Source organism: Gracilinanus agilis, chromosome 4 (assembly GCF_016433145.1).
Source record: "Gracilinanus agilis isolate LMUSP501 chromosome 4, AgileGrace, whole genome shotgun sequence".
In the NCBI taxonomy this organism is placed as follows: Eukaryota; Metazoa; Chordata; class Mammalia; order Didelphimorphia; family Didelphidae; genus Gracilinanus; species Gracilinanus agilis.
The window spans coordinates 67,274,505-67,396,767 of NC_058133.1; the positions used below are offsets into that span (position 1 = coordinate 67,274,505).

Sequence of the window (122,263 nt, forward strand, 5' to 3'; positions counted from 1 at the left end):
TTTTCAATCTGGTCATTTCTGGTGTTCAATTGCAAGATTCTACCTTTTAAACAGTTATTTTCTTGCCAGATCTCTTCCATTTTCCTCAAAATCTCAGTTTTGAACTCTTCCATAGCTTGTGAGGAGTTTTCCTTATTTGAGGAGGGTCCGGATGCTTGTTTGTTCTCCTCCTCTGTTTGCTCGGTTGTCTGGATTTTCTCTGTGTAAAAGTTGTCGAGTGTTAAAGGCTTCTTTTTCTTGTTGTTATTCTTTCTCTTCTGAGCTTCCTGAGACTGGGTAGCCATCATTAGCCCAGCAGCTTCGCAGGTTTATCCTCGCGCTCAGTGTCTGTCCGCGGTCTATTGGCTCCTGAGGTCTGAGTTCTGGTTTTTTCCAAGGTCAAGCCCCCTGGTGGACCCCCTTGCTTGATCCTCTGCAGGAGGTTCCTTTACAAATCTCAGGGCGCTGCTTCCACAGTCGTATACCCGTCTGCACTGGTTCCCCACTCAGGTTTTCAGAGCTTTAGTTCCTGGCTGTGTCTGCCTCCACCCACGCCTCCACCTGTGCCTGTGCTCTCAGCCCGTGCTCTGTGCCCTGCGTCCACTCTCTGCTCCCGCACTCAGATTTCGCGTGCGTTCTTTGGCTTATTGGGGTCCTAAATCTTGCTGCTCTCAGGAACAGGCCCTGGAGCTGCCAATGACTCGATGGGTGCCCCAAACTTGCTCTATTTCTTTTTAGCTGGCCTCAGTGCTACAGGTGTTGTGTGTGGAGGGGGTGGGGGTGGGGTGGTTGCTCTGCCCGCGATTTAGTGAGAGCTGTTTCACCCCTTTATAGCATGGAAATGCCTCGATTCCACGTACCTTCCACGCTGTGCCCTGTTGTGGGGTTCCTCTGTTCGTCTGGACTTGTTTTTATGTCCCCTTGAGGAGTTTTGTGTGTTTTGGTCAGGAGAGGTTAAGAGCTGCTTCTTACTCTGCCGCCATCTTAACCCGGAACCCGATGTAATTTTTTAAAAAAGAATCATCAGACTACTTAACAGCCATGACCAAAAGAAAAAGAGCCCAAACATCATATTTCAAGAAATTACATAGAAAAACTCCTCTGGCATCTTAGATCCAGAGGATAAACTAAGAATTTAAATAATATACCAATTAACTTCTGAAAGAGATCCCCAAATGAAAACTCCCAGGAATATCATATACAAATTCTAGGCAGATACAAGGGAAAGAGGATAAGAGAATTGGGGGTACATAATAAGGGGTAAGACAGATTGAGGAGGCAGTGGTCAGAGACAAAACAAACAAGGAGAGACAAGATAAAAAGAGAAAGAGAAGGATAAATAGAAGAAAATGGGATGGAGGACAATGCACAGTTAATGTTTATAACTATGAATATGAATGAGATGTGCTAAACCATAGACTGGAAACAGAAAACAAAAGGGATTGTAAACCAGAATCCAACAATCTGTTGTATTTAAGAGTCACAATTGGGACACACGCAAAGTTAAATAATTTTATTATGCTTCAGCTGAAGTGGCAAGGGCAAGGATAACAATCATGATCTCGGCCAAAGCAAAAGCAAAATTAGACCTAACTGAAAAAGAGATGAGGAAAACTATATTTTGATAAAAGATACCATAGAAAATCAAGTAATATCAAAAAAGTTTACATGTTTCTCTGATAAAAGTCTCATTTCTCAAATAGCAAACTGAGTCAAATTTATGAAAATAAGAGCCATTACTCATAAATGGCAACTATTTATTTTTCAGAAGAAATCAAAGTTTTCTATAGTCAAAGGAAAAAATGCTTTAAATCATTATTGATTAAAGAAAAGCAAATTATAACTTTGCACCTCGCATCTATTAGAAACGACAAATGCAAAAGGGGAAGAGGGAAAATAGACACAATAACTAGTTCAACCATTCTGGAGAATAATCTGGAACTATGCCCAAAGGATTATAAAACTATTCCATACCCTTTGATCCAGCAATACCACTAACAGGTTTCTATCCTAAAGAGATCAAAGAAAAAGGACCCATATATACAAAAATATTTATAGCAGCTCATTTTCTGGTGGCAAAGAATTGGAAATTAAGTGGATGCTCATCAATTGGGAAATGACTAAACAAGTTGTTAATATAGCATATAATTGTGATGGAGTACTATAAAAAATGTAGTTTCAGAAAAACTATGGCAAGCCCTATAGGAACTCATACAAAGCAAAATGAGAAGAACCAAGTGATCATTGTGTATAACAACAACATTACAATAATGATCATATAAAAAGACTTGACTACTGTGATCAATACAGGGATCCAAGGCAATTCCAAAGGACTCATGCAGAAAAAATTCCAACTTTGAGTACAAAAAGAAGTATAACTTTTCTTGCTTTCTTTAATTTTGTTTCCATTTTTGTAGTGTGGCTAATATGGAAAGTTGTTGTGCATGATTTCGCAGGTGTAACTGATATATTGTTTGCCTTCTCAATGGGTTGGAAGGGGGTGGAAGGAGAGAGAGAATCTGGAACTCAAAATTTCAAAAGAAATGAATGTTAAAAATAAATTTTAAAAGATAAAAAATCTAGCCAACCAAGGTGAAAAGTTTAATTTGAAGCTTTAAAAACAGTGAAATTTTCACGTGATAGTTTTTTTAAGTGGATTAAAATAATTAAATTAATGAAATAATCTCATTTTTTTTAAGAAGAAAGAAAAACAAGGATAACAAGGAGTAGTAGATAACACCTGCCTCAGAGTCTGGCTAAAGAGTCAATTTGAGGCTTGTCTCTGACATTTACAAATGACATTTACATTTAGTTCCACAAAGGGCAAAATTCCTCACCACTGGACTTCTTACCTCAAATCTTTCCTTATGCTAATTTATCCTCCACACAGCTGCCAAAATGACTTTCCTAAGATACAAGTGTGAACATGTTATTTCCCTGCCCAGTAAACTCTATCCTAGAGATATTTAATCTGTGGTTGGTGAACTTTTTAAGAAATATATTCTGATAACTTTATTTCAAGATAAGTGGTTTCCTTTGTAATCCTATGTGTTTTTATTTTATGTATTTTAAAATGTCATCCTGAGAAAAAGTTCATGATTTTCCCCAGATTGCTCAAGGGGTCCATTTTACAGAAAAAGATTAAGAGGCTCTGACCTAAACTTATAAACCTCAAAAAATAAACCTCAGAGAGGCCTAGAAATTGTGAATATCATACTTTGTTGTCAAAAATAAATTCTTTAGAAAAATAATAATACATGCCAAGACTTCTTTCCTTTACTCCTTCCAACCCTGTCATTAATCCAGGACTTCTTCACTTGAAGGTCTATGAACTTTTTTCCTCTTTTTTGTTTTTAATATTTTGAAAACAGTAGCTTGATATAATTAATTTGTGATCATATTTTTATTTTATTTTATTCATTTAAATACTTTTTCTTAAGAGTCTAAAAGTTTCACCAGACTATGAAAGGGATCCATGCAGGAATATGCTAGTAAATATTTAACAACTGGCTCTCAAAAAAATTGTACTCAAGACATACTTTTAATTTGTCTTTATTATTAATACTTTCTTAAACCTAGACTCTAGAGACCATCCAAAAAAACAACAAAGTCCTTTTTTATAATGTTTACCTATTTCTGAAATATAAATGCTTATACTGACAACTGAACAGTTGACTTCTGAGAGGCACTAGCACATTCCTGGGGCCATGATCAAAACAACAACAGAAAAAAAACCATTAAAAATCTTGAATCTAATGAGTTCCTATTACCTCTAGGATCAAATATAAATCCTTATGTTGACATGTAAAGCCCTTCATAAATGTGCTCCATCCTACCTTTCTAATATTATTATATATCTCTCTCCCTTACTCACTCTTTCCATCTAACCAGGTCTTACTCTTCTGCATACACAACATTCCACTTCTGTGCCTCTGTACAAGCCATTCCATATGACTATAATTCATTCCCTCCTCACTTCTGCTTCTTAGAATGCCCAGAACCCTCGATTTAAATATTTCCCCTTCCATGACATCTTGCCTAGTGCTTCTCTCCCTCTACCCAAAAAAAGTTATTATATATTAATTTTGTATATTGCTATTTGTGTATATGTTGTCCCCACCCCCCATAGAAAGTCAGCTCCTTGAGGTCAGGTACTTTCTTGACAATGTCACTGGCCTCTCCCACTCCTTTCTCAAAATATAATAATGCAAAAAGAAGAATTTGGACAATATTTGGAAGCAGTTTGGCATAATGTGAATTCTCATATTGATGGAGTTTTTGTTTTTTTTACCTCTCTTCTTCAAATTATGGTGGATCTCTGACTTTATTAATGTGGTTACTCCCTTCAGTGGTACAAAACTTAACCCATCTAGCCCTAACCAATCAGCAAATATTTATTAAGCTCCTACTATGTATTAGATACTATGCTAAGTACTGAAGTTACAAATATGATAAAGAAATATAAGCTCCTTACTTCAAGGAGCTTACAATCTCATAAGATTTCACAAGAAAATAATATATGAAAAAAAGAGGGAAGGATAAAGAAAAAGGTCCCTGCCAAAAAATCCCAAAAAGGATGCGGTTGAGTGGGAAACGAGGAATTAATTTAAAAAAATATCTGAAATTGAAAATGGCAACCCATTCAAGGTTGCTTATCTGTGGGATTCACTCTCTGTCCTACCCAAAAAAAGAAAAAGGAGAGCAGGCTTTTACTCACCAATTTTGCCAGGAACACAGAGCACATCATCTGAGAGACATCTACAATGGCCAAGTAGTAATCTAGGAATCAAGGGTTAGGTGTACTAGGTTCTAAGGGGGGAAAGAGGGAACGTTTGCCTGTGTGGCATTTAGATTACAATTGCCCTGAGGGACTTCAACCCATATCTGGAGAGGGTGAGAGAAAGTAGGATGATGTTAAGGAGGGCACATTACTGGACCTCTCTGTACCCTTCAGGAATTTTAATTTGATAAATCGCAGAGAAAGAGTCCATCAGCATTCGTAGAGAAAGTTCTTGTTTGGGTACTCCTTACCCTTAAATAAATCACAGGTTTAGCAAAAAATAGTATATCATTCCAAGAAGCTTGCATCATTTTGATACATGCATGAGATATATACCTTATTAGAAGAGAGGCTTTAAAGTGTTACTGAATCAAAAGCTTTTTAAAATAATTTTTAAATTTTATTTATTTATTTAGAACATTTTTCCATGGTCACATGATACATGATTTTTTTCCCACCTCTGTTCCCTTCCCCCGCCCTGAGGTGATGAGCAATTCCACTGGGTTATACATGTGTCATTCTTCAAAACCTATTTCCATATTATTCATATTTTCAGTAGACTGATCTTTTAATGCCAAAACCCCAATCATATCGCCACTGAACCACATGATCAATTATATGTTTTTCTTCTGCATTTAGACTCCCTTGGTTCTTTCTCTGGATGTGAATGGCGTTCTTTCTCATAAGTTCCTCTGGATTGTCCTGGTTCATTGCATTGCTGCTAGTAAAAAAGTCTATTACATTTGATTGTGCCATAATGTATCAATCTCCTTGTACAATATTCTCCTGGTTCTGCTCCTTTTACTCTGTATCAATTCCTGGAGGTCTTTCCAGTTCACACGGAATTCCTCCAGTTCATCATTCCTTTCAGCACAATAATATTCCATCACCATCAGACACTACAGTTTGTTCAGTCATTCCCCAATCAATGGACACCTTTTCACTTTCCAATTTTTTGCCACCACAAAGGGCATGGCTATAAATATTTTTGTACAAGTATTTTTCCTTATTATCTCTTTGGGGTACAAACCAAGCAGTGGTATGGCTGGATCAAAGGGCAGGCATTCTTTTAAATTCCTTTGGGCATAATTCCAAATTGCCCTCTAGAATCATCAGATTAATTCACAATTCCACCAGTAGTATATTAGTGTTCCAATTTTGCCACATCCTCTCCAACATTTATCATTTTCCTTTGCTACCATATTGGCCAACCTGTGCAAGGGGCAAAAAGGGGTTCTGGTTGGGTGAATGTTAAAAGGTTCGGTTGCCAGGGAAATGAATAATTATCAAGCCCCAATTAAAGAAAAATATCAAGTCAAAATGACTTTTATGGAAGTTTATTTACAAATGAAAAGAGGAAGGGAAAATAAGAAAATAAGCGAGAGGATCAGATAGGACAAGTAATCTAACACACTAAGTAATTTGCTCCAGCCCCCTAGTTTAACCCAGGCAGATCTAATTAGTCTTCAACTGGAGGAGACTCAGCCTTGAGCTCAGGGCCAGAGGGCCTGAGGACTGGAGGGCCCCCGGAGGTGAATGAAGTGGAAACTTCAGTCACAGAGTCTCTTTTGAAAGAACAGTTCCTTTAGAGAAGTCCAGGAAGATTTAGTTTTTACATTCACCACATGTAGTTCTAAGGGAAAGATTTAAGAATAATCTCACAAAGGTTTCAGGGTTCCAGGTCCAGCTCTCCTCCAGGTCCAAGTCATGAACAAGAAGAGAACTACAAGAAGTTGTCACTCTCTTTTAAAGGGGCTTCTTTTGCTTCACTTCCTGTGCCTTCCTCTTAGTTTACATGTCCAATAACAACAGACACTTTTCTTAGGACTGGCCAGGATGCAGTCAGTAAATTCTTATTTGTCACTCACTCTAGCACATGTGGGTCACAGACCTCCCAATTTATGAATTAAGTGGGGATGTTCTCACCTTTGGTGATTAAATCTAAAGCTGGGCAGGGCAGATTTAATTTCATTATCACACTTCTAGGTGTGATGTGGTGCCTCAGCATTGTTTTGATTTGCATTTCTCTAATCAGGAGGGATTTAGAACACTATTTCATGGGATTTTGATCATTTAATCAAAAGCTTTTTGTAGTTATTCAAATCTAGTCTCAGAAACTTCCTAGCTGTGTGATTCTGGGCAAATCACTTGATCCCAGTTGCCTAGCCCTTACCCTTCTTCTGTCTTGAAGACAATACTTGATATTGGTTTCAAGACAGAAGGGGTAGGGGTTAAAAAAAAAAGCTTTTTGTAGTTAACAAATAATAGGCAGAGTGAGATAGTTGATTTATCATTTAGTCAATTTTGTGATGCTACAAATGTAGTCTACATTGGTATATCATTTGCAAAGACCTGCCCAACTGATACCCTTAACAAGGATGCCCTCTATATGTCTGTATATTATTCTTATAAACTTTTTATGCAGGAGGAAGATAAGTGGCTCAATCTGGGCCTTGAATCAAGAAGAGCCTCAGACTCTTATTGAGTATGTGACCCTGGGAAAAAAGTCATTTAATCTTTATTTGCTTTAATCCTCTGGAGAAGGAAATGGCAAACCACTCCAATATCTTTGCCAAGAGAACCCTATAGACAGTATGGCACATGGGATCATGAAGAATTGGACACAACTAAAAAACAGCAAACATTTTTTTATAGATGATAAAGTAAGTTTATATGTCAGTGATTATGCTATCTCATTCTCCTTTGTAATTATTTAGATCAAATATTTTCTCCTACATGTTGCCATTTCCCCCTCCATTGGATACTTTCTAAATTAATTTTCAAGGCTCTTCAAATAATATCACATCCAATACAGACATTTCCTGTGTACACTTCATTTAATTCAACTATTTGTCCTGTCTTTTTTTCCTTTAGTGCCATTTCTTCCTCCTCATCTATGAGCATATATGGATAATGTTAGAGTCAAAGTCTATTGGTTCCATTTTCTTTGATGGTGATAAGAATTTATGATAAAAAAAATCTTTGCAGATATTTTCCACTTTTCTTCTGCTTATCATCCTCCTTTCAGTTTCATCCTGAAATGCTTTTAGTGTACTTTTACATTTAAATCTCTCATCAGGTTTCTATTACACTGGTTTTACCCTCTATCACTTCTCTCTATTTTATGAGATAATATTACTCATAATTTCAAATCCTTTTGTGTAAGATTTTACAAATAAGTTTATATTTTAAAGCAGTATTTTTCTTTACTGGCTTCTCTAAAGGATGATAGGAGAGATAATGATGATAATTGTGGTAAAGGTAATGATGATAATAACTGCCATTTAGAGAGCTTATAAAGGATTGAAAACACTATACATATATATAGATATAGATATATAATCTCATTCGATGCTGGAAGATAAGTGCTACAAAAATTATCCCCTTTTTAGTGCTAAGAAACTTGCCTAGGTTAGCACTAGCAAGTTATCTGAAGCAAGATTTTAGCTTGTTTTCCTCATTCCAAAATTAGCACTATATGAAAGAAAGCACGACTCAATTAGTCTTACTATATTCGGAATTGCCCTGAGATCGTTTAGGTAAGTTATGTGGGTCCAAATGACAGAATGTAAGAACAGTGAGTGGAAGTCACAAAGAAGCAGAAAAGCTGCCCAATAGTAAAGTGCCCCACATCATTTAAAGTATTCAAAGGAAAACTGAAAAACAATTTATCACGAATGACATATAGGATATCCTGCCACTAAATTGCCATTGATGGTTCCTTCCAATCCTAAGATTCTCTGTTTCAATGATGGTGAAACTACTGGGTAAAGGTTGATGGTGGTCATTTGGAGAAGTGAGGGCAGGAAATTGGGGGGGGGGTGAGAATCTTGGTTGATTAAAACAAATGAAATATTTTTTTACTGCAGAAAAAGCATTTGAGAAACTATGAAGAAATTTTGGAGGAGGGATTTCTTTTTAAGAGGGCATTTTTTGTTTTGGGGGGTTGTTTTTTGTTTAAAGTTTGTTGAGTCTATTGAAATAGTTTTAGATTAAGAAATAGCTAGATAATTCTTAATGAGGGATGCTGACAGGGTTTCCCAGCATAATTATAGTCATTGGTATTCTTATTAAACCTTGCCCTTTCCTCATCTTTGACCTTGCATTGATATGGGCAACCAGTACTGAGATATTTTTAGGGAGACTAATGTTCATTTCTTTTTTTTCAATATATTTTTATTTCATCAAACATTTCTCAATTAGTTGTAAAAATTTTTTTTTAATATTTATATTTTTAAATCCTTATTTCTATCTTAGAATAGCTACTAAGAACCACTTCCAAGGAAGAAGAGCAGTAAAGGTCAGGCAGTTGAGGTTAAGTGACACATAGCATGGAAGAGAATGAGTACAGATCTAAACCCAGGATCTTCCATCTCCAGGTCTGGCTCTCTATCCACTGAGTCACCTAACTCATCCATCCCATTCATTTTTTTTAATTTAGAATTCCAATTTCTTTCCCTCCCTCCTGCTGTTTTCCCCTCTTTGAGAAGAAAAGCAATTTGATATTGATTACACATGTGAAGTCATGCAAAATATATTTCTATATTAACCATCTTGCAAAAGAAAACACTGAACAAAAAGAAAGTTTTTTAAATGTACTTTAATCTGCAATGAGATTCCTCAGTTCACTCTCTGGAAGTGGATAGCATTTTTCATTATGGGAACTTTGGAATTATCTTTGAGACTGTAGAATGCCTATAGCTATAATAATAATAATAATAATAATAATAATAATAATAATAGCTAGCATTAATATTGTACCTACTATGTGCTAGGCACTGTTCTAAATGTTTTACAAGTATTATCACATTTGATCCTCACAACAACCCTATGAAGTAGATGCTGTTATAACCTCCATTTTACAGATGAGGAAACTAAGGCAGACAGTTTGAACTAAGGTCTTCTTGACATCATGCCTGGTTCTCTGTCCATTGTACTAACTATTAAAAATCCAAAGAAAAGGTATGAGAATGTACTTCCTTCTTTCCTCTTCTTTTCAGTGGCATATTGCATGAATAATGCTTAAAATGTCAGCCTTTTTTTTTAATGTGTTAATTGTTTTTTTCAGAACTCTTTTCTTTTCTTCTTTTTTATTCTTTGCCATAAGGAATTGGTCTTTGGCAAGGAGAGAGAAGGATGAAATATTGAGAAAGACAGACAATATAAATACAAATGATATACAAATATAAATTTAAAAAGAGAGAGGAAGATTCCAAATATCCTAAGACTTGTCTTTCTATCTGATTGGTCTCTTTTCCATTACCCCCAAAAATTGGCCAATGGCCATCAGGGATGGCTAGTTTCAGCATATTTACCTGATCATGTAGATTTCTTTTCTAAAACAGGCAGATGACAATAAGGCCAGTTCCTGATCCTAAATGATTCCAAGGTTCTGGATATATCTAATATTGTTTGGTTCCACCATGGGTAATTAAATCATTTGCTCTTCACGCAGCCCTGTGAGGTAGATGCTATTATAATCCTCATTTTACAGATGAGGAAACAGTTCTTGGAATGAAAGGGTAATAGAACAATAAATGTGAATGAATAGTAGGTGTATATCTCTTAACAAGTGGATCTATTCAAATTTGAACTGAGTAGTTGATATGGACACGGTATTTCCTGGAGTATGCTGGAAAATATTTAACAATTAGTCCTCCAAAAAAAATTTGCAAATTACTTTCAGGTTTAACCCACATTATTCACATTTTCCCTATCACTTTCTTAGTCTAGATAACCAATAAATAATACCCTGATTTAAAGTATTTACCTCAGAAATTGGTGACAACTAGATGGCTACTTGTCAAGTATCATGTAGAAAAGATTCTTAGTCATGTAAAAAAAAACAAAGAATCACCTAATTTTAGAGTGGGAAGGGACTTCAACAGTCATCCAGTCTGACCTAATCTCTGATCCAGAGACAACGTATGACACTCAGTTTCCCAACTCCATTCCTTTTCCCTGGTTGTCTCCCATCCCTCACATACTCTCCCTCCTCACCTCCATACTACTCAAGCTTCATGACTCAAGTCAAATTCTACTCACCACAGGAGGCCTTTCCTAGATCCTTCTTCCCCTAAGATTATCTTCAGTCTACTCTGTATATGTTGTAGTTCTTTGTATGTTGTCTCCCTAATGAGAACTTGAGTTTCTGAAAAGCAGAGATTGTGGTTTTGCACCTGGTACATAGTAAGTGCTTAATAAATGTATGTTGACTTTTGACAGACTGAACTCTGAGGACAACTAAGGAGAACTTGTCTCATTCCTCTTCCATATGACAGTCTTTCAAATACTAGAACATTCCATTTAAATGTGCTTACTAGTTGTACTCTTGGAGTTTTGCAATTTAGGGATCTGATGCCTCAGACCTAGGACACTGGGATTTTAAGGAATTTGCCCAGGTCCACACAGTTAAGTGTATAACATGAAATTTACTTGGCTCTAAGCCAAGTTCTCTATCCACTCTATCATACTAAAATAAAATAATGCCTGTCCAGTGGGTAATAACTAAACATATTGTCATTTATGAATGTAGCACAACCTTACTTTGGTATAAAAAATTATGAATTTGATTCAAATCACCAGGAGAAATGAGTGAGACTGAGACCCTCCTAGCTCCTTGACTGACAGCCTTCCTGGAGTTGGAATAGACACTATCAGACCCTCCAGTTCAGATCAAAGCATTGACATAAAGCCGTAGCTCTTCCTCTCCTCTTGGGTCTGCAGTCCAGAACATTCAAGCAGTATAAGCAGTGGCTTTCTACTCTACTCACAGCCAGTGGCATCTCTCTTGTTGGCCCTTCCCTTTTTCATAACTAGATTCATAAAGGAGGAAAAATAGAAAATAAGTTTAGAATTACACAGTCAGTAAGTAAGGAGACTCAAAACCAGGTCTTCTGATTACAAGTCCAGAACTCTTTCCTCTCTAACCAAATTATTTCTCAAGGATCCACACCTGATCTGAAGAATGGAATCATGGAAGTATTACCACTAACTTTATCCACACCTACTTAAAGCAAAGAAGATTTACAAATCAAGTTGTATATAGAGTTTAGCAACCACAAAGTACTCAAATTAATCTTGAGACTGAGGTCTGATTCTGGAGGGCAAAGGGAGAAAAGAATAGTATTGTGTATTAGAAAAAGTACTGCATTCAAAACAAAAGATTCTGCATTCAGATTTCTCTGCTCTGCTTGCTATCTGTGTGACTTTAGACAAGTCACTTCACCTTTAAGTTAAAGGGATGGCTTATAGTCCCAAAGTGTCCTCCCAAGTCTAAATCCCATGATTCTGTCACTCAGGTTGACAGAGGGGGAAAAGGAAGGGCAGGGGTAGAGAAGAAGGGAGCCAGGAATCAGGTTTTCAGTCTTCAGACCATAGTGGTAAAGAAAATCCCTTTTCTTTCCTTCTTTTTTTCCTCCTTCTCCTCTGCCTCTCAGAACACCTTCACTGACTTCATGGCAGGACTAGACATTGGGTTGGCCTCTCAAGCATTCAGTTGAACTTCCATCTCTCTCCTCTTTCCATTTACAGCTTTGTTTAGTTCGAACTCCACAAAATAAGATGCCTCTGTGAGTCCCCCATCCCTTCTAGTTTCCTTTTGTGTGTTATTTTTCCCCATTATATTGTAAGCTCCCTCTTTCTTTTTCTTATTTGTATCCTCAGAGCTTAGCACAGTGCCTGGCACATAGTAGATGCTTACTAAAGTTAATTGAATTGAATTATTCAACAAAGAGGTCTTTTATCAGAATAAAGTACCTATATAAGCCAAAATATTTATGACATCATTTTGTGGTAGCAAAGAATTGGAAGCAAAGTAAATGCCCTTCATTTGGAGATGAACTAAACAAACTGCAGTTCATAAATATAATGGAATATTATTGTGCTATAAGAAACTATAAAGATGCTGAATACAAAGAAGCATGGAAAGATTTGTATAATCTGATACAAAGTCATATAAGCAGAACTAATTATAAATACCCATATACATAATGTAAATGGAAAAAAGAACCACAATACAATTAAAAGGAATGTTGCAAAATTACAAAGAAAAAAAAACACGAGCTCAGAGAAGAAACGAGAACCCTATCCTACTCCTTTTCAGAGTTGAGAGATTTATGAGTAGGACACTCTTCATATATATTTTAACTGTTTTTATACATTGATCAATTTTTAAAATGTTTGTCCATATCAATTTTGTTAATTTTTATCTATTCTTAATTTCTTATCTCATTTTATTTAAAAACATTTTTCATTCTATCAGATTAGGAGTGAGATGGGGGGAAAGCTAGGATAAATTATGATATAAAAAAAGAAAAGTTATCTAAATTTTTTTTAAAAAGGAGATGGTCCTGAAAAAGTGATAATCACTGAAAGGACAGAGATTGACTAAAAATCCACAAAGTGGGGTGGAGGTGTAGTACCAACTCTAGGGTAGTATTATCTGTTGAGGACCGTATAAATCCCTAAAATGGGTGGATACCTACTAGTGAGGAAAGTAGAGTTATCTTGACTGTTTATAGGTTCTAGTGGGAATCCCTTGCATTTCCCTTTTGGTGAATAAAGACTGGCCTATAATTCTATAACTTATGAGACTGAGAGCTTTCTGGGAAGTTGTATACATATTTTTTATCATACAAATTGATATCTGAGCCAAATGCTGGTTGCTGGTGTAATGCAAGGTTGCTAGCAGAAGCCTTTTGCTTTTGCAATTTCAAACTGTAACAGAAAGGCAGTTGGAAGTTTTAGAAACTTCAGAAAGTCAGTTGGAGCCTGAGGCTATAAATAGTGGTGAAGTTCCAATTGATGGGGCTTTTGCCTTCTGGCTCTCGCTTTGCCTGGGGGCTTTTGCTTTGGGGCTTTGGCTTAGCCTGTTGGTTTTGGCTTTTCGGCTTGGCTTTGGCCTTTTTGACTTTGGCACTGGCCTGTGATTATTTGTCTTGGGGAAATTTGGCCCTATCTGATTTCTCTGGACCTCACCCTGATCTCTCCATTACATCCCTGCTATTTCCCCTGAATTTCCCTTTGAGCCCTGGGAGGAAGGGTGGGCTTGGTGTGGGTTTAGTTTCTATAGGCAAGTAGGGCATCCTAAAACAAATTATCCCTAATTTTAGTGATTCGATAAATACTTTACTTCAAAGGCAATCAAACCTTCCTGACTGGGAGAGCCAGACTCTCTCAGTCTAACCCATCCCCCAACACCAGCCTTCTCCCTAGCAGCGGTTAGAAAACCTAAAACCTCTTTCCTTCTGATTAACTTGACATTAATAAATCCCCTTTGTTACCTATAAAAATCTCTGGTGAATCGTTGTATTGAAGAATAAGGCAAAGACTGAAGAGGAAGAATATTTTCTTTATTTCTTGAGGGAAACCTAGGCATCGATCTTGGGCAGGAAGTACCCAGCCAAGACTTCCTCCAGATATTCAGTTTCACTGACAGGGAGGAGCCTTATTGACTCCTCCCTCAAAGGGTCTTTAGAAATTAACAAGAGAAACTCCCAGCCTTGATCTAAACATTTCTGACTGGCCTTAATTCCTCTTGTACCTTAGAGATACCTTCCCTGTCTGAAGAACCTCATCCTATTTCCCCTCAGTACCCTCTGTCTCTAGCCTCAGTGAATAAGCCTGTTTAAGCTGCCCTCCTGTATACTCCATTCATTCCCTTACCTTTCCTACTATCATCCTACATACCCCCTCATTCATTCCCTTAACTCAGCTATCTCCTTCATTCCTCCTCCAATCACCTATATCCCTTTTATCCCTCCTCACTATGCAAATTGCCTGAGACCTACCTAGATTACCTACTTATTTATAACACTGGGGATACAAAGACAAAAAATGAAACAAAATCTGCAGTTAATTTGATTGGGCATCTAAAATATATATGCAAATAAGTAAATATAACATATAGACAAACATTCAAAATAATTTCAAGAAAGAAAGAACATGAAACGGAGAGACTAGGGCTTTTTTTTTCTTTCTTTAAATTCCTAGCATTTAGCACAGTGGTACATAGTAAATTCTTGATGAATTCTAGTTTATTGACTGACTAACTCCTGAGGGAACCAAGAAACATGTTATGTAAGAAGTTGCACTTGAGTTAGGTGTTTTTGTTTTTTTTAAAACCCTTGTACTTCCGTGTATTGTCTCATAGGTGGAAGATTGGTAAGGGTGGGCAATGGGGGTCAAGTGACTTGCCCAGGGTCACACAGCTGGGAAGTGGCTGAGGCTGGGTTTGAACCTAGGACCTCCTGTCTCTAGGCCTGACTCTCACTCCACTGAGCTACCCAGCTGCCCCCTTTGAGTTAGGTTTTTAAGTAAATCAGGGATTCTAAAATACAAATATAAGAAAGGAGGCCTTTCTGGAAGAAGAAACCACTTACAAAAAGTTGGGAGAAGGGAGATCTTGTCAGCAAAAAGGCATTTGACTAGAATGGGAAGTTCATGGAGGTAAGTTTTATGAAATAATCCTAGAAAGGCAGGTGGGTGATCTATTAGGAAGGGCAAAAAATTCCAAGCTGGGGGATTTTGCATTTTATGCTAGTGACAATAGGAAACCACTGAAAATTTTTGAGTAGAGGAATGACATAATCAAATTTGTGTTCTAGGTATATTCAGCAGATGGGATGGATGAACTGAAGGGAAGAAAGACTGGAAAGAGGAAGAAACTAGGAGGAAATTATAATAATCATTTTGAGAGAGTATGAGAGCCTAAAGTAAGGCAGAGGCTGTATAAGTAGAGAAAAAAGGATGGACATGAGAAAGGTTTTTGAAGATAGAAGTATGAAAACTTTACAACTGAAAGGATATAGGTGGTGAATGATGAATCACAGATGACTACAAGGTAACAGACCTGGATGAATCAAAATCTATATCTTTCTCTACATGAATAGAGAAGTTTAGAGAAGAGCTGAAATCAGGGGAAAATTTGAGTTTCACCTTGGAAATGTTGAGTTTGACATTATTATAGGACATCCAGAAGGTAGTTGGTAATGTAGGACTGGTATTCAGAAGAAAGGTTACAGATAAATATATAGATGAGGAAACCATATGCATGGAGATGATCAATGAATCTATGGGAACTGATGGGTTCACTAAGAAAGTATATAAAATGGGAAGAAAAGAGGAGCCAGGACAGAGAGTCATAGAATATTCATATTTAATAGATGGAAACAGTCAAAGGAAACCTAGAAGGAATGGGTTACCAGGTAGGGGAATCAAGAGTGATATTATGGTAGTAAAGGGAGGCAGTAGTAGCCAGGAATAGTCAGATGCTAACAATAAGTAAAGCTACAGAGACCAAATAAAAGAAGACTGAGAAGGTCCATTGAATTTATCAGTGAAGAGATCATTGATCCACTGAAGAGATCAAATCCAATTAAGTGGTAGAGGAAAAAGCCAGATCACAAGAGAAAAAGGTAGGAGACAGAAAAATGAACTCAGGAAAAATAGATGAGCCTTTTTAGGAGTTTGGATCTAAAAGAAAAAAGATATATCAGACTTTAGCTTGTAGAGTTTTGTTTTGTTTTGTTTTCAAGCATAGCAGAGAACTAGCCATATTGGTAGATAGCAGGGAAGAAAACAATGGATAAAGAGACTGGAGATGACATAAAGAAAGGGAATGATATAAAGGAAAAGTTCCCATGGAATGAATTCCAGTAAAGAAAGGGAGATTTAAAAAAAAGAGGGGGGATCTGTTCACAGAAAATGGAGGAAAGGTTATGATCTTTTGCAAGAAATCATTTCTAGTCTAGCCCCAATCACAGATGCTAATGCCTACTTCTCTAAAATAATCTTGTATTTTTCATGTATCTCATAGTTAACTTTACATAGTATGTATTGTGTTGACCATTAGAATGTAAACTTCTTGAGGGCAATGACAGCTTTTGCTTTAATGCCTGTTAAATGATGCCTCTTCTCTCCTATTCTGTAATCTCAAAACCCCACTATTTCATCTCCCATTCTCTCCTTCACTACAATGTCTGATGAAGAAGTGGTTCTTCTGATTAATGTCAGTAAAACTAAATGTACCCTTTAAATCACCCTTTCCTGATCTTTCAAAGAGTTTTTTTTCCCTTTCAATCAACTCCTATGTCTCATCTCAACTCTCCCTATCAATTGATTCCTCTGCTGCCTGTAAATATCCCCAGATTTCAGAGAGCTTAATATTGGGAAGGGACCTCAGTGGACAGTGTGTCTTACTCACATCTTAAAAAGAATCTTTACCAAACTGTGCCTAATAATTGATCATACAGTATCTGTGTGAAGACTTTTAATGAATGGGAACCCATTACAATAAGAAGCAGGTCACTCCATTTTATATAGCTCTTTTTGGAAGTTTTTCCTGACATCAAAACTAAATTTGCATCTTGGCAATTTTCACCATTTTTCTCCTAGTTGTGTCTTCTGGGACAGAAAAAAAGAAGGGAATTCTTCTTGCATTTTACAGCCTTTTAAACTCCTAAAGATAACTTTCAAACACTTTCCCTGTCTCCTTACCCAAGATCTTTCCCCCACCTCAATCTGCAGTCCTCCAACCAATCTTCATATGACCTGGGCTCAAGGTCCTTGGGTATCCTCTAGGTAAGGGGTCGGCAAAGTATGGCTCTTGAGCCATATCTGGCTCTTTTGAGGGCCAGATATGGTTCTTTCTGCAGGAGCCATAAAGTCAATTTTCTTTTCAGGCGCTGTTACAGGAGCACACACTGTGAGCACTGTACAGCTCTCACGAAATTACATTTTAAAAAATGTGGCGTTTATGGCTCTCACGGCCAAAAAGGTTGCTGACCCCTGCTCTAGGTACTTTTCAGTTTAGAAATGCATTTCCTAAGCTGGTGTAGCCTCATTTCCTAGATGTGGTCTGACCAGGTCAAAGAAAGAAGAAACTATTGCCTTTCTATTCTTGGAAATAAAGCTTCTTCCAATGCAGCCCAAGATTGTTGTAGCTACTTTGGCTACTTTATGAGATTATTGAGCTTGCAATAAGCAAAAATCCTCAGATCTTTTTCATAAAAACTACTATCCAGCCATGCCTCCTCCTCCTTGTGCTTATGAAGTCAATCCTAGTATAAAAATTTGTATTTACCTCTATTAAATTTATCCTATTAGATCCTGCCCAATATTTTAAATAAAGATGTTTTTAGAACTTGACTCATCTTAGTGTCATTGTTATCATAATGATCACTGTCCCTCCTAGAGACTTTATACTTTTCCCTTTTAAAATATTGAGACATTTGTTCTGTTCTTGCCTTGAGATATTGATTCACTATTAGATGATCTGTCAATGACTCTTTTGATAGCAAAGTAAGTAGCTTATCTGGGCCAAGTGACTTGAATTTATTAAGGAGAGCTAAGAATTCTTTACTTTTTTTTTAGGGACTACTACATAGTACAGTGGATAGAGCACTTACTGTTGCCTGGAGTCAGAGCAATCTGAGTTTATATACAGCCTGAGACACTAACTGTGTGACCCTAGGCTAATCATTTCACTCCTTTCTGCCTCATTTCCTCAACTTTAAAATGGGTACAACACCTACATCCCAATGTTGTTATAAGTATTAAGTAAGTAATATTTATAAGAGACTTAACACATTGCCTGCCACATAGTTGCTGTTTTTCATCATTTATTTTCAAAGAGTTCCAATGACAACACGGAGTGATGTCTTGGCTTGAATGTGAATTGGATTCAAGTGGAGCTGAGTTGCACAAAGTCATAAGCCTCACTCTGCCAGAATCATCAAAGTCCATTGGCAAGACAAAAGACAGAATGACTATTGATGGCTCAGGATGCAGGCACTTAAAAGGGTATGTTCTCCCCCCTGCCAAAGAAGGTATATGTGCCCTTCCTTTTGCCTTATTTGTTTTTAATAACATTTCCCCATTAATCATTTTTGCTCTGTCCTTTCAAGACCAAAAGTCATTCACTTGAGCAGAAAAAGTGAGTGAATAAAAAGTTGAGCATTTCTGTCTTCTCTTTGATGTCATCTATGATTATTCAATCTGAGCAGCAGATCATCCCCTTCTTTGCACAGCCTCTTTTCCCAAACATAATCAAGTAAAACCTTTTGGGTGTCTTCAGCATTCTACTCCAGCTTCAACTCATTTTGAGTATTAATACTCCTAATACCATTTTTACAGTATCATGCTAAACTTCTACAATCATCCTCTGTTGCCTGACCTTAGTTTCATACAATTTCTCTTTTTAGAGCAAAGGGAGTCTCTAGACCTATAATTATATTTGTGTGGGGAAATCCCAAGAGGAAACTCCCTCTACTAATGTTCTGCAATATACACTCTTAGAAAGTTGTTTGGGGCAATTCCAGTTAATAATCTCCTAATAAAGGAAGTAATTATCTTTTTGCTTCCCTTCTTCCATATTGTCCTTCACTTGCGTGCATTTGTTATTTTTAATTTATTGGCCTCTTTCATTTCTTTGTAGAGCTTGCCACCATGGATTCAATTTTGCCTATTATTTCTTCTTGTACAGGTCTCATGGCCAGTAGATTCCAGAGGTAGGACTTTAACTCACATCTCACTGATTTTGAAGACAAATCTCTATCCTCTACTGCTCTCCTTCTTGTACACATCTTTTAAAAACCTTAAGTAGGTTGGTAAGTGGTCTGTATATCTTTGTGGTCCCTTCAGCTAATTTGCATTATTACTTCTTATCAGCATTATTTCACTTATTTGATTTGACTTCTGTATCCAAGAGAAAGGGATAGAGGGAAAGAGAGATCCTAAAGCATAGGATAAAGGATAAAGGAGCCACAGGGGCAAAGGGATATTCTACAGTGAGTGAGCCTTAGCAACATATGGGATAAGAAGGCTTCTGAGACAAGGTGGCAAAGCCAAGAGAAGGAAATAGAAGGGAAAGGAATGAAGGATGTCTAGCCCAAGGTCTTCTCAAAATGGAGGAATGTTATAGTGCCATCTTCCTGGCACACGTTTCCATCATGGGATGGAGCTCTTGAACATGTGTCTTGATATTTCATGTCTTAAATCTATGAAGCTGAGCCATGTCTGGAACAAGATGAACAGAAATAGGACCACAACTCAAAGACATTGTTATGTTAACAGCAAAGAGAAGACTTAACTACTCAATTCCTCTTTTATTCCCATCTCTATCAAAGAAAATGATATTCAGACTGGAAAAGGGAGAACAAATATCAATGAAAACCTGAAGCTCAAAATAGGAGAGAAAATATTGAAAGTTCTCTGTCACTTAAAATTAGTTCAAATCTTTAAGTCTAAACTGACTATGTCTCAGGCAACTGGAAATTTTTACTGATATGAATATAGGTAGCCTGTGAGGAAGGTACTTTAAGAGTTTTTAATTCCCTTTTACATGAGAAAACTGAGGCTTAGAGAGGTTAAATGGTTTACCTATTAGGGTTAGACAGCTAGCAAGTATCAGAGTCCATCTGGATTCAAGACAGCACACTATCATTTAAAACATGCTGCATCTCTACAAAGCATAAAATTGTACCTGTCAAATGCAACTAATTGTCCTAAAAAAAAAGCCAAGGAAAAAGCCTCACAAATATAAATTAGGTCCATGGCTTGCCCTCAAGGAGCTTAAAATCATAAGTGACATTAGCAAAACAGTGTATGATAAACCCAAAGAGCCCAACTTTTGGGACAAAAATCCACTATTTGACAAAAACTGCCTGGAAAATTGGAAAACAATATGGGAGAGATTAGGTTTAGATCAACATCTCACACCCTAAACCAAGATAAATTCAGAATGGGTGAAAGACTTGAATATAAAGAAGGAAACTAAGTAAATTAAGTGAACACAGAATAGTATACTTGTCAGATCTCTGGGAAAGGAAAGATTTTAAAACCAAGCAAGAGTTAGAAAAAATTACAAAGTGTAAAATAAATAATTTTGATTACATTAAATTAAAAAGGGTTTGTACAAACAAAAACAATGCAACCAAAATCAGAAGGGAAACAACAAACTGCAAAAAAAATCTTTATAACAAAAAATTCTGACAGAGGTCTAATTACTCAAATATACAAGGAACTAAATCAATTGCATAAAAAATCAAGCCATTTTCCAATAGATAAATGGGCAAGGGATATGAATAGGCAATTTTCAGATAAAGAAATCAAAACTATCAATAAGCACATGAGAAAGTGTTCTAAATCTCTAATAATTAGAGAAATACAAATCAAAACAACTCTGAGGTATCACCTCACACCTAGCAGATTGACTAAAATGATTGCAGGGGAGAGTAATGAATGTTGGAGGGGATGTGGCAAAATTGGGACACAAAATTGGTGGAGTTGTGAACTGATCCAACCATTCTGGATGGCAATTTGGAATTATGCCCAAAGAGTGATAAAAGAATGCCTGCCGGGGGGCAGCTGGGTAGCTCAGTGGATTGAGAGTCAGGCCTAGAGACGGGAGGTCCTAGGTTCAAATCTGACCTCAGACACTTCCCAGCTGTGTGACCTTGGGCAAGTCACTTGACCCCCATTGCCTACCCTTACCACTCTTCTGCCTTGGAGCCAATACATAGTATTGACTTCAAGACGGAAGGTAAGGGTTTAAAAAAAAAAAAAAAAGAATGCCTGCCCTTTGATCCAGCAATACCATTGCTGGGTTTGTAGCCCAAAGAGATCATAGATAAATAGACTTGTACAAAAATATTTATAGCCGCGCTCTTTGTGGTGGCAAAAAACTGGAAAATGAGGGGATGCCCTTCAATTGGGGAATGGCTGAACAAATTGTGGTATATGCTGGTGATGGAATTCTATTGTGTTCAAAGGAATAATAAACTGCAGGAATTCCATGTGAACTGGAAAGACCTCCAGGAATTGATACAGAGTGAAAGGAGCAGAGCCAGAAGAACATTGTACACAGAGATTGGTACACTGTGGTAAAATCGAATGTAATGGACTTCTGTACTAGCAGCAGTGCAATGACCCAGGACAATTCTGAGGGATTTATGGGAAAGAATGCTACCCACATTCAGAGGAAGAACTACAGAAGAGGAAACACAGAAGAAAAACAACTGCTTCAACACTTGGGTTGATGAGGACATGATTGGGGATGTAGACCCGAAAGGACCACACCAATGCAACTATCAATAATATGTAAATAAGTCTTGATTGATGACACATGTGAAAACCAGTGGAAATGTGAGTTAGCTATGGGGGGGGAGGGAGTTAGAGGGGTTGGAGGGGAAAGTAAAAACATGAATCATGTAACCATGGAAAATTTCCCTAAAAATAAATAACTAAATAAATAGACAAATAATATATAGTAAAATTATATAGTAATTTTTACTATATAGTATATAGTATATATAGTAAATATATATATATAAAATAAAATATAGTAAATATATATATATATAAATATAGTAAAAAAATATAGTAAAATATATAGTAAAAATAAATAACTAAATAAATAGACAAATAATATATAGCAAAATTATTATATATGTGATAAATATAATATACAAATATAATTATTATATATAATAAATATAATATATAAATATATATTATAATGAATAAATAAAAATATAAATAAGTAAAAATAGATAAATAAATAAAGGAAAAAACAAAAAAGAAAGGAAAAGAAAGAAAATGTTACACGAGATGTGATACAATTAAAAACTTTATCAACATGTAAAAAGAAATAAAAGTTAAAAAATTTTAAAAAGGAGCTTAAAATCTAGTTGAGGCATGTAAGTCAAATACACATGTCAATGAGTTACAAGTTGAATTATGATAACTATATGAATATACTCTAAAATATGAGGTCTAGTGAAAGAAAAATCACTTCCATATGAAACAATGAGAAAGTACTGAAGAAGTGGCTTTTAAACCGGTCCTGAATAACAGGAGAAGTTATTCTGCATATAGAGGAGAGTGTAAAAAAAGGCATAGGACCAATCTGAGGGAAAGGCTCAAAATAGGCTTTCTCCTCTTTCCTCTAAGTGACCTCTTTTGTGACCTCACTAAAATACTATCCAACAGTCAATTCTATGATTTTTGGATGCTTGAGGAGCTCTTTATGAAACTGTTTGAAATGAATAATCCTTTACCTTTGAGGTTTGACATTTTCAGGAGCTGCAGCCTTCCTCCTAAAAGAGTCCAAACCAGAAATCAGTCAGGCATTTATTTAGTTCTATTTTCCCCTCTCTTTTTAATTTCTCCATTACATGAGAATGTGTATTGGAGAAAGGCAAGAGTTAGGGGACTTTAAAGGAAAGAAAAGGGCAAAGGAGAGCAAAGTACAATTTCATGCTTAGCTTCTCTCACCTTTGTTAAAGAAGCCGTTATTAGTCCTTTTATTCCTTCCACTTAGAAGAGTCAACAGGGAAACAGAAATTATGAAAGAAACCAAATAAAAAGCATCCAGGTCAATGAACAGAATCCAAAAGTGTGGAAAATTCCCTTTCCCATATGAGAGAATATTAAAATATATGTATTTATAGGATCATCTAAATTAGAACAGAAAGGGGCCTTAGAAATAATCTTAAAATTTTTGAAGTCTGCCATTTTTTGGATAAGGAAACTGAGACAGCAACAATCTAAATTATCTTGCCCAAATTCAGATAACTCATAATGAATAAAACCTATACAGTAATGATATGACTTTAATCCTGGAGAGGTCAAAATATTTTTAAAATGAGGTTATAGTGTGATATCATGAGTTATAATTTTAAAAAGTAAATGAGGGGGCAACTTGGTGGCTCAGTGGATTGAGAACCAGACCTTGGGACAGGAGGTCCTGGCTTTGGATGTGGCCTCAATCATTTCCTAGTTGTGTGATCCTGGGCAAGTCACTTAACCCTCACTGCCTAGCCTTACTTATCCTCTACCTTAGAAACAATACACAGTATTGATTATAAGAGAGAACATAAGAGATTTTAAAAAAATAGTAAAGGATATCCCATATTCGCTTGTTCTAAATATACTAATATATCAGAGAGCAGCAAGTTCTATTTCTGGGAGAAATAATCCAGATTGTCAAATTATTCCATTAGAAAAATAAGTTCCTTTTGAGAAGACATTGTTATATTCTTTGTACTTGTATCCTTGGCACCAAGAGCAATGCCTAGCACTTAATAAACCAGGATTACTAGTAGTAAGATTCTTAGAAGAATAAATATTTAGAAATATTTTATCATTTATCAATTAATAAGATGATTTAGGCCGTAACTTTTCTCATAACAATTTGTATCTTACCAAATGTAGCCAAGTGATGTGCAGTGGGCAGACGTCCATGCCCAGAGTTGGGAAAGCCTTAGTTTGAATCCAGCCTCAGACACTTACTAGCTGTGTGACCCTGGACAAGTCAATTAATGTTATTTGCCTCAGTTTTCTCATCTGTAAAATGAGCTGAAAAAGGAAACAGCAAGTCAGTCTAGTATCTTTGTCAAAAAAAAATTCAAATGGTGTCTCAAAGAATCATTCATGACTGAAACAACTGAAGAACGAACAAAGCAGGTATGGTTTTAGTCAAAGTTATCTAGGTGTGTATCTAAGTTATTTAGCAGTACTGGGAGAGGGATCAAGGTTGACTGACATGGGTCCTTCCATAAAATGGAGGCTCTAGAAGGAATTCACTAATGGGAGAAGGGGTTAACCCAGTGCTGGGATATTCTGGAGTGAAAAAGCAACAGAGATAGTGGGATATTCCATCCTAGGGTGAGAAAACCCCACTTGCTCAGGAAGTTCCAAGATTAGACAGTAAGGTTTTTGAAATCCATAGAGCCTGGAGGGGAAAATATTACTATTAATGATATCTCAAAGGGAATGGAAAATCAGACAGGTACCACAAGATGAGAGAAGAGGGAAAATATCCCAATTATCATTAAAAAAATAAAAGAGCAGAGAAAAAAAAGCAGAGTTTGCAAATTATAGATTAACATATTTGGCTTTGTGAAAATTCTAAGAATAATTAAAAGAGACAATCAATAGAGATCAAGAATCAAAAGCCATGATTACAAAAAACCAGCAAAAGTTCCTCAAGAACAAGTTATGCCCTTGTATTTTTTTTTTTTGCGTGACAGGATATTAAACTAGGAGATAAGGAAGGGCAATATCATAGATATGGTTTATCTAGATTTTAGCAAATCTCTTGATTTTTCAAGGGAGAAAATAGTGAGATACGGATCAGATGATTATATAAGGGGATGAATTCAAATCTAGTTAGATGGTGAGACAGAAAGAGTAGTTATGGAAATTTCAATTTCAAAGGTCAATTGACTCTCTCTAGTAGAATAGCCCAGAAACCTATGCTTGGCATTTTGCTATTTAAAATTTTTATGAGTCACTGGGATAAAGACATAGATAGTTTGCTCATTAAATTTTCAGATGACCCCAAAATGGAAGAGATAGCTAACATTGTGGATGAGTCAAATTTCAAAAGAATCTAATAAAATGGGCTGAATCTAATAAGATGAATGGAGTAGGCATAAATGTAAAGTCACCTGGGTGAAAAAAAATCAAGTTCGTCTTCATTTCTGCTGCTGCTAATGCCATGGTTTGGGACTGGGGGAGAGGGAGGTGCTTGGTTCCAAGCTTTTAGAACTTTCCCCCAAAACCACTTTGACACACCTTCTTCTCACAATCAACCTCCAATAACAAAACTTCTTGGATATCAAATGTGATGGAATAATTGATTTTAGCATCTAATTGAGGAATAATTAGACAAACTAATGTAGTGCAATCTGGCTGCCCTCTGTTGCTGAGAAGGAGTGAGTAAAACCTCATCAGATATGAGGACTTTATCCAACCAGTCTGGTCCAGTCATGGAACATGAAAGAGCATGGAGCAGAGAAGCATGAGGGTGAGATTAAAAGCAATTGGCTTGGCAGATTCACATCATTCCTTTTCTAGAGAGAAGCTAGAACTGTAGGATTATGGGTTTCAGTCTAAAAAAAGAGCTGAGAATGGAAATGGATTTCTGATTACTCTAAAGAGAGTAGCATAAAGGATTGTGAAAGAACACAAGTATTCAGAGGGTCATGAGTATGGTAGTTTTATTCATATGTTTACAAGGATGCAGCTCCCCAAAACTGAACACAATCAGTAGTTTGGGTCTATAGAATGATACATACATCAATTGAGAGTCCAGATCTCTGGGTTTCTGACCTCATATATGATTGGCATTTCTGGGCAGATTCACAGTTATTAAGTGGGAAGGGGACCTTTAGGCAGTCTAGTCAGTCAGCGGATGGCCTGAACTGCAACCAATACCACCACCACTACCCTTCACAAGGTAATTGTGATTGGGAAATTTGCTCAATGGAGCTGATCAGTCATACTTCACATACATAGGAATGGATGAATGAAATGAATGAATGAAACATTTATCAAGGGATAATTGTCCACTAAGACTCCCAAGTCCTTTTCAGAACAATTGCTCCCCATTTATGAGCCCTCCATCTTACATATATGGAATTCATTTTTTTCCACCCAAACTTTATGTTTATCCTTATTGATTTTAATATAATTAGACTGAGCCCAGTGTTCTAGTCTATCAAGATCTTTTTGGAGACTGACCTGGTCATCCAAATACATTAGCTATCCTTCCTAACTTTGTGTCATACAGCAAATTTAAAGAGCAGAGCACCTCTTACTTTAATCAAGATTTTATTTTTTAAGTTGAAAAGTACAATACCAAGTACAGATTCCTGAAGTATTATTCCATTGAAGACCTCTCACCCTGTTGACATTGAAGAATATATTGATTTGTATTCTTATATTCCCCATGTTTATCTTCTCCATAAAAATTATGATACAATTTATCTTTTTTAAAACCATATGCACAGCATTTTCCTCATCTAATAGTTTGGCAATCCTGTCAAAGAAAAGAAATTAAGGTAGTCAGGCATAAACTGTTCTGGAGGAAGCCAAGTATAAGATTCAAATTAATAGCCAACACTCCAAGAATTAAATTTTATAGAGTTCATTAATAATCACTCGAAGTAGAAGGAATAAAAAGGAAATAGAAGTAAAAAAAAAACAACTAACTAACAAAATTTAAACCACGTGAGCAAGTTCTCCTGCCTCTCACCTCACCTCACCCCCACAACATGCTACCATCAAAAGAGAGAGAGAGAGGCGGAGCTACACCATACTTATAACCTCCCTACGTCATCATGTAGCATGAGAAGGAACATGGGATGCTGAGAATCTTAGCTTTCAGGGTAACAGATTCTAATTACACACATGGTAGTTCTTTATCATCACTTTTTTTCCTTCCCAGATATTTGCCAACAAATTCTTTAATGATCTGTTCTTATCCCTGTTCTAAAATTTCCTCAGGAATCAAAATCAAGGTCACTGATCTATAGTTTGCAGTCTTTGTTCTCTTCCTTTTTATTGAATTGGAGCATTTCCATAACTGGGAGTGCTCATCAAATCAATAGTATCATTGTCACTGAGAAGGACCAGGAATGGCAATCCTGCAACTTCACTCAGAATCCCTATGACTCAATTACTTGTCTCCTTCCCTGCTACTATTCTTCAGATATATATATATGTATGTATATTTATATACCTGTCATTTCCATCCTTCCAGTGTCCCTCTTCCATTATACCCTTGCTTTCCAACATGCCCTAATGACATACTTCTTACCAATAAGGAACTGGTCTTCATATTAGATATGTTCCTCTCAAGTATTTCCAACACCTTAGAGTCATAGAAATTTGACTCCCTGAGGAGACTGTGCATCCCTGCTCAACCCTGCTAATACTGGTTGCCCCTTCATTCACATCCCAGTGCCTAGTTCACCAAGAAGTTTAATAACTAGCCCAGAGTCACCTAGCCAATAGAGGCATAACTTGAAACTGTGTCTTGTAGCCTTGTTGCCAACTCTTCATCCACTAGACAATGCTGCCTCTGTTATTGTATACAAATAGTTTAACTATGGAGATTTAACTGAATAGTTATTTTCTTGTGGATACTGGAAATTTGTAATGGAGCTTTATAGCCTTCTTCCACTAGTATAGTTCAATATCTCCTGTTTATATGCTACCATTGAAGAAACTGTAAGAAAACCAACCTCAAACAAGGTATGAACTTTTCCTTCTAAATGCTTATAGTGTAAAAGTAAAATGAAGGAAATTAACTATGAAGTATGGTCAAGTTAAATGCTTGAAAATATTCTTGATCCAAAACTATGATTCTAGCCTGATTGAGATGGATAGTTGGCAAGGTGAATAGAGATCTGAGCCTAGTGTCAGGAAAATCTGAGTTCAAGTTTTCCCTCAGACAGTGACTAACTGTCACCTTGCAAAAGTCATTTATATTCTGTCTCAGTTTTCTCAACTTCAGAAAAGGGATCATAATAGTCAAAGAAAAATGGGAAGGACCTATCTGTATAAGAAATATTTATAGCAGTTCTTTTTGTGGTAGCAAAGAATAGGAAACTGAGAGGATGACCAACAATTGGAAAATGGCTGAACAAATTATAGTATGTGACAGTGATGGAATATTATTGTACTATAAGAAACAAAGAGCAAGATATTTTCAGAAAATCCCAGGGAAGAAAATGACTGTTCATTCAGTTCAATCTAGATAATTAAGCTATTTGTATACAATAATAGAGGCAGCGTTGTCTACTGGATATTGAGTTGGCTAAGAAGGCTGTAAGACCCGGTTTCAATGCAAAGTGAAGTAATAGCACCTACCTCCCAAGCTCTGGTTAGAATCAAATGAGATATCTGTCAATTGTTTAAGCACAATGCCCTGAATATAGTAGGTGATTAATAAATGTTTGTTTCCGTGCTTTCTGACTTGATCAACTATATGAACACTTAAAGTTTCCACTACAAAACTTCTTAGAACCACTTTATTTGTCTTAATATTTGAATCCCCAAACCAAAATCCCCGACTAAATTAGAGCCAAATAGAAAGGGGCAAAGGTGAGGTTGAAGTTTACACAATTTAGCCTCAAGTATTCATGGCTAGGCCACATTAGCTTCATACAATGAATTCTGTCTAGATTCTTTCTCAGTTTCCACAATAGAACTAATAGCAATGTTTGGTGCAATTTTGTATGAAGAATAGGAATAATATATATTTATTGACAGTAATTAGAATCCTGTAATAACTGAGAATACAGAATGGTGAATTTATTAATAAATTTTGCCATAAACTCTCATTTCAAATGAAAGTTTGTTAAGTAGACTTCAAGATATGATTGAACAAAGGATAGGAAGTGAAATCCCAAAAACTATTTATTGTCGAGTTTTTCTGATAGACAAGTCTTAAATAAGCTAAAATCTATCCATTCAGATTAGTGACCTGGTATTATCATACTTAACCTGACATTTGTTTTGTCTTCTAAAAATGCATATAATTTTAGCATTTGCATGGAAAAAACAAATCACTTTCAATGCATTTTTAACTCATGTTACAGGTCTTTCAAATTATTTTGAAATAAATGTGATACAATCTGAAGTGACTTGAGAATTTTTAAAAACTCTTTGTGTTTGGTTATATATATGATTACTTAGCAATGCCAAGGAAGCTGAAATTTGGTATCTAAGCCATGTTTGATAAGTACTAATTTTGAGAAATATTGTTCTATTAGTAAAGAGAAAAATGATTATGAAAATATAAGGTCTCTTCCCACATCCCCACCTTACTCCTCCTCTTGAGTATCAATATTTAGAAGCATATATTATATTTAGATTAATCAAGATAATATTATATTTCAGACCTTAAACATTTTCTTACTAGTTATAAAGAGACTAGAAAATGAATCCTAAATGATGATGGAAGGAAAGAAATTATACATCTTGTTTATCACTAACTTAAGATGGTATTTAATAATGACTTTCATATGCATTCATCTGTAGCCATAGAAACTGAAATCTGAGATTTACTTGTATACTAAGTGCTATAAAATCACATATTAATCTGTTCATCCATCAGTTCTGAGAATATGATCAAATGCAATTATTTAACTAGGAAGATGAGCTATTACTTAGCAGCTATTCAGATGAACATTTACCAATTATCTATAGGTTTGGAATAGAAGAATGTGTTGTACTAGTTTTATTCACTGGTTGTAAGGTTGAAATCATATATACATTGAAAGCATTAGGTGGTACAGTGTAGCACACTGGTCCTAGAGTCAGGAAGTCCTGAATTCAAATCCAACCTCAGATACTTCCTAGCCATATGACCTTGGGCAAGTCATTTAATTTCTGCCTGTGTGAATTTCCTTATCTGTAAAATTAGGGCCAAATGAAATAATAGTCTAAGTGCTTTGCAAAGTTTATAGCTTTATATAAATGCTAGCTACTATCATACATGTGACTTATATATAATGATATATTACATATGATATAAAATAGGGATCATAACAGGACCTACCTCCCAGGGTTGTTGTGAGAATCAAATAAAATTGGACAAATAGGTAGGAAGGTCTCTGACTTCCCTGACCTCAATCCTACCAGATACATAAATATTCCTGAGCAAACAATAGAGTGGACACCACAGAGTCTATGGCCACCAGACCCTGAAGGCAGGACCTTCACCCTCCCTGATAACCAGGGAAGAATTTTGGGAACCAAGCATACTGACCAGACACTTGCTCTATCTCAGGCTGCAGCATCAGGAGAGCAAGATTGAGGAATGATGGCATGCCAGGTGAATGTAGTTGCCAAGGGACTGGGGACCCATCAGCTGTGGACAGGAGAGTGGAATCCCAGGTGCTGCCACAGAAGGAGGTGAGCTTTCCCCTTGCAGTGATAGAACTGGGGGGCAGGGGTCCCTAATTAGAGCACCTGAGGTCAATCACAAACTGAGGCTTAAGTAGGGAATGGGGAATTATACCTGACCCTGAATTGTAGAAACTGGAAGAACTAAATAGAGCCCAAGAAATAACAAATACAAAAAATTCTAAAACCTGAGGCACCATTCCCCAATGCCCTAGGAACCCTGGGACTCTAGCATAAAGCTAGTAATTAAGTCTATTGGCCTGACTGCTAAAAAAAATTTTTTAATGAATGAGCAAAGGAGAAGGAACCCAAATATTGATAGCTACTATGGGACAGAGAAGACCTGGATTCAGACTCAGAGGTGAAGTAAGTGGGGAAAAAACAGGGGTTTTGCTGATTAAACTTAATTAAAACAACTAATTAACTGAGTTCTGTAAAAGGATGTGTAAGTGGTAGGAAGGACATATATCTACTGGGATTAGCCTAACAGGTTTGGGAAACAGTTAGAAGGGGTTTGACAGTTAGAAGGTCAAACTGCCAACACAGGTCCACCTAGCCAGGGTGTCAGAGAAACTAGAAAGTAAATGATCTTGAAAAGAGAGCTTATAAACACAGGTTTAATTAAAGAAAACTATAATCTAAAGGATGGGAATAGGGGTTTCTATACTTCCAGAATGAGGGCAAACCACAGGGTCAGGGGAGGGCCTTATCTACACTGAACTGAGACCTAAACAAGACAGAGCCCAGAGAATAGCAGGACTGAGGTGGGAATCCTCACAGCAGAGTCCTGACACACTCCAGCAATGTTGCAGCTCTTCCAAGACCACTAGCTGTACTCCTTAAGGTGGGTAGATCTGAGAGCTAACCCAGCCCAAGTTGACCTGCAACTCAGGTTGGGTTTAATAGACTCTACCAAAAATCTCCCACAATCAGATGACAGTCTTCCTTCTGGATCACAGGAAATCAGGGTACAAACTCCACTTCCTCTGAGGTCTCCCAAGGGGTCAGTTACAACTTTTTCCCAGCCACCATGGAGTCCATCCCAGAGAGAACAATCACACTTCCTGCTTCCCCATTCCATTTAGAATCCTTCAGCCCTACCTGCTAAGTCTCCTAAAATACTCATTTATTAATCTTCCTCACAACAGAGGACAGTAAAGTAAAAACATCTACTTCTAAACCTACAAAGAAAAATGATACATTGTCATAAGCTCAAAAGGAACTTTTAAAAAACCCAAAGACCAAATGAGAGAGTTTGAGAATAAAAATTAGAAAAGAAAATTAGAGCAATGCAAGAAATTCAAGAAAATTATGAAAGATCACCCAAATGAAAAAAAGATCCAGAAACTCACAGAAGAAAATAATTCAAACTTAAACAACAAAATGCATGTTTTGATTTGTATTCCATCTCCAGTGATTCTTTCTCTGGAGCATTCTTTGTCATAAATTCCTCAGAATTATACTGAATCATTGTATTTCTGGGAATGGCTACCATTTAATCTATCTTGACTTTACTATCTCTATCTGATGCATTTCTTTATAACTATAAATTTTATTATTTTTTTGACTATTTTTCATTTTGTATTTGTATCCTCAGGGGATAGCTTAGTCTCTTGATTGTTTTTGTTGTTGTTCAGTCACTTCAATTATGTCTGACTTTTTTGGGACTCCATTTGGGGGTTTTCTTGGCAAAGATATTAGCATGGTTTGCCATTTCCTTCTCTAGCTCTAGATGAGGAACTGAGGCAAACAGAGTTAAGTGACTTGCCCAGGATCACACAACTAGTGTCTACAACTGGACTTGAACTCATGAAGATGAGTCTTCTGATTCCAAGCCCATCTCTCTCTCCACTGTAGCAGCTAGCTATCATCCACCTTAAATTTAACAATAATTTAATGTGAGTTTGTTAAATGAATTGAATTGAAGCTTCATTCCCCATTGCACATTACCCAATGATCCCAACACACCATTAGCTATTCTTTCACAAGCATACGCCAGGGTAAAACTAATCAAAATCACATGTTCCCTGTGACATTTACTAGCATGTTTTCATATGAGAAAATTGCAATTTGGACACTCATTTTTTTTGAAACTCTAGAGAAACAATACTTGGAGAGGAAACTCAGTATCATGTAAGTTTTAATAACTAAACTATAAAATTAAATGTTTTTCTACAAAAATTCCAGGAAACTTTACAGTCATGAGGACTAAATAATATCTAAACAACTTCCCTAAATATAAAATTATTTTGCCACCACATAATTGGTTTACAAAACTTTTTAGAAGTATAGAATTTTGGTGTGAGAGAGGACCTTAGAAATGATCTAGCTCAACTTTCTCATTTTAGAGGCCAGAAAAGTGACACTCAAGATCAAAAGAACCAGGACTAAGACCCAGGCCTCCTGATCCCAGTTCAGTGATCTTTCCCCTACCTCCCTCGTAACCACTTCCCAAAGCTGTTCTTCTATGCCTTCTCAGTCCAAATTGATCACTGGAAATCCATGCTCCAATACAACTAAGAGAATAATGCGTTATCTCCTTAAACAGACCTCACTATCAATATGCCATGGTCTATAATTTTTCTCACTAGGTTCTTGCCCTCTTCTTGCAGCCAGCATCAGAAATGGTCTGGCAAACTATCCCCTGCTGTCTCCGTGTTGAGCCTGTTCATCACGTTCGAAAAGACTCTCCTTCTGCTGCCTCCAAAATCCTCCTTTCATAAGCTTAAGACCATGTTATCTCTATTTTAGACAGCAGAGAAGCAAAGCCAAGTAATAGATATGTTCAAAGAAATATCCTTCTTCTAGTCTAAGGCATTGCAACAATGGTGATCTTATTGTCAAGTCTAGAAAATGATTTTTTCATGGCCCTAGGTATGGTGCTAAATGTGAAAAAACTACTGGATGATTTTTTTAAATTGCTCCATTGAAAACCCTTGAATGCTAATGAGAAAGGTCTTAGTTCAAATCCTGCCTCAGATAATTATTAGTTATGTGACCCTGGGCAAGTCATTTAACCTCTATCAGCTTCAGTGACCTCATCTGTAAAATGGGGATAAAAATAGCACCTACTTCATAGGATTGTCATGAGAATAAAATGAGATTTTTTAAAGTTCCTTAAAAATCTTAAAATGCTATTTAGGATCTTAGTACAGTTTTAAGCTTTTAGTGCTTTAAGTTTTTTAGTTAATTTTAAATTCTTAAAACTTAAAACTATGTTATGATTTGGGGGGGCACTCTTTGTAAAAACTATTACAATTGCTATTTTCATATTTTAGAAAAAGAGGGACTCAGGTCCCTCCAAGAATTAAAGGCAGATCTGCTAGGTTCAGTAGGTGAGAAAAAAATTAGAATCATTATATTCACATGTAAATCATCAACAAATTATAATTAGGAGAAAAAATGAGATGCCAGAAGAAAAGACCAATGTAAGGGACTGATGTAATATGTTCTTCTGTTTGTGACTTTTCCAGGCTCTCATGAGAAAAACAGGATACAAGAACCCTGAAGAAAAGGAAAAGATCATCACAAGGGACTTGTGTAATATGTTCTATTATTCCCATGTGGTCATAAAAAAACAACACAAGGACCCTAATTATACAGAGGCAAAATTTCCCATTGTGGAAGTGGTACACAAGATTGTGAATCACTAGAAAATGCTCTAAATGCTGGAGATACAAAAATAGATAAGACATTGATCTCAAGGAGCTCACATCCTAAGAAGGAAGTGGGGTAAAATGGCAAGAGAACAACCTCTAAAGGTAGAGAGTTTCAAGTCCTGCCTCTGACACTAACTACCTGTGTAATGTTAGACAAGTCATTTAACTTCTCTGGACCTAACTTTCATCAGTAAAATCAGAAAATTGGAGACTAGATCGTCTCTGAGGCTCCTTTCAGCTCTTGATGGGCAATCCTATAATTTAATGTGCAGTGATCCAGAAAAACTGTATGAATGCAAAGGGTCCAAATAAATTAAAAGGCTGATATAATAACATTTTCACCTACAGGGAGGGAGGAAGAAAAGGAAATACTACAGGATTTCTGGAGGATATGACCTCTTCGGCAGTCCATGAAATAAGTGATGGAAGTTGAAAAATGGAGATGGGATGGGGAGGAAAGAGGCGTTCATTTCAGAAGCATGAACAAAGGCTCAAAGATAGAAGATGGCAGGATGGTATGGGAAGTAGTCCCATTTGACAGTTTGATAAGAATGAATATTTAAGGACAACCAAGTTGGGACCAGATAATGGAAAACCTAGAATGCCTAAGTCAAGAATCAACACTTTAATCAATAGAAGCCACTGAAAGTTTTAATACTAGCTAGTATTTATATAGCACTGTGAGTTTTGTAAAATGTATCACATGTAATCTTATTTAATGGTTATGGGCCAAGTAGATGGTATGATCATAATGGTGCATTAGGAAGAATATTTGGGCAGTTATTTGGGTACAGATTGGTATGAAGATGTGGTTTGGTTATAGATTGCTAAGAAGACAGAAGAGGCAGCTAGGTGGCACAGTGGAAAGAGTACCAGTCCTGGAGTGAGGAAGACCCCTTCCTTTCTCTTCATGAGTTCAAATCTGAACTCATGAAGACATATGCTAGATATGGATCCCTGGGCAAGCCAGTTAATGCTGTTTGCCTCTGTTTCCTCAACTGTAAAGGGACCTGAAGAAAGAAATGGTGAACCACTATAGTATCTTTGCCAAGAAAACCCTAAATAGGGACAGCTATGTGGCTCAGTGGACAGAGAGCCAGGCCAGGAGATGGGAAGTCTTAAGTTCAAATTCAGCCAGAGACACATTCTAGATGTGTGACTTTGAGCAAGTCATTTAACCTTAATTAATTGAATAAGTCCTTACCACTCTTCTGCCTTGAAACTGATACTTAGTACTGATTCTAAGACAAATGGTAAGGGTTTAGAAAAAGAAAAGAAAACTCTAAATGGAGTCACAAAGAGTCAGGCACAACTAAAATGACTGAAAAAAAAAAAACAAGAACATATACTATTGGAGGGGAGTTGGTTAGGAGGCTATTATATTAGTCTAGACAAGAAAAGATGAGTAAAAATGGAATAAAGAGTATGAGTAAAATAGAGATAGAAAGGAGAGGGTAAATACAAGTGACATAGCATAATAGAGTGAAGAGCCCTGCGGATTCTGGAATCAGAAAAATTAGATTCAAATAAAAACTTTTATAATACTCGTGTGGCCTTAAGCTAGTCATGATTTAATCTCCCAGGACCCTAGCTTCCTCATCTGTAAAAATGAGCAGAGTTGGTTAGATGGCCCTCTTCCATCTCTATACTCTCTTATTCTGTGATATTCCCAAAGTAGAAACAACAGGACTTGGCAACTGATTAGATGTGTGAAGTGAAGCAGAGGAAGGATGGGAAGATGGCTCCAAGCTTCTAATACCGGGGTAATGAGAAGATGGTGGTACATTAACAGAAATCAAGATCTAGGCTAGGGGGAGAGGAATGAGACATGGTTATAAAATCCTCCCCATATTGAACATCCTTGGTTATTGGATCAGATGTGAGGAAGTGGGGCAAGGAAGAGAATCAGAGTGGAGCCCCCTGGTTCCTGGGGAATTAAGGCCCTGGGGGATTCTTGCCTTCACACCTCAATGTTTGATAAGTCATCAAAGATTGGAAGAAGTTAGGTCAGTCTTCCTGGCCAGACACACAGAATCCAAAGTTCAAAGAGTCATCAAGGTTAGAGAGAAGCAAGTAGATCAACCAAAACAAAAGCAAAAGAGGGGGTCCATGGAATAGGGAAAAGAATTCCGGACCTGGATTCAGGGGAGACATACCAAGTAGTAATCACCAAGTAACTTTTGCTCTCTGAATCAGTTTTCTCCTCTGCAAAATGGAAATAATAATTTACTACCCACCTCGGAAGTTTTCATGAGAATCGAGTAAACTAATGGAAGTACCTATTTTTTCAAACATTTTATTAAATGAACTATTAAAATGTCATCTCCTTCCAGAGAAAGAACTGAGGGAGCAGAAATAGAGAAGAAAAAAACTGCTTGATCACATGGGTCGATGGGGATAGGATTGGGGATGTAGTAGACTCTAAAGCAGGGGTTGGCAACCTTTTTGGCCGTGAGAGCTATAAACGCCACCTTTTTTAAAATGTAATTTCGTGAGAGCCGTACAGTGCTCAGTGTGTGCTCCTATAACAGCACCTGAAAAAAAATTGACTTTATGGCTCCTGCAGAAAGAGCCATACGTTGCCAACTCCTGCTCTAAAGGATCACCCTAGTTCAAATATCAATAATAAGGAAATAAGTCTTAATCAATGACACATGTAAAACCCAATGGAATTGCACATTGCCTATGGGAATGGGGTGGGAAGGGGGAGCCAAAGAACATGAATCATGTAACCATGGACATTATTCTTTTTTTTTTTAACCCTTGTCTTCTGTCTTAGAATCAATACTGGGTATTGGTTCTAAGGCAGAAGAGTGGTAAGGGCTAGGCAATGGAGGTTAAGTGACTTACCCAGGGTCACACAGCTAGGAAGTGTCTGACATCAGATTTGAACCCAGGACCCCCCCCATCTCTGGGTCTGACTCTCAATCCAGTGAGCTACCCAGCTGCCCCCGAAAAATATTAATTAATAAAAAAATGAAATGAAATAAATAATAAAATGTCATCTCTTCCCTACTATGTACTCTACAATCCAGTGACTCTAACCTCACTCTGTTTCCTCACAGAAAATATTCCATCTGCTCCATTTTTTTACTAGCTGTCCACCATGCCTGGAGTTCTCTCCCTTCTCTGTCTCCTGACTTCCCTGGCTTTCTTCCAGTATCAAGAAGCCTTGCACAAGAAGCTGTAGTGACTTTCCTCTGAGATTATACTAAATTAGCCTATTCTTATCTTGCATGTACATCACCATTTGCATGGTATCTCTTCTATTTTAGTGTGAGCTCCTTCCCTGAAGGCAGGGACTGTTTATTTCTTTTGTTTTGCTATGCTTTGCACCCTCAGTGCTTACAAGAATGCCTAGTACATGAGGGCCAAAATTGATAAACATTTATTGGTGACTCATTAACAAGCTGATATCTTTCTAAGACAAATGTCTATCTATTTTCTGTCTTAGTGTTACGTTCCCAACTGGGTATTCCAAGGCTCAACAATGTGTTTGTTCTAAAGATGGGATCTGATGACTGCTGGGGCAGAAAAGTAAGATTCCTAGAGAATGCTGACAAAAATAATAATTCTTATTATTTCTATTTTTAAACCCTCTCCATTCTCAAGAAGGAGAAGCAGTTGCCCTTTCTCAAACCAACTCTTCATGTGAACCTCAACAAGTCATTTAACCTCTGCCTCAGTTTCTTCATCTATATTGAGATATTAATAGCAAATACCTCCCAGATTTATTTTGAAGATCGAATGAGATATGTGGAAAATATTTGTCAAGCCTTAAAATGCTACATAAGTGCTAGTTATTATTGTTGCTATTATTAGGCAAAATGAAGTTCAAGATAGATAGATTGTGAGATCGAGAAATAGATATGATTAATTATCCTACTCATAGTAATTCCCACTTTGTAGTAAGGCTTGTCAGTACTCTTTCTAGCCTCTGACAAAATAGCAATTAATGAGCCTGGATCTTCTCCAATAAAGTTGCCACTAAGGAAAAAGGAACACCAAATTTGGAGTCAGGCAACTAATGATGGCATAAATCTATCAACTAATATTTATTGAGCATATACTATGTAGAAGCCAATGTGATAGGTCTTCTGAGGCTGAAGAAAGGGAAGAGGATAAGAGCCCTGCCATCAACAAGTTTTCAGTCTAGCCAAAGAGATGACAACAAGCCGTGAAAAGAAAACTAAGATTAGAAAATGGCTCACACTAAGCAGAGCCATGCCTAGCATTTTTATGCCCAAGAGAAGCAGCATGAAACAGTCCCTCAAATCAAGGATGCTAAATGCATTTTGATTCCGAGACCTTAGGGCATAGCAAGGCCAGTGCGGCGATGTGAGGAAGGTAGAGAAATTTGGTTTTAGTGCAATAGTAGGGAAGGGGAGTTGAAAGAAGCAGAGGTTATGGTCAATTGACTTTTTTTTTTTACATTTTAGTTAATTATTATTGCTACCTGGGCACTAAGCACAATCCTGAAGGAATGCAAATACTGTTAGTGCCTCCTAAATTTCAATGACTGACAGCCCTCCTCTGTTATACACAATTTGCATAATCTACACAATACAGGAAAAAAGGGTGATATTGATGGACTTTCTTCTCATGAAATAGAAGAAAAAAAGCTATTTTTTTAAACCCTTACTTTCTATCCTAGTGACAAGTCTAGGACAGAAGGGCAAAGGCTAAGCAACAGGGTTAAGTGACTTGCCCAGAGTCACACAGCTATGAAATGTCAAGGTCAGATTTGAACCCAGATCCTCTTGACTCCATGTCTGGTGCTCTATCTACTGTGCTACCTACCTAACCAAGGGAACAAGTTAGTAAGCACCTATCATGTGCCAAGCACTTTATGGACATCTCATTTGATCCTCACAACAACCTTATGAGGTAGATGCTATTATAATACCAGTTTTATAGTTGAGGAAACTGAGGTAGTCACACAGCTAGTGAATGATGCTAGATTTGAATTCTGGCCTTCCTGACTCCAGGCCCAGCCCTCTGTCCACTAAGCCACCTAACTGCCAAGAAGGCGCTACCTTTCCTGCCAAGGTAACCAAAGAACCCGTGACTAGAAAAGGACTTTGCCAGACTGCAAACCCCAGCAAACCAACTGGTTTTTAACCATTACACCTCAGAAGAAGGGAAAATACGGACCACACGCCACACAATTACCTCTCCCTTCTTTCTCTTCTGATTCTTTTCCCCTTCTCCTCTTTGCTCTTTCCCACATATCATTAAAAGTTTTAAAAGAAACTGGAAAAGAAAAGATCCTACAATAATGACTTCCCATATATGGTGAACATTTGAAAAAGACTGGACATAACGTTTAGAAATAGAAAAGACCTCTAAGGTACAGTAGTTGAAAACTTATCTGAATAGGAGTCTCCTATCTAACATCTTCAGAATATAGTTGCTCATTTTATTTGAAAAGTCCTAAGAAAAGAGAAACCCACAACTTCTCCTTACAGCCAATTCCATTTGTGAATCCTTTTTCTATCATAGTGAAATTTGGGATCTATTTTCTTCCAGCCATTCTTTTTGTACTAAAGCTTTCTCTAGTCTCTGTCTCTGTCTCTGTCTCTGTCTCTCTCTCTCTGTCTCTCTGTCTCTGTCTCTCTCTCTCTCTCTCTCTCTCTCTCTCTCTTCTCTCTCTCTCTCTCTCCCCTTTGCCGAAAAAAAAAAACAGATACTAATAACTCCTTGACATGTATTAGTGATGATTTCCTTCTTCAAACTGAAAGACTAACTGGGGAAATACAGGTACTAAACCTGATTCTCATTAACAGAGAGAAGTTGGTTGTTGGCGTGAAAATTTATGAAAACACTGGAAGGAAGGAAGGAAGAATTCTTTCCCACATTTTGTTATAGAGGAGAAAAAAATATGGCCAAAGTCTGACATGTACCCTATATTTCAGGTAGGCAAATTTCAAAAGTTCCAGAGGAAAGATAGTTAGCATCTCATTAACTAAAATCCTATAGAAATCACCTAAGGATGGATGGGAGTTGCTCAAGAAAGAAATCATGAAGATACAAAAAGAAACAATTCCTCTGAGAAAGAAACCATTACATTTGTCTAAAGAAACATAATTATCACACATATTACCTCTCTCTTCCCTCTCTTCTCCCTGCTACTCTCTCCCATCCCTATTTCCTCTCTCCCACATAATGATAAAAAATATGAAAGAAGCTAGAAAAGAGAGATGCCACGGCAACAATTTCCCATTTAACTTTTGGGGGGAAATGCAGATACAAAGGAAATTCACAATCCAAGTTAGCTTTTTTTCTTTAAACCTTTAAACCATTTTGGAATTGATAATGAGAATTGGTTCCAAGGCTCATCCTGGAAGCTACCTTCACCATTTTATTCCAACATCCTTATTACACCTCCTTTACCATTTTGCATTAGCAGCTTTCTCACTCAAAGATTCCTCCATCCCTGAAGTCCCTTCCTCTAATTAATCATTTCCTCCAAAAACTTCTATTATAAGGGAAGGCTCTCTGGCCAACCGTGTTTACTCCTTCATTCTTCTTTGTGCTCCACTCCTGATTCTTCTTCCTTGGACTTCTTTGGCCACTATTATATCCCCATGCAAGTATGTTTCTCACTCACCCACTTGATTTCTCCCTCCCTTTTAGCTTCCCTTTAGATATTATATGCCCTTCAATGTGTAAACTCCCCAAGGACTTTTTACTTCTTTTGTATCCTCATTGCTTAGCACACTGTCCTGGATATAGTAATTGCCAAATAAATACTTGTTGACTTGTTGGCTTGTTGACTTGTTGACTCTAAATGAAACTTAACATTTCCTTCAACTATGGATGAGCCAATAAAAATTATTCTGAGAAAGGGTCCATAGACTTCATCAGAGGGCTAAAGATATCCTTGACACACAAAACAGTTTCAAAAGCCCCTGAATTAGATGAATTCAAAACTGATTATGTGGGGATAGCTAGGAAGCTCAGTGGATAGAAAGCCATGCCTGGAGACTAGAAGTATTGGGTTCAGATCAGACCTCTGATATTTACTAGTGATCATAGGCAAGTCATTTAACCCCAAATGCCTAGCTCTAACCACTCTTCTACCTTGTAACCAATCCACTGTACTGATTCTAAGACAGAAGGTATGGGTTTAAAAAAAAGAACTGATTGTGTAAAAAGACTGAAGAGCAATTGTTAATGGTTTAGTGTGAATGTGGCAGGAAGTCTCTAGTGGTTTACCCCAGGGATCTGAGGGTAACCTTGTGCTTCTTTAATGTATTGCTCTGTTTTGTTTTTTACCAATGATTTAGATTAAAGAATAGAGGCTAGAAGTGATGACTAACACAGCAAATTACAAAATCAGGATCCAAAAGGATTTTGATAATTTAGGATATTGGATTCAGTCCAATAAGATGAAATTCAGTAGGCATAAATGTAAAGTCTTGTACTTTGGTACAAAACATCAATTTATATAGTATAAGATAGGAGAGGCAAGACTAAACTATAGTTCATCTTAAAAAAAGAACTGGAATTTTTCATGGAAAAGAGTCTCTCCATGATGTTGTGGGAGAGCTTGATATTATCTGGTTCAGGAGGGTATTGTTGTTGTTGTTGTTATTCCTGTTGGCTCCTAGAGGAGCATAGGGCCGCAACCATCTCACGCCAGCGGACTCTGTTCTGGGCAACTTCCCCCAGCTGGGCCCATGTCATTCTGATGGCCTTTGTTTCGTTTTCGGCAGATCTTCGAACTTGTGGTGTAATCTGCCTGAAAGGTCGTTGAATGATTTCAACTTAGTTCTAAAAGTAGCCACCAGGAGTTGATGGTCCGAGGCCACATCTGCACCACATCTTGCCCTAACATCTAGAAGGCTTCTTCTCCACTTTCGGGAAACTGTGATGTGATACTTGAGCAAGTTTCCCACTTTCGTATAAGGTTCTTACGTTCCATGTCACTATTCTGGTTTTTACCTTGGTCATCAGAAGATTTGTCGACGAACTGGCTTCTCAAAGGCTTTCGCCAGCACGCGTCATGGACTCTGTTGGAGAGCAATCTTCCAGACTTCAGGAGGGCATACTCTTTAAAAATTACCAGGCTGCAAGAAATATTTAAAAATAGAATAATTTATTGAGTGAATGGTCAGGAGGCAGGTGCAGGTGAAGTCTGCCTCCCTGAAGAGAAGAGGTCCAGGATTTTTATATGTTAAAGGAACAGAGACTGTGTGACCAGGAAAGGAAGGTGGGGAGGGGGAGAAACAAGGAGGATTAGGTGACATGCCCATGTGAGGTGCCTTGGGGTCTGGGATAGAAGCACAAGTATACATTGCTTATGACATGTTAAACCTTGATCATAAAGGAGGGTGAACTGCATATCTCAGAGATTCTAGTGATGTTTGAGATACAAATGGAAGGTATGCTAAAAACTCTTATCAGAACATTAGAGGAAATGCACCTACTGCAGAAAGGGAATGTATCTTTCAGAGACTCCTTTGATCGTGCAGGTTTTTTTTCCTTTAGATGAATCAGGGCCAGCTTTCTTTAGCTAGCACTGCAGGGGACCAGGTTTGGGAAATTCCTCACATATTCTTTGACCTGGGATTGCTCTAGAGACTTGGGATGTCTGGGGGACACTGTGCCCCCATACCAAGCAGTATGGTGTGACAATAAAAAAAAAAAGCTAATAAAATCTTGGGTTACATAGAGAGGCATATTTTCTTACTCTAATTCTTACTTAGACTTCATTAGAAGTATTGTATTCAGTTCTTGACACTACAATTTAAGAAAGGCATTGATAAGCTGAGGAGTGATTAGACAGGAGCAAATACAATGGTGAAAAGCATTGAGTCTTTGTTATATAAAGATAGATTGAAGGAATTGGGCAGATTTAACATAGAAAAGAGGAGGTTCAGGAAATACATGATAGTGATCTTCAAGTGTCTGAAGAGTTGTCATAAAGAGCATGTTTTAGACTCTTCATGCCCCCAGCTACAGGAATATTTAGGATGACCAAAGCAAGAGTACTTTTTGCTGTGGCTTTAATGAAAGTACTTTGAAAAGCTATAAAACACTATATTCATTTAAAGAAATCATCATCATCATTTCCATCATCACCTACCATCAGTGAGAGCACACATTGCTAAAATTCTGATTTCCTACCCAGGTACAAAAGGGGGAAGTGAGCACAGGTGAATACTGAATTTAGAGAAAACACAGATCATGGCCCTATTGGATCACCAATGATCTAAAACCATGGTGGCGAACCTATGGCATATGTGCCAGAGAGGGCATGCAGTTCATTACTAGAAAGGCAGAGGGACTTGAGCTGAGCTGCTCCCTTCCCTCTTCATGCCTGAGGACGATTTTTCACTTCACCCGCCCCTTTGCCCAGCAGTCCAATGGGAAAGTTCCCTCCCTCCAGGGGTAAGGTGGGCAGCTCACATGTGGCAGAGCTGGAGGGGAGCAGAGGGCTGAGGCTACTCCCCTCCCACTCTCCACTTACACATGAGAACATTCCTCATTTCACCTGCCCCTCTGCCCAGCAGCCCAATGGGAGCATTTCCTCCCTCCCCTGTATGGGTTAAAGAGGGGAAAGATGGGAACAGGACAGCACTTGGTCTGAAGTGGGGGTTAAGGCATAGCACACAGTTTCAGATGGGGGGCAGGGCACCACAAGCAATCTCTAAAAGGTTCCCCATCACTGATCTAAAACAACAAGGCGTCATTGACTCTCTTTCTCCAGACTGACTTTGATTTAAACTCTTACCTTTTATCTTAGAACTGATAGTATCAGTTCCAAAGAAAAAGAGTAGTAGGGCTAGACAATCAGAGTTAAGTGACTTTCTCAGGATCACACAGTTAGGAGGTATCTGAGGCCACATTTGAACCCAAGACCTTTCAGATTTGAACTCAGGATTTCCCAGATTAACATTCAAAGCCTACACTCATATCACCATGAGCTTACAGTCCCTTTAATATTTTTATTTTTGTTTTTTAATGGTTTCCTGATGTCTTTTGTTTTTACATCATAATCCTTTCTGGACATATCTCACCAGTAATATTTCCTTTATAACAAAACAAAACAGATTTTAAAAATCAGCTGGCACAGTAATCATGACTGACAGTGCATGCAATGTTCTATGCTCTTAACTTCCTACTTCTAAGAAAGGAGAAAAGAGAATTTCATCTCTTGTCTGTGGCCAAGATTAGATACTGCAATTATATAACATTTAGCTTCATTTCAACGTTCTTTTCTTTGACATTATTGTAGTTATTGTGTATGTGGTTTTCCTGGCTCTGTTCACGTCACTCTTCATCAATGCATATGTCTTTCCATGTTTCTTGGAATTCCCCATATCATCATTTCTTATGTTGCAATAATATCCTAAGACATTAATTTGCTGTACCTAATTTGTTTGGCCAATCCTCCATTGATTTTATTTCTAGTTTTTCTTTTGAGGAACAGTGTTTGTTTTTTGCTACCACAAAAAAAGTGCTGCTATAAATATTTTGGTAGATATGGGACCTTTCTTTCCATTTTTGTTTCCAGTAGGATTCCCAGGTCCAAAGACCTTTCATGTTTTGTCTAAGACAAGACTTGCTCAAGATCCCTCCTCCAGAGTACAGCTCCTACCATTTTTCCTTGGCCTCTTTCCCTTGAGTCCCTGGGCATTTTGTAATCATTTTCCACTAATTGGATTTAAATTTAAACATCCTTTCCACAAGTCTCTAGCAGATGTTCGTTTGCCCAGAAAAGGAAGGAAAAGGACTCTGCCTACTAAAAGTGGGGAAGAGCCAAAGAAAAGATTAAAACAGGGTGAAATAATGTTGCAGAATATTCCTACAGAATGAAATACACAAAATTTAAGAACTACAACTAATATATCTTAGCAGAGAATTGGTCAAGGAATAGCCAAATGGAATGATAATCCTCATTTTATCAGGAATACTCTGTATTCAAAATAAAAATAAAAAATAAAAAAAGGAATACTCTGAACAACATCTCTTGCACTACATATCAGTTGAGTATATACTGAGCATATCTTGAGTCCAAAGAACCATGGAGGAAAGAAGAAAGGAAAGATAGGGTCAAGTTAGGACTAAGTAGGTCAATGTGAGGCATTTCACAAATGGGATCAAATAGAAGAGTCAAAAGCCAAGACTCACATTTCTTCTGCATGGCACATAACTTTCTTTTTTTTTCCTTTTAAAAACCTTGCCTTCTGTCTTAAAATCAATATTAAGTGTTAGCTCCAAGTCAGAATAGTGGTAAGGGCTAAGCAACTGGAGTTAAGTGATTTGCCCAGGGTCACATAGCTAGGAAGAATCTGAGGCCAGATTTGAGCCAGATCCTCCAGATTCCCAAGCCTGGATCTCTATCCACTGAGCTACCTAGCTGCCCCTACATGGTCACTTTCAATGATATACAGTCCCAGCTCTATCCATGATGTCAGAGTGTCAAGCTTTGAGAGAATTCAGACAAAGGCATGGGCAAGCTGAACACAAAGTGCCACCAGCCATCAGCCTCAGCCCAGGAACTTCCTATGTTTGTAGGATAGGATTTCCCAACCCAGGGTTTGGATGGACCATCAGAAGGTACAAGAAACTTGTCAAGAGGGTAGAAAAGAAAATATCAAATAAATATATTGTCCTACTGAAATATCCCAAGTCATAGTATTAGTAAACTGATGTGTTCATTGGAGAAAGCATGATACAATTTCACGATCCCTCAAATTATTAGTATCCTTCCTCCTGACCTTCTTTATATTTACTTATTTGTATTTATTCACTTTATATTTATGCTGGATGCATTTTTATATGAACTTTTCTACTCCATTAGAATTTTCTACTTCTACTTCATTAGAATGTAAGAATGAATAAGAAATGTTCCTTTTTTTATACTTGGGTCCTCAGTGCCTAGAATTGTGTCTGTCACACAGCAGGCTTTAAGAAATACTTGTTAATTGATTGATTGTGACAAGCTCAAGATGAGAAAGAAGAAAGAACATTAGAATGCATCTAAACATTTGATAGAGATTGTTGAAGAAAAATTTCTACTGACTAGAATCAAATGAATGTGATTTGGTTCTGAAACTTTTCAAAATGAGCTAGAAGAAAATTAAAGATTACAATTCAGTAAAGATTAAGTAATTAGGGAAAGCTAGGTGGCTCAGTGGATAGAGAGCCAGGACTGGAGACAGGAGGTCCTGTGTCCAATCTGTGTGACCCTAGGCAAGTCACCTAATCTCAATTGCCTAACCCTCACCACTCTTCTGCCTTGAAACTGATACATAGTATTAGCTCTTAAGTAGGAGGTAAATATTTTTGGGGGGGAGATGAGGTTGTTTTTTTAATTGACACAAATTTTTCCTTGGTACTTACAAGTATTCTTCAATTCTGGTCCATTCAGTTATCTGCTTATCTGCTGAGGTTTAGATAACACTTTAAATGGTTGCTAAATGTGCTTTTTTTCAACAGCTATAATCTAGAATTTTTTTAAAGATAAGGAAAATCTACATAGCTATCATTATACCATCTGCACTAAAAACTCCAGTACTGATGACTACCTTGCAGGGTACACATATATAAGCATGTCCCTCACATAAGGAGATTTTAACATATATTTATATTATAATCACACAAATACAATTTATATTTACTCACTATAGCCAAAGGCAGGTAGATGGCACAGGAAAATGAGTGATGGGTTTGAAATCAGAAAGACCTGAGATAAAACACATGATGATACAGCCACAGACATGTACTAGCAGTGTGATCTTGAGTAGGTTACTTATCCTTTGTCTGCCTCAGTTTCCTAATCCATAAAATTGGGATAAATAATCCCACCTACCTCCCAGGGTGGTTGTGAGAATCAAATGAGATAATATTTGTAAAAGCACTTAATGTATTGCCTGGTACATAGTAGTCATTATAAAACGCTAGCTTTTCTTATTAATTAATATAATAATAATACTATATTATTATATGTAGAGAGTCCATATGTAGCTTAAATGCACACATATGTCATGCCTTTTGCTTATTCCTTGTAAATATTTAAAAGTATCTTTGCTTTATTTTCCTAAAGTGCTGAAAAATGTCCCCCATGCCTACCTCCTACTCCAAAAGAGCTATAGAAATATAGATAATGGCTCCAAATATATAGAACTAAAAGAGGGCAGCATTGCCCATCTATACTCAAGGTCATTCAGAATTTTTAAGAATATGTAGCAATAGAAACAATCCAGTTCAATGACTCCCTAGCTATAAACATCAGACCAGACCTGAAAAAGGAAGATGAGTGCTTGCTCAAAGTATCCATCTCTGTGATGGAGGAGAGCCAGCTCAAAGTCTAAGTCAAAGAGAAATTCCTACAGATGATGACATCTTCCAGATGCTTATATTTGCATTATATATTAATACAATTACTGTATTATGTTAAATATTATTATATTATTAATTAAATTATATTCCTGGAAGAGATCTGGAATCACTCAATGGAGTTTAGCCTATCCATCCAAAGAGGAATTTTGTTGTGGTGAGAGCTGTTCCCTCACATGTAATATGGGGATATTTTGTAGCTTGAAGAGAAACAGAATAGACATCTCTAGACTCCAAGGGAGATTTTAATTCCTGCCAAAACAGGAAGCATGAGGTTGCAGCTGGAGGCCACTGTGCTCTTCTCAGATGTTGTAACTGTTAAGGAGCCAGTGGAGGGATGTTTGATAGAAAGAGGAGAGAGAGAGAGTCTTTATGATGGCTCTCTCCTCCAGCTCTCCCCTGTTGCCCAATATACTCTGGGAGACTTTAAGGGGGTGTCACCCTGAAACTGGGTGACCTGGATGGTCGTGCTGCCCCTCAGGAGTTGAGGGTGAGGCTTCCCTATAAGACAAGGTATGTGGTACCCCAGTCCAATTCTGAATGAGGGTGGAGTTCACACAAACCTTCCTCTGACCAGTTAAATTCACAGCAGGTGGTCTAGCTTCAAGATGGAGGCAGCTAGACCAATCTGTGGTTCTCCTCTCCCTCGTTGCCTCTCAGGCAATCTGAAACACTATCTGACTGATGAATGGCTTTTATTATTCACAATTTAGGCGTTGGGGAAAGGGGTGGAGGGCAGAGGGGTTTTGGGGTGCCCTCTTCTCCATTTCTACGGGGTCTGTCACTCAGGCGGGAACCTTTGGGGTTCCCACTCCCAAGTTTCTTCCTCCCCTTCTCCTTCTGATTCTATTTCTATCCCTTTCTATAATTGTAAGTTTTGACTAAAAGAGGGTCTCTCAGCAAGGCTGGGTAATGGGTGAAGGAGACTAAGAGATTGTTCCCAAAATGGAGTCCAAACTTAGCTGACTCAATGGTTGAAATCTTGATGGGTGAGATGTGATGGAATGGCTTTAATTAGGAAATCAGGGTTTCAATTTCCAAAGAAAGATCCTCAGGAAGCCCTCAGGACTGGATTTGAGCTGGGATGCCCTCCTCCATCTCTCCTCCCAGTCCTGTGCTGGAAGCCACTCCTTCCTCCTCCTCTGGAGCCTTTCCCAGAATTCTCTCTGGTCTAAACTGTCATCAACTGTCAGCAACTCCTTTTCTGGCTCCTTTTGTCCCATCCCCCTTACACAAATCCCATCTTTACAGTATCCTGGTTTTGTGTGGTGGGACTTTTTTCAAAAGTCCCACTTAATTCATGCATCGCTATTTCCTATTTCCTATCTTATGTTCCCCCTCCCTCCAAAATAATAAATCCTTATCTTTTCTTATCATTATACTAATTATCTATCTATTCCTATTCTAAGATGGGTTTTGGAGAGGCTGGTAGGGGGATGAGGGTTGCAATTTATATAACAATATTTACAGGGTGTAAAATGATTTTGTAATAAGAAAAGTTTTCCATTGAACACAATCTCTAAGTTTGCAGTGTAACAATTTTCTTATCCTTAAACTCTTCTAAGTTATTATTTTTTAACCCATTTATGATTTTAACAGAATTTTAACTTGTTTCTATTTTTAATATATGTCTATCAAGTAATGCAATACAACTATCTCATTATTCCTGTTATCAAATTTTGTTTAAACTACCTATGTTTTAAATGCAATGTTAATTTTTATATTGAGAATCAATTTTAGTATGTTAGTATTCTTAGTTATCTATCCAATAACACTTATATATTTTGTATTTTATTTTTATGCTTTCCCTGCACTAGCTCACTAAAAAATTGTTTGAACTTCCCTAGCCCTTTCTGTACTTTTCTTATGTCTAATGTCCAAATTATCTACTAAATTGTTAGTATGCTACAGTATCTACATGGTTAAGGACTATTATTGACAATTCTACTCTTCTTTTCCAACCTATGTTACAGGTATATATAAAATTTACATTATTTATACTATTATACATTTGTACAAGCTCTGTTCTGCATATCGATGTTAACCAGACAAGAAAATCACATGATTTTCTTATGTGGCTAAAATCTTATGGAACTTGAAACTATTTACATTATAGAAAATATGCATTTTGTATTTTCATAATCTTCCGACACTCACTTATTTACACAAGGTCTAGACTAGATATCAGTTTTGTGTTGTGTTTTGTGTTCTCTTTATGTACTGTGCATGCAAAATACTCACTCTTATTTTCAAAGTTGTCAATTTTCTTCAAATTGTCTGTAGATTTCTCTTATATCTTGATCCTATGTACTGTGCTTGCATTTTCCCAAAAGTGTGAGGTTAATTTGTGTTTTTGTGCTATTGTCTAAGTTTACAATAAGGAAGTACCAGCGTAAGAATTATTCTTAATCTAGGAGATATAGTTTTCAGGTTAAAACTAACTTCTGATCTCTTTTTCATTAATTGGGAAAACAGGACCCCAAACTTTATTTCTGAATCTTGACCCCTTTCCCACCAATACCAGTTCCACAATGAATACTCATAGCAGGTAGCACACAAACTCACTTGTCAAAATCATAGCAAAACGGAAATCAGAAAAGTACACATGGGAAAATATATACCACACAATACGAAGTAAAAGAACTCTCCTGATGGGAATGAAACAATTCAACTAAACTAAGAGAGAGTGAGACCCTCATATCAACCAAGGAGAAGTTTCCTGAAATGTTGAATGTAGTAAACTGGGGATAGGAACATGACAGAGACAGCTCCTCTCATGTTGGATTCTTTCCAGAGACTTTTCCTTCAGCAACCTAAAGTGGGGTTGGCATTGTCCCATCTTCTCTTCTTGAACTTGTAAGTCTGGAATGCCCAAAGTTACTGCAGAACCTAAACAACCTGAAAATACCCAAGACACTAGTTCTTTTCTTTTTCCTTCTCTAGCCACCTTTGCCCCAAACACTCACACAGACAGAGGACATTGATCTCCACCAAAAAGAGATGAGTCTCTTACCAATGGGCTTTGGGATTAGAGTTACATCCTATTGATTTTTCTATAAATATTTTTCCTCTCCATTATGAACCAGAAGAATATAATCCTTGAGGGCAGAGACTATTCCAGTGCTTAACATTGTCTGGTACTTTGTAGGTGCTTAATAAATGTTTGGTGGCTTCTTGACTTGATCATTTCATCTTTAGCTTTGTAGCTTTATATACCTTGCATATAATACAAATTTTTCATGTAGAATGACAAGTTCAAATTCACCCAGCTTTCCTGTTTATAAGGTCTCCTAATTCCAAATCTAGTGTTTTTCCCACTTTATCACACACATATATAGAAAAGAGTTACTAAGGAAACACCTATTTGACTTTATCCAGGAGAAGCTAATTGATTTGACACAGGAAACAGGACTGACCACGATTTAACTAGTTCATGAAGCCACAATGCTTTTTATTCCCTTTTCACTACAGATTTTTTTCTATTTTTGTTTTTGTTTTGTTTACTTCAATACCTCAATGAATCTATGGTCTCATCAGTATGGGTCTTCTTTCCAACAGTACAGATGGCAGCCCAGCCATATCATCTCATCCTTTGTAGTTTCTCTAAGTTCTTTTTTAGATCTTCTACAAAGATTTCACTTGATGAGTCAAAGCCTTTCATCTAGGTATTATTGTATTTCCAGAATATTGTATTTCCAGGATATAGAGAACTTGAGCTCCCTCACTCTCAACATATGAATGATTCATTTTCTTTTTTGATCATACATTTCTCCTATTAAGTCACATGTTATTTTTAAAGCAAAGTTCATCACTGGAAATAAAATATCCCAAAACATCTTAGTGTAGTTTTAAGCTATTGAAACTATTAAATTGGCATTTCGATTATTTCTAAAGAATAGTCTAAGGAATAATAAACAATGTAAGTTTAAAACTACACTAAGACTTTTTGGTATACCTTATATGTTACAGTGTATGTCTCTTTCTCCATGGCCTTTTTGGTCATTTTGTTGTCTCAGCAATTGTGGTTTTCTAAATTACTTAAATGATGAGAAAACATTAATGATGAAAAGACTTATTATATTGGTTCTTATGCCAGCAAGCTACTTGGAATTGTTCAAAGCATTGTGCAATTTCCCAAACATAATCTAGTCTATTCTCTTCCTTCTGAACTCCAGTCCTAATTATCTTCAGTTCCTGTCCTGAGACATCTTTTATCTGGTCTTTTCCCTGTATTGATAGGGTGATCTCTTCCTATATCTAATTGAGGAAGCCCTGTGACATGCTGGTTTTTAAGTTGCCAATTTCTTGTATATCTAATGGAGGAGGGGAGTCAATGCCTATCAGAAAAGAACATCATGTATGTGATAATTTATTTTTGATATACTGTACCAATTCCTATATCAGAGCCTGTATATTAGAAAGGATTCCTGTGCCAAGCACAGGCACCATCCAGACTACAGGTTTTTACATTTCTTCATTCTTAGGACTCTCCAGGAATGTCTTGCCTTTTAACAGAATTTAGTTAATAAATGAAGGGGACAATAGTTCTTTTCCTGCGTGTGCCTTTCCCATGACATGAGAATGGGGTGGAGTGGCTAGTTTAATGGACTAACTCTTAATTAGCTGTTTATCAACTAGAGAAGTCTAGGGATGTTCAAAGGATGGGCTGAATAATGAGCTACTGAAAGACTTTTTTATGAACTGCTCGACCAAGCTTCAGGGTCTCTTGTCATTGAAAGAGGGCAACTGACTTATGTTACTTTATCGGTTATGACGCTAGCCTAATCAATGAACCAATATATTCAATAAACATATTTCTTACCCCAAATCAGTCTCTCAAAATTATTTTACTTATAACATGGAGTACGTTTTTCCTGAGCCCTCTAACATTAGGCAAGACTAGCATTAATAATACTAGTAGTTGCAATACCAAAGGTGCCCTCAGACAAAAAATCATCATACTATTACTACTTCTGCTTTAAGGTTTGCAAAGTTCTTTATATATTATCTCATTTAAAACTCATCAATACATTATTCTCTTTATAAATCATTTTCTTATTAAGTTTCCCAGGAAACAAATCAATAGACTGGATTCCATTCATTCTTTAGCAGACATTTTTTATTTTGAAAAAGGAAAAAACAAGAATATGACATTCAACCTATAAACTAAAATCAATGCACACAGTATCTATAGGTGTGATAGTGGTGACAAATTTAAAGAATTAGAATAGAAAGGCACAAGTGCCCAAGGAACTCATAACTCTGGACCATTGGCAGTGATATCCTTTTGTTGTTATTCTCAGGAATAGCCCAAGATGATGTGGCCATTTTTACCCTGAGTAGCTTTTTCTAGGGACAGTTTTTTTAGTTTTTCTCTCACAACTATTCTTTCCTGCCCCCTTTCAATTTAACAAAACTGCCCTCCAACATAAAAATGTAACACTTGTTTCACTAAGCTTTTCAATAGAGACTATTAAAGATATTGATACTATAGAGATTTTGTTACTGTATCTAATAATCCCATGGAATACTGTAGAAAGGCAATTTTTACTAACAATTGGGTTTCTATTGAAAATGTCTTGCTATGAAGTGCTTTTCTTTATAGGATGTCAAAGAAATAAACTATTGGAAAAATCCCTTGGAGAAGAAAAAGAAAAAGATGGGAAGAAGTGTCTTTCTTGCTTTAACTTGTAAACAATTCTGTGAGTAATTAGCTCTTTACAATGCCTTCTGGAAAAATTATTTACTAAGACTGAATACAGAAAAAAGAAAAAACTAATCTAAACTTTCCTAATAGTCTAAAAGGCTAAATGCAATTCTTATCTGGAAACAAAATACAAAAAATTTAAGTCTTTAGTCAATATCTAGGACAGGGGATGGCAACGTATGGCTCTCAAGCCATATCTGGCTCTTTTGAGGGCCAGATATGGCTCTTTCTGCAGGAGCCATAAAGTCAATTTTTTTTCAGGCACTGTTACAGGAGCGCGCACTGTGAGCACTGTACGGCTCTCATGAAATTACATTTTAAAAACTGTGGTGTTTATGGCTCTCACAGCCAAAAAAGGTTGCCACCCCCTGATCTAGGATGAACCAAATGCTGAAATAATGTTTCTAGACATAAAGAGGAGTCTTCTAATGCTATAATTAGAGTTTTAAATGATTCAAAATCTGTGATCTTTTTTTGTACAGCTAAAATACTGTAAGTAATTGCCTGTTTATTTGCTGTTATCTAATTTTTGGTAAATAACATATGATTTCTATTAGGAAAGGAAGTTCTGGTTTAATAAATAATATCTAATAAATTAGAGGTGCCACAAGCTAATTAAATAATTAATTAGAAAAAAGTCATGATTCCATCTTTAATAAGAAACTATCTAACCAGACTCTTTTTTTAATTGCTTTATTTTAATTTAATTTAATTTAAATTGCTTTAGAATCTGGGATGATAAAAGTAATAAATATCAAATCAAGAAGCCAGATAGGAGAAGTGGAAGGGGTAGTTAGATGATTCAGTGGATTGAAACCCAAACCTAGAGATAGAAAATTCTAGGTTTAAATGTTACCCCAGATATAACCTAGCTGTGTAACCTCAGGCAATTTATTTAACCTCCATTGCCTAGCCCTTACTGCTCTTCTGCCTTCGAACCAATACACAGTATTGAAAGTTGATAGAAATTATAGAATATTACTAAAACAATAAAAAAAACTCTCATTAATTCATTTGCCTCCATCCCAAATCATTTAAGAGAAATTTTTCCCCTCTTTGGATTAACTTCTATCTCAATCTCAAATCCTGTGATCAAGACCAGGAAAAAAAATATCATCCTAGGTAGACATGGAGTTAATAATTGTTCCAATAAAGCTTCCAAAATATAGATTAAACAGAGGGGAAATGTTCTTTCCTGGCCACCACACCTCCTCCCACCAATTAAAGAGAAACAGGAAGCAAGGAATCAAATAGGGAAAAAAGAGTCAATGCTACTGGCTTTCTCAGGGAACCAATTAACGAAAAAAGGGAAGGAAAGGAGAAATACAATGCACAGAATCTGGTTGTCTTGCTGACAAAACCTCTTGTGTTTTATCTCAACCTGCTCTCAATTTCTCTGGCCAGACCCAATAATCTTCAATGACAGCACATCAGCATTATGGTTACCACCCCAGCTTCTGTTCTGATCACCTCATCACCACTGCCATGTTCATAGCCATAATCTTGTTCCTGACTTGGTTAACTACTATGGAGTGTAGAACAACCCTGTTACTTTCTCCATCTCTCCACATATCCATCTTGGTTTTTCCTCAATTTTCTCTCCAAGACACCAAAATTCATAAGTAATTGTAGCTTCTAGAGTAAGCTGTGCCTTTAAAGCTTTTCTTGTCCACCTGTATCTTAGTGGCAAAGTCTGAATGTAGGAAGATGGGAATAGGAAAGGGATTATATCTTATTCTTCTTTTCTCTGTATTTCATTCCTTTCTTTCAGGTTTTGCCAAGCTGAGTTAACAAAGGCATGTGAAAATAAAATCACTGGTATCAAATTAAAAAGGAAAAGGATCCCTGAAGGTTGACTGCTAATTTAGAAAACCCAAATTAACATTACGTTGCATTGTATTTTAAGTTTTAAAAAACATTTCCCAATTACATTTTAATCTGGTTCAAGCCTATTAGGAGTTGTGCAGCAGCATGAGGACAGTGAGCTGAGAATTTCACTACTCTAAGTAATATGAAATAACTACAAAGGCAGGTAATACAAACCAAACCAGAGATATCTTTAAATGGCTAATAGAGGAGTGCATTTTTATCCTGAAGGATAGAGGGAGCCAAAGAGTATTTTTGAATAGGGGATCTATATAGTCAGGTCAGTGTTTTAGGAAAATCATTTATACTTAAGGTCTGAGTGACTCTGGTCAACTTCTTTAACCTCTAAGGCTTCAATTTCCTTCTCTATAAAATAAGGGAATTGAAAGAAATGGCCTTTCAGGTCCTTTTCAATTCTAGATCTATGATACTATGATCTAATTTGGCCACCAGGTGTGTGATAATTAGATTAAGTCTACACTGCCCACCTTTAGATATAATCACCAAAGGTGAGAGCACCTTCCAATTCTGGGAGGTCCTAACCCACATGTGCTAGCATGAGTAACGAATCATAATTGATGTACCGCCCCCTAAGCTTTCTATGAGAAATTTCTATGAGAAATATGAGAAATCACTATTGTGATTGGACACACAGGCTAAGGGAAGACACTGGAAGTGACATATATGTGACCCCTTCCAAAGAGGAAGGGGAGTGAGGCTGCGACTGGTGTGGTGAAGGAGACCTGAGGGAGCTTCGCTGGTTCGTGACCGAGACTGTTCTGCGTGGTGAGTTTAAAGACTGAATCTTCCTGGACTTCTATTGGGAAACTTCCTTTCATGACTCTGTGAGTGGAGTTTGCTCCATTCACCTCCTGGCCTCAGGCCCTTTAGCCCTGGGCTGAGGGTTAAGATATACCTGGACTAATCAGTGAGATACATTCTTGATGTCTTTCTCTCTCTCTTCTCTCATGTAAATAAATTTACATAAAAGTCAATTTTGATTTGAGATTATTCTTAATTGAGGATTGATAATAGTTCAATCCTCTGGCGACCATCTTTAATATATTGAACCCGTAAAACCCCTTTTTCTCCCTTACAGGTGGAAGATGATTTAGTGAGAGAGGCTAAAAACAGGGAGATGTTAGAAATCATGGAACGATCCAGATGGGAGCTAATGAGGAACTGAACTAGGGTAAAGGTTGTGGATGTGGAAAGATGGGGACAGATGTGATAGTGTCTTAGAAGTAACAAACACAAACTTAGACAGACTTTGAGAGATGGCGAAGGTTGGAAGGTTCTAACATGCTATGGTCTATATGAGGTCACAAAGAGTCAGACACAACTGAACAACAACAAGGGTGGACAAGACTTAACAACATTAACATAACATTAACATAACATTAAGTCTGGAGAAAAGAAAAAAAATCAGAGATGAGTCTGTGGTTGGAATCTATGGATAGAGTTACCTTTAATAGATAAGGGGAAGTTTATAGAAAGCATGAGTTTTAAAGGAAATGGAATGTGTTCCAAGTTTTTCCATGTTAGCCTTCTTCATGACTTTCAGAATTAGCTGTATGTTGCATGGAGAGAAGAGAAAACAAGTTCAGGTGTTACTAGTGAAAAGAAATCAAGGCAGAGTCTTTACTGGGGCAGAGTTGGAGGCTTGGTCCACAGAAGACAGCAAACGTTAGGACCTGAGAGAGCAGGCAAAATCATTTTATGAAAGTTCATTGACTTGCTGAGACTAGAACAAGGACAAAATGTCAGCATAAACCAGAAGGTCCAGAGCAAGGTAGGAAGATGAAGCCAAGAACAGAGCTTTTGGTGAATAACAACTTTTACCACATTTAGCAAATGAATGCTTCTTTTTCAGTGGTTCCATTTGGTCTCTTAAAGGGGCAGTATTATTAACCAGTAGGGCTCACACAAATGCTAAAAACAGGATGGAAATATTTCCATGAAAGCAGGCTACTAGATCCTGTTACCAAGAATATTAAAAGACTGCCATTCCTCAGTTTTCTCTCCCCCTGCAACACACACCCCAAAAGCTTTCTTTACTATCTTATAGACTTAAATCATATCTCCCTCTCTTAAACTCCTCTCTAGACTAAAGCATTCTAGTCTTATCTGTATAATATTCTCATCCTGTGGCTCTTCAATTTATGATTCATTTTATTAGCTTTTCCCTGGGCCTTCCACAGCAACATATTGGTTAAACCTAGGTCATTTTTGTTTAGATGAGTTTCAATCCCAATCCACTTAAATCTTGAACTTATTTTATCCATGCTAAGTATGTCTTTTTTTTTTAATAGAACTAACCTTTAATGCAATCTTCACAAAGCAGAGTGAGGTGAGGGCTTCAACTTTAGAAGATATATGTTGTAAAGCAGTCTTTTTTTTTCACAGCTACATTTGGGAATGGAATAACATGAGTACTTTCCATGGCAAATTAACCACAACCTCCTCAAACTGCCTCTTTCATTTTTGGCTAGCTCCAATTATTTTAAAGTGTTTTTTTAGATCATGCTTAAACCTTCCTCTCTATAACTTCTAGGTCAAGTCAAATCTTACTTCCAAGTAATAGTTCTTCAAATACTTGAAGATAGCTATCATTTTCTCCTTAAGTCTTCTCTTCCCTGGATTAAACATAACCAATTCCTTTAACTAGTCTTCACATGGCATGACTATGAGAGCCTTCATCAACCTGCTTGCCCTACTCTTGATGCTCTCCAGAATGTTTTCTAAAATGTAACATCCACAATTGAGCATAATATTCCAGAAGTGATCTGAATGGAACAGAACCCTGAGAGTATCATCAATTTAGACTTGGACGCTGTGTCTTCCAGTGCAACTTAAGGATTTCTTTGGTTATGTAAACACTTAATGTTTGTGTAATGTTTTAAAGATTACAAAACCCTTTCCCCACAACAACCCTAGAAGGATGATAGTAAAACTACCATTATCCCTATTTTACAATCGAGAAAACACAGCTAGTAAATTTTGGATCAGGGATTTAAACCCAAGTCTCCTTGAATCCAGATTCAGGACATTTTTCCACAGCATAAATCTATTTCCCCTGACAAATATGTCTCTTATTCCCTCTAGTCATCTCTCCACCACTATAGCCTTTCTGAGCCTTCTAAAACATTTAAGATTCAACTCATTAAAAATACTAACAAAGTAAAGGACTGAAAAACTGTCTCTTCTTGTCCTCTTGCATATTAGTGATCTACACCTGCATATTTCTCCTGAGGTATCTATCAATCTTCTCGACTCCTAGTTCTAGCCTTGTGAGAAAAATTCATGCACAGGACAACACCTACATGTGTATTTGAGAAAGAAAAGAATGTTGCTTACATATTAATGAATCAAGTGACAAAAGGGTCCCAAATAAATGTGTTGAAAGTCTGGTTAAAAGAGGAATGAACAAACATTATTCACTGTGGTGTTTGTCATAACCATATAAACTTATGGATGTTTGTCCAATTGCATATAGTGGTCTGAACAATAAGCATTCTTCATCCATTTGGTTTTTCCAATGTAGATCAAATTCTTTAGAGCAGTTCATAGCCCTTGTAGTCATAGATCCCTTTGGCAGTCTAGAAAAGCCAAATACATAAAATAAAATTAACAGGATTGCAGAGGGAGCCAATTATACCAAAGTATAGATATCAAAATTTTTTTTTATTTCAATGATTTGGGGCAGCTGGGTGGCTCAGTGGATTGAGGGCCAGGCCTACAGATGGGAGGTCCTAGATTCAAATTGGACCTCAGATACTTCCTGGTTTTATGACTCAGGGCAAGTCACTTAACTGCCATTGCCTAGCCCTTACTGCTCTTCTGCCTTGAAACCAATATACAGTATTGATTCTAAGAAGGTAAAGGTTAAAAAAAAGACTAAAACTAAAAACTAAAAAGAATTTCAATGATCTATCCCTAAATCCCTTGAGGATCTATGGATGATAAGAATTCCTGGTCTATTTTTGTATATGTACAAATCTATTGTACATGAATTATTCATTCCATTCTAGAAAACTTCTCTGTCCTTTCCCTCTAGTCAAACTTCCATGTTTGATTAAAATAAACATTTAATCCAAATAATAAAAAGAAAATAGAAATGGAAATAAAAATCAATATCAATTCTTCACCTATTCAGGAAGCCACAAGCTTTAATATCCCAATCCATCATTTCTTTCTACTCAAATGCCCAAATATGGACAGGAGAGGACTTGGAAGTCTCATTTGTCCTCTCAGCACAGATGGCATAGCATCTGCCCAATTTGAGAGTCACTTTCCTTAGTCACAGGAACTTAATTTCCCTATAACCTCTGGTCAGTCTTTGCCCTGTGGCTATCTCCTGCTTGCTCTTTGATTTCCTGACTGCATTTAAAAACCACCCTTGAATCTGGCCCAAACCCTGAAAAGGTCACCACTTTGCTCTAAAATATTCCCGTTAGTAAACAACTGGAAATCAGTCAAGTGGTTTGCCTTCCAAATTCTATGCTTGATTACTACCCTGATTACTGGTATATTTGTTTCTCGATATAGTCTTTTCATTTCCTCTTCATCAGAACTTATGTCATCAGAGTCTGTGTAAACAGGGTGTAGTTGTGATGGCTTGGTATTAATGACATCTAATGCTAAAATTGCTTCCATGTCCATATCTGCTAAGTCTAAGTCATCTTCTGGTGGCATGCTAGTTATGTGTAGTTTACTGCTTTTTGTTTCTCAGTTGACTTGGCTCAATGGGCTGTTTCTGTTTTTTGATTCACTTGAATCTTTGGAGCCTCTATCTCTGTATATCCCATGTCCTCTTCCTGTTGTAAAGTGACCACTGCTTGTTTTGGCTTTGGACCCTCAGATTGCAATGCATTTTGATCTTGCAATGCATTTGCTTCCTCTACATTGTTGTTTCTGTATGGCATTGACATATTGTTATCTTGATTGTTATCCTGGCTTGGCTGTATTATTTTATGGATTGATTTGTTGTTCTGTGTGAGTGATTCCTCTTTTTGGTTATCTCTTAAGAATTTAGAGTTCTCTCCAGGTGGAGGCATTCCTGAAGTAACAGAAGCTTGTAAGTCTGGAAGTTTTTGAATCAAGGATTTTCTCAGAGATTTTTTTGGCTTAAAGTCTTTTGCTATTGGGTTTAAGTTTGAATGTCCTGGTATGTCAATGCAATTCTTTTCTCTGTTAACCTTTTCATGTGCCAACTCTCTTGGAGGTTTGCTTATGTCAGTGCTTAAAGATAATGCTCTTTCCTTCCCAATGGTCTTTATGTAGGTTGCTTTTCACTTTCTTTCATATCATTGTCTGTCTGTGTGTGAAACTGCTCAGAACACCTATTTAAGCTTGTCTCTTGAACTGTTGCATTTGGATTTGTTAGTGCTATAGTCATTATATTTGGTTTGAAGTCTGGTGTAAATACATTTGTATTTTTCTCCTTTCTCTTTGAATCATTGTCTTTTATCCCATAAATTCTGGTTTTGATTTCTATTACATCCCTGATCAGTTGATTCTCTTCTTCTATTTGATCCCTAGATTTAATCTTTGCTTTTCCATGTCCATAGTGTATTTCCATGCCCAAGTCTCTTATATCATGGTTTTTATGTCTTTTCCCATTGCCACGCCCCTTGGGCTTTCCCTTATGTTCCCGGGCTGTTTCCTGGCATCATAAGGTATCATGTTTTCCTGTCAGTACTTGGGAATAATGTGGTTTTTCACCATGCGCTATGTATTTTTGCATAGTCTGCAGGTCTGGAGCATGTTGACTAGATGATGCACAATTGTGATCACAACATTTGTTTTCTCTCTTGTGAGTGTTGTATCTAGAATTTATGAATGTATTATTGTAATTGCTTCTTTTGTTGTTGTTGCTGTTAAGTTGGGCTTTGAGGTGACAAGTTTTCACTATATGCCCTAATTTCCCACAAAGAAAACACCTTATATTATTATTAAAGTTATTGCTAGGGGGGCAGCTGGGTAGCTCAGTGGATTGAGAGCCAGGCCTAGAGAGAGGAGGTCCTAGGTTCAAATCTGGCTTCAGACACTTCCCAGCTATGTGACCCTGGGCAAGTCACTTGACCCCCATTGTCTACCCTTACCATTCTTCTACCTTGGAGCCAATACACAGTATTGACTCCAAGACAGAAGGTAAGGGTTTAATAAATAAATAAATAAATAAAGTTATTGCTAGTTTGTCTGGGTTGTTGGTACTGAGGTATGGTTTTATATGCATGCAGGGCTCACAGATTTTTTATTTCCTCTATTTCTTTTTGTTTGATGGTAGATTTAGCCTGTTTTAACTGCTCCTTTAAATCCTTTATGATATCATCTTTTTCTCTAATGGATTCTTTGGATTCTTTGGCTTCCTGATTTCCCAAGTGAACATATGCAGCAGTTTTACGTAGGTCTTCCAAACTTAATGATTCCCATCCTGGACAATGCAAATTAAAGAATGTTCTAATTGGTAGGGAACTGCCCTTAACAAAATTGCTCCTTGTGTGTTGCAAGTTGGGTTCATTTAAGTCTTGGAACCCCAAAATTATTTCCCCAGCTTCAATAAGCCTATCTAAATATGTTGAGGGGTGCTCATTTATCTCTTCCCTTAACTTTTCAAATTTTCCCCAGGAATCAGCATGCTTAGCAAAGGATTTCATAGCTGCTACAAGATCTTCCCTAGCTCTTTTTAGGTATACTAGGTTTTAATGACTGTTTAATTCTAGATCTTCATAATATTGTGGCCAAGATGTTAAGTTTGTGTTTCTACAGGTTTCCTCAATAAATTGTGCTTTCTCTGCTGGTGTAAATAATTCAGAAAGAAGAATTTCAATGTCCGAAAAATGTGGGATCAAAAAGTCTTAATGCTCTCTTAAATTATTTTATGGCTTTGAAGAGATTTAAATAAAAGGCAGGCATTTGTTGTTTTAGTGTGTCTAGATCTGCAGCAATGTATGGCTTATGTCTTTTTATACAGAGAAATCCAGAATCTGGCTGCAAAATCATGTGATCATTAATTGGTAATATTAGTACTGCTGGTGCTATTGCCCCTTCCTCTATTTTCTTTGCTGTGTCTGTATGTGCCTCAGTTATTTGCATTGTTATTTCTATTTTGTCTCCTGCTGTGATCCCTTTTCCCCCTTTCAATTGAGCATTCTCTTCAAGTAACTTTGCTATTTCCTTTCTTAATGCCATTATCAATACAGTGCTATCATCCTTGTGTCCTAGCAATTTATGCACTAAATTCTTTAAGGACCAATAGAAGTGGAGGAATGAGATGATGACTGCAATTGTGAGATGAAAGCAAAGATCCAACCTATTTCTAGCTTCAACCATTGGCAGGAATCATATATTTCTATGATTCCCAATATATAACCTGGGATCATTATGATCCAGAAATTATAAATCATAGTCAAAAAGTTATATAGTAATGTAAGGATTCCCATCATGGTATTTTTTTTCCCATTGTTTTTCCTATTGGTGCATCCATTGTACCAGTTTGAATGTAAAATTTCTATGCTACTGTGCCTTAAAATTTTTTTTGACTAATGAATGGCTTTTATTAATCACAATTCAGGGACTGGGGAGAGGGGTGAAGGGCAGAGGGATTTTGGGGAGCCCTCTTTCTCTGTTTCTATGGGGTCCATCATTTAGGTGGGAAACCCAATGGTTCCCACTTCTAAGCTTCTCCCCATGCCCCTTCTCCTTCTATTTCTATTTCTATTTCTATTTCTATTTCTATTTCTCTGTTTCTATCATTTTCTATAATTATAAGTTAGACCAGGAAGGTTCTCTCAGCAAAGTTGGGTAATGGGAGAAGGAGACTAAGATATCACTCCCAAAATGGAGTCCAAACATTTATCTTACTCGATGATTGAAGTCTTGCTGGGTGAAATGCTTTGGAATCTTTGACCAGGGAATTAGGGTTTCAATGTCCAAAGAAAGATTCTCAGGAAGCCCTCAGGACTGGATCCAAGCTGGGATGTCCTCCACTGGAACCCTTTTCCTCCTCCTCCTTTCTCCAGAGCTTTCCCAGAATTCCCTCTGGTCCCAACTGCCAGTAACTGTCACCAACAGTCAGCCACTACTTCTCTGGCTCCTTTTGTCCCATCCCCCTTGCACAAATCCCATCCTTACATTTATCCTCTTCATTCATCAATAAGTCCTCCCAACATGGAACTCACTTTCCTACCTCTCCTTGCATCTATTTCTGGTTGGAAATCAAACAAAGGAAATTGATGACCCCACCTCAAAAGCAATACTAAGGTGTTTACATGGCAAGAGAAGTTTTTATTGTGTCCTGTTATTTTTCCAACTCTTAGACAAGCCCTTGGCCATATATTAAACCTTCAGTAAGACATTTACACTTTCCAGACCTCAGATATTTTTTTCATTTGTAATGTGAGGTTTTGAATCTCTAAATTTCCTTCTGAGACAAAGTCCTATAAAAACTAGAATTATGCTATTTGATCTAATCTATCAATTGTGCAGGAAAAGAGAACAGAATTCATCTTTCACTCTTCCCAAAAGAACAGAAGAAAATAGCAGTGATCAAGCAGCCCCAGCAGCCCCAACAACTTGTCCAAGCCTTTCTTCTCCTCAGTTCTTTGCTCAAATCCCCTACAATGTCTCTCCTTCTACTTCGTCTTTGGTATTTTTTCTTATTTCAGAAAAATGAAATCTCAACAGAACATAATAAAGCATTTCCATAGGAGCAACAACATGATGTAAAAGATATATCACTGTATATAAAATCAGAAGTCCTAGGATTAAATTTTGCCCAATTATTTCCTACCAGTTTAACATTCAACAGAGGCAGCTACGTGGTACAATGGATAGAGCAGTAGACCTGGAATCAGGAAGATCTGAGTTCAGATCTCATCTCAGACACTTACTAGCTGTGTGAACCTGGGAAGTCACTTAATTCCTATTTGCCTCAGTTCCTCATCAGCAAAATAGATACACTTTGGAAAAGGCAATGACAAACTACTCTGGTAACTTTGCCAAGAAAACCTCATAGAGTTGTCCATGGGTCATATAGAGTCAGACATGACTGAACAACAAATATTCAACAAGTTACTTAAACTCTTCAGGTCTCAACTTCCTCATTTTTTAAATTAATGGGTTGGATTTAAAGTACCTTTTACCTCTAAATCTGTAACTCACAAAAAATAGGTGATCTCTAAGCTCATATCCCTCTCTAAAGTCAGGAGGATATAAGATCCTTCTAGCACCATCACCAACCCATACTGCTCTTCCAAAACATTCTACTTCATTAGCTAACAGAAAATAAATTTTTATTGATCCCCTTTGAGATCTCTAATCCTAGATGAACACTAGTATAGCACCAGTGTAGTTTAGCTGAAGCACAACAGATGTTCTTATGTGAGACACACACTCAGCCTCTCAGTCTTCTTCCTATTCCTCATACACCATTACATCTCCCTTTTTCTTTGCCTTTCTTTAAGCTGTCCTCCATGTCGAGAATGTATTCTCCTCACTTCTGCTGCATGAGGTCTTTCCTGATTTTATTCATTTAAAGTGCCTCTCCCAACCCCAACCCCCTCAAAAAAAATTACCTTGCATTTATTTTGTACTATCTTTGTTTGTTTTCTCTTCTAATACATCAGAAACTTCGGGAAAGCAGAAATTTTCATCTTTGTCTTTGTGTGCCCAGAACTTAGCACAGTGCCTGGTACATGGCAGACCCTTAATAAATGCTTGTTGATTGATGTGTATGTGCCAAAGCTCTAAAGGTAGAGTTCTTCATCTTTTTGTGTGCTGGACCCCTTAAGGTCTCTGGGAAAGCTTATCAGCCCTTTCTCAGAATAATATTTTTGAAAACATTAAATAAAATACTTAAGATTAACAAAGGCATCTACTAATTCCTTTGAAATGAAATACAGTGGTGTTTTGTTTTGTTTTTTTTTAGTTTTCATGACCAAGCAAGTTAATGAACTATAGCTTAAGAATTCCTAAGGGGCAGCTAGGTGGCACAATGCTTAGAGCACCAGACCTCAAGTTCGGAGGACCTGGGTTCTAATGTGACTTTAGACATTTCTGTGACCCTGGGCAAATCACTTAACCCCATTTGCCTAGTCCTTGCCACTTTTTGTCTTATAATTAATACTAAGAAAAAAAGGTAAGGGTTTAAAAAAAAAAGAACTTCTGATAAAGGCTTGGCTTCATGGCCCCTATAGAATAGATACTTTCCATTACCCTCAAAACAGTGTGAAGTGTTAAAATGTGATTATTGCTCTCTATGATCTCTCCTCCTCTTCCCCCTCCTCCTCCTCTTCTTCCCTGAAACACTTTTATTTTCTTTCTTTTTTTCCAGATGTTAAAAAGAGAGAGAGAAAGTGAGAAATGTTCTGATGCCTCCAGATGGGATGACACCTATAAGAAAGTGAGGCTTCAGTTTTCTTGTAAATACCTTTGGTTACAGGCAAGAGCTGACATTCTTTTTTTTTATTTTTTTATTTTTTAGAATATTTCCCCATGGTTACATGATTCATGTTCTTTTCTTCTCCACCCCCCAAGCCCCTCCCCCTCCCCATAGCCTACACGCAATTCCATTGGGTTTTACATGTATCATTGATCAAGACCTATTTCCATATCATTGATAGTTGCACTGGGGTGGTCATTTAGAGTCTACATCTCCAATCCTATCCCGATCAACCCATGTGTTCAAGCAGTTGTTTTTCTTCGGTGTTTCTACTCCCACAGTTCTTCAAGAGCTGACATTCTGCAGGCAATAATTAATAAATGCTCCTTCTGTCTCTTTGACACTGTCTCTCTGTTTGTCTCTTTGAGTCTGTCCATGGATGTGTGTCTATATCTCATCTATTTTTCTGGGTCACTCCACTTCTCTCTGTCCTAAAGGACTGTTTCAATAACTTGCCCCTGCTGACTTGAATTCGTTTATATGATGGCAAGGAAAAAGCTTAAGAAGGCCTTCTCATTAAGTCACATCTGGAGCATTCTTACACACTTCCAGACTGAACTGAAATAGTGATGTTTTCCCATGAAATCTGGCCTTCCTTTTTCATCCAATATTGAAAGACTTTTTCAAAGAAAATGGTATAATTTATATTACCACAAAACCACAATTAAAAAATATTTGGAGGATTAATCAGTAAAATCATTTAGAAGACTATAATTTTAGAGCAAGATAAGGTCAAATGGGTTCAAGGTTTAAATATAGAGTGATATCATAAGCAAATTAGGGGAACATGGAAAAGTTACTTGTCATGTCTATGAATAGGCAGGAGTTTATGACCAATCAAAAGACAGAAAACATCACAAGCAATAAAATGGATAATTTTGGTTATATTAAATTAAAACTTTTTATACAAACAAAACCAATGCAGCCAAATTTAGAAGGGAAGCAAGAAACTAGGAGTGGAGGAGGATATTTCATTTCACACATATGTGAGAAGCAGAACCAAATTTATGGGAATAAGAGCCATTCCCCAATTGGTAAAGAGTAAAAAAATATGAACAGCAATTTTCAGAAGAAAAAAATCAAAACTATCAATAGCCATGTGAAGAATGTTCTAAATCACTAATACTTAGATAAAATTACAAAATTAAAACATCTTTGAGTTACCACCTCACACCTATCATCAGATTGGCTAATATGATAGAAAAGTAAAATGACAAATGGTGGAGGGATATGAAAAAATAGGTACACTAATGCACTGTTGGTAGAGTTGATTCCTGAACAATCATTCTGGAAAACAATTTAGAACTATGCCTGAAGAGCAATAAAACTGTGCATGATGCCCTTTGACCCAGCAATGCCACTACCAGGCCTGCATCCTAAACAGATCAAAGGAAAAAGGAAAGGACTCATACAAAAAATATTTATTGCAGCTCTTTTTGAGGTGCAAAGAATCAAAATTGAAGAGATGCCCATCAATTGAGGAATGGTTAAACAAGTTCTGGTTCATGATTGTGATGGAATATTATTGTGCTATGACAAATGACTAGGGAAATGGGTTCAGAAAAACCTGGTACGATTTATATGAGCTCATGCAAAATGAAGTGAACAGAATCAGGAGAACATTATACACAGTAACAGTAATATTATAATGATTTCAATTGTGACCTCACCCCTAAAGAAATTTTAAGTAGATGAAGCATAAATAAAATGGGGAAAAACCAATCCTCTCTCCAATACTGCCAGTGTAGAAATTTGGGGAAATCACTTAACCAAACTCAATCTCAGTTTCTTCATTTGTAAAATAAAGACATTGGATAAGATATCCTCTGAGGTCCAGTGACTCTTTTTTATATCACTATCATTTTCTGATGGGCTCTATCCCATTTAACCCATTGTAACAAGAAAAAACAGACAAAAGATTGACAGTATATGCAACACTCCTTACCCATGGTTCCCAGAGTCTTTATGGAGGTGAGGAATGTTTTTCATTTTCTGTTCCTCCAAACCAGAACTGTTTAATCTGAGTACAATTCTGTTTTATTGCTTTTTGAATTAGTAACTATAATTGTTTGTGTCTGATGCTCTTTCTACCACTTCCTTTGCTTTGCATTCCTTTTTATGTCTTTCCATGTTTCCCTGAAATCCTCATGTTTGTCATTTCTTATAGCTCAATAACATTCCATTGCATTAATATGCCAAAATGTGTTCAGACACTTTCTCAGACTATCAATATCCACTTTGTTTCTTGTTTTTGCTGCTATGAAAATTACTGTTATTTCAATTATGTTTAACATGCATTCCAGAAATGAGCATATTGCCAACTGTCCTACTATTTGATGGTGTCCAGTAACATCCTCTGAAACTTTTATTGATAAACAAGTCCAAGGAACCACTTTCTACATGACCTTTCCTTGAAATGGTAGAAAACTCACATCTTGTCCCAGCAACATTTTTTTTACACAACTGGGCCAACATGTTTTTTGCAAAAGTTACCTATCTTTTCATTGGCATTCTTCCTTCAAATGAATTTGTCTCATCACACATGCTTGCTGGTTGTTCTCAAAGAGGGTTGCTATTTCTGATCTTTAGAAATCAGGGTCTCTTCCTGGAAAAAGAAAGAATGAATATTCTTGGTGTATTTGGGAAGTTTGTGGGTAGCCTTAACAAGATGTTAATGTGTGATATTATGTTATGCCTGGAAAGTGTGTGGGCATGAGTATTTATGTATAAAAATAGCATAGAATCTGTATCTATCATCATGTTGATGGGCAGAGATTAATGTAGGATACATACAATGGCTCAGTATTGTAGGAATTGAACTGACTCCATCTTATCACTCAGTTCTGGATCTAGCTCAGTTTCTTTTCGATTAAATTATGGGTTTAGTCCAATTTCTGTTTTGTGGGGAAAAAAAAACTTTATTCAATTATAGGAATTGTTTTTAAAAAATGAACTTCATTGCATTTTTTGAACCTAGCCCTATATGGTTGGGAAGCTGGACCACCTCTCCATATTGCTTAGAAACCCTTAATTATGAATCTAGGTTTTGCTGACTAGAAACCTAGTTAGGTCAGAAGTTTGACATAAAGATTTTTCTCACAATTATAAATCTTAAGCAAGCTCTATGCCTTATATTAAAATGGGCTCCATACTAGTCAATCCGTTATTGTTTTCATATTCTTTTTATTGCTTACAGACACTGGGGGGAAGTGGGACACCTCTTTTTCTGATTTCAGAGAATTGTACCTGTTCCCTCAATCCCCCCCAGCCTGGAAAGCCCCTAATCTTTCCTCCAATTAGAAATCAGATTAACTAATTTTTTTATCCTGCCTAATTGTTTTCTTTTCATTGATTGTTCTTATAGGATTGTTTTTAATGTGTAAAAATCTGTATTCCCCTGTAGTCAGGGTCCAGTGACAAAGCTGAGAGGGTTGGTACCAATTTGTTATGCAATTGGCATGCATTGCTTAATAAGTTGATATGCTAGGAAGCTCAAACCTTTGTTTGCTCAGGCATTTCATCCTTCATCTGCCATAATAACTGTGTAGGGCTTATATTTTGGGGTAAGGTCAGGGCTCATATCAGTGGGACTTTTAGGAAGGATCATGGGTTTAGGGCTGGATGAGATTTTAGAGGGCACTGAGTCTAACCTCCTCATGATGGAACAATGTCAGAGGGGTTAAAGTGATTTGCCCCTGGTGACATGGGCAGTAAGTGGTAGAACTGGGATTTGAACTCAGGTTCTTTTGTCTCCAAATTCCTTTCCACTATTTTCTACGTTTCTTCTCTTGTTCTCCATTATTCCCTGCAGAGGTAAGGGCAGAGGGAGGACACCAAATTCACCCTAGTTCTAATTGGCTATACAGGGGAAAAAGTTTCATGGAAGATGAAGTGGAAACCAACGGTTTCGATTAGTCTGGGGGATTATTTCTGTATTTCAATCATCCTTAATGATCCCTGGCACCAGAAACTATAGACAATAGAGACTAAAGGATAGTTATATAATAGAACCTAAACCTCATATCTTATTTACTAGAACCATTTTATTTTACATATGAAGAAACTGAGGCTGAGAGCTATTGACATCTTGCCAAAATCCACTACTTTTTGGCAGAGCAAGGACCAGAAGCAGAGAGTGAATTGCATGTGGAGTTTGATAATAATAATAATAAATAGCATTCATGTAGCATTTTAAAGTTTGTTTGTTTTACAAAAACCATCTTGGTTTGTCCTCATGAACAACCTGGGAGATATGTGTTACTATTATCACCTGTTGCAGATTACCTCAGTTCAGTTTTGGCTTTGCCTCTTCCACTTGTGTGACTTTGGCCAAGATTCTTATAACCTTTCTAGAACTCAGGCACCTCACCTATAAAACAAGGGGCTTAACTTTGATGGTCTCTGAGGTCCAATCCAGCTTTAAATCTACATTCCAATCCAACCATACCCCTTACATCACTTAACTCCCAGTCCATTGCTCAAATTAAGAATTAATTCCACTTCATTAAAAAGTTCAACCAAATACCACTTATTGGTAGAATGACTCAATAGGGCAGCTTCTAACTGCATATAAATTTATTCTATTGATGAGGTCTGACCTACACTACCCAGGAAAGAAAAACACAGTGGATCCAAACAATAATGGTGAGAATCATTATTGCAAAACTATCTTGTTGCTTTAGAAGGGGAGAAGATGGGGGCAACAAGGTGTCTCAATGGATTGAGAGCCAAGCTCTGAGATGAGACACCCAGGGTTCAGATCTGGCCACTGACACTTCCCTGCTATGTGACCAAGTCACTTAACCCTAGCCCTTACCACTCTTCTGCCTGGGAACCAATACATTGATTCTAAGACAAAAGGTAAAGGTTTAATTTAAAAAATAAAAAAAAAAGGAGGGGAGAGAAGAGTGTCTAAAAATAATGCTACTTCCCAATTGATCCTTACTTTAATTTTAAATGATAAAGATTCTCTACTTGAAACTGGATGAGCCAATAAGGTCAAATTGAATTTGGGAGTGGAGGCTTTGGCTCCTTGTAGGAGTGGAGAGATAAAGGAAGAAGAAAGCAAGGGAATGAAAATGGTCTCTCTCTTTAGCTTCAACTTTGTGTTCTCCAAATGTTTTTTAACTGACACTCCTATTCTGACCATTCAATCTGTTCCCTGGAAGAAAAGATTAGGTGTGAGCTTAATCTTTGTAAATCAGGTTATATTTCAAATGTTCCTAAAGAATTTACCATTTAAAAGATTACGTCATGAAATTCTAGGGACCATAGAACTGTTTTTAAGGCACAGATGATCACCAAATGTACATCTAGAGAGGAAAGGAACTCTGAAAGTCTATACTTAGCAGATGTAAAACATATCATTCTCCCATTCTCCATTTCTTTACTTAAAAATGCAGGGATTGAACTAAATGACCCCTAAGATACTTTCCAATTCTAAATCCTCTAAACCTACATTCCTACTACTTACTTCTTATAAATAAGGAAATGAAATATCAGAGAATTAAGACAATGTGCCAAAGACCACGACTAGTAAATGATACAGCTGGGACAATAATGATAATTATCCCTAGTCCTATAACTACAATTAATGGTGTTTCACTTTTATCTTTGAACTTGCCCAACACATAGTAAGTACTTAATAAATGCTTATTGTTTGATTCTAGATTATACTCTATTAAAGGTCAATTATTGTATTTTTTCCCAACATGCCAAGCACAATTCTTTTTGTCAGATTTGTGGTTTTATCAATATGAGAAATTCCCACTTTGGAAACTCCCTCAGCAATTGGTGGTTGCTGTTGTTCAGCCATTTCAGTCTTGTCTGACTTTGTAATCCCATTCGTGGTTTTCTTGGCAGAGATACTGGAGGGGTTTGCCAATCTATCTACAGTTGATTTAATCTAACTACTTTTCCTGTGTTTATTCTATTTAATACTTTTTTTCTTAAATTCTTACTTTCTCTCAGTAAAATTCTAAGACAGAAGGGCAAGGGCTAGGCAAATGTGATAAAGTGACTTAGCCAGGGTCACACAGCTAGGAAGTGACTGAAGCCAAATTTGAACTCAGAACCTCCCCACTCCAGGCCTCCCACTCTATCTACTGGGCCACCTAGTTTTTTAATACTATTAAAATATAAATACTTTATATTTATACATATAAATATTATACATAATATATAAATTCTTTAATACTATTTTCTAATCCCTCTATAAGCTTATCATAAACTATAATGATATAGACTAGGTACAGTGCCTCTATTGACATGGAGTCACTGAATCATAAATTTTAAGGGAGATAGAATCTTAAAAGTCATTTTACAAACTACATACCTGAGTCAGAGCAATATGAAGTGTCTTGACCAAGGCCACATAGGCAGCCAGTTGCAGAATGGGTATTCTAACCCAAGACTCAAAATAAACTCTAATCTCTGACTCCAAATCCTGAACCCTATGCTTCATGCCATATTGCCTTCAGAACTATCCTTGACTGAATGGATGAGGAGTTGAGGTGCAGGCAGGGGGGGCGGGGGAGAGTTAAGAAAGGGTGTAAAAAGTTTGCCATATAAACTTTTGTACATCTTTCCCATTACTCTTCTATTTATTTTCTTCTTTTCATTTCCATCCTGAAATTCCCTCAAGATGATTTTGCTTATTTGGATCCCTTGCCAAGCTTTCTTTAAACTAGTTTTACTTTCCTTTGCTTTTTTTCTGCTTTTTGGAGTAATACTCCTAATTGTCCATCATTCTTTTTGAAAAGATCTTACAATTCAGTTTCGTACAAACAATTATTGCCTTCACCTGTTATTTCTCTCTACTTAGCAAGTAGGCTATGGCATTTTCCAGGCTCTTTAAGTCTCCTTGTTACAATAATTCCTTTATGATAATTAATTTGTATAAAATTATGATAATTAGTTATTATGTCCTTTCTGTAATTCATTAATCTACTCATGCTTTGTCTATAGCAGTGATGGGCAAACTACAGCCTGTGGGCCAGATGTGGCCCCCTGAAATGTTCTATCTAGCTGCATGACATTATTCCTATTCTGATGAATACAATGAGTAGGATACAATACAATGAAACTTTGAAAGAGTTGACTTAGAAACAGTCTGACAGATGAGCATTTCCTTTCCTTTGGCCCCCTCTTTAAAAAGTTTGCCCATCACTGGTCTATAGCATTCCCTGACTTGCCAGTCCAGTGACCTCAACAAAAATAAATAAATAAAACAAAGTTGGTTTGTTAATTTAGAGAATATAGAAGCAAACTTGATTTCACAGTCTTTTCAAAGTCATCCATCATCCTCAGTTTATCCTGTCCATTCTTCAATATTTCTCTTGCCCGTAGTATATGTTTAACCCTTTTTGATATCTTTAGCATGAATCATCTACCCACATCAACTTTAGCCTTCCTAACACAATTTTTTACAGATCTGTGCTATTCTTTTGAAATTCACTCTCTATTCCTTTTGATTGCTTCCAGGTTCTCTACATGTCTTTTTAAAAGAACTTCCCGTTCTTTTTAAATCGATTTCACTTCAAGAATTTTAGTGTATCAAAAATCCCTTATATCCATCCTCTGAGTACTTTAAAATTTTTACTTCCCAAATAATAGATATATGTTAGGTGGTACCTGACCTTACTTCTCTATTCTAAGCTCTATAAGAGAGTGGTCACTTACCCCCAAAGATCCAATCACTTCTACACTATCATTCACTTCCTCTTTGATGGTTAAAATCAGAATGAGAATATTAAGGGGTTTTGCTTCCTTTTCCTTTTAGAGTAGTATCATTAAAGTAAAATGTAGATTTACTCCATGTAATGGGAGTTTGGTGCATTCCTGGACCACCTAAAATGGAGTTACCCACATGGGAGAGGCTTAGGAATTACATCTGGGTAACAAAAACTGATGACTGCCTGGATATTCCATGTTGGCTTCCCCTTGATTGAGAACAACCTCTTTCCATTGGCTACATGGTCAGAATTGGCTAAATCTTTAAATCTACCTGATGATAGGAATTGTCTATGTCTTTTTCTGGTAGCATTAAAGGATGAAGTACTAATTCAGTCAATGCATATGAGTAATGCATGGAATAAGCAGAAGAAGGTCTAAGAGCCACCTTCCCCGCCCCTCAGGCTACATGGACTCCTAAAAATTAGCTTAGGGTTTTGGTCTGCTTACTTTTTTCCTTATCCATCCTGGATGCAAGTAGAGGAATCCCCAACTTGGGAATTAGAGTCATTTGCCCAGAATTCTAGGTTAGATGTCTTCATCAACCCATTAAGAAAGCCAAGAAAACAAGGGTGCAAGATGGAAAGGGTGAGTCAGCCTTTAGATTTGAATTTGGTGAGATCAGTGCTATGTAGGAACCAAATTAAATTGTAAATCTAATCCTCCTCCCCTCCCAGACACTGAAGTTGTGCTTTTGAGGTGTTGGGGGAAATGTATGTTTATTCTCACTATTCCTTTGAAGTAAATCTTTCTTTATCCGTTAAATAATCAAAAGGAACTAGAGTTCTCATATAACTAAAATTTGGAGAAACATGGTTGGGAGAGCACTATTTAAGCCAAAAGAAGAGATGAGAGATAACCTAACACTGCAAGGGTACAGGAGAATCCTGGGAAAATGGTCAAATGTAACACTCCTGACCCACAGATCACCTACTAGAGAATCCACATGTTATAATCAGTCGCCTTGGTACAATCCCAACAGGTTCTTAGATAGCTGGTCTACCATTATAACAATATAATGTTTCCATGCCAGATTCCTAATGTGTTCCCCCAAACAATCCAATTTTTACTTCTCTCTTGGTGGTATGAAATGTACACCTTCATTCTGTGCTTGCCCTGTGATGGCGATGGTCAATTATGAAGAATAATAATTTCCTCAAGGTAGCTGTGGAGAAGCTGATGGAAATCTGCCCAGACTGGCCTCAGTATCTTCTCGGGTGGTACAATTCCTAACATGGAATGTGCATGTTGATGCCTGCACTATACTAACTCCCTCATTTGACTGTTGTGGCACATAATGTACCTGACAAAATATTCACATGAGAAAATCCAGGAACTAGCGGTGAAACACTGTGGAGAGCATTTGAGTGAAGATCAGTAAAAACAGAGACAGGAGTAAAGTCTTCTCCCAGTGCTGCAAATCACCTAATCAAAAGGAGATAGACGAGACAAATTCCAAACCTGATGAAAAGATGTTTTCAGAAAGCCAATATTCATATTGTTCCCAGTTTCTGGCATTGGATAAATACAGAGATTGCCTCAAGCTCAAGACAAAACTAACAGTAAAAAGTAAAGAAACTTCTTAATCAAGAATCAAAAAATTACAATCACATTTTTTTTAAACTATTACCTTCTATTTTACCATCAATGCTAAGTACCAGGTCAAAGTCAGAAGAACAGTAAGAGCTAGGCATTAATGACTTGTCAGGGGTCATACAGCTGGGAAGTGTCTGAGGTAAAACTTGAACCCAGGATATCCCATCTCCAGACCTGGCTCTCTAGCCACCAAGCTCCCTAGCTGTCCCTAGACTCATTTTTTAAAGAAGCAAAGATCCTTTAAAAGCACAAAGACGCCAAAGGTATTCTGTTGATTATCTTCAAAGCATGCAACAAAACAGTGAGATAAAATAGAAAAAGGAGAAGTTTCCTGGCAGAAATGAAAAATAATCTCAGCACTCTCAAGATTAAACCTGTCACAAAGACGCCAAAAAGAAAAGCTTCAGGATTGACAAAGAAAATGAAGAAATCTTTCAGCAGTAATAAATCTGATTCCAAACATACTAATTATCAGAACATATACATCTGGAAGGTCAAAACCCAAATTCTCCTCTTAGAGTCTCAGTAAAATGAAGCATCATTTATCTCACCTGGAAATGCTACTTAATAGTGAAGAAATTCAAAAGACCCCATCAAAGGATTTCAGAAATGTCTTGCCCTCACTCTTAGTAGTGAATTTAGTGATAAACACTAATAGCTGTTGACAGTGGAGAAGCTGCTGAAGGAGGAAGAAATGCTTTTGTTTATATAGCTTTAGGTTTTCTGGATATCTGTAGCAAATAATTTTCTCTGACATCCTTTGCGTACTTATTAACTGGCTTTTCTGGATTGCCTGGTACGTGGTACAGACTTGTCTGTCAAGTTGTAAATAAATGTAGACTTTATGATAATATAACATTCCTTAACGTTTCATTGATATCCATCTAGATATTCTCTACCATATTACTCCCCCTAAGTTCCTGTCTTTCCTCATGAATTTATATATTTTTTATTTTTTCACTTATTTTATTTTATTAATTAATTTTAACATACATTTTTATTTTGTGTTGCCAATTCTCTCCCTTCCTTCTGTGTGTCCCCACCCATTGAGAAGGCAAGAAATATGACACCCAATTTACATATGAAGTCATGAAAAGCATATTTCCATGTTAGCCATGTTGGAAAAAATAAAAATGAACAAAAAGCAAGAAGCATAAAGAAAATTATGAAGGTATGCTTCAATCTACATTCAGACTTCATTAGTTCTCTCTCTGGATGAGAATAGCATTTCTCCATCATGGGTCCTTGAGAACTGCCTTGTACCGTTGCCTTGAACAGAGTAGCTAAGTCTTCCAAAGTAGACCGTCATTATTGCTGTTACTATGTACAATATTCTTGTGCTTCTGCTCACTTTACTTTGCATTGTTTCTATATTCTTAATATAAGATGCTACCAACCTCCTCGCCTGTTATTCTGTTTGCTCTCTTTTGTGTGGTGTCTTCCCCATTCAGAATATAAATTCCCTGATGGCAAAGATTTTCTTTCATTATTTTTTATCTTTATTTGTATCCCCAGCAATTAGCACGCTGCCTGACATATTAAATGCTTAATAAATTCCTATTCCCTTCTTCCCTTTCTTTTAACTTCTGTGTTTCTTTCAAATAAACTCTACCCTTCCAGAGACAAATTCCATTCATGAATTTCATTTCATCAAGTCTCAGAATTCAATCTCCCCGCATTAGAATCTCTAATTAACCATGTTTCCTTAATGTATATTATTAGCAGATATCTAAACCCTTAGGTTTTATTCGTGGTTCTTGTCTTGGATATTTTGAGGTCATGATGCCTCCCTCCCATGATTCTTCTGTTGAACCTACAGTTCTCTGTAGTGTGAAGTTTGCTGTGTATTTATAAGTAGTTTTCTCTCTCTCTCTCTTTTTAATAAAGGGACCTCTTGATTAGCTTCTAAAGAGTCCATGCACTATGGCTTCACCATCCCATATTAGGTACACTCCATCCCTAACTAAGAGTCTTTTTATTTAAGCTATTGTCAAAAAAAAAAAACAATTCCCATTCTCAAACACGCTCTGTCTAGCTATCAAGGATTCTTGAGATGGAAAATCAAAACAGTATCCCCTGCTAGACTAGGTATATTTCTCTTTTCTCCTTTTAGTACTGAACAGGTAGTTTGTATAGTCTCATGTTATGATTTCAAAGAATCACAAAATCTAGACTTATAAAAACTACTTTTTATATTCAAGTCTATATAAAATGAATATATGTAAACATATATAAAACACACACATATATAATATATTGTCAGTAAATGTTTAAAATCATATTTGGTAAAACATAATGATCAACCTAGGCAAAGGGCATAAACTAACAATATCTCAAAAATCTTCAGTAATAAATCCCAACATACAACAATAACAAATCAAACATTAAGTCATTGGTCAATAAAAAACACATGCCCCTACACCAAGATAAATTCAGAATAGATGAATGACTTGAATATAAAGAAGGAAACTGTAAGTAAATTAAGTGAACACAGAGTAGTATACTTGTCAGATCTCTGGGAAAGGAAAGATTTTAAAACCAAGCAAGAGTTAGAAAAAATTACAAAATGTAAAATAAATAATTTTGATTATATTAAATTAAAATAGTTTTGTACAAACAAAACCAATGCAACCAAAATCAGAAGGGAAACAACAAACTGCGAAAAAATCTTTATAACAAAAAACTCTGACAGAGGTCTAATTACTCAAATATACAAGGAGCTAAATCAATTGTACAAAAAATCAAGCCATTCCCTAATCAATAAATGGGCAAGGGACATGAACAGGCAATTTTCAGATAAAAAAATCAAAACTATCAATAAGCACATTAGAAACTGTTCTAAATCTCTAATAATTAGAGAAATGCAAATCAAAACAACTCTGAGGTATCACCTCACACCTAGCAGATTGGCTAAAATGATAGCAGGGGAGAGTAATAAATGTTGGAGGGGATATGGCAAAATTGGGACACAAAATTGGTGGCGTTGTGAACTGATCCAACCATTCTGGATGGCAATTTGGAACTATGCCCAAAGAGTGATAAAAGAATGCCTGCCCTTTGATCCAACCGTACCATTGCTGAGTTTGTACCCCAAAGAGATCATAGATAAAAAAGACTTGTACAAAAATATTTATAACCGCACTCTTTGTGGTGGCAAAAAACTGGAAAATGAGGGGATGCCCTTCAATTGGGGACTGCTTGAACAAATTGTAGTATATGCTGGTGATGGAATACTATTGTGCTCAAAGGAATAATAAACTGGAGGAATTCCATGTGAACTGGAAAGACCTCCAGGAATGGATGCAGAGTGAAAGGAGCAGAGCCAGAAGAACATTGTACACAGAGGCTGATACACTGTGGTAAAATCGAATGTAATGGACTTCTGTACTGGCAGCAAAGCAATGATCCAGGACAATTCTGAGGAATTTATGGTAAAGAACGCTACCCACATTCAGAGGAAGGACTGCAGGAGTGGAAACACAGAAGAAAAGCAGCTGCTTGAACACATGGGTTGATGCAGACATGATTGGGGATGTAGACCCAAAACAACCACCCCAGTGTAATTATCAATAATATGGAAATAAGTCTTGATTGGTGGCACATGTTAAAACTAGTGGAAATGCACGTTGGCTATGGTGGGGGGAGAGGGGGTTGGTGGGGTGAAGGGGAAAGTAAGAACATGAATCATGTAACCATAGAAAATTTCTCTAAAAAATAAAATAATAATAATAAAAGAAAATAAAATAAAAACATATGCTTATATCAGTCACAAGATAATTATAGCACTAAAACAGAACATAAACACTATAAATGTCATTGTTATTAAAATATTTTAAAATATATATGGCTAACAGGATATAAGAAACAAATGAGAATTTTTCAGCTCACTCTGGTTCTAATTAGACTATCTATCACATCGCAAATATAAGAAACACAGCACTTACACAAACTGTAATTCATATCAGATACTCATACATCTTTTGTTTCATTTTTTTAATCTGAACTTAACCAACACCAACTGAAATGAACACTTCCATATACACAATAGAATATAAAAAGGGAACTATTTTAAACTGCACATTTCTATTATGTACAGTTTACTCTTCTTTCCAAGTATACAGGGTGTCCCAAAGGTTTTAGTACAGTTTTTGTCCTAAATAACTTAATAGTTGAGTCTTTGGGATCCCCCCATATATAAATTTGTCATGTAACTTACAAAGCTGATATCAGGACAGAGGTTTACTACTTATTTCTCCATATAACTAATTTAATAATAGACAGCATTTATTAAAATTGTTTCAGGGGGAAATAGCAAAACTCTAATAATGGGAGACCTCAATGGTCCCCTCCCTAGAATTAAACAAATATAACCATAACTTTAAAGAAGACATTATGAGAACAGCTTGATGACTCAGTGCATTCAGAGCCAGGTCTAAAGATGAGAGGTCCTAAGTTCAAATATGACCTCAGATACTTTCTAGCTCTATGATCCTGGGCAAGTCACTTAACCCCAATTACCTAACCCTTACTGCTCTTCTGCCTAGAAGCAATGCTTAGTATCATTTCTAAGATAGAAAGTAAAGGTTTTTAAAAATAAAAAGGAAGTTAAGGCCTTGAAAAGAATTTCATATATTCTAAAATTATCTTTTTTATTCAATAAAAAAAGAAAGGCATTTACATATTTCTCAGCTATTTGTGGTGCTTTTATAAAATTTGGTTATGTATATGGGCACAAAACCTTACACATGAATGAGAAAAACTAGAATATTAAAAACATAATTTACTGACCTCAATGTAATAAAAAGCATATTCAATAAAGGATTAGAAATTAATTGGAAGGGCATTTAGGTGGTGTAAGAAAATATTTGAAAAAAAAAAAAGAAAAAATATTTGGCAGCCATGCTGAGTTAAGGATGATGGACAGTTACCAGTCCATTCTGCATTCTAAGCAGGTAACTGTCCATCATCCTTTACTCAACATGGCTGCCAAATATTTTCTTACAGTGACTCATTGGATAGAGAGCCATGTCTAAAGATGAGAGGTCCTGGGTTCAAATTTGACCTTAGATACCTCCTAGCTATGTGACCCTGAGCAAGTCACTTACTCCCAGTTGCCTAGCCCTTACTGCTCTTCTGCCTTGAAACAGTGTTAATTATAAGATAGAAGGTATTTTTTTTAAGAATTAGCAAAAGAAACATTAAATAACTTTGTTAAGGATAATGACAATAGTGAGACATGTCAGAATTTTGAAAATGCAGGCATAGCAATCCTGTAGAGGAAGGGGAAATCTGTGTGTGTGTGTGTGTGTGTGTGTGTATGTGTTTATACGCTGTGGGCCAGGTGATGGGGTATTGTCCAAGGAATTGTTTGATGGCTCAAATTGACTTCATTGTGAGGAAACAAGCTTTATTATTGGAGAATATAGTAATAGAGCATCTATGATAGTAAGCAAGTAATTAAGATAAGATATGGAGGTAAAGAGGTTCAGTAAGTGAAGGTCAGAGTAAGAGTAAAAGTAAGAGAGTGAGTGCAAGTAAAAGTGTGAAGGGGTTTTCAGGAATGCTTTTTACCTTGATTAGTTACTAAGGAAGGGGTCATTTGTTTGGGCAGCTCTTGCCCCATGTCTTCACGGAACTGATGTCACTTTACCCATGGTCCACTTTGGTCTGCATAGCTTTCCTCCTGGTTCCCTCTGTTTGCCCAACCAGAGAGAGCAATCTGCAATGTCAATAGTATGCTGATGACATCTTAAATATGCTGGGGCAACTTTAGGTCCAATTTTGCTCTTTTCTGAGTAGACTCTAAGGAAGGCAGTGGAAATTAAGCATGATTTGAACCTAGTCCCGTGTGACTGAGGCACTGAACCACCTGAACTAGAGATTCCATCCAATAATCTCAGTTATATTTAAAAATTGATGTGAGGCATTTTCTCCTAACTGTGAATCTAAGCAACTCCTATGTCTTCTATGAAAGGTAGCCCCAATCTAATCAGCTAGTTATTGTTTCTATATTCTTTTGATTGTGTACAGCTACTTGGCAAGGTCTGTGAGACATTATTTCAGCCCACATCATATACATACACATACCTACATATTTTCCCCAACAAAAGAATGAACAGATGAATAAATTGGGCATGAAACTTAAGCAACTAGAAAACCAACACATGTTAAAACCTGGTTGCAACACCAAAATAGACATTGACAACAGACCTACGGTCCATCCCTAAGCCCATCCCTCCGGGTTGGTAGGACTTGCCAAAGTATATACTTCACTGGATCAACCTTCAGAAACACAGGGTGACCTGCACACTCTAATGAGGTAGCAGAGAAGGACTTCAGTGAAGGAGATTCATTCCACAAATATTCAGCAAGCATTTATTTGGTAACTGTTATGGTTACTATGCCATGCCAAGGCACTTGGAACAAAAGGGTAAATAAGATTTGACCTCTACTCTCCAGGTATCTATGGTCTAGTAGAAGCAGCTAGGTGGCACAAAGAATAAAACACAGGAGCTAAAATCAGAAAGGTAGTTCAAATTCAGCCCCAGCTACTTACTAACTCTATTACCCATGGGAAGGCACTGTTAACTTCTCTCTGCCTCAATTTCCTGATCAACAAAATGAGGATAATGATATCACATCCCTCCCAGGGTTGTTGGGAGGACAATATGAGATGATATTTATAGAGAACTTTGCAAACCTTAAAGCACTATGTGTGTATATATATATATATATATATATATATATATATACGCTATTATTAGGAAAGACAGCACAGGCATGCAAATACCTAAAATACAAAGCAGATTTACAGAAGAAAGAACTCAGCACAATCTAGGAAGGTTGCTAGTATTTAGAATCAAGAGAAACACAATCTATTTAAAGTTTCATCACTGACTCACTGTATGACCTGTCAGGTAAGTCCCTTTCCCTCCGTGTGTTCTAGTTTCCTCATCTGTTAGAGTCTCAGATCTATATTTTCTCATTGTCCTTTCTATAGATTGTTTCATTGGGACTGTTTGTCCCCAAGGCAGGAGCTATCATGATGGCAGAAGAGGCCAGGGGCAGAACAGCTGGTACAACCCGGCACTCTGAGTAGTCCTTTGCCATTTTAGTAACTGGTGGCTGGGCAGAGACTGGAAGATTTACAAAGTGCTTTCTTATCATAGCCCCATATCTATGTATTATTACCCATTTACAGATGAGAAAACTGAGACCCAGAGAGGTAATGGGACTTAATTAGTGATGTTTGAAACCCACATCTTTTGACTTCAAGTCCAATTCTTTTCCCACCATACCAAACTGTCTATTGACAAGGTATGGTAGCACCTTCCATAGCAAGCCTGTAATGTAGCGACAGTTATCATTCCTGCTTTCCAAATGTTTAAACTGAGTCATAGAGGGGCTAAATAACTTGCTCAGAGTTACACAGCTAGTAAGTGTCTGAGGCAGGATTTATCTCTGAAATAGGATTTGATCAGTTTTTCCTGACTCTGGACTCAGTGTTCTTCTCACTATTCTACCTAGTTGTCTCCAAAGTCCTTGGCACTCTCAGGTGAGTCAAAATCAGAATGAATATGGTCTTCTTGATGGAAATGTCACTAAAGAATATGTATTACCATCTGCCTTGTGAATGGGCCCTAAGGATCAGAACCTTTCCTCCACCCCAGAAGTTGAACTGTCCTACTCATATAGGTATTGTTTCCTCTTATTAGGTTATTTGCTAAATGAGAGCAGGAGCCATCTAGCTTTTCTACTTGTTTCCCAGCATTTGGTTCAATGATTTGAACACAGTAAATAATAGTGCTTTTTTTTTTCATTCCTTCCTTTATTTTTTTAAACCCTTTCCTTCTGTCTTATAATCAATACTAAGCCTAATTATACCAAGAACAGTAAGGGTTAAGCAATTGGGGCTAAGTGACTTGCCCAGGGTCATACAAGTACAAGTGTTCTCCCAACTCCAGATCAGCCACTCTATCCACTGCTAGCTACCTGCCCTGATTCATTGATTTATAAGTTCCAGGGCTAGAATACAGCTCTTCATTCCCACTCTAAGCACCAAACACAGTGTTAAACACATCATATACAATAATTATAAAAATAATTGAAATACTTTGACAAGTATACAGTAAAATTTTAGGAATTCAGACTAATTGAGAAATATCTGAAACAGTGAAAGATTTGATCAGAATGTATATAAGGAAACATATCATTATTTTCAGGTACATACAGAAATTTTATATATATGCATACATATATATATGTATATATATACACTAAGATAGAGATCAAAGATGGATGACTCTCTGTCCTTTTCCTTGAGAACTGTTAAAAGGGAACTGGGAAACCCCTGCAAGGATGTAACAAATGATCAAGGCTTTTGGTTACTTGATCTAGCAGGGCAGTTCCTACAGTTCTCTAAGGAGTGAGTGCCTTTTGGCTCCCTGAATTGGGTCAGCTTAACCTGTGAGACAAGGGATGACGTAGCAACTGTGCCAGAGAGAGATAAACACCTCAGAAAAAGGAATGGCATTTTGCTAGGAATTTTACTTTTCCTAGCTTCCTAAGGTGTTTTCCTCTCTGGGACAGAATGCTAGAGAGAGGGAAAATATTGATTGGGACTTGGCTTTGCCCAATCGAAATAGACTCCCTCTCCCTGAGATAAACCCAAAAAGATAACCCCTTATGACCAATTGGTCTGACTGCTATAAGTCTTTATAAGATGGTTTATTGATACAGGATGATTGGTTTGGATCAGGAAATTGGGTAACAGGTAACCCTGTTGGGGTTTACCCCAATGGATGACAATCTTCTGCCCTCAGCCAAAGCCGAGGCAAACATGGAACTCCTCTCTAAACTAGATGGTATCTAGGCATTAGCTAACCCTAGGCTAAGCAATCAATCAAGTCTCTAGGATGTTAGCAGTTCAGGGTTGAGAGGTTCACTGCTGGCTCACAACAGCCACCCTCAGGGTGAACCCTCCAGGTAGGTTGCTATTTCACTAAGTCCCCACAGATGTAGATGTTCAGGAATCCAGGAATAGATAAAAGAATATAAAAGATCTTCAACAAGAATCACTTTTGCTCAGGATATGCTGGAAATAGTCCAGGAGAAAGTTTCAGAACTGTCTCTCCTCAAAGAGTCCAAGACCAAACTCCCCTGGCTCCAATGGTCCCTCCCCAGAGTTCTGCTGGTTTTCAGAATCCTCATCTCACCAACATTCTATGCTTCTCTTCCTGCTTTTCCCTGTTCCTGTACATTTCTTGCATCTTTAGCAAATCCATCTTCTCGATATATATTGTTGTTGCTCATTCTGTCATGTCTGACTCTTTATAACCTCCTGGACCTTAGTTGCCTACTACATTTTCTTGGCAAGGATACTTGAGTGATTTGCTGTTTCCTTCTCTGGTGAATCCTTTTGTCAGGCAGTCAGAGGTTAAGTGATTTGCCCAAGGTCACACAGTTAGAAAATGTCTAAACTCTAATTCGAACTTCCTGACTCCAAGCCCAGCACTCTATCCATCGAGTGATCTAGCTACCTCTTAGGTATATAGAAGTTAAGTGACTTGCTCAAGATCATACAGCTAGGAAATGTCTGAAGCTGCATTTGAACTTGGCTTCTTACTGACTCCATGACCAGTGATCTTAACTGCTGAGCCACCTAGCTACCACAGATAGAAATCTTTAGGGGACCTACCTTAAAGGTTAGATTAACATGATTTAAAATTAGCAAATAAATTTTCAGGAATATAGGCTTCAAAAATTCTTGAAGGGATTTATTTCAACATAATGTTATGGGAAACGCATTGAATAGGGTAATAGGAGTCCTGGGGTTGGATTCCAGTTCTGGTGATTGGGCAAGTTACTTAAAATTATTTCAATCACATTTCCTTCATCTGAAAGATGAAGAACTTTTTCTTAATGATTTCTAAGCTCCCTTCTGGCTCTAATGCCCTGTGATTCTATTTGGAAAGAGTTTGTTCTTTTAATGACCTTGAGCATGATCCTAGCAACTGTCTTAACACACTTGCATGCCCAGCAAACTTAACCCCTACACTCAACCTGGGCTTATGAAATATTTGCATGATTTGAAAATGGGAAATAGTTGTTCATATTTTAAATGATGGAATCTGAATTCCTCCAAAAAAATGGCAGGCAGGAGCAGGGAGCCAAATCTGCTTAGAATCAGTGTGAAAAGAATGAATGTAAAGTGCCCTTAAGGTGCACAAATACAGGACTGGGAATTCATCTAAGGAGGATTAAAAAAAAAACAAACAACCTGAGGCTTTTACTGTAGTGAAGACTCAGTAAAAGGCAACCTTATGATGTGGCAGCCAAAAATGCTAATACAATCTCAGGCTGTATTAATGAAATGAGGCATTGCAGAATTCATCTCCCTATATTCTGCTCTACTCAGACCACTCAGACCACATTTAGAAGACTGGGTTCAGGGGGCAGCTGGGTAGCTCAGTGGATTGAGAGCCAGACCTAGAGACGGGAGGTCCTAGGTTCAAATCCGGCCTCAGACACTTCCCAGCTGTGTGACCCTGGGCAGGTCGCTTGACCCCCATTGCCTACCCTTACCACTCTTCCACCCATAAGTCAATACACAGAAGTTAAGGGTTTAAAATAAAAAAAAAAAATTTAAAAAAAAAAAAAAAAAAAGAAGACTGGGTTCAGTCCTGGGCACCACATGTTGGGAAGAGTAGTAAGCAGAAGCACAGCCAGTGAAAAGTGATGAAGACTTGGGACAGGGAGTTGGTTGAGTAGATAAAGAGCCAGGACTGTAGATGGGAGGTCTTCGGTTCAACTCTGGCCTCAGATACTTCCTAATTGTGTGACCCTGGGAAAGTCACTTAACTCCAATTGCCTAGCCTTTACAACCCTTCTACCTTGGAACTAATACTTAGTATCAATTCTAAGACAGAAAGGAAAGGATTTTTAAAAAGGGAGTGAAGGGGGTTATGAGAATTTAAAGAACCAGCAGGGGGAACTAGGCAGTGCTTTCATGGGAAACATCTGACAATTTGCTCTCTGGTGGAAAAATGCACAATATAATTCTGAGTTTAATTTTCTTCATTACTTTCAAACAATAAATAAAGCTCTGAGTCACAGATTTTGCTATTTTTGTGGTTTAATATTCACACTGAAAATGTAACGATCCGGCAATACCACTACTAGGTCTATATCCCAGAGAAATCAAAGAAAAGAGAAAAGGTCCTATTTGTTTAAAAATTGTAATAACAGCTCTTTTTGTGATGGCAAGGAATCGGAAATTGTGGAGATGCCTATCAACTGGGGAAATACCTAAACAAGTTGTGGTACTGGAATACTATTGCATCGTAACAAATGATGAATACGGCGATCACCAAAAAACCTGGAAAGACATGTATGAAGTGATGCAAAGTGAAGTGAGCAGAACCCTGAGAATGTTGTACATGGTAACAGCAATACAATAATAATGATTAACTGTGAATGACTTAGCTATTCTCAGCATACAATGATTCAAAACAAATCTGGAGGACATAAGATGAAAAAATGCTATCTATCCCCAGAGAGAAAAACTGATGAAGTCTATATGCAAATCAAAGGGTTCTTTTTTTTTTTAACTTTCTTTATCTTTCTTGGTTTTGGGAGTGGGTTATTGTTTTGTTTTGTTTTGTTTTGTTTTTATCTGTGCACTCTCTTTTTTTAACACTTACTTTCTCTCTTAGAATTCATGCCAAGCATCAATTCTAAGGCAGAAGAGAAGTAAGAGCTAGGTAATTGGAGTTAAGGAATTTGGCCAGTGTCATACAGTTATCAAGTTTCTGAAGCCACATTTGAACCCAAGTCCTCCCTACTCCAAGCCTGGCTCTCTGTCCGCTAAGCCAAGCAGCTGTCCCACCTGTGTTCTCTTTTGCAACATAGCTAAAATAGAAATGTTTTGCATAGCATCTCTATGTGTAATTTTCTTCTTATATCACTTCTACATCCATAATCTATATCAAAGCAGAATAGAGGGAAAGGAAATGGGAAGGGATTTTGGAACTCAAAAATTATTTTTTTAAATATTAAAATTATTTTTATATATAAGTGAGAAAAAATTAAAATATTTTTTGAAAATTCAACAATTGGCTCCTGGACAGGTTTAAGATGGCTCCAGCATCTCCTTGGAACTGGTGATATTTAGCCTACAGAAAACTCTGGAGGGATATACTAATTGTCTTCAAATATTTCATGGGTATCAAATGATAAAAGTATTAGGATCAATATGCTTGGCCCCAGAGAGACATCTAGGGATAACAGTGATACGTTATAGAAGGGCAGATTTCACTTCAACATTAAAAAATAACAACTTTTTATCAGTCAAGGCTGGACTTGTGAACTCATTGGCGTAAGAGGCTACCAAAGAAGAAAATTCCCTCTCGAATGTAGAAAAGTAATTCTTCTGCAATTTATTGTTCTAGAGAATTGCCTGGGGCAATAAAAGACTAAGTGACTGGTCCAGGGTCACACAACCTGTATGTCAAGACAAGACTTGAGCACAGGCTTTCCTGGCTCTGAGGCCATCTTTTGGAATTTGGATTATGCTTTATGCCACGTGTCTCTCCAACAACTAAAACTGATTCCCCATCACTGGAAGTCTTTAAGCAGAGGTTCAGTGGATACTCATCAAAATTGTTATGGAAGGAATTATTATTATAAAATGGATTAGATACTCTGGAATAAAACATAAACTATTCTGCTTGGCTCTAGATTATCTTTCAAATATGACTATACATTGTTGGTATTGTTGTTGAGATGTTTCAGGAGTGTCCAACTTTTCCTGACTTCATTTAGGATTTTCTTGGCAGATACTAGAGTGGTTTGCCATTTCGTTCTCCAGTTCATTTTATAGGTGAGGAAACTGAGGCAAACAGATAAGTCACTTGCCCTCAGGCTGAATTCAAACTCATCAAGATGAGTCTTCCTGACTCCAGGTCTGGCACTTTATCCACTGTGCCACCTAGCTGCCCCTATGACTATATTACTCTCTCACATTCAATGCATTCTTATCAGATTGACCAACTTATTGTCCTACTCACCAAGGCACTACATCACCTATCTCTGTAACTTTGCTTGAAATATTTTACTTTCTCATTTCCACTGCTCAGAATCCCTAGCTTTCCTTCAAGGTTCAATTCTAGAGCCACATCCTTCAAAAAGCCTTTTCTGATTTTCTGTTAGCTGTTGGGGTGTGTGTGTGTGTGTGTGTGTGTGTGTGTGTGTGTGTGTGTGTGTGTGTTGGAGAGGTGTCCCACCTCAAAATCTCTTTCAATTAATCAACAAATACTTATGAACTACTATATCTGTCTTGGCAGACCTTTGGAAAGTATGCCAGAGCTTCCTGGAGGGGGCTGCTTCCTACATCTTCTGCACTCATGCCTGAGGACACTTCTCACATCACCCATACCTCTGCCCAGCAGCCCAATGGGAGCACTTCCTCTCTCCCCAATCTGGGGTAAGGCAGGGGACTCATGTGCAGTGCAAGGGTTGTAGTTTGGGCACTCGGTCTCTAAGTCTCTAAAAGGTTCACCATCACTGTAGACTATATGCCCGTCACTGGGATGGACAGAAAAAGACAAGAAGGAAATAGTCTTTGCCCTAAAGGACAGGGGATGTTATATCCTATAAGAGGAGACAATAAGAACAAATACATATACACAAGAAATACATAGTAGCATTGGAGGAAGATATTAATAAATGGAGGAATCAGAAAAGGTCTAATGTGAAAAGTGGTGAACAAACCAAGCTTTGAATGAAAATAGGGATTCTAAGAGTCAGAAATGAGAAAAAAAATGTGTATTTTCAGCACAAGGGACAACCTGAGCAAAAGCATATTGGCCAAAGATAGAATTCCATGTGTTTATTTTTATTTTTATATTTATTTTTATGTACATTGTCTTTTTATTTGCTTCTCTGTGAGTATGTTGCATATTGCATTCTTCCCCTCTTACCAATAGAATATATTCTTCCCTTGGGATAGGGACTTTCTCAATTTTGCACTGATATCCCTAGCAACAAACATAGGGTCTGGCATATAATACCTGTCTAATAAAGCCCTAACGGTTGGTTGATTGGTTAAGCCCTGCCAGTTCTGAAAGTCTATGATCCCATCTGAATTACCACTAATTGATACTTAATGGAATATAATTAAATAAGTGTAATAGAACTGACAAGGTCATGCTGTAAATAATAGTGGTGTTCTAAACATAAATTACAGAGCAGCTAAGTGACTCAGTGGATTGAAAGCCAGGCCAGATTGTAGGTCTTGGGTTCAAATGTGACCTCAGATACTTCATCACTCTGTGACCCTGGGCACATCACTTAACTCCCATTTCCTAGCTCTTACTGCTATTCTGCCTCAGAACCAATGCACAGCGTACGATTCTAAGATGGAAAGTAAGGATTTTAAAAATAAATCAATCTAAAATAAACATAAATTACTCATAGTACATATTGTATCCTACCATAAAAATGACAGTTCTGACCAACATCCTCTTGTTGCCTTTTATAATTTTAAAAGTAAAATGCCCAAATACTATTTCAAAAACAGTGGGAAAAAACTGTAAGCTAAATTGGTTATAACGATGTGGACATTTTTAGCCCTGACTAATACCAAGAAAGTGGAGGAGGAAACAATACTAAACAATGTTGAGAGAGTGACTAGGAAATGTGTCTTGTTGAATCTAATGGTCCCCTTGGTATCTGTAGGGACTTTCTTTCCCCCACCCCTTTTTTTTGGTGGATTAAGGATTCTTCTAATGAGGTCAGAATCAATGAATCCTTGAAATCACTGACCCATTGGCCTCACAAGTTTAATGACATTCACTATGTTAACACTATTCAACATTAAAGTTATTAGCATTCAGAACATTTAGCATCTTGACAAAGGAAAAACTCTGCCCTACTGGTTCACATTGTATCAACAAGCCTCATTCACCACACTCTTTTATAAGAGGAAAAAACCATAGTTTCATAGGATCAAAAATATCATGCTCAACACTGTCCTAAGCAATAAGAGAGAATTTAATAGAACCCCAAAAAATGTACTAAACATCTGCTATAGTTAAGGTACTGTGCCGGATACTTGGAATACAAAGATTTAAAAAATAAAACAATCCTGCCCTCAGGAAGCTTATATTCTACTAGAGAGGGCACAACATGTATAAAAATAGGTTGAATAGACGGTCTTTTGGAGGTAAAGGAAAAATACAGACTAAGTGCTCTAATGAAATTTGGAAAGAGAATATTTTCATTGGGGCTGAAGTTTGGGGAGAGGGGATAATTAGGGAAGGAGTTTTTGAAGAGGCAGTCCTTGAACAAAGGCTTGATGACTAGAAGAATGATTATATCATCAATAGATACAGGAAAATTGGGAGATGGAAAAGGAAAAAAAAAGAAGTGATACAGTCAGTTATAGACCTGTTGAAATTCAGGTGTTAATAAAATATCCAGGTGGAGATTTTCAGCAGACAATGAAAATCTGGGGCTAAATAGAGTTTAGGCCTAAATAGTATATAGAACTGGGAATCAATGGCATAGAAGTGATCATTGAACCAATGGAAGGAGATAAGATCACCAAAGAATAAAGACAAAAGAAGACCAAAGACAGATCCGTCAGGAACTCCCTTATTTTGAGATTGGGAAGAGGATTATGAATCAGCAAAAGAGACCAAAAAGAAGTCAAATAGGAAAGAGAAGAGACTCCACAGAATAATGTTACAGAAGCCAAGAGAAGATAGATCATCAAGGAAGAAAAAGATGGGCAACAAGGCTGAATGTGGCAAAGTACAAGGAGAATGAAGACCAAGAAAACACTCTTGGATTTAGCAAATAAGAGATCATTTGGTAATGTTGAGAAACTAGTTTCAAAAGTTGTTATTTGGGAAAGAGTGATGTCTGGAAGTCAAATTATAAGACAGGTAGATGGCACAATGTATAGACCACTGAACCTGGAAATGAGAAGACACAAGTTCAAATCTACCCTCAGACACACTATTTGTAAAACCCTGGGCAAAACATTTAACCTCTGCCTTAGTTTACTCTACAAATGGGGATCATAACAGCATTTACCTTACAGGATGGTTGTAAGCACCAAATAATATTTGTAAAGTGCTTAGTATAGCACTTTGCACATTGGAGGTGCTTAAACAAATGTTAATTTTCCTTCTTCCCATAATGAGATGAAGTCAACAATGATGAAACTGAGTAATACAAGAGAGTATATTATTAAATGTGAGTTATTATTATCAGTATATATAGTTGATTCAAATTTGGAGTAGTATTCAAAGATCTTGAATTTTAGAGGGAAATTGACTGACTAGCTTGGCTTTGTCCAGAGAACAGTGAGCAGGGTGGCAAGTATGATAATGAGATTAAACCTACCCTGCCCATTTTTAGATTTAATCACAAAAAATGTAAACACCACCACTTAATTCACAAGTCGGGAAGTCTGTAACCCACATGTGCAAAAGTGGGTGACGAATCAGAATTGATTGACTGCTCAATCCTAAGCAAAGTGTTTGTTGTGATTGGACACATAAACTAAGAGGAAGGCACAGGAAGTGACGCAAAAGAAGCACTTTAAAAGGGAGTGACAACTTCCTGTAAGTCAGTTCTTGTTCAGTTTCTGGAGCTGGAACTCGAGTGGATGTTCTGCTCTTCTCTTCAGCCTGGAATTAGACCTGGAGGAGTGCTGGCTGGGACCTTGGACTTGGTGGGACTATTCTTAAAACTCTCCCTTAGAACTACACATGGTGAGCGAAAAATGCTAACTCCCTTAGCTTCCCTGGAGGTACTAGCCTCTGGAGGCTCCCTTGATTGGGAGGAGCCCTCGTGGCTAAAACCCTTGTTAATTGACTTTCTGGCTGGGACCTCTGGGGCCCTGCCAGAGTAAAGCCAGGGATTGAGCACACAATCTAGCTCATTAAGCTAGAGCTCTTACTCTACCGTCTTCTCATCTCTCTACTTCCGCTCTCTCTTATATTTTATAAATAAATTAATAAAAATAATTTTAAAATTTCTATTTATTCAATTCTTGGTGACTTCTCATTTAAATATTAATATCCAACAAAACCCTAATTTTTTTCCCTTTTACACAAGTACACTCAAAATAAGGGCATGTTGGGAAACATGCAACCAAACCAGGGAAGTCCTAGAAGAACAAGAGGAATTATGATGGCTTTTTTCAGATATTTGAAGGGCTGTCATGTGGATGGCAATTAGATGGCATTACTACAAAGAGCAGAAATCAGTCAAAGCATCAGAGAAGCTTGTTTTTGTGCAACGTAAGAAAGAACTTTCTAATAATTTGAGCTAAAAATCCATCCAATATGAAACAGTCTGCTTTAGAAGGCAGAGAAATTCATCATAAGTCTAAATTTAATTAGCCATGGAATGTTTTATCAAGAATGGTATAAGAGGGGTGGAGTCAAGATGGCTGTTTAGAAGCAGCAAAAATCCAGATTTCTGTGAAAACCCTTCCACACCAATCAAAAACAAAGTGCTTTGAATGGACAGAAAACCAAATCTAACAACAGGATAGAGTTGGGGTACCCTCCTGCTCAATTCAACTTAAAAGGTACTCAAAGAAGCCTAAATTCTTGGGTTTAAGGAAAAGGAAGAAGGAAGGTCCCAGGACCCCTTCCCCACCTACTGTGATGAGTCTCTGGCAGTCACTGGAATCTTGAGCAAGCGTTTCAGCCCAGAAGGAGTGCCTTGCTGCCAAAGCTGTGTGCAGCTCAGAGTTCTAACCACAACTTGCAGGGAGGCAGCTGGAGAAGAGGTGGGGAGGGGAGGACAGCCTTATTGCAGCCACTAATTTCCATCTTGGGCCTCTGCTTCTCAAGGTTTTGGACTCAGGGCACAACCAGCTCTGCAGATCAATTCTTCCCTGGCTTAATCTAGTCTATCAATATGGCAGATAAGAACCTTTCAGAAGACAGGGAATCTCAATTTCCAACACCCTTCCCCCACCAACTGCTCTAAAAGCCTCACTAAGACTCCTGCTGACTGGGATCCCAGAGCAAAGGCTGCAACCTTGACAGAATACCTTGATAACAGGTCAGGAAGCACATATCCCTTCAGCCTCCACACCTTCAGCTTTTGCTGCCAACTGGAGAAGATCTGAGCTCAGGGCTCATTAATACTCCATCAGCCTAATCTACTCAATCAGCAGAACAAAAAAGAAGCCCCTTTAGGACAGAGTAGCCCAAACTCACAGATCCAGAAAATAATCAGAGGAGCAAGATTAAAGCCAATGAAAGGGGGCAAAGAAGGAAAAATATGAGTAAACAACAGAAAAAGAAAAAAATTACAATGAACAGCTTCTGTCCAGGTAATAAACAAAAAAGCAAATGGAACAGAGGAGGACCAAGGAATTCCAAGAAAAAACTCAAAAATGATAGCAAATCGAACTCAGACTTTGGAAGAACTCAAAACACAATTCAAAAAACAATTAAGAGAGGCTGAAGAAAATTGGGAAAAAAACTTAAAAAGCAAAATAAGTCATCTGGAAACAAAGGCACATGAACTAAAACAAGAAAATAGTGTCTTGAAAGCCAGAATTGACAAGCTTGAAAACAAGGCAAAGAAAGTGAAAAATGATGTACAAAGAAAAACAGACCATAAGGAAAAGGATGACCAAAAAGCCAGGGATGAAATTCAGTCTTTAAACATTAGAATCCAACAACTAGAAGAAAATTACTTCACAAGGCAGAGTCTATTAAAAAAATCAAAAGAATGAAAAAATTGAAGAAAATATGAAACACCTCATTAATAAAGCTACAGATATGGAAAGTTGATCTAGTAGAGACAATTTAAGAATTATTGGACTACCAGAAAATCATTACAAAAGAAAAAGGCTGGACATCATTCTACAGGAAATTATCCAAAAAAAACTGCCTCAACATTCTTGAACAAGAAGAAAAAGTAGAGGCTGAAAGAATCCACACTTAATCCCCAATTGTCAATGCTCAGGAATGTTATAGCCAAATCCAATATCTACCAGACCAAGGAAAAGATACCACAAGCTGCTAAGAAGAAACCATTCAGATATCATGGAACCACAGTTAGGATAACACATGACCTGGCTACATCCACACTGAAGGACCAGAAGGCATGGAATATGATATTCCAGAAAGCAAGGAAACTGGTTCTACAACCAAGAATCAACTTCCCAGCAAAATTAACTATATTCTTTCAGGGGAAAGCATGGACATTTAATAAAATAGAAGACTTCCAAGTATTCATAAAGAAAAGACCTGACTTAAACAGAGAATTTGATGCCCAAAAAGAAAGTAGAAAGTAGAAAAGTAGAAAGTAGAAATAAACCTTTTTAAGGGTCCCAATAGGTTCAAATGATTTGTATTCCTATAAGAAAAGATGATATTGGTAACTCTTAAAAATTGTTATTGTCATCAGGGTAGCTAGAAGAAGTCTACTTAGAGAGAACAGTGACAAACTGTATAGGATGAAATGTCAAAAAATTATATATACATAAGAATGTATATATATATATATATAAACTATGGGGTAAAAAAGAGGATAATACTTAGAGAAATGGGAAAATAAATAAAATGGGGTGATTTTATATTTTATATTTCATAAAGAAGTGCATGGGGGGAGGGGTAGAGAAGACCAATACAATGGAAGAGTGAAAGAGGTTGGATACAGTCTCCAAGAAAATTTTAATCATTAGAGTGAGAAGGGTCAGAAAGGTTCAAATGGAAGGAAAACCTCCAACTTCAAATTCAAACAGCAGCAGCAGCATCAACATCATCATAATCATCATCATCAACAACAACATCATTAACATTATCATCGTCAATATCATCATCATCAACAACATCATCAACAACATTATCATCATCATCAATAACAACTTCATCAACTACAACATCATCAACAACATCAACAACATCAACATCATCAACATCAGCATCTATCCATCTTTTCCTGGCCCAGGAAAGATTTTTGCTGGGTGGCCTCACCTAATAGCATACTATGCAGAGTACTGAATGAGAGCCAAAAGACCTAAAGTCTAGGCTTGAGTGCCATTATGAAAAAGACTGACTCCTTTTCCTAGTTTTTCTAATAGGTACTAGCCACTGGAGAGGCCCCTCGTCTTGGAGGAGGCCTCACAGCTAAAACTCTTATGTAATTTTGCTAGGTTTGGACCGGACCAGAGTAATTATTTTCTCTCTCTGATTTCCTAACTTTCACTCTTTCCCTCTATTTTATAAAAAAAATTGTTAAAAATTAAAAAAATAAATCAGAAGAGATGCTTGTGACATAACTATTTAATTCAGGAGGAAACATGGGTTTAACCTCTCTCTTTCCTGGCATGCATGAAATAATGACTAGCATTTATATATAGTTAGGCAAAAATCTCATTTTATCATCACAACAATCATAGGAGGCAGGTTATATCATCCTCATTTTACAGATAAAGAAACTGAGGCAGACAGTACTTAAGTGACTTGTCCAGGGTTACACAGCTAATAAGTGTTTTAGGTCACATTTGAGTTCAGATCTTCCTCACTCCACTTCCTGCTCACTATCTACCTAGCTACACTAATGCTCACCAATTGTCACAAATGCTTTTGGTCCACTTTGAGATGAATCTTTTCTGCTGTCAACCCTCTTCTAGAGTTCACCAGAAACTTTTTTAGGGACAACCCTTGGAAACTCAAAGTTAAAGGATAAAAATAACAAACCTCAACTTAAAATCTGCAAAATTGCAACCCAAGAAAACAGAACAGCTTAGACAATAAAAGATAGTACCAAGAGTTGTTTGCCTTATGAATGTCTCTTCTGACTTTTCTTTCTTTGACAGAGAGTTTGGGGGAACCCCCCCTGACTTCCCCAGCCAGAATTGGTCAGTTTAATTTCCTCATTACCTTTATAGGTTCTCTAAAATCTCTGCCTTTGAAGAAACAAGTAAAGAGTTTGCTCTTGCCCAAGATCAGAGACAAAGGTCAACACCAATTCCTCTACCATGATGAAGATTTGGCCTAGAATCCCTAAATCAAACTACAGAGAGCTTTGCAATTCTTTTCCATTTATCTCCTTTCTCTTCCATTATTCTGTGAACTCCCTGAGAACAGAGATTGATTTTTTTTTGCCTTTTTTTCCTCTACCATCCCCAGCACTTAGCTCAATTACCTGGCATGTATCATGTACTGGTTTTTTGTTGTTGTTTTGTTTTTTACCCCTTACCTTCCATCTTAGAATCAACAAGTTGGAAGAGTGATAAGGGCTAGACAATGGGGGTTATGTGATTTGTTCAGAATCACATAGCTAGGAAGTATCTGAGGTCACATTTGAACCCAGAACCTCCCATCTCCAGACCTCTAGGCTCCCATCTTAAGCCACTGAGCCACCTAGCTGTCCTTTACTGCTACCTTTTGGGATGATTAGTGCAGTCCCTCAACCTAAGCGAAATTTTGTCTGATATCCCCTTGACTTACACCAAGTCTTTTTCAGGCGACTAGAAGAATCTTACTTATCCATGGTACTTCCAAGAGATAGCATTCTGGGGATTTAAAATCAATTTACTAATTAAACCAGTCAATAATCAAGAAATTAATAGTCAATGAATCTTGCAGTAACCAGAGACCCTGTATCTGGGTCTTTTCTCATCCTAAATGCATATGCTGCCCTTCTGACAACTCTTCTGAACATGAAAAAAAAGAGTTGGGTTAATTATTCTCATCTTCTCCTGAATTACTTCTGGGGTGAGGAGTTAGCTGAGAAAGTAGCCTGCTCAAGCGATTTTAACAGCCCTTAATTAAAAGAAACCTAAGCAGAAAGATCCTGCTTGTTTTAGTCAAGCTTCAGCTCCATCAGCCATATTGCCCTACACCTCAATGAGGAGGACCAAGGACACCAGCCCACTACTCCTGGGGAGTATCTTGTTTAGATCAGTTATGTTTACAGAAAAGGCAGAACTCAAATTTCCAATTTGGGTAGGACCCATCTCAATTGAGAAGTTAGTGCTTTAGGACTGTCAGAGAAAGCTCTTCCTGAGCTTAGCTTGGGGTGGGGGGAGTTTTAGAAACAAAAAGCAAAATTACAGATTTATATAAGAAATCAAATGCTGATATAATGTATAGAATGATATAGGATGATATGATGTATGTGTAAATGTGATGATATGGAGTAATATGTATGTATGATCTGATATGTACGCATAAGAATGAAAGTAAATTCTATCTTACCCTAATCAATGGGGTATAGAATTCTATCTTACCCCACAGAGAAGTAAAAGAGGAATAAGACAAGGGAAGAGAGAAGCAATTGGAGGGAGGGGTAAGTGGGGGGGGTGACAGAAAGCAAAATACTGGGTGAGAAGGAACAGAGAAAAGGGGAATAAAGCAGGATTTAAAGGCAATATGGTGGAGGGCAATAAACAATATGTTAAAAGATCATTCTATTGCAAATATGAATAACATGGAAATCAGTTTTGAACAATAATACATGTTTGACCCAGTGGAATTGCTTGTCAGTTCCAAGAGGTAGGGAGGGAAGAAGGGGTGGGGAAAATCATGAATCATGCAACCATGGAAAATATTTTAAATTTTTAAAAAATTTTTTAAAAGAAAGTGTGAAGTAAGCTGGTGGGGAGGTTAGAGTTGCAGGAAGTTCAAGGGAAAAAGAGAAAGTTTAGAACAGCTTCTATGGGAAGTGCAGGAGAGAATCAGTTGGAAAGGAGTTAAAAGAATTAAATTGCTTCAGTGAGTATATTGGTATGATTAAATGGCATAAATTTGCAGAGACCTCACTTTGTCCAGTTGCATGGCTTCCTCCAATCTGATTCCACAATACATAAGTAGCAGTGGGGGAGGCTGATCTTGAGAGTAGTTCAGTATTGGAATATTGCAAGGCAAGAACATCAATATGAGGCAGAAAACTCAAAATTAAAGGACTGTTCAAGGTCAGAAGCGAGGCAGCATCAGATTGCAGAATATCAAGAAACACAGCCTAGACACTCCACCAAACCTCCTCCACAAAGAACTAGAAAATGAACCAAACTGAATTTTTATTGGGAAAATCAAGAAAAAGTCAAAAGGAGTCATTTCTCCAGCCCAGAATGGCTTAGAAAGACAAACAACAAGAAATATTAAAAATGAAATCAAAATATGGGGAGGAAAACATGTAAGGCAGTGATGGTGAACATTTTAGAGACCTTAGAGATCAAGTGCCCAAACTAACCCTCACACTGCCTGTGAGCCCCCACCTCCTCCAGGCAGAGGAATAAAGAAGAACTCCCATTTGGCTCCTGGGCAGAGGGGCAGATCATGTCAGAAATGTCCTCAGGTATGTGGAGAGGAGGAAGGAAGCAGCTCCCTCTAGCAAGCTCTGGCACACATGTTGCCATAGGTTCATAAACCTACACAAATGTGAAGTTTCTCATAACAAAAACAAGTGACTCTGAAAACAAATCAAGGAGAGGTCATAATTCATAAAAAAAATATTCTAGATATCATATTTCAAAAAACAATAAAAGAAAATTGCCCATATCCCTTAGAACTAGAGGACAAGATAAAAATTAAAAGGATCCACCAGTCACTGCCTGAAAGAAATTGCAAAATGAAAACTCCTAGGAATGTTATAGCCAAAATCCAGAGATCTCCAGTCAAAGGAAAAAAAAATTTTAAAGTAGTGTTCAAAAGGGAGAAAGTTAACCTATAAGGATGTTAATAAATGGCTAGCTAGTGGTAATACTATAATATTAATAATAATAGATGTTAATACTGACTAGTGGGGTTACCCTCTTTTTTAATTCGAGGGCCATGAGAGGTTTGTCCCTGTGATGAAACTGAAACCAGAGAGGAACAGGATTTAATATTCGGATAAGAAATACCTCCAGGGTAAAGAATTGGAGGTTTTCCAGGACTTAGGAAATGCTGGCACCCTAGATGTTCCTTCTGATACTGATCCTGTTAGAGAGGCAGCAATGGCAGTCAACTTCAGGTTTGACCAAAATCTGTTAGAACTGCCTCCCCAATTGACCCCTTCATCTTCAAATCCCTCCTTATATCTCCAAAGATTTTATCTGACTGAGTTGGTATATAAACTCAGAAGTGATTTAATAAACTCAGAAGTGATTAAATAAAATCAGGAAGGAATAGGGAAAAAGGTAAACAGGAGTTCTCTAACTAAAGTCTCTGAGAAATATACTGGGACCCTTAGCTTTGACCAACAGCTAAAGGATCAACCAGGAAGATGTCTCAATCTCCTTAACTTTCTGATGCTGGCTAATCTAATCTATTAACACAGAGAACCAAATGATTTTAGATGAAGCAGATACAGAAGACACAGCCTGCCCTCCAAGATAAAATCCTCTTGGACAGCTGACTGTCTTGTCAGCCCTCAGGTTTCCAGACACTGATGAATAAGGACAGTTCACAGTCACTATGGCAATAGTAAAGATTGTGAAATCTTCTGGGAATGCTTTAGATTCAATCTCAAGGTTGGATTCGGAGCTCCTCTCAGTCCAGGGTTCAAAATCAAGCTCCCCCAAGTTGCTCCTCCTCCCAGAAGCCTTTGCTCCCATCCCCACACATTCCAAGTGCCATTGCTGTCAATCTTACTTCATCAGCATTTCATCTTCACTCTGTGTCCAAATCCCTTCCTTCAGTAGCCAGGAAGGAAGAATTCACGGACAGAGGAGCCACAGTCAGGATCACACACAATTTAGCAACTATAAGAAAGTTACCAGGTTATGAATGATCATAGAGTAACAAGGAGTTTAGAATAGGACATTCCTGAAGACAAAGAATATAACTATGACTAATCTACCTAAGCAAAACTGAGTAGGATGGGATAAGAGGAGAGGGAACGGACCTTTAATGAAATAGTGGATTTCCAATCATTTCCAATAAAAAGACCAGGAAATGAGCTTGTTCTGGGGATACAAAGATAAGAATGAAACTTTCCCTGCCTTTAAGGACCTTAGTAGAAGAAGACAGTGTGTGTGTGTGTGTGTGTGTGTGTGTGTGTGTGTGTGTGTGTGTGTAGATATATACCCAACAGGGAAAAAGAAGAGGAAGGAATAAAAAGTGGTTAAGGATGACAAAGGGAAAGACAAATTCAGGCTGCAGCCAGAAGCAAAAAACGATTTTTTAGTATATGCAGAATAAAAGAAGAGAGAAGAATAAACAGAAGAAAATGTAATACAGGGAAATATGTAATTAATATTCATAACTATGTGTTAATAGGAAGAGCTAACTCATAAAAGAGAAGTAGATAATAAAGTGGATTAGAAACTTGAATCCAACAACATGTGATTCAAAAGAGATTCATTTTATTTTTTTAAACATTTATTAATATTCATTTTTAACCTGTTTACATGCTTCATACTCCTACTTTCCCCTTCACCCCTCGCTCTTCCCCCACCCATGGCCAACGCACATTTCCACTGGTTGTAACTTGTGCCCTTGTTCAGGGCCTATTTCNAAGAATTCACGGACAGAGGAGCCACAGTCAGGATCACACACAATTTAGCAACTATAAGAAAGTTACCAGGTTATGAATGATCATAGAGTAACAAGGAGTTTAGAATAGGACATTCCTGAAGACAAAGAATATAACTATGACTAATCTACCTAAGCAAAACTGAGTAGGATGGGATAAGGGGAGAGGGAACGGACCTTTAATGAAATAGTGGATTTCCAATCATTTCCAATAAAAAGACCAGGAAATGAGCTTGTTCTGGGGATACAAAGATAAGAATGAAACTTTCCCTGCCTTTAAGGACCTTAGTAGAAGAAGACAGTGTGTGTGTGTGTGTGTGTGTAGATATATACAGGGTGTTCCAAAAGTCTTAGTGCAGTTTCAAATTATATATATATATATATATATACATATATATATATATATATATATACACTAGCTAAATATGAAATGATGGGGAAGAGGAGTAAAAAGGAAGGTACTAGCAGCTGGTGAGATTGGGTAAATCTCATGTAGAAAAATGTCAGCTGAATTGAGTCTTGAATGAAACTAAGGATTCTAAGAGATTGGAGTGAAAAGGAAATGAACTTCCACCATGGAGGACAGTCAGAGAAGGAAAAATTGAGTGCCGTGTATTAAAAACAGTAAGGTCAGTTTGACTGTACTATTGGATATTTTTTAAAGAATCATGTAGGGTGTAGCTAAGTTTTTCAGTGGATTGAGATACAGACCTGATAATGAGAAGTCCTGGGTTCAAATCTGATCTCAGACACTTCCTAACTGTGTGACCCAGAAGTCATTTAACCCTCATTGCCTAGCCCTTAATGCTCTTTTGCCTTGGAAGCAATACACACTTTTGATTCTAAAACGGAAAGTGAGGGTTTATAAAAATGATGAAAAAGAATGACTGAAAAGGTGGAAAATAACCAGATTATGAATGACTTTCAATGTCAGAAGTGTTTGTATTTGATTCTAGAGGCCAGTGAAATTTATTGAGTAGGGGAATGACATGATTAGACTGATATTTTTAGAAATTCACTTTGGTAGTAAAGAAATTTAAATGACTGTATAATTTTATAATTTATTCTATTCTGTAAATGATCCTATTCTGTATTACTCCCCCTTTTTGTATAATTGCTTAAGCCACATATCTCTGTCCTTGAATTGATCTCAGGAATTAAAATACTTAGACATCTATTATTATCTTTGAGTCTTGAAGCTAGATCTAAGAGGTATATTGTCCATCCTTGCTTGTCCTCCTACAGTTAAGGAAGTTCTTATCATCTTAACAAACTCTCCTAGGAGCCAAGGAGTCTGCTATCCCTGGTCCACTAAGAATGTCCTCATTTTTCAGATGAGTCCTATAAATCAATCCTCAATGGCAGAGAGAAGTGGTTAGTTTAGTAATCCCACATGTGTACTAGCCTGATATTTTTTGTAATCAAGTATGTTATACCCACCCCATTATGCTCTCTACCCTGTAACTAATCACACTGTCTTCCCCATATACCAATTCTTGCTCCCTCCCCTTTTTGCTTAGGAGGCCAGTGAGAAAGCCATTTTCGGTTATAATGTTATTCCTGGAGAAATGGCCTCATATTTTTTTATTGGTTAAAAATCCCAAAGCTACATTTCTATCTGCCCTCATGCCCTGCATAGATATAGACATTGTTCTGTCGTATCTTACTCTTCTTGATCCTGTAGGAGGTTTTCTTGGTAAAGACACTGGAGTGGTTTGCCATTTCTTCATCCAGAGGATTAAGGCAAATTGAGGTTAAGTGACTTGCTTAGGGTCTTACCACAGGTAGTGAGTGCCTAAGGTGCCTACTATACACCAGTTGTTGCTGGCTTGTTGTTCAGTCATCCCCACTCTTCATGACTCCATTTGGGGTTTTCTTAGCAGAGATAGTGGAGTAGCTTGCCATTTTCTTCTCCAGCTCATTTTACAGATGAGGAAATTGAGGAAAACTGGGTTACATGATTTTCCCAATATCATATATCTAGTAAGTTTCTGAGGCCAGATCTGAACTCAGGAAGGTGAGTATTCCTGATTCGAAGTCTAGTGCTCCTACTATGCACCAGACATTTGGCTAAGTGCTTGGAGTACAAAAAAAGGGGGAACAAATAGTCTCTGGCCAAAGGACTCGTTTTTAAAAATACCATCCACCTCCAGAAAAAGAATTTGTGGAATTTAAATGCAGACTGAAGCATTCTATATTTCACTTGCCTTCTTCATTATTGGGGAGTTTTTTCCACAAATGACTAATTTCACAAAATGACTAATATATAAAAATGTTTTACATGATTATAAATATAAAATCTATATCAGATTGCTTACCCTCTTAGGGAGGGGTGAGAGGGAAGGGGAAAATTTGGAACTCAAAATTTTTTTAAAAGAAGTTATCTATGTAATTGGGATAGTGGGATGGGAAATAAAATGTCATTTTTTAATGCTTGGGGCAGCTGGGTAGCTCAGTGGATTGAGAGCCAGGCCTAGAGACGGGAGGTCCTAGGTTCAAATCCGGCCTCAGACACTTCCCAGCTGTGTGACCCTGGGCAGGTCACTTGACCCCCATTGCCTACCCTTACCACTCTTCCACCTATGAGTCAATGCACAGAAGTTAAGGGTTTAAAATTTAAAAAAAAAGTTTAAAAAAAAATAGTCCCTGCTTACAAGGTGCTCATAATCTAATGGGGAAAACAACATGCAGAAAAATATGTTCAAACAAGATATAGAGAGGACAAATTGGAGATAATCAACAAAGGAAGTTACTAGAATTAAGGAGGATCAAAAAAAGCTTTCTAAAAAAGGGAAGATTTTAATTAGGCCTGAAAGGAAGTCAGAGAAGGCAAGAGATGGAAATAAGAATGGAGAGAATTCTAGATATAGGAGACAGCCAGTGAAAATTCCCAGAGTCAGGAGATGGAATATCTTTTTTCTAGAAATAGCAAAGAGACCAATGTCACTGGATCACAACATATGTGGGAGGGAATAAATTGTAAAGTCTGGAAAAAATGGAAGGAGGCCAGGACAAGAAGGACTTTGAAAGGCAAACAGAGGATATGTCCTTGGCCAGTTAGAATGTTTAGTTCCTGGCAAATAGATCGTTTCATTCATTGCATGTGTTTCTTTACCACCTAGCAGAGTAACTGGAACAGAGTAGGCAATTAATAAATTGTTGATGGAATGATTGAGGTCATCATGAAGACAATGTGATGTTGCCAGTAAGGTTCTCCTCTTACTCTGGATACAGAAAACCTAGTTTCAAAATCTCTGATGCTTACTACATGTGACCTTGGACAAGTCTCGAACATCTCTGGGACTCATTTTTCTCATATGTAACAATGAAGAGGTTAGACCAGATGGCTTCTAAGAGCTATTAGGATCCCACAACTGTACAGCAGGAAGGATATGTAGATCCCCAGATTGGGCCTGAAGGGAAGCCAGAGAAGGCAATATTGAAATAATCATATCTTCCAGTATCTGGAGTGTCATTTCTATTATATTCAGGAAGTCCCCTAATTGGACGCTATTGGAGTAGGAGTCAATGGGTAAATATTCTGGGCACAATCCAGGCAATTGACATCAACAGACTTGAGTGTCAAACTTCTACCAATAGCCAATGAGTCATTAGTCATTTCAGCAAAGATAGTTGTAAGAAATTGAAGATCTGAGGGGAGAGGAGACTAAGAGTTAATTCCTCCTGGTGGACATTTGGAAAGTTCACACATGAAAAAGGTCAAGAAAATCGTCATAGTCCAAACTTGGAAGGCAAAGATAAATAATGGAGATATTAGGAGTGGGAGGAAGAAGAGAAAGAATGTCCTTGACTAGGCTTCAAGGTTGCAAAATAGTCATTAAATATATCAATGAATTGAGAATTGACATTTTTTCTATTGAATACTGGACTGTCATTACATGGAACCTGAGACAGGATGATGAAGGGAAAGGCATAAGAAAATGATAATGAAATACTTAGCACACTTAAAAACATAATTTTTCATTTCATTACCATATATGATTCATAGTCAGGAGATTATTGCATAGAGTTCCTAAATGGAAACCAAGAAATGTTCATGATAAGAGCTGTCAACATTTTAGTGATATTTATTTATTGGTTTTGTATTTCTTACTACTGAAATCTAACCTCAGAGTATAGTAAAATTATCATATTGGACATAAAGCCAAAAAGATTTGGGTTTAAATCTCAACTCAGATATTTAATCTCAGAGTAACACTGGGCAAGTCTCTTAATATCTCTGAGTTTCAATTTTATTCTTAGTTATTGTTCAGTCATTTCAATTGTTTCTGACTCTTCATGATCCCATTTTGGGTCTTCTTGACAGACTTGATCCCAAGTGATCATTTATTTTTTAATCACAGGAACAAATGAAGTCATCTCCCAAGATATAGAAGGATGATTATTTGTCAGAAGAAGGAGCACCCCTGAGAAGACATTACAGATCCTTGAAGTATCATTGTATCAGCAAATTTAATTATTTTTAGGGATCAAAATTCAAACTAAGGAAATCACCTTAAGCCAAGCACTTACCACATGACACTCTCATGTGGTATTTAATTATACAATTTATTAAACAAAAGCTACAAGCAAGACCATGTACAACATCTAACATTCAACCACTCCCTTAGGTGTCAAGATTCTCATACTTGTAGATATACAGCAATGTTCCAAGAATATTGACAAATCAAGAGATAGCAAACAGCTCATCACTAATTACTCAGCCTTGAGTGACCAAGGAAAATATCTGGGTGCAAGTTTTTGAACAACACAAGTCAGTAAAATCAGGCCAATTAATGTACCATTAGGAATGGGTCATTAGGAACTAGACATTATGATCTGACTGATGGTGGTCAAGAATTGAAGTCTGAGTGGCCAATATGACAGGAAAGGGAAATAATAAATGTTGGAGGGGATATAGTAAAGTTAGGACACTAATGCATTGCTGGTGGAATTGTGAATTGATCCGACCATTCTGGAGGGCAATTTGGAATAATGCCCAAAGGGCTTTAAAGGAATGCATGCCTTTTGATCCAGCAATACCACTACCTGGCTTATATCCCAAAGAGATTTTTAAAAAAAGACCTATTTGTACAAAAATATTTATAGCTGTGCTCTTTGTGGTAGCAAAAAATTGGAAACTATGGGGATGTCCCTTGATTGTGGAATGGCTGAACAAATTGTGATATATGATGCTGATGGAATACATTATGCTATAAGGAATGAGGAATTGATGGATTTCCATAAGAACTGGAAAGACCTACATGAAATGATGCTCAATGAAATAAGCAGAACCAGGAGAACATTTTATACAGAGACTGTAACATTGTGGGACCATCAAATGTAATTGACTTTGCTACTAATAGTAATGCATCCAGGACAATTCTGTGGGACTTTCTCAGAATGCTATCCACAGCTAGTGAAAGAACTGTGGGAGTAGAAATCCAGAAGAAAGCATGTGATTTATCATTTGTTTATATGTAATTTGGGGGGTTTGTTTTAAAGGATTGCTCTTTTACAAAAATGAATACTATGGAAATGGGTTTGAGTGATAACATATATGTGTATAACCCAGTGGAATTGCTTGTCAACTCTGGGAGTGAAGAGGGATGAGGGGAGGGATAAAATATGAATCCTGTAACCATGGAAAATTTTTAAAATGAAAAAAATAAAGAAATCAAGAACTGAATGGGGGGGGGGGGGAGAGAATTGAAGTCTGACAAGTCATCTTAAGGCAGAAATCTCCCAACTATGTCTCCCAACTCCCAGCCCACCCCCAACTAGGAGCATGGAATTCTAGATGAAGCAGAGGTTATATAAATATGTGGTGAAACTTATTTTTAAATTTTAGTATTTCCTTATTATATTATTACAAAATATTATTCATATTATAAACATTACACATAAGTATAAATACATATACTTTTATCAGTGAAAATAAGGTATGAATCAAATCCAGTTAAAAAGAAGCTAACAGAAAATTCTTTCCATCTGTCAATGACTGCAGGCCAATGATTATTTAATATAGTATTCACAAAGGAAGTCAGATTTGAGTGGGCATGTGGTATGTGCCAATCTCAACACCAGTCAGCACAGGCTCAAACTTTAATGATGCTTACTTCATTTAAATGTGAAATCTGTAAATACAAAATTAAAGTCTTTGTGTAATAGTTAAGGGCATTGTGTTATTTCTTATATTTTTCAACATCATTTAGGTAAGTATGATATAACGAGCTAGTTTCCAAAAAAAAAAAAAAAACTTTAAAAAACTAAAATAACCTGAGAAAAATTATAAAATGGTATTTTCAACGAGTAAATTTAATTGCCTTAAATTTTCTATTATTTTCAAATTTGAAATAAAATCTCTTCACAATGGATAAATGCATATTCAACTGAAAGGGAAACCCTTGGGAACAACTGAAACTAATATAAACACAGAAAATAAATTTTAGATCAATAAATTTCAAAAACTCAAGATCAAAATCCCTCCCAAAAAGATCCCAATAAAAGAAACTACAATCCACTGAATTTATTATTGGGATTCACAGGTCTCCGTATCAATTACATCAATAATATGAGGTTGTTGATGGAGAGGAAAGACTGTTGAATTTGCTTTGTACCAATGCTTTACCTTTTAACATAAAACCTAATAAATTTAAATGGCCATCATGAAAGTACATATGCAAAACATATTGGCTGGATAAGGAAATGTTTCCAGAGAAAAAGTAGATGCCTTTAATAAGTCAAAACAAACTTTTTTCAGAAAACATGTCTATGACATTAAACATATTGCACTAGAACCTGACCCCGTATAAGTCCACTAGCTACTGATACCATGAATCTGGGGGTTGGTAAGTGTTTTCAAGGAATTTGGGGAATATAATTCCACCTCCATAAGTCATTCTGATGTAAAATAAGATAGCAGTTTAGGTTTGCACTCAAATACTATAAGGTTGCTAACAGAATTGCTGAGGGTAAAAGCTTCATTTGATAGGAAAAACATTGGAAATTCTAGCAACTTGGCAAATCAGATGAAAAACAGTTCAAGTGTTTCCAGCTGCACATAATGCAATAGGAATGAGAAATGCCAATGGTTGTGATGTTTGTGACTAATTAGTTGAGAAACCAAAAACTTCCTATAAATTTTCCATCAAATTAATGAAAATGACATAATGTGGGAAGACTATATTGGATCCTTCATCTCAAGAATTCAACCAACCTCAGAACAAAGTGTAGTTCTATGAGAATAATTTAATCTGTAGTCTCTCATATAACTTTGGCATATCATCTGCTTGACAAGATAGAGTAAACATTTTCTACAGACCTCATAAACTCTCAAAACTTCTCAAAATAAGAATTATGAAAAATAAATTATGAAAAATAAGTAAATCAATTTCAACTGTCTCCACAGGCATTAAAGAAGCCTAATAAGAAAATAGCCTAATGAATTTCTAGAAAAGAAAGCTCATCTCTAATTTCTGATGCCCCCACTCATCATTCCCTCCTCTTCTAACCCCCAAACTCTGGCAGAGCAACATAACTTGACCTACTGACTTGTGCTTTGAGAACCATTCAGCAATTTCCCTACTGCTGCTGCGATCTCTAGCATCACTCTGACCCTGCCCTTCCACTATGCTGGGGCAACAAGTAGTAGTCCTCAACTATACCCATTCCCCAGAATGTGGTTAGTTTTAATTTATAAGTAAAGGATAGGTGAAATTTAGCTATTAGGGAAATATGAGGAAGATAATACTATTCAAGCCTAAATTATGACTAATGAAATTTTGCTATTTGAGGTAAAAATCTTGGGATTATAATTTACTATTTTTTTAAGTTTTGATTACAGGGATAGTTGTCTGAATTATCATAAACACAATAGTAGAAAATGATATGTTCTGCAATCTAAGAACTGTGACAGGTCTTTGCCTGGGCAACTTTGGCATGGCTTAAGGTAGGATCCTCTTGACCTAATTTCACCAATATGCTATTTCCCACCAGAATGGGGAATCTTCCCACCTGGTTACCCTGAGCTTTGTTTTTGATACTCTGTAACCACATGATTGGCTGTCATATATGACTCATGCCTGAAATCAAACAGAACTAAGGGAGTTTTTCTCCTCCTATAATATATGACATTGTTTTAACTATGTCCATCATTTTTCTTTCCTAGCAAATTTCTACAATCAAGGCAGGTGAGCAATAGAAGTTTTGTAAGTACTACATTAAACCAATTAACTAATAGATTGATACTGGAACATATCTGAATTCCTATAATAGAATGAAAGAACTAAAAATCTTGTAGTCAAAATATTACATAGGGATTATGTTCTCCTAAAGAGAAATTAAAGTATTAAGACAAAAATGCAATGTAAAAGTTTTCTAATTAAATAGAATAGTTAATTTTCAGACAATAACAGGATTAGATTTTTTCCCTCTAAGAAATATATATACATATATATATATATATATGCATATGATTGACTTCCAAATGTAACTAGTATGGAAATTCAGGTTGAGTCCCCTTGGGGGAGGGTTTTTTAAAAAATCAGATTACCTAATGTTGTATTGTTTCCCTTTAATTAATTGGTCTTATTTGATTGTTTTTATTATATAACAGTCTCTTTTCCTTTATAGTCAGGGTCTAGCCCTAAACTGAGGACATTTGAGTATGTATTTTAGGTAATTGGCGTGCATTGCTTAACAAATCAATATGCACAAGATCAAACTTTGTTTTCCTCAGTCATTTCACCTTTTGCTTGTTACACTTTCTCACCACAAACTGCTTCAAATGGTATTTGAGCTAAAAGAAGAAATTCACATTTTTCTTATTTGTAATAAGAAAGATAAAGCAGAGTCATTTTATAATACAATTTTTCAAAACCTGAATATTTGGGTGGGTATTTTTTTAAAATAGTACTCTAAAGCAATACAAGGCCCTCAAATTCCTACTCTGATCCAGGAAGATAAAGTGATGACATCTGAGGAGACAGGAGATAAAGCTTTAGAAAAATCTGCAAAATAATACCTTTAATATACTTCTTGATTTAAAAAAATACCTGACTTCCAAGTGAAATTAAAAAAAATTAATAAGGAAAGACTTGTTAATCATTTGACTGATCTAAAGAAGCAATTCTCATTTTATAATGGATATTTTGAAATATGAAGAGTAAAAAACCAATTTGCAACAGATAAATATGGAATCAGAGTATCATAAATTAAGAGCTGGAAGGAACTTTAGTACTATCTCTTCTATCCTCTATTATTATTGTTATTATTTCTAGTTTCTTTATAACATTACCCAGTCCCAATCCAGTTCCCTCATTTTAAAAATAAAGAAAATGAGATACATTTAGTCTTACTTCACTTGGACACTCCAACACTCAATAACATTTTATTAAGTACTTACTGTGTGCCTGGCATTGTGCAAATAAATGCTATGGCGATAAAGAAAAAAGAGAGGCAAAAACCCATTAATTCTATATATTTATCTCTTAATAATTAATTGAAGTAAATGTTTTAACCTGAAGAAATGTAGTCAACTATTAGTGAACAAAAAGTCTCTTGGTTTGACAAACATACAAATTTTACTTTATTTTTCTGAAATAAAGTTTTCTCCTATCCATTTTCCCAAGGCAAAATACTGCTAACTAATAGTTGAAAAAGAACTATGATAACCAATTCAATCAGTAACACCATAATTTAACAAACTTTGCTAATGAAAAACAAGTCAAAATCACATTGATGTTTCTGTTTTTATTCTTTATATATTATTAATATGAAAACTAAAAATTAACACTACCTGGTGTTTTATGATATATTAAACATGTGCTTGCATATTGTTATTAAAATGGTAATAAATTCAGTTCACAAGTGTTGAGCACACATATTCGGGCATTTTATATATGTTGATCAGTTATACCGATTTTTTCCTCTTTTTCTTTTTTGTCTTTAAAAAATATTCTTTGTTATGTGGGATAGTCCTCTGGAAAGAGGGGAAGGGTACTAGGGAAAATGAGAATTATACATAACATGTAATTATATCATAGAATATCCTATATATCATATAATAATATAATAATATAGCATAGATAATATATTTCAAAGGCAATATACAATAATTATTTTTATAATAATTTTTTTAACTACAATGTGAGTTAGGAGAATTATTTTATTAAAAGCAATATAGGGATAGCTAGAAAGCATATTGGATAGGGACCTAGGCTCAAATCTAGCCTCAATTCTTCCTAGCTACATGGTCCTGGGCAAGTCACTTAACCTTAATTACCTACCCCTCACTGATCTTCTGTCTTAGAACAGAAAGTGAAAGTTTTAGGGGTGAAATTTTTTTAAGTGATGAGCAAGCCTTTCATATGCAGGGGAGGGTAGCATTACTACATCAAGTTTGGGAACCTCTTCTTAGGGGGATCTACCCAATAATTAAGAGAATAATTGGGACACATCCAAATTACAGCAAAGGTTTGTACAAAAAATTTTATCATTCTCTTTGGGGTGGAGTTTTCTATGTGAACCAAATGTGTCAGAGTGTAAAATATATTGCCATTTCTTAGAACAAGAGACAGGGCAAGATGCTTCAAGGTACACAAACAAGGTATACAGACATGAAGAAGAATTAGTTTGTCATAAATGAGTCACAGAGACCTTCGTCCTAACTCAGCCCTCTAAGCTAGACCAGGAACATACCATTTTTGAGGTCCACATGATGGTGCTAGAGAGCTACATTATTTTGTCCCAAGAAAAAAATAACAGAAGAGAAACTGATTCACAATGCTCTGACACCACCAGATGGGCATTTTTTAAATGTACATTATCTTGCTAGGATATTAGGCCAATTCCAATCAACTAAAATTTAATAGAGATAAATGTTATTCTTACACTTCATTTCAACCTATAAATTTTCCAAATATAAAGTGGTTAAAGAGACATGACTAGATAGAAAACAATCAGTAGATGTTGTTCATTCATAGCCAACTCTTCGTGACTGCATTTGGGGTTGTCTTGGCAAAGATACTGGAATGGTTTGCCATTCCCTTCACCAGTTCATTTTACAGATGAAGAAATTGAGGCAAACAGGTTAAGTGACTTGCCCAAGATCACACAGCTAGTAAGTGACTATGGCCAGATTTAAACTGGAGTCTTCCTGACTCCAGACCTGGTACTCAGCATATTTTACAAGTGGAATATTTGAACAGAGAGCAGACCAAAGTGTCTAGAAAACTAGGATTCAAAGGGGCAGCTGGGTGGCTCAGTGGATTGAGAGTCAGGCCTAGAGATGGGAGGTCCTAGGTTCAAATATGGACTCAGACACTTCCCAGCTGTGTGACCCTGGGCAAGTCACTTGACCCCCATTGCCTACCCTCACCACTCTTCTGCCTTCAAGCCAATACACAGTATTGACTCCAAGATAGAAGGTAAGGGTTAAAAAAAAAAGAAAGAAAGAAAAGAAAACTTGGATTCAAGTCCTTGATCTGAAATATGTAGGCAAATTGCATAAACTCCCAGATTCAGGTCAAGATTTTTTTAAAGATCGATATGAGTAAATAGTAGGATTAGGCAGCCAAAAAGTTTTATGGTGGTATTGATTATATTAATAAATCAAACATAATAACAGCACCTAGTATTTATATAGCAACTTAAGGTTTTCAAACCATCTGACAATTTCATTTCATTTAATACTCATAACCGTGGGAGATTGTGCTATTATTTTCTCCATTTTACAGACAGAAATTAATTGACTTGCCTAGGTCCATAGAGCTAGTGAGCATCTAAGGTTACTTTTGAACTGAGATTTCCTAGATTCCCTGGTCAGTGCTCTATCAACAGTGCCACTTAGATGTATGTCCAAAATAAAGGAAATTATTATAGTGAGAGTAGAGCACATATGCAGTCCCACCAACCTCTCTATGATGCATGTTCTCCATGTGGAAAACACTCGGGAAATGGTTTCCAAGAGAATCTTGATAAGGTGAAAAGGAAGTACCTTGGAGAGATTATAAACCTAAGTTGGCATTCTATAACTGATTCTCAATGTAAAAATCAAAATTAATATGTAATAACTTCAAATATATTTTAATAAGATTTATTAATAATTACTAGAAGTAAAGGAATAATAAGGTAATTATTTAACAAATAAATTTAAATTTAATAATAACTATTATGTTTGTTTTATTTATAATTATTAATAATGATTAATTAAAAATAAAGCTAAAAAATAAAATAAAAACACATGCTCAAGCTAATCTACCTGCTCAAAATGCCTGCTCCGCCAAAACCATCACAGGAAGGAAAGAGCCCTAGACACGGAGCTCCACCCAATTTATCTCCTGTCTACGTCAGCACGCAATGACAGGAAGTATGGGCTCCTGGGTAATGTAGTTCAAAGGCACAAGATTCCAATTACACACCATTAATAAACCATATGGTAAGTGCTATGTTCTTTGATTGAGTTCACCTTCGTGGCTTGGATTTCTTGTAGAGTGCTAGAGCAGAAGACTGTCACATTCTTGAAAAAAATCAATGGTTATGGCAGCTTGATTTTTCGTCTTATTAAGAAATAGAAGTCAAAGTCTGATGCATGCCACTGCCAGGATACAGCCATTACTGCTCTGGCTTGGTGGTCAAGATAGGGCTGGATGGAGTCCTGTGACCTGTCTGATTATATAGGTGAGTTATGTGTCAGGTATTCACCTCTAGTCAACAAATAGGTCAGTTATGGCTCATAACAGGGAACCATTAAATTTTCTGTGTCAACATTTATACCTTATAAATTGTTAAATACTACAAATCAAGAAATTATTAATTCTATTGATGTCCTAGAATCAAAATTTAAGAAATTTATGAAGAGAGGCAGCTAGGTGGTTCAAAGGATAGAGAACCAGGCCTGGAGACAGGAGATCCTAAGTTCAAATCTGTTCTAAGACATGTTAGCTGTGGGACCCAAGGCAAGTCACTTAACCCCCACTTGCCTAGTCTCTACTATTCTTCTGTCTTAGAACCATACTTAGTATCAATTCTAAGACAGAAGGTAAAGGGTTGTTTTTTTTTTAATAACTATTTGGTACTAAATAACAAAAATAAATAAAACCTCAGATCAGTAAAACAGAACAGATAAGCTAGAACCAAGAGTTGAAAATAATAGCTGTGTCTGATTAACTCAAGAACATAAAATACCTAGAAAAGTATTAGTTATCTCACAAGAACAATTAAGAAAACCAGAAAAGAAGTTTGACTAAAATTTGGTTTCGATCAACTTCTCATACTACATTCCACAATAATTTCCAGGTGGATAAATGACATTTTTTTCATTAAAGTACAAAAGGAGATACCTTTCATACTTTTAACTAAGTGGGATAATAATTAAGCAAATGAAGGACTGAGGCAAAGTTAACTTCAAAGACAAGAAAGAAGGTTTAATATATAACAAAATGTTATTAGTAGCGCTTTTCTGTGGTAGTAAAGAACTAGAAACAAAGCAAATGCACATTAACTGTTAAGAAATAAGTAAACTGTGGTATATGCATATAATAAAATATTAAACAACAAGAAATAAAAAACATGAGTAATTTGTAGAAACATGAGAAAATGATTCCATGACACATGAACTAAAACAGGAGAAGGTACGTAGGACTTTATTTGAAATTTCCCAGCATTTAAACTCTGGTCTGATTCTCACCAAGGTAGATAGTGTTTGCTCACATGGAAATGATGGGAACTTTAGAGTTGGACATCTAAGAGTGGAAGTCAACAGAGAGCTCAGGACTTGGTAGATAGATTTGAGAATCATCAGCATGCATAGAAATGAAAATCCATGAGAGCTTATAAGATCAACAAGTGAAGTAATATAAGAGGAGAAGAGAAGAAAGAACAGAACAGAACCCTGGAGATCATTCAATTAATGGGTGTGCCCTAGATGAAGATCCAGCAAAGGGGACTGAGAAGGGGCTGTCAGGTCTGACAAGAACCATGAGATAGGAGTGTCCCAAAAGAGAGAAGAGAGTATCAAGAAGAGGGTGATCAACAGTGTCAAAGGCTACAGAGAAGTCAAGAAAGATGAGGATTAAGAAAAAGCCATTGGATTTGTCAGTTAAGAAATAATTCATCAGTTTGTTGAGAGCAATTTTGGTTGAATGATGAAGTTGAAAGCCAGATTATATAGAGTTAAGAACAGAAATGGGGGTGAGAGGTGCAGCTTGGATTAAGAGCCAAGCCTAAATACAAGGAGGTCCTGGGCTCAAATCTGGCTTCAGACATTCCCTAGCTATGAGACCCTGGGTAAGACATTTAACCCCCATTGCCCAGCCCTAACTGCTCTTCTGTCTTGAAACATACACAGTATTGATTTTAAGATGGAAGATAAGGGTTTTATTAAAAAGAAAAAAGAAAATAAAGATAGAAAGAGGAGGAACCCATTGTAGATGTTCTTCTCAAGAAGTTTAACCATGAAAGACAGGAGAGATAAGATGATAGTGATGATGAAAAGACTGAGTGAAAGTTTTTTGAGGATGGGGAAGACAAGACAATGTTTGTTGGCAATAGGAAAGCAACCAACAGACAAAGAGAGTTTGAAGATAGGTGAGAGAGAGTGGGCATCATTGAAAGAAAAATCTGCTAGAGGAAAGGAGATAGAATGGGATCCCTTGTATGTGTAAAGAGGTTTTTTTTTGGCAAGAAGTAGGGCTGCTTTTTGCAGTATTAGGGTTGCCCCTGCAACTAGAATTTTGTTAGGAAAATTTTTTTTCCAATAAGTTCCTGTAGTACAAAGAACATTACAAATTCATCCCTTCCTAGAGCAAGCAAGTTATCTTAAAAAGAAATCAGACTATGCTCAAAGGGCTATAAAAGAATACCTGCCCTTTGATCCAGTCACACCATTGTTGGGGTCGTACTCCAAAGAGATCATAGATAAATAGACTTGTACAAAAATATTTATAGCCGCGCTTTTTGTGGTGGCAAAATACTGGAAAATGAGAGTATGCCCTTCAATTGGGGAATGGCTAAACAAATTGTGGTATATGCTGGTGATGGAATACTATTGCGCTCAAAGGAATAATAAACTGGAGGGATTCCATGTGAACTGGAAAGACTTCCAGGAGTTGACGCAGAGCGAAAGGAGCAGAACCAGGAGAACGTTATACACGGAGACCAATACACAAGTAATGGACTTCTGTACTAGCAGCAATGCAATGACACAGGACAATTCTGAAGGATTTATGGTAAAGAATGCTACCCACATTCAGAGGAAGAACTGCAGGAGAGGAAACACAGAAGAAAAGCAACTGCTTGAACACATGGGTTGAGGTGGACATGATTGGGGATGTATACTCGAAACTACCACACCAATGCAACTATCAACAATTTGGAAATAGGTCTTGATCAATGACACATGTTAAAACCAGTGGAAATGCGCATGGGCTATGGGGGGGGGGATGGGGAGGTGAAGGGAAAAGTAAGAGCATGAATCATGTAACCATGTTAACTTTTCTAAAAAATAAAAATTATTAAATGGAAAAAAAAGAAAAATATCAGGCCCTTCCCCAACTTCATTGCCTGTGAGGAGGGCTCTAATCAGCCATGGTACCATGTTGAAATGACATAATTCTGACTGGCAAAGACAAGGTGTCACATGGTTTAACTAGCCAGTCAGAAAGATCAGAAGACAAAAGGCCCATCAAGCAAAAGCCTGTCAAATTGCTTCTCACTGTGCATCTGGTCCTATCTGGCTAGTAGTGAGATGCCCTACTGCCAATTCCACACCAAGTTCTTGCTATTGGGGGATTCGGCTTGGAAGAACTTTAAGTGGCTTATATCTATAAAAAAAAAAGTGGCATGGACTATTAGTATCTTTGTGGACCTTTGCCACTGAAATAAGTCCAAAGAATCTCTACAGGGAAATATTCAGTCATTGAAAGAATATCATTCCAAACTAATCCTCTTCCCAAGGAAACCATCGACTCCTAAGAAGGAAAATAGTTCTCCTGAAGAATTCAAGTTGCCAACCTAGCTTTCAGCACCAGTTATACCCATCAGAAATGTGTACAAGAAAGAAAAAGCTCATGTTATTACTGAACATGAGAAGAATTTCATGGTCTTTGCTAGTCTTCAAATGGCAATGCCTGTTTTGTTGGGGTTTTTGTTTTTTTTTTTCAGAATCTGGGGTAAATGAACCAATGAGGCTATAGAGTAAGGCATGAAGAAGAAAAAGAAAAGACTTTTTGAGAGCTTTCAATAAATAATACAAGGAAGCAAGTAAGTGGCTCAGTGGATGAAAAGCCAGACCCAGAGATGGGAAGACCTGGTTCGAATCTGGCCTTAGAAACTTTCTAACCTAGTGACTCAGGGCAACTCACTTAACCCCCACTGCCTAGCCTTGATACTTATTTATCGATTCTAAGACAGAAGGTAAAGGTTTTTAAAAAGAGAGAAAGAAAATAAGCTACTTAAGGATAAATTTGTCTGCTAAGAAATCAAGAAGTCAAACACCAAACATTACCATCCTCAGGCAGACCCATAGCTTGTTTCAACAACATACAATATATGTTGTAGAAATGATTATATTTCCACCAAGAATGATTCCTTAGGCTTTACCCCATATTTCCTAATGTTTCAGTAAGAGCCATGTTTGCCTATTGACATGTTAAAAAAAGGGGGTGAAGATAGAAAGATTCATAACAGTGTTTGTCCTGGTTAAGAGGCAGGCTAAAGAAGGTTTATCATCTAATATAGCTCAGAAAAGCTCTGATAGAAATAAGTGGAAGTACTATGGCCAAGGCCAAAGTCAAGGTCTGCATAAAAGCAATATGGTGAGCCTTGTATTCAACTATAATATGTTTTGTTATGTGGTTCAATATGCTCTACAGAAAGATGTTTCCTTCCTATAGATGCAACATCACTATGTATGCTGGTGAGAAATATTTGACAAGTAACGCTGATATGTATATTTTTAATTGTGTCAATATTTCTAAGTGAAATCATTCTCCCTTTAGCTTCCCAAGATCAGGCAGGAACAGCCTGCTGTCAAGCTGAGGTTACTTCCAGCCCTTCCTTCTTTTCCCCCAGCCTCAAGCTATCAAATTGAGCTTTTGTTATGATCTTAAAATGATAAGGGTAGAGCTAATCAGTCATGTGAACTCTAGGCTAGCCATGTGGCCAAAGATATACTGGACAAAGATCCACCTCCCTTGTAATCAAGTAATGAGGGAAGTGTTGAGGTCTCTAAGTCTACCTCTTCTTCTGAAATATCCACCGATGGGCACTATCAAGGGATGTCCAAGGGATGAACTGTCAGGCCAATCAGAAAGAGGACAGAGCTCCCTTTTCTTCAAAAGAAACTAGCAAAAAATGCAGTTTTTGTTCCTAGGATTACATGCCCTCATTAATAAACAATGTTATTCTTGGAGAAAGGGCCTCATTTTTTAATTATTAAAATCTGGATACTATAATTTCTAGCATGTATTATTGCTATATGTGCATGTATTATATTGCTACATGTGACATGCATTTGGTTGCTAGATAAAACTCTATTATGTGTCATCTAATTCTATATTGTAAAATTATGTGTAAGATATTGAAAAAATATCATGACTCTGACCCATTGCGTTCCTAACCCTGATGGTCAATCAATGTTTGGGGAAAAGTGTCAGGTTCTCACATAGGTAAGTCACACATCTCATCTCTGTCCAAAATTTTCTGTACTTGGGGAGGAAGTGAGCTGCATGGGGCCACCTCTTTTACTAGTAGGCATCCATCAAAATTTGTCTATTTCGTTATGAAAGTTTTATTATAAAAAACTGACCCACCCTGAAATCCAGCCTGATCTCTAGGATCAACCTTTTTAATATCTTTCTACCTTGAAGTATTTTAATAAACTTTTTATTTTCTTTATCCCAAGTTTTGCCTCACTACAAAAGGTAAAAGCCCAAAAAGGGAAAGAATTTTCCTTTCAACAAAGGTATGTAGTATCTAGTACTGAACCTACCTATTAAGGGCGCCACTTGTGCTAACCATGCAAATGAAATGATGATATCAGTTGGGGTTTTTTTGCATACAGACATCCTGGCATTTCTCAAGTGATTAAAAGGAAAGGCAAATTTTTCATTAAAAGGAAGATATGAGTAAATGAATGACCCAACTAGATTTTGAGAGGAATATATTTTATCCCTAGTAAAGAGTATAAGACTTTAATTAAACTCATTTGTACCTAGTAAAGAAGGTGAGAATTTGGGTAGCTAATTTGTATATTAAAGGGCCAGATAAGTGACTGAAAAGCCAGAAGAGACAATGAATTTTCCTTCTGAGCATAGTTTGATTTGCACCTTTTTCCTACCTACTCATTTACATGAATAGATGGAAAAGTCTTTGATCTTAAAATTTTTTTTGCTGTATTAATTTTTGGTTATTAATCATTTATTATGTTATCAATAGGCATACACTTTTAAATCATTATTTCACTATAAACAAATCATATGTATCTTCTGTTTTTTTCCAAAAATACATGGTTTCCTTTTTTTTTTCTCAAAGTAGACTTTTGGTTTATTGCACTTACCAACTCAAAATCATCTCATGCCCCCTTCTATAGACTGAAACTATCATACAACAAGTATTTCTGAGTACTATTTGTCATTTTAATGAATAAAGCAAAATGTGTTTTGCAGGTTTAGTGCATCATTTGTTTAATTAAAATACTTTGCAACCTTTTCCAAATAACTTTACATAGGATATAAAAGGCACCATGAACACCAGAGTTATTGGGTGATTATTTCTGGACACTATTTGTCATTTTAATAAACAAAACATAAAATACATTTTGCATGTTTAATGAATCATTTGCTATTTAGTTGAAGTATTTTACATTTTTTTCCCAAATTACTTTATACAGGACTATTTACATTATTACTCAAGGAACTTAAACCTCAAGGCTATCTGGTGATTATAGTATTGGACAAAGGACTACAACCTGTTCATTTGCAGAGATGAACATTTAGGGGAGGTACCAAATAATCACCAAAAGTTAGAATGAAGTCTTTCATCTAGGAGACCCAATCCTTTACCAGGAACAGTTGTCAAAAGGAAAGGCTCAGGGAGCAGCTAGGTGGCTCAGTGGATTAAGAGCCAGGCCCAGAGATGGGAGGTCCTGGGTTCAAATATGGCCTCAGACACTTCCTAGCTGTGTGACCCTGGGCAAGTCACTTAACTCCCATTGCCTAGTCCTTACCACTCTTCTGCCTGGAAACCAATACCTAGTATTGATTCCAAGATATTAAATTAAATTAAAATAAAGATAAAAGGAAAGTCTCAACCTGAGGTTGTATATATAACTTTACAGGACAACCCTCGGGTCTAATCACCTGTCTAGCAGATAACAGACCACAGAGCTGAAACCGAATAAGCAGAATAGAGGAAGTTTCCACCAAGGATGGATTATAATTGGACCAGAAATTGGAAGTCGTTCAGAATATAGCAACCCAGCAAAGAATAAGTCCAGAAAGATGATTAGACTGACTTCCCTAGCAGAAACACCATGCTCTAAGAGGATCAGACCCAAAGACATTACAAGAGGTAGAAAGCCTCTATGGGATTGTAGACATGTGTTGCCCTGGCTTCGAGTGTTGCCAAACAGTATGTTTCTCTACTATTGGCATTAGATTTTAGTGAGGCAGAGTTGCACAAAGTCAACAGCCTTACTCTCTCTTCCAGAGTCATCGAAGTACAATGTGTAGAAATTCAATATTAATCAGTACCCCCTTTTGGTACTCTGAGACAACCTTTTGATTTTAAAACAAAAAAATCTTACTTCTAAACCTATTACAATTACAATTATTTTGAGAGACTAGTTTTTCTTAATTTTGAAATAATTTATTAATTGACTGGTCAAGACATCCAAATTGTGGTCAAATGACTCTCAGTCATCATGAGACCAAAGGAAACTCCTGGCCCAGGTACATAAATACACTTTTTAAGCTCATTATTCAGGCTCTCCCCTAAACATCCTAAAACATCTTTCATTGGTAATAACTAATTAAGAGATGGTCCATCAGATCCTCAACTCTTCCCCAAACTAACAGGTGAGGTTTCACAGGTCCACAAGAAAAGAACTCTTAACTCCTTCATTTATTAACCAAATTCCATTAAAAAGGAAGACATTCTTTGAGATTCCCCAAAGACAAAATGCAAAAAAGGAGCAAATTTGAGGGTATCTCTGATCCAGATCCCAGACCGATGAATACATAGTAATTCTCTCTAACATATAGAAATTAATACAGTACAAGAAAAATTAATTCTCACAAACCTCTTAACCATGTCTCTCTGAGGCAATGACCCAGGTCCTTGGTGTGTGTGTGTGTGTGTGTCTGTGTGAGAGAGAGAGAGAGAGAGATGATAGATAGGTAGGTAGGTAGGAAGATAGATAGACAGACAGATAGATTTACTAACTCCTAGTTAAATGGTACTTTACAAAGCACTCTAAATTGATCTTCACAATTTTCTGTGAGTTAGTAAATGTAAGTAATTATCCCTATTTTATAGTAGAGGAAACTGAGACTTAGACAAGTTATATGAGCCACTTAGGGTCATAGAGCTTTAAGGGTCAAAGCTAGGACTCCATCACAGGTATCCCAACTCCAAATCTGATTTTTTTTAATATATAGGTTCAGCATTATTTCAAAATGGGTCACTAGGCTTTCTTATTTTTTCTTCTTTTTTTTCTTTTAATAACAAATTTCCACAGGTTAAAAAAAAAAAAAAAAAAACCTTACCTTCTGTTTTAGAATCAATACTGTATATTGGTTCTAAGACAAAAGAGCAATTAGGACAGGGCAATGGGGGTTAAGTGACTTTCCCAGGGTCACACAGCTAGGATGTATCTGAGATCAGATTTGAACCCAAGACCTCCCATCTCTAGGCCTGGTTCTCAATCCACTGAGTCACCCAGCTGCCTCTTTCCACATGAGTTTTCTGAAGTTATATGATCCGAATTGTCTCCCTCCTTTCTTCTCTTCCCCCTCCCAAAGCTGGCAAGCAATTCAACCTGGGTTATCCATGTATTATCACACAAAACATGCTTCTATATTATTCATTTTTGTAAATGAATAATCTTACAAAACCAAAACCCTAAAACATATACCCAAGTAAACAAGCGATAAATCATGTTTCTATCTGCATTCTTACTCCAATAGTTCTTTCTCAGGTGGTGAATTCACTAGGCTTTCTTTAAGATAAAAGCTCATTGTTTGGCTCTGAATTTAGGGAAAAAAATCTAATGAAAAAATAATATTTGAGCAAATGAGCAATTCATTCCAGACCCATTTCTATCCTTGGGCAAGTTACAAATTGTCCAAGGGTTAGAACAGATGATCTGTGATGTTCCTTAAGATTTCTGGTTCACTTTGGTCCTTCTTTTGAGCAGTTACATTAACTGAACACCTGGCACTATGGAAGATGAAGTTTATTAAAGAATAGCACAAGATTCTGGTGCCCTGGGCTCTTGGCTTCTTCTGCTCCTAGGCTTCCAGCCAAGAAAGAGGACAAACATTACCTAATTCTGTCCTCAACTCTCATTATGTAACTGCCCTTAGAGAAAACTGGAAAGATAACCTATTCAGAAAAGAAAAAGCAGTTATGTGGCTAAAGGATATTTTCTCTTCCAAAGAGTCTTATTTGGTGGGGGTGGGGGGAAGGCAGGGAGCAACCCTCAATTGACCTAGTTCTGTGTTCTCAGGATATGCAGGCTGGCAAGACTTTAAGAGCTATGGAGACCCAGTCTTTTCATTAAATAGCTGAAGAAACTGAGTCTCAAAGACCTTACAAGATCTCACAGCTAGCAATAGAATGAGGATTATAACCTAGATTTCCTGAAGTATAGGCCAGGACTCTTCCAACTGCACCTATGTTGGGAGGATGGGCGGGAGGGGGGAAGGGAAGAAGGAAGGAAGGAAG

General features: G+C 36.9%; 1 pseudogene; it reads left to right on the top strand.

Annotated features, from left to right (window-relative positions):
• Positions 1–30,377: 30,377 nt before the first annotated feature.
• On the top strand, positions 30,378–116,495 carry LOC123245898 (annotated as a pseudogene).
• The last annotated feature ends 5,768 nt before the right edge of the window (positions 116,496–122,263 follow it).